Below are 144,179 nucleotides of genomic sequence, written 5' to 3' on the forward strand. Positions count from 1 at the left end.
GAAGTTGGATTATCTGACGATTTTTGATAAATTAGTATAAAATCATTATAATTATTAGACGATTTTAAATAAAATATTATAAGGGGAAGTGGGGCAGTTTTGAATTGGGATACCACTCAGCTACCCCCTGGCAAAAGGTTTTTTTAATATATGGAACTGTTTGAAGTCAACTCATAAATTGCTTCCAAACTAAGCTTATACTTCGAGTTCCGAAAAACTTTTTAAATGGAAATATAGAATATTTATCCTTCTTTACAAGACACAGAGTCCTGTGTATAAGGCACACCTCAATTGTGACATATATCGTGTAACGGTCACGAGTGCAGAAAAATTTCAATACGAATCTGTATGTGAATGTGAGAAAGTGGCTTCAACTTTGAAGGCCACTTGCCAGGGAGTAGCCACTCAGAGCCGTAGGTAGAGTTGAATTTAACGGTGTTATCACACTAGAAAATTTCACATTGAAAAGTTGCTAATTAAAACTTCTAGAACCACTCGAAATCGCTGATTTAGCCAGGACATTATTGCTAGAATTGCTCAATGTCACGATGGCATGTGGGTTGTCAGATGAGTGATTTTGTTTTTGAAGCATTTCAGTCGTTTGAGTAAAAATGTGTGATTTTAGTGAAGAAGAGGAAGTTCTCATCCTGTACACTGCTTTTGTGTTGTGCAAAAGGACCCGCCAAGCGAAAAGAAGGAGGGTGTGGGCGAGAGATTGGCTTTTAACGCGACCTTCACATGGTTTCGTTGAAAATCTTTATGACAACATCGCAAGTGGAGATTTTTTTGGACACAATGATTTTCTCCGGATGACTTCGGAGGAATTTGAAGAGCTTCTTCAAATCGTATGGCCTTATCTACAAAAGAAGTCGATTTGTGACTCAATTTGTCGCAAACGGACTGAAAACCATCAGATCGGCTGCCTCTATTTTTGTATTCTTGACATTTGTAGTCCCAAATGACGGATTCTTGATGTACGGCCTCAATCAATTCCGCCACCATCTCATTTGACCACGAAATCCTAGAAGTTTATGAACGAATATAAAATGTAGATCGAACATATTTTTGTTTAGCTTTTTTCTTACTTATCCTCTTCAACGATCTTTTTCAATGCCTTTTGCCCTTTCTTCTCCATCTCGTTTACGATAAATTGGCACTACTTTTAATCACAATTTCATCACTAATAAACTGGTGGGAGAGTTGTGGTGCAGAAACTACCCGAATGACTGCAATAAAGTAGTACCAGATGCAAATGTATTGAGCAAATTTTGCTCATTATTTGCTCATTATTTGCTCATTAGTTATCAATCGTATTTATGCTATTTTAATCTATTTAACTCTTTCGCGTCCATAGGGTAATGTCATGACTCGGGGAAAAAAGTTTTTTTTGGGTATTTACATTAATTGAAATCTATCTGTTCGTGTACGACATCATAATAGAAGGATGTAAGATTCTTGGCTCATTTTCTCAAGACTCCAGTTAGATTTCAATGATTGTAAATAGCCAAAAAGAAACTTTTTTCCCCGGGTCATATATGACCCTATGGACGCGAAAGAGTTAAACCAATTTTTGTGACTCGAGTCTACTTTTTTATCACTAAATGAATCGATTTCTAAAAGTTCTTGAAGAAAATTGCACAATAGGGCATATATCAGCAACAATTGATGTGAATCACATGAAAATTTTCATGTGAAATTCTCTAGTGTGATACCACGGTAAGGTAGGGCATCCGTAGTTAAAAGTAGGGCAGTAGTCAAAATTTTGATTGATCTGTTTTGGTCATCTCACTTCACTTCAATGTAAGTGAATGAGGTAAAACGAAAAAGAATATTCAAAAAAAAAACAATTTTAAAAATAAAACATATTTATATGTTTTTTTAAGTTTTGGTTTTCTTTAATCCAATCTTCTTGATTCCCTTCATTTCGGACTAGATAAGCCCACTTGTGCGGTCACGGACGGCCTTTTTCCGCTTCCTCTTGAAATCGGGCAAGTTTTCAGCTGTGTGAGCCTTCTTCCTGAAATCGTTCTTCAAAATTACCCAATAATAATTGTCAATAAGATAAGGTGGACTTCTGGCGGGGTGCAGGTCGGGTTGAACAACTTTCCCACATATTGCACATTGTTCATGCTGAACAATTCCAGGGCCTGTATGGTTTTTGCATAATTGTATGATGCCAGATCTAGCCAAAGCAATGGGAAGATCTCAAGATCTTTGTAGAGAGGCAGAAGTCGCTTCTAAAAGCAGTCTCTAATGAAAGTTTCCTTGTTCATCTTACTCGTTGTGGCGTTGTGAAAAATTCAATGCTTAACCCTTTAAGGACGATTGGGTCACCGATGACCCAAAAACGAAATTTTTCCTACGGTCTTCTAAAGTCATATTTTGCTTTAAAAAAGGCAGAAAAATGATTTTTTCTGACCTCCAATTTTTGATCCTCTGTCCTTAAAGGGTAAACCCCCAAAAGTCATCCAGACCATATACTTCATGAATTTGTCCTACTTTTTATACCGAAACATAACAGCGTACGTCTCTTAGCTGAGTAAAATGAGCTGATCTGAAATGATAAGTATCTCTAATTGCGTCCCATCGCTAGTGTAGAGTATCGGTTATGGGAGATCGAGACGATAACTTGTATTATTTGTCGTCAGTGTCGATAATTATCGCCACTAATTTATCGACACCTCTGAAGCTGTCGATTTGTACTCTCGAAATAATAGAAAGCTTTTATTGCAAATCAAAACAAGCAACTAGTGAGGTTATGTTGTACTGTCCCAAAGTGTCACAATAACGAGTCGATAGTCCGCGAAGAGCCGACACTTATTTTATCTCATCATTTGGATCTAACGATATAAGAGATTCGATAGTGTCGAATCGATACTAGCGAGAGCCAATCATATCATTTCACCCTGGCAGTTTCCGGTCAAATCCGCGTTCCAGTAGTGGAGCTCTAAAACACACTTTGCTAAACTATAAGCCCAATCGTAAGCGATGAGAGTTTTTAATGAGCACAAGAGGGGAGATTGTTCTGCATCTCAGCAATAATTCAATACCACTTCGTTCACACAACTCTGTGAGCCGAGGCCAGCCCAGACGTCGGAGAACGAAAACACTTGACATTATCAAAATGTGTGACAAGTAGTGTACCAATTTAATCAATTATGCGATTTTTATGACCTTTATATCTTCATGTAGAGTTTTCTACTGAGAATTAACAAAATTTTTATATATCTCTTCTTGCAGACCGATGGAAATGCTGTTTTAGTGTTAAAATATGGAAATATTTGCGGGAAATCTCAACGAGGAGCATTACTGTACGAAAGTGCGCGAAGCATAACGACACCACACGAAGTTCGTTCAACAGCACCAGCAAGCTAAATTCTTGCTTTATTTTATGGTGTAGTGTGAAGTGAAATGACAATGAATGCTCTATAACGCGAAAAAATTGTAAAATAATAGTGAAAAATAATGGAGTCTGTGAGTGTAAAGCAGGAATTGGAGATGGAGGATGCGTCCGATTCCGTGATGGTAAGTGATTTGAGTGTGGGGTGCAAATTGTGTACAAAATTTTCACGTTTTGGTGAAGAAAAGGCCACACTCTTTGTGGGTGTTCCGAATTGCTCATGGGCGGGGGCTCTCCACCATCCAACTAGTTCCGTGGCGCTTGTTCCCGTATTGGAAATTATATTCAGTGGACTACCTCACGTCGAAGCGTGGCTCCTATTATCGCATTTTCACAAAATCCTCCCCTAATAAATACCACTACCCAGTTTTACATTTTTTGGCTCAAGACTTTCTTGCCACATTCCGCAAAATGTATTTTCGTGAGGTAAATGACAGTTCAGACTTTGTCTTTTACCATTATCAAAATTGCTGATGATATTGTAGGGACTTTTTGTAACTACTTAAATATCATGGGCAATTAATTTAGCATTATGTTAAATATTTCGTATTTTTTTTTAATTAAATTAATTTTTTTTCATATTTTTTCAATTATCATTGAAACTATTGTACGCTCTGCTCACACTCATACATTTTATGCTATATCGATATGAGACTGGGTTTATCTCGCTCTCACTTATGAAGGAAATAGCACAAAACATACGAAGCGAAGAGAGTGCTAAAGAAATCGTATGGTTACAATGGATTTTTGTGAGCATTTCAGAGTCATATGACCAACATTCTATAAAATGCTTCAGTAGTCGGTAAGCTCAGTAGGAATAATATTTATTTTTGATTCTCGCTGTTATCTTATGCTGTCTGCACATGACATTTTTGAAATCTGCAATTTTATATTCCATATTTTTTTCATAATAAAAATAGTTTTTTACAGATAGTTCCCAACTTTATGATAAATATGATAAAAGAAAAGTCTCAATCCTAAATGACCTAAATGTTAACATTTTTTAACGCATGAGTGGCAAGAGGGAGATATGGTCAAAAATCTGTACACCACTTCCAGCACTTCCACAATTTTTATAAAATATCTCTTACACTTCCAGCACTTTGAAATGGTTTGAAAAATCGACCAAGACTTTCGGATTTTTTTTAAATTAGCCTTTCAAATATTAAATGAACACGTTTATTTACTAAATGTCCTGCATTAAATTTTAATGCGACTATAGAGGAGACCGGGGCAGAATTAGTCTAGACAGTGAGGAGTTATAGTCGTCCTTAAGGTATCTACACACTAGGAAAAATTTCTTTAAAAAATGCCTTTTTAAAGAAAATTTCTCCTATTCTTGTAGGCAGATACGTCAGATTTTTTTAAAAAGGACAATTTTTGACGAAAATTGCTTCTAGTGTGTAGACACCATTAGAAAGAATATTGGACAAACTACTACTTTTCACAGTAATAAACTCCCGATTTATTGAAATATTTATCAATCTGATTCAAACATATTTTTCACATAATATAGGCTATGTAAAAGTTCATTTGGATACTCAATGGGTCAAGTGGTAGAGTACATGCTTTGTGATGCAAGTGTCCCGGGTTCGAATCTCCTTTAGGTCACCCAGGGTCACCAGGAATTTTTCTGGCGTTAAAAGTGTTCGGAGTTCGGATTACATCCATTGAGCTTCATTGCAATTGATTCCACGAGGCATTGGACTGACAATCTCATCCTGTATAAGAAAAAATAATAAATGTGTGTCTAGAAATCCCCTTTCGGGAAGGCCTCGTTCCTTCATAGAATGTTGTGCCAGCATTATTATTATTATATTATTAAAAGTTCATTTACTAGCGGATCTGCCCCGCTCTCCCCTATTGGAAAAAAAGAAATGAACTTGGTTATAACCGGAAATAACGCATTTCACTTATTACTTTATTAAAAAAAAAAGATGAATTTAGCTATTTTGCAAAATAGACTTTAATACTTAAAAGCCTCCAGACTCCACACACAAAGAAATTTACGTCCATATTGCCATTATTGAATAAATTTTGACAGTTCTTCCTACACAAGCTCAATTTTGTTTTAATATCGCAATTTGAAGTATTATCTCTTGCTTCAAAATGCTCCATTTTGATAAAAAAAAATCCACATAATGTGTGGATGCCATTAGAGACAACAAATTGTCTTAACATTTGTTTAAAGATAGAAGCTGTTAAAAATTGAAAAAAAAACTTCTGCGAATGAGAAGTGATTTCTGGGGAGTATTTAGAGACATATGAAAATCTCCACAATAAAAAAATGAAAATTAAAAAATATGAAAAAAATATCGTTTGAATTGTTCTAATTCTCTTTTAATAATTTTCGTCTTAATCAGTCGCCTAAGCTTAAATAATGAGATAAAATTGCAATTAAGCCCTAAGAGAAATCATTGTGTTAATAGTCTCTAAATTAAAAATAGTTTAGATTTCACAAATTTGTAATTACCTATCTTGTTCGCTTATTCATGCATGAATATAGAATCACTTAATGATTTTAATTAAATACTTTCTCATAAAGATTTTTTTTAATGAGATTCGTTTTCTTAGTAAATTTAAAAGAAATTTATTTTAAAATTTATTGAGAAATATAGGAAAAATTTAGTCATTACGAAGCTTGGGATCGTACGAAGCAAGGGCACTTTCCCGTACTTGCTCTATGATGGAAGCGTCTCGAGTTCCAATCCTCTTTAGGTCACCAGGATTTTTCTGGTGCTAAAGGCGTTTGGATTGCATCCAGTGAGTTTTACTGCAATTGATGCCGCGAGGCATGGGACTGACGACCCCATTCCGTATAAAGGTCTCTACACATTGAGGTAATTTTCGTCAAAAATTGCGTTTTTGAAGGAAATTATCTGCAATGCTGTAAGCAAAAACATCAAAATTCTGTCAAAAATGCGATTTTTGACGAAAATTTCTCCCTATGTGTAGAGGCTTTAAAAAATATAATAATGTACATATGTCCAGGAAGTCCCTTGCGGGAAGGCCTAGTTTCTCTACGTAATGTCGTGCTAGCATTATTTTATTATTAGTATGGTAAGTTTAGACCAATAGACAGATAATGGAAAAGAGGTATTAAGATTTAATATCATTTTAAATATTAGGGATCTCGCAGTTGGCAAGAACGTATTGTGCTTGACTATAATCAAAATAATGATTAGACTACATTTCTATCAGTTTCCCAATTAGTCGTCTCTTGGCTCAAGCCGTAAATCTGTCTAGGGCTTAAGCTCTTTGGCAATAAGATCCCTATCTTGATTCTTCTAATTGTAAGTTAGGGCCCTTTCTGATCTTAGGAGAGGACATTTTCACATGTGTTATAAAGTAATAAAATGCATTGCCTTTACAAAAAAAAATATCCAAGAGCATAGGAGAAGTCTCTACACAGAAAAAAATACTTTGTAAAAATGTTCGTATGTTTGTGAATTCCTATAGGGAACTTACGAAATGCTCGTAAATCGTATAACCCACAAACAAGTTTGTAAAGGTTTGTAGTTTTTTCACAGACATTGTTCGTAACATGATCACTTGACGAGCATTTTTTGTACTTTTACAATCATTTGCTCGTAAATGTTCGTAAATACACAAAAAAATGTTCGTAACATTTTGTCATTTGCTCATAAATGTTTGTAAAGTGTTCGTCAGACAAACCAAAATTTACGAACAAATGACAAAGTTGACGAACATTTTTTTGTGTGTTTACGAACATTTACGAACGTTACGAACAGATGTTTGTAAAAGTACAAAAAGTGCTCGTCAAGTGATGATGTTGGGAACAATCTGTGTGAACAAAAAGTACGAACTTTTACGAACTTGTTTGTGGGTTATACGATTTACGAGCATTTCGTAACTCCCAAATAGGAATTAACAAACATTTACATTTTTACAAGAAATTTTTTTCTGTGTACATTGCTTCTGTGCGGTATTTTAAGGAATTAACACATTTTTCCAATACAGAAACAACATTGTAATATGATTACTTTGTATTCGAATATCTTGATGTTATTGATTAAGACATAGTAAGGTGAGGTACTTTTATACAGGTCAATTTTTCTCACAGATTTTTCTAACCATTTAATCTCATTTTATGTGCCTGTAAGGGAATTCTGTGACAGCATGACAAAATGACAATGTCATATGGCATGTCATGCTACAAATTTAAAACTTTTATGGGGTAAATTTGGAAGAATCAATCAAAGAAATCGCTTCATATCAGTTACTAAAAGCGTCATAGAGCTACTTGGAATGGCTATTCGACGCTCACTTGGCTTAATTTTTGTCCTACCCTCAAATTTATAATAAAAATTTGCTATATGACATTGTCATACTGTTATAGAATTCTCCTTCTGGTCTCAAAATCTTGTAAGACTAGACCCTACATAAAATATTTAGCGTTTCCATAAATGAGACGCTCACTCAGAGCAGAAGTGGACTTTTTTGATAGGGAAATGCATACAAAGAAGACCACTTCTGCTCTGAGCGTCTCAAATATCAATCCTAGTTGATTATCTGAAGCCCTGAATTTTGAAATTTTTCACGCTATAGTCAAGTGTGCTAATCCGGGCGCTTCGCTAACTGGATCGTTTATGAGTAATCCACTTAAAATAATATTTTTATTTTTATTTCCGTAATATAGCCAGTACAGTAACATAATATAAACTATTCAAATTTGAGAAAAAGCAAAAATAATATTTTTATTCATTAAATTAGTGAGTGTAATCGTCTTATTTCAATCTTGTGCTAGCTGGGTTCTTAACTAAAAAATTTTTAGCAGTGATATTTTCGCTAATGACAACTGGTTGATTGAAAACATTTATTGTTTTTTCCTTGTGAAAAAAAAGTATTTTAAATCCAAAGGTTTAATTAAAAGTGAATTAGCGAAAAGGCGACCCAGTTAGTGCATGCTGACTTATTTCAGTATTATCATTGTTTTATAAATTTTCTTTAATATTTTTGATAATTTTTTTATATTATGTTTTTGAATGAAACAGTGAATAATTCTATAGATTTAGAAGAAGTAAGAAAGAATTTCATCGGTCCAAAAACAAGCATTTAAGTAGAACTCTTCGGAACGATCCAGTTACCCCACCTTACTATAAATCACAGAAAATCAAATAAAAGTACATGGAATTGATATTTAGAATAGGAATAATAGCTAATCATGGGTTTAACCATACGATTAATTGTTTATTTTTAGCCTGTGACATATTTTATCTTATAATTAGACAAATTACCATAAAATAGGTAGAGGTAGTAGAATTCAGGAGATTACCAGTTAAAATTTTTACTCTAGATACAAATGGAAGAACGCATACTCTAAATTTAAAATGTTCTGGGTTCGACTCTTAATTAGGTCACCAGAAACTATAAACTTTTCTGTAACTAGGGGAAACTGGGGCACCATCAAACACGGGGTACCACCAATCACTGCGATTTTTTAATCGGATATTCGACTTCAGAGGATAAGACCTATAGGAATTTATAGGCACTATAGGGATGCTTGTCCACTGAAGGAATGGTCGAGATTGTCCAAGTAGTTTAGAAATAAAAATTAGTGTTTGGTGGAACCCCGTGTTTGGTGGTGCCCCAGTTTCCCCTAATGGTGTTCAAATCGCTTAGTGAGTTTCACTGCACTTACTTCCATAAAATCTTATTTCGTGTTCTCATCTCACGAGTATTAACATTTCTGAAATTTTCTTTTGACGATACTGCTTACTAAACAAATGCCAAGATCTGTTGATTGTATCCCCTAATTTACTGAAATTAAACATCCGCTGTATGAGAAGTTGCATTGGAAAGTGTCTGTTTGGCTTAAGAAGTAAGCACTGACTGAAGTGAATGAGGATAGAGTGAGATTAAGTGCGCGTGCCGGAGAGTCAATCTCATCGGTTGTTGTACTGAGAAGATCCAACAAGTGGCTTGGGTTGAGTTTGGTGGCGGCATCCTTTGTGAGGCGTGTCATCAAATGTTGAGTCCAATCCCATATTTAATTGTTCACCTTATGCAGCCCTACTGAAAATTGATAATATAGCTCTTTAGGGAGGCATTGAAGGATAAATTATCTAAAAAGTGTACACAGAGCTTTAGTACAATTAAATGGTATTTGTGGAGGTAGTGAATATTTATGTGGATATTGGTAATATTAGTGTTTGAGGTGTTTGATATAAATCGGGAATGATGCATCAAATTTTGCAGTAAGGCCTTTAGGGCTGAAATTGAATCGTTTGAATTGGGGTGGTTCATTGTGGGTGGATGGGTGTAGGGTGGAAACTTGGATGAGAGAGAGATAGAAACAAAATTGGCGGGCCGAAGCTGTGCCACGTGATTTTCCCCCCTAGTGGGTCGGGTTTAGACGTTGTATTCACCCTCCAAACACACCCTTCACCACTTTGAAGTGGAACAATCTGGCCGGGGGCAGTTTTTTCCCTAATTGCTCACAGAGAGATATGCATACAACGGAAGCTCGCAAATGCTTCTCCTGCTGTTTAATATTGAAAAAAGGGGTGGATCGAGCTTTGTTAATGGGCCAAGAGGAAAAGACATCAGGGTAGACAAGAGGATTTTCTTTTTCCCATTAAGGGTGAATATAAGGGTACATCCTACTTTTCCTGCATATAGAACGCCCTGCAGCATATATTTAAGTATGAAAGGATATGTATTTATTTCTTAGTATGGTATACACAATGTGGTAGATGTTCTACTATATTTTAGATTCGTGTTGAAATCTCTTGAAGAGACATTGATATTTCCTTAAAAAAAAACAAAAAACGCTTTTAAAAACGTAAAATTTAGCAGATAGAAGAACAATATCTTTTTAATTCCAGTGGTACCAAATTGATGAAAAACCTAAAATTGATAAGATTGAGTGTGCTGAGGCTCAAATAACTACTGGCCAAGAAGTGAGAGTCGTCAGTGCTTCAGTTGTGGCGCAACTTCAGGCACAGGGACTGCAGGTCCGTGGCTGAATCAATGTTCTTTCACACAAAAAAAAAACAACACTTTTTTGCGTTTTCTTTAAGAACCTTCTCCCTGTACCAGTAGACAACACATACCCAAGTCTTTCTTTGCTTCCTCATTCTTCTACCCATCAAATAGAACAAAATTGAAACACTTCTTTTAAGCGCATTTACTGAAATTTGCGTTTTGAAAACCATATTATGTTAGTTTATAACGGTATTAGACTTCTTTTGAGACATTTTGTTTTTAAATTTATTTTAAAAAAAATACTTAGTATTTATTTTAAGATGTTGTTTAATATAAATGTAGTTTTTAAAATTAAAGAAAAGCGTTTCTCATTTCTTTTTTTTTGTGTTTAACTATTTGTTTTTAAACTTACCTTTAGGGGAATGATCTGAATGCAGCCATAATGGCGGCATCTCAGCCACAGTCATCTGTACAGACGCAAGCACAAGCTCAAGCTCAAGCCCAAGCCCAAGCCCAAGCTCAAGCTCAAGCTCAAGCGCAGGTTCAGGCACAGGCGGCTCAAGTTGCACAGGTGCAACAGCAAAATCAAGCTCATATGCAGGTGCAAAATCAACCGGGACAACAGCAACAACCACAAGTTATAACGTTGCAGCAGTTGCAGAATTTTATGCCGCAACAGGTTCAAACGATGACAACGGCCGATGGAACATCTACGACTCCGACTTCTGGTGGGCCTATTAAGACTTTTGTAACATCACCACAGGCTCAGCCACAGGTTATCAATCTTCAAGGTTTACCACAACAATTCATACAAGTTAGTTTGCCTTGAAGTGTTTGTTTTTCCAGGATAAAAGACTCAATTTTAATTCAATTTAGGGAAATCAATTGGTGCAGAATCCTTCAAATGGAATGTTCCAAGTTGTTCAGCCTATGCAAACGCTAACTGTTGATGGTCAAGAGGCCCTATTTATTCCAAATATGGCAAATACACAATTCGCCGGAGCTCAGGCAGTTCAAATAAATGGCCAACAGGCTTTTCTTACACCTTCTGGTCAAATCATACGAGCACCAACTAATGTCCTGCCAACGAACATATTGCAAAATATGTCTCAACCAGTTCAACTACCTTCAGGTAAGTTCTTTTCAACAGAATTTACAAAAAAAAATTGTAAAAAAGACATTTCACAAGTTTTCCCATTTTATCACTTAATATAAAATGGTTTATTGTTTTGAGGGTGATTTTTTTTTATAATTACACATTTATACTCCTACTCCTGTACATAAAGGATATTTTATTTACATTTTGTATATAATCCATATTCTCAGCTTTTTAATGGTTAATTTTATCACACAATTTGCAATTTATGTTGCGAATGTTTGTTTTGCTTTCAATGTGAAATTTTCTTGTACATTGTTTTTTACTCTTTCAAATTTATTTATTTTTTGCTAGGTCCTTTATATTTTATTTGTAAAATATTATTCCTTTAACTTAGAAATATTATGCAACCATGATCTTGAAGATTCTCAAACAATTTTTCTTGTTGGCTGGAGTCATTTACAGAAATGATTTTTTTTTGTAAGGAATTTTCTTTTGAGTTTTGAATTTAGGTAAGGCTATTTTTACCATTTTTTGGTGTTCAATTGACCAATGCTTCGGTTACAGTAAACGGAATGTAGTATAACTGAAAGAAAATGAAAGGTCTTCGAATGCCCGAACATAAAAGGTTTATGAAACCAGGGGTGGAATGATAACTTTTCGACACTATCGAATCGATAGTATCGATAAAGCTATATCTGTTAGATTAAGTGAATGTCGACTTTTACGGATTGTTGGGCCATTCATTGCGACATTCTTAAAAAAATGATAATGTTGATAAACATCTATGTTAGTTACAAGAAGTGAAGCTATCGTTTAAATTTTTCAGGATCGACAGTCGATAGTATCGAAAATAAATTATCATGTCACCCCAGCATTTACAGGCGCTATTGTTGCACACGGAGCGGAAAACTTAAAATATATTGCAATTTTATCAACTTTAAATTAAAATATCGTTGCTTAGATCAGCATTTGTTCTAACTTCCCGGATAACACATTAATTACTGATTAGGTATTTAATAAGTTCTTAACTAAACGACTTAATTTTAAGGAGTTGTAGAACATCCAAATACTTAAGGGGTTACATGGGTCTCTCAGGTCAAAAATAGGCCTTTTTCTGATAATAATTTATTGTGTCGAAAATATTTTAGAAATTCCAACTTTTGGGATATGAGAGAGTAACTTTAGAACAAAATTAAAAAAAAAAATTTTTGAAAAATTTTAAAAATTCGACCGTTGGTAGCGGATTTTCGGAACCATTCCTCAAAAAACAGACCTTGCGGTAGGCAGGATTTCTCCCAGTAGGTTCATCTGAAATCAAAAAACCAAATATACTCTGTTAGAGGAATAGTTGGACCCCTGGACGAACGAAGGATTTTTGAAAAACAAAAAAAAAAAACAAAATTTGGATTTTTGGCAAAAGTTTTTGTAAAAAAATATCAATTTTACTCTATTTTTCAACACATTTTGTATTGTAAAAATTGTTCTGATTAAAGGAAGTGCAAATCCTTCGTTCAAACAGTAGATAATACTTCTCAAGACAAGTTTGCAAAATTTCAGAAAGATCGGTTCAGTAAACTCTGAGTAATCTTGACTACCGCATTGTAAAACAGTGTTTTGAGAAAAATACCTCCGAGAGTTTTACTCCGATTGACTTGAAATTTTCAGAAAATATTTTTCAAATGTTATAACTATAAAATAAAAAAAATCAAAAAATTATTTGTTTTGACCTGAGAGACCCATATGACCCCTTAAAAATATATAAAAATATTCTTCCTTAACACTAAGTACTTAATTAAAGCCTTTGTAAAAGTCCTTATTTAAGTAACTAATATTAAGGACATAAAAAGCATTTTCCCTAAGTACTTAGTTAATGACTTTCAAATAGCATTTTTAAGTTGTTACCCTAATGCCTATAAATCATTTTTATATTTATATTCCTTTTTATATTATTTTATTTCTCAAAAAGACACTTTCCATACACTTGTCTTCTTGTAATGATCAATACGACATAACTGCTCCAAACCCTCTTATGTTTGAGCTGGAGCCGGATGAGCTCCTGAAATTCATCTGCAGAAATTCCAGTTGTGTCTGGAACAAGAAAATCATAAAGAGTATGGAATAAGAATAAATATTTAAAATCTAATGAAGGACTCCCGGAAAACGAGTTTATGGGGCAAAAAGGAAGAAATATGAGAGTTTGATACTCTTTGGAGCACAATACCGGATTGTACCCTGCGGGTACTTTAGAGAGAGCATTTATCGGAATTTAGGAATTCGTTGGGTAACTTTTACACTCCCGGATCATAAACTAAAGGGAAGTTTTAACAGAATATTAGGCACTTTTTTGCAATTTACTTTACTGGATAGCAAGTTAAGTTCTATTCTAGTTTTCACCTTTTATCTCCAGATGTCATTACTGTCTCCAAAAAATCCATAATTAAGGACTTAATAAGAACTTACTACTGGACTTCCACTTAAACAAAGTTCTAATTTAAGAGCATGAACTATGCCTTTAGTTATAGCATTGTGCTAATAAACAGCTACCTTATGATAGTCGGATTGCTAGGAAATACTTGATTTAACAAAGCTACTTATTTAGGTGAAAAGTTACGATGACTGCTGATCCAAATGATGATATTTGAAGAATAAAAACTGAGTTTTTGAAAGCTCTTTTCGGGTCTTGCACTAAATTAATTTTCATTTACAAAACAAAAGTTATTGTGCGCTGAGCATTAGAGATAGTTCCGAAGATACAGTGGCGGCCAATAAAATAGAATCACTCCTGAAAACTTGAGTTTTCTAGCTTTTGATAACTTTTTTCTAGTATGTTTAAAAAAATTTAATTTAGAAATGTTAAAGTAATTGCCTTACGTCGAAATAGTACAGTACTGGCCGCAAAAGGTCTGTATTTTGATTCAGAGAATGCGTCAATAGTGATGTTCTGCTGGGACAAAAAATAGAATCACTTTCATTTATAGTCATAAACTGAAATTCATTTCGAGCATTTCAAAAATAACAAAATTTTAGTGTAATATCAGTAATTATTTAGTGTTTTGACAATTAATTTTACAAGTTTGGATAAAGGAAACTATGAGAAAGTAAAGAATAAAGGAAACAATGAGAAATAAAAGTTTTGGAAAAGATTATGTGTTCTCTAGATATTTGAAAATAAATTTAAAAAAAAATAGCGTTTTAATATAAGAACAACTACTGTGTTTCTAGTAGTTTTGGTGCTAGAAACTTTACTAGTTGTAAAAAGTTGTTGTACGTATGAAGACCTTTCGTTTTCTCTCAGCAAGGTTCAATTCGGTTCAGTAGAATTGGAGCTATAATTACTTGAGTGCCAAAAAGTAGCTTAAATGAGCTTGCCTAAATTCAGGGGTAGGGTAAAATGAGGTACAGTAGAGTTCCTCAAATTTGAACATTTGAGGGGTATAGATGACATTTCTCACTCTTCAAATTTGAACAATATTTTCAAAAACGTAACGGAATTCATGTAAAATTCACTTTTCCTAAATTACGGAAGAGAATTTTATCGATTGAATTTGTTGTTAAATAGGTGGAATTTGTTGAGGAAATTAATATAATAGGACAATACTTAGGAAACACAAAAGAAAAATATTGTTAATTCAGACTCCGCATGCAAAATTTCTTTTACACAACCTCATATTTTACATTTTGAATGCAACCGTCGTTCAAATTTGAGGAGTTCAAATTTGAGGAACTCGATTGTAATTTGGAGCCATTTGCAATTTGGGATACATGAGATTTTCTCACTGTTACAGATGAGTAAAGAGAAAGCAAAGACCGCAAAATGGAAGAAAAAGATGTTTAAGAAGAAAAGAAACAGGTTTCTTCCTTTTAAATCTCTAAAACAGTGAGAAAATCTCAAATGTCCCAAATTGTAAATGGTTCCAAATTACCCCATTTTACCCTATTGCCAAATTATTTTGCAAGAAAACATTTTTTTGGGAATTTTTGAAAGCCAACAAATGATAAAAAAAATGAGATGAGAATCCGAAGAAAACAGCTCTAAATTTGTGTTGCATATTTAACGAAAAAGAAAAACTAATGTACAAGAGACATTATTCCACATTTTGGTATGATTGTGATGCTACTCTTTTTTCGCCCGCTCTGGGATTTATTTTCATGCAGCTGGTGGACAAGCTACACTAACAATTCCGGGAACAAATATAACAATACCATTAGGAAATCCTACAGGAGCAAATGCAACAGGTACAAATCAGCAGCAGCAGCAGCAGCAACAACAGCCACAATTGGGTGCACAACAGCCGCAGCAGCAACAGCAGGCACAGCAGCAAAATCAGAATCAACAGGCACAGGCACAGCAGCAACAGACGAGGCAACAACAGCAAACTCAGGCACAACAGCCTACTACAACACCGCAGACGCAGCAGCAGCAACAGCAACAACAAACAATTATTACAATTCCAGGCACTAACATTCAAATTCCTACGTCTGCTGCTACAGCTGGTGGGCTGATGTCAGGTATGGGATTGAATGATGAGGATGCAGTGTGATTATGAATGAGATCATTTGTTGTCATATGCATCGTGTCTATTCACTAATTCAAATCATATGGGAATTTTTTGAAAATGGTGGCTTTGGGGATCATTGCATGACGCGACTTTACAACTATAAGGTCTCTAAAATATTGATTTTTAAGCAGAAAAAAAGGAAACCAAAAAAATAACTCGAATACCGGAAGAAGCAGAATTGAACTCGATGTACCATACTTTTGCTTTTCAGGCCAAAATGTTCAAGTACGTCCAGCTGGTGGTCTACCACAAGTCGTCCAATTTCCCACCATGACACAAACTATTCCTGTCCAAGTGCCAATCTCCACTGCAAATGGCCAGACTGTGTACCAGACAGTACATGTTCCTGTTCAATCTTTTGTCACATCTATGCCAGGACTAGTGCAGCCGCAGATGCAGATAATTCCACAGTTGACACAAGTGGCCAATATCATAACGCCAAGTGGGCAAATTCAGCAAATTCAGCTGGCACCGATGAATCCTTTGGCGGCTCTGCAGACCACCCAAGGAAACGCACCACCGCAAAATGTCATTGTTCAGCAAGCGGCACCTAACCTAGCGACTGTATCGAATTCCCAGGTACCAACTGTGCCTACGTCAGGAGTTCAGGTGAGATTTTATTACAAATTACATTTTTCTCAAGACTTTTCTTCACCTTGTAAATATTCGAAGTTTTTCGAGAAAATCAGGATGTCTTGATATCTTCGACTCAAATATTGGAATTTAGAAACTTATTGCAGTTGATCGGTTAGCTGACATAACGTAGTAGGCCAACCAGTAAAGTGTTGGTCGGTTACTATTCAGAAGACATTTTTGCTTTTATGTTTGAAAGAAGTAAAAGTGTCTCGAATTAAAGAAAAACGGTGTGTTGTCCGAGATAACTGATATAGTCCATGATGAAAAGCAACAATTTCTCTAAAAACTAGTAACCAGTTTAGTTTTCTTTTTAAGCTTAAGAACACCGGTGTCCCATAAAGAAAATATTTTTTCCTGACTAAAGTTTTTTTTCTTATGTTTGAACGTAATTGCAAAGTATAAGATTGAAGGAATCTAGGATATTTTTTGCAAGTCTCCAGCTCAAAATTGGTGAATTATTAAATTCTCAAATTCGTAATTGATTTTATTTATTTTTTTTTACTTCCCATTTTTTTTAAGCAAAACCCTTTTGGCAATAAAAACTACAATACTCATACCTAATATTTTTCATTAAAGTGAAAATTATCATTCATTGGTATTGTGAGAAAAATTACTTAAATTTTTGGGCCATTTTTGTTCTTATCGCTCATAGAGGTAAAAAAATACACCGAATCAGACTCTGTTGGATTTTCTAAAGCTAGATATAAAACCTTTTACTGATTTTGTTTGTTAGTTTCATTTTTATTGCTGATTTTCGGTCCGCGAAAACTGTCTCGTCGTTAAAGGGTTAAGAAAGAAAATTGATAAACTCACCAAACTAACGGAAAATTAAATAAATAAAATACCTGATTATTTTATTTAAAAAGGAGAATTTAGATCAATTTAGACTAAAGAAAAATGTGCTAAGGAATCCTGTTTTATAGATACGTTTCTGGAAACTTATAAATTTTTGCTTTAGCGAGTGTGATTTTCATGGAGCGCAAACTTGAGTGGACCAACAAAGTAAAAAAACATTTCGATAATAACACTCTTTACTCTGTAACTTTTGTCGTGACTTAAAAAAACCCTCTGCAGAAATCCTGCGAACTAAAAACAGCTATAGAAAATTACAGATTTAAAAAACCATTTAACAAAATATTTCTAGGACTAATACTGAGTTGGAATTTTAAACAAAAAGCAATTTTAGGGTTTCTGAACATAAGACAACATTCCAGAATTGCTCGAATTCTGAGTCCATCCACATATTGACTATCCCTAGAATTGTTCTGGGCAGGCAATTCTCGTGCTTCTTTCCCATCTCTTTATGAAAATGTTGAGAATTTGGGCAGAACGGGGTGAAAAATAGAAAAAATGGTTATTTATTTTTTATAGGCTCCCAGTGAGAAATTCTTTGTCTGAATATTATTATTCAATTTTTTCTTCTCTTCAATTTAACCAAACATCGTTTTGCTTCAAGTTTTTTTAAGACTTTTTCCAAGAAACAGAATAAAATATCGGTTTTTGAGTTGTAATAATTTAACAGGGTTTCTGCGATATATCTAAGGTTAAAAAATATTTTATTATAAAGTTTTTTTTACATTCTCTTAAACATTTTTTTAAAATTTATTTTACTACTATAACAAGAATTAGCAACAAAGTTTCTGAAATGTACACTTTTATGTATATTTTAATGTTGTTTTGGAAAGATGATTACAAAGTCCTGCATTGATTTTGCAACGCAGTAAATGAGACGAATAGTGAAAGTTTTTTTTTAGCAACATTTTATTACAATGTCCTGAAAACACGCACAGCTCAATCATAAAATGATCATGATTGCGCTTAAAATACGCACAGCTGAATGACAAAACGGTCAAGATTGCGCTTAAAAACACGTACAGCTCAATCATAATTTATCAGTCATTTAAGACATTTAATTGTCTTACTTTTTTATCTTAAAAAGACTTGGGGCAAATTGAGCACTTTTGAATGTGGGGCAGCTTTGAAATTGGAATTTTTCGCCTATTTTGAAATAAAATTGAGCCTTATCATCATATAATTTAGCTGCACAAAGAGACTGAGAAGCTAAATTACATTGTGATATGGCTTAGTTCCATTAAGCATGGGAGAGAATCCCAATTTCAAAGCTGCCCCCCACATTAGAAGGTGCCCCACTTCCCCTTAATGTGCTGGATAGATCTACGACTTAAACCGAGATACGGCTTAACGTAATTGTAATTAAAATAATGATTTGATTAGTCTACATTCCCATCAGTTTCCCACTGAGCCGTCTCTTGCTTATCCCTTTAAGGACAATTGCGTCACCAGTGACTCATAGAGAAAATAATTTTTTCTGACCACCTAAAGTTATTTCTTTCTAATATTTGTGCGTAATCATAAAGTTGGAAGGTTATAGTAATCTAGATTTTTTTGCAAATCCCCAGGTATTTGCTTATAGTAAATATTCAAGCTCAAAGGTGACGAAATTTCAAATGACGGCGCTGATAAATGATTTTTATTGTTTTTTACATTTTCAATTTCTTAAACAAAAATGTCTTGGTACTAGAAACTACAATAACTATACATGGTATTTTTCATATGAATGAAAATTTTTATTAATTGATATTGCCAGAAAATTGATTTAAATTTTTAGGCTATTTTTGTCCCTATCGCCCATAAGTTCAGAAAATACACCGAATCAGATTCTCTTGGATTTTCCAAAGTTTCCATTTCATAAGTTTTGTTTATCGGTTTTATTTTTATTGTCGATTTTCGGCCCGTAAAAAGTTTCTCGTCCTTAAAGGGTTAAGCTGTACAAGTCTGTCTAAAGCGGTCTTCAGACTAGAGGTTTAGCCCAGTTTCCGAAGATCTCAAAATCCTAAATAGCAACCAATTTTATTGCTTTTTTAGAACATAATAGGTCATTTGTTCTTAATAATCCAATTCTAAGGTTTTTTTTTCAAAAAATCTTGATTTTTGATAAATTAGAGCAGTTAAGCCATATGGCTAAGTCTCTGGTTTGAAGCCCGTATAAGGGGTCTAACTAAAGCATTAGATAAGCCTTGTTAAACGTTTTTGTGTTGGATTTCTTAAGATCCTGGACTACACTCTGGTCTTTCGAGGTCTCTCTATCTTTCTGTGTAAAAAAAAATTAAAAAGAAAGATGAAGTAATAAAAGTGCAAAGGAAGATGATAGTGAGAAGTCGGGTATCTCTGAATTGGAGCATCTTTAAAATAGAACTATTTTCTCCAATTTTTAAATGGAACTTTGTCTTGTCGTATTGCAATGACGCTTCATAATTGGTTTGTGAATCTAAAAATTAATCACGGTTAGGTTCCATTTTATAAAAAAATGAGATAAAAAACTTATTTCAAAGATTCCCTAATTCAATGTGCCCCACTTCCGTCTAGTGCTTTTCTTTCAAATAGAGGACAGAATCACGATCATCGTTAAACACTTACACACCTCAACATTTTTTTTTGCAGTAAAAGTTAAAGCTTTACGTTTTTATTTTCTTATTTTTTTTTTAAGTTAAACATCTCGTATTTAAGGACATTTAACATAATCTGTGTTGTTTATCTATTTTTTTTTGTAAAGTTCCCATTTAAAATTCGGAATTTTAATGTTTTGGCATCAATTAATGTTTATTAGTGTATATATTTGAACTAAATGGTGACGAATGATTGTACTTCTAAGTAACAGACAGTCCGTAAATACGGTTGCATATAATCACCGAAGTCCTAAGTTGGAAATGCAATATTTTTAATTCATATTGATATTTTTTGTTACTTCCTTTTCGGGAGGCTTGTGTGGAACCTTGAAGACTAGTTTAACATCTTTATCTTCTTTAAATCACTTCCTAAAATATTGAAAAATTAATAAAAATATGGTCATTGCTTTGGATAGTATTCCGGTCACTTTGTGTGAAATACCGGCCACTTTTTTTCAGACCACCTTTTGTGACGCAACGGATAGAAAATTTCAAAACGTCAAACGGAACGAGTTTAATATTTAGTTTAATACGTTTATATGGCCCACAAGCCCAGAGATCTTCCGTGTTATTTGTCTTTAAGACCTGAAGAGTAGTATCTCAAATTTACGCGCAGATTCCCGTGGCAATTTTCCCTTCCTGAACTCTTCCAAGGCCTTTTCCACATCATCATTTTCATAAAAGCGCTGATTTTTTTCTTTGGACATTGTAGAACTCGAATTTGAAAAAAAAAACATAAAATTAATAAGGAATTTAGGAAAGCAAAAGATGTTGCCGGAGTAGGCAACACTCCCTCATCCCCCTCATCGGAGAGACGCTCACAAAGTAAATAAAGATCGAAATTTAAAGATCGATTCACTATTAACATAAACAGAAACAATCTTTAATGAAAACTAATCAATTTTCATGAAAACACTTAAGGAAAACCTTTTGCACTTCACCACAAATCGTAAGACTACTAGAAACAACACAATCGACCCGTGACATTTTTTGTAATGCCCTAGACACACTTTCGACTTAAGCCGAGAGACGACTTAGTGGAAAATGATAGAAATATAGTTTGAGCATTATTTCTAATATAATTACGCTAAGCCGTCTCTCGGTTAATCCTCAGGTCTGTCAAGGCCCTAAGACTCATTCCACACTGAGTTTTTACAATGCAATTTTAATTCATATTATAACTAAAATTTAACGGTCTTTGCGTTAATACATCCTAAAATGAATAAATATTTAAAAGCAAAATGAATTAATTGACTATTCGAAGATTACATACATAATTTTAATTAATTTATTTGCATGGCCGAAATTACACTCAAAGTGGCCGAAATTAGAAGCTAGCCGAAATTTGGCACACTTCCCCTAGTATTAAAAATTTAATGTTTTCATAAAATAGAAACGAATCAATTTCATTTTCTAAAAAAAAATGTTCCAGAGTGTCAGTGGCCAGGATGCTCAATTGGGTCAACAGCAAATTACTATTACTAATCCACAAGGACAACAGCAACAGATTACGGTAATACCTGCACAGCCTATTCAGCAGGTGCGTCAGAATGGTGGAATAATTCAACTGCCTAATTATCCTGTGCAGCATATTCCTGGCATTGGAAATGTTCAGGTATATTAGCCTGTTGATTTTCCAATATAACCAATCTCTGATGGGCCTTGTTTATACCAAATGGATAATCATCAATTAATTTTGGGTTTTTTTTCTTTTCGTGGGGATAATCTTTTTTTAAATCTTGGCCTGAAAAACGTTCTAGTATTTGATAAAATGTTATCTGACGGGAATTGCTCATTTTCAGGTGATCCCAGCCAGTGCTCTCAACAATGGCAATGCTAATGTATTAGCTCCTATGCAGACTACCCCAATATCGACATCACATCCGCAAACCTTTGCCTTAGCGCCTCAGCTGAAGTTGGATCAGCCCCTGAAGCTGGATCAGCAGCCGCAGCAGTTGAAATTGGAGCAGCAGAATACCAGCGGGAGTGGGGCCACGGGTGCGGGTGGGAGTGGGGGAGGTGATGTGAAGTGGTTGATATCGAGTGCCCCGGTGACGACGCATTCGGCGGGGGGTATAGCGCCAGCGGCGCAACAGTTGGCAGAAATACAGCAAAGTCCGGGAAACGCGGGCACGTTGGTATCGGCGACGGCGGGCGCACCGGGTACCACGGGCCACAGCAGCGCCCCCGTAAACGTCAACATCAAGGTGATGGAGGGATCAGAGGTGCCCAAGCCCCGGGTACGTCGGGTGGCATGTACATGCCCCAATTGTACCGAAGGTGAACGCCATACGGATCGGAAGAAGCAGCACATCTGTCACATACCTGGCTGCAATAAAGTGTACGGCAAAACGTCGCACCTGAGGGCCCATCTGCGATGGCATACAGGTGAACGACCTTTTGTCTGTTCATGGCTGCACTGCAGCAAAAGATTTACGCGGTCAGATGAATTGCAACGCCACAGACGAACACACACTGGCGAAAAGAGATTTGAGTGCACTGAATGCAATAAGAAGTTCATGAGGAGCGATCATCTGTCCAAGCACATCAGAACTCATATGAAGGCGCGACACAGTGTAAGTACCAAATTGGAAGTCCTTTTTTTTAAATTATTTGCTAAAATGTGTCTTTACAATTTCCTGAAAAATCCGATCGTCCGCCGCCGTCTTACCATTCATTGGTGACTAGCCTTCAAAAAACCAAATGGCGGAAATGCTTTTTCTCAGGCTGTTATAATCTTTTGACGTATTTAAAAATCGTTATCGTTACTGGAAGAAATCCGAAAAAGTTAAAATAACATTCCGGAAATGTTAATTTTACCCTGCAGTATTGATCCGAAATCGGTGTAAATATTACCCTTTTTAGGTGTATTAGGAGTTAAAGTTACCCTTTTTCATGTTAATTTTACCCTTAAAATGGTGTAAAATTAACATTAAAAAATGTTGATATATTTTTACACCTAAAAAGTGGTAAAATTATGAGGAAAAAAAGTTAATCGCACCCTCTTTTTTTCTCAATGTATTAAAGGGTTATCACTGAGATATATGGTCCATAAGAAGACTTTTCTTAAATCTCATCTTAATCCTCAGAAATCGGACTCAAACTTATCCAAAGTGTTTATGTCAACATTTTGATCATGAAAAAAAAATCCTGTATGCTTCCGAATTTTACAACAAAAGTTTGCCATATGACATTGTCGTACTGTTACAGAATGCAGCTTAATTTTTTCAGTTTAACCCTCTAACGGTGTTTTCTTTAATATGCGAAAAAAAGTTCTAAAACAATGTTTTCTAGGATAATTAGGATAATTATGATCCAATAAAGTCGAAAAAACCATCCATTCTTCATTATTTCTTTTAGTTTAGGCATAGGTGAGAAAATATAAATTTTTTTGAAACTCTTTTCGCTTCTAAAATTCACATTTTTAGTTTTTTAAAACTTTTTAAATAAAATATACAAAGTAGAATGACATATCTTTCAGAAAAAAATAAATTTATTTTAGTCAGATAACTTTAAATCGGTATTTTTATGGAAATTGGAAATGAGTTTTTTTGCACAAACATTTTTTGTTGCTTTTTCTCTGACTGGTCACACAAAACTGGGAATAGCAACAAAACGAAGAGTCAAAATGAGTTCAAACTTTCAAGAGATACAGTAGACTCTCACTCAATCGGCTCTTTTTCAATCGGGCGACAAATTTTGTTGACAATTTTCACGTTTAATTATGAAGCTAATTCGCTCAAATTCGCTGTAGTTCTTCCTAATTTATCGTGATTCTTTACAATTGAGCGCTTTTTGTGGAATTTACAAAGGCTTTGACGCTCAATTCTATCGCTAAACCGGATGACATTTCGCCCCATATTCCCGATTGAGAGAGAGTCTACTGTATTTATAAGACTATTACCGAGGACACTATAGGACTTTTAAATAAATAAAACCTTTATCCACTTAATCTAACAGATATGGAATTATCGATACTATCGATTCGATAGTGTCGAAAAGTTATCATTCCGCCCTTGATCACCTCCGTATTTCACCAACCCGGGAGTCAAAGATAATCTTAAAATAGCTGTAATAGTTATAATTTTCATAAATGATTGATCAAACAATAATGGTAAAAATGTAAAATCTTGCGAAGCGCCACAATTCTTCGGAACATTGCTACAATAATGGTCGCAACATTTGTTTGCCTCGAGGTCGACGCACAATGGGGCAGAATACCCAAAAACCTGGCAAAAAATATTTTATGGCATTTTTACATTCTGAATGACTCTAGAATGATTTATTTTTTATCTTAGTATTAGAAAAAAAAATTATTTTGTAGTATGAAGACCTTCGAATTTTGTTTTGTAAAAACCTTTCTTTTGCAGTTTTATGATCTTTTCTAACCTTAGTTCTTTTTTTCAAGGAGAATATACTAGTTAAAGTGGTAAATCCGATCACGTTATCCTTTTCGAGGTATTAATGATAAATCAAGGATTTTAGAGAAAAAAATCGAACATTACCGGGTAAATGATGAGATAGGGATATTATTTATTCTAAAAAAAAAATGGACCTTAAGTTTTCCTCTAAAAATTGTCTTTTGGCATTAAAACCACACAAACACCGTTATTTGTGATAAATCAAGTTTTATATAACAGCTCCACACTCGTAAAACAGAAGGAAAACACTCTTTTTAACAATTTTATTTTATTAAGATAATATTATTCAGTCGTATATATTACTTTTTTATAATTTCATAGTACCTATGGAATTGAATTCTTAAAATGTTATAATTATAAGCAACTTAAATTTAATTGCTTTTGTAAATTCATTGAAGAGTATATAGCTTAAAATATCTCTATAACCCAATCTGAAAAATATTTTTTTTGTTTATTATGTATTTTATTTATAAGAGGAAGCTGCAAACATTGTGATTTTCTATTAGTTTTAAGTCTCTTAAGAATGAGACCTAAATGTTTAAATGGATACTGAAGAAGTGCTTATAAAAGAAGAACGTAAATTTATTTATGTAAATTAAGTTAAAAAAAAACATTGAGCACTTTGGACTGTCTTGATGGTTTTGATACTTTGCCATAACACAAAACTTAAGCGAAACACATCAATTATTGCTACTTTATAAATTTATAATCGATTAGGACCTATGTATGTATACAGGTTAGAAATTTCAAGACCTTTCCAAAAAATTAAAATTTTACCATATCGGTTGAGAAATAGGCGCTCCAGAGTGATTAAACTTTAACATTGTATGATTCAAGATGGCGATTTTTTCAGTCACAGGTGTCTAAAGCTGGCTATAAATTAGACATAATTTATTGAAATATTTCTTTTCAATGTCAAATATTGACAAGGATTGCCTCCACATTGCAAAGATTTATTGACATAAATGTTTCAATATTGAAGAAAATTGTCCAATGTGTAGGCAAGTATTGAAATATTTGTTGCAATATGGAACATTTTATTCAATATTTTATTTCATTATTTTGAATGGCTACAAACTAGGCCAAATTATGCCAATAAAAAATTTCAAAGTCACATTGAAATAAAATTTCAAAGAAATTCTAAATATCAAATTGATTTGATATTTCCTTCAATATTTCTTAATGGTCAGGAATCTTCGTTCTTCAGAACATCAAAGAACTGCTGGATTTTCCTTGTTCATGAATGAAAACACATCCAAAATCAAAATCCAAGTCAAGACACATCTCTCCTGCTTCCTCCAGAAAATCCCAGATTCTTGAAATTTGGTTATATATTTTGTTCAATCTCCTCAAGAACCCAACTTGGTCAGCACTAATCACCTGCTTCCTCCAGGAAATCCCAGATCTTCTGGGATTTTCTTGTTCATTATGCCCAAAGCACTTCAGATACATGCTATGGTTAGAGGATTCCTGGAGCTTCCTCCAGGAAATCCCAGATCTTCTGGGATTTTCTTACTCATTATGCCCAAAATTATCATTACTCATTATGCCCAAGTGCTTTTTGCCAGGTTTTTGGGTATTCTGCCCCACTGTCATCATTCGAATTTGAGAGATTCAGATTTGAGAGACTCTACTGTATCACTTACAGGAAGTGCAGATATCGCTTAAAGTTTTCAGAATCGACAGTCGATACTATTGAAAATAAGTTATCATCCCTGGATATTTTGGTACACAAAATTTGGATTTATTTTACGAATTTGACTCAAAACTGCTTCATAACATTCCTAACTTCGATTCCAAATGGAATTGGAATGTATTTTATTTTTGGTTTACGCTAAAAATCTCATCTTCAATAAGCTAATATTGGTTTATCTCTGGCTTTTTAATAAAATTATGAAATAATTTCTGTATTATTTTTTAATTTTATAATATTATTTTAATTATTTCCATTTCATTTTTATTTTATTTATTTTTCCTTTATTTATTTTCATATTTATAATTTAAAGATGGGTCTCTTCGATGAATCAGATGAAGTGAAATCATTCAATGGGATTAAGGAGAATTCCCCGACGATGCAGGATATGTATGACGAAGAAAATCAGGGAGTCAAAATGATTGAGACGAAACAGGAGAGTGGAGAGCAGGAAAAGAGTGAGGTAATCATGACATTGATGATACCAAGACAAGAGGAGGCACCTGCTGAAGATAATGGGGAAATGATTTGGGATTCAGCTCCTGTTCATACATCTTCTCCCCTTGCACCGAGTGCAACTCAAGTCTTTGAAGTAAAAGAGGTCTTTTATTTTTTGCTTTTTTTATTTCTTTTTTACTTTAATTTTTTTTATTGATTGTTCCTTTTTTACCTCACACGAAATTGATCATACATTCAGCTTAGAAAAATTTTCAGATGTTAAAATAGAAGGTAATTACATGGCGATGCTGTTTTTCTCTAATTCCAGGAGACGGCTGCATTAACACAATCGGCCTCTTCAGATAGCAACGACAGTTCAGACGAGAAGATGATGATTTTGGGTACGGAAGATGGAATAGAAATTGGAGAAAATAGTAACTAGCATTCAGATAGCCTGCATCAAATGCATTTCACATCCTTCGCGGGTCGATTGTCATTTGGGCAGTTTTAAAACAAAATATTGATGAAAATTCGAAAAATTTTAAAAAATCGCGACAGTAAGTTTATTATTTCTTTAATAAATTGGTTGTTTTTAAGCCTTTAAGGACAAAGGTGTCAAAAATTCTGGGACACAGTCAGGATTTTAAAATGTACATACATTTTTATTATTTAAATTAAACTAATTGGAATTTAATTCAAAATGTGTATAATAAAAAAACGCCATAAAAATTGATTATGTTTAAATTTTTCTTGGATTTATTGCTGAAGCACGAAGTATTAGGCGTATAATGTTACAGAAAATATTTATTTGTTAAGATGTATATAGATTTAAGAACCAAAAGGATCAAAATGGCTAGAAAAATTTCATTACTAATTGCACTTTTAAGGTGTTTAGATTAAGAATTTTAGTGGTTAAAAATTTCACGGAAAATATGTAGTAAAATTGAAAAATGAATCTCAAAATGTATTTGAATATTAGTGGTTTCGCGTAATTGAAATATTTCTAATTAAATACAATTGATAATAAAAAATGAAATTTGTGTTTTACTTTATGGCCTCTACACATTGAGAGCAATTTTTGTTAAAAATTACTTTTTTGAAGGAAATTCCCTGCAGCGTTGTAGGGGGAAACGTCAAATTTCTGTCAAAAACGCAATTTTTGACGAAAATTGCTCCAAATGTGTAGACGCCTTTAAACAAAACAATTTGATATTTCTGAAGGTCTCTATATATTGGGAGCAATTTTCGTCAAAAATCGCTTTTTTGAAGGAAATTGTTTGCACTGCTGTACGTAGAAACGTCAAAATTTTGTCGGAAATGGAATGAGTAGAGGCCTTAAGGCAAGTAAACAGATTTTGAAGTTTTGTTTTCAAATTCTGAATATCAAATTTTGCTTCAAATTTTGGTGCAAATTATTTTAGATCAGTCTTTGTCAAATTGAAGGAATTGCATGATAAGGTAAAGTATCCTCAAGTCGACCGCCTCTCGACTCGACGACCCTGGGTTTCTTAAGTCGACCGGTGAAAATATTTATTCAATTTATTTATTTTTGCAATAATATTTAGCTAATGGTTTAACATCATTGAGTCAATTATTTCATAAATAATATGAATCAATTGAAATTTTGTAAAAATTGACCATTAAAGACTGAAAAAATAATAAAAATGCGAAGCATGAAAGTAATTTCTTAAATAAAAATTCGGAATTTTCCAGTAAATTATGGCATGCTTCTTGATTCTTAATATCCTTGACTTTTTTTCTTAAGGAATTATAATATTACCCTTAAATATTACTAGAAAATTTAAATTTTTAGTTTAATCGCAAGTCAAAGACTTTATCTATATTACTGTGCATCAATTTTAGTTCTATGATTAAGTTAAATATTAATTTTGAGTCTTAAAATTGAAGGTGTATTTCAAATGATGTTCCACAATTAGACCGGTCGACGAATCACAGTAATTGAAGCTTTTTTAACTGAAATATTGTTCTATTTTGCAACAAATCCTAAAAGTGTGATTTCCTATTTTATTTTAATGAATTCTTAATTTTAAGTGTTATTCGTGAAGTATACAAAAAGCCTACGTTAAATTAATTACTTTATAGTTTTGTGGTTTATTTAATTTTAAGAAGAAATGGGTGGTCGAGTAGAGTAGAGGAACCCCAGGCGGTCGAGTAGAGGCACTCTGATATCAAAGTGGTCGAATGGAGGAACACTTCGCATTTTTGCAACATTTTAATTTTTTTTTTATAATTTTAAATTACATATATTATGGCTAAATGAAGTTCAGAATTAAATAGATAAAGATCTATTCCACAGTTTTAGGTAAAAACCCTATCAAAAAATACAAATTATTATTTGTTGTGTTTTTTTTTAATAAATTGAAATTGAAATTTTCTTTAAAAATGCATTTTTTATGAAATTACTCCTAGTGTGTAGAGGCCATTATGGCCGCTACACACTATGAAAAATTTCTTTAAAAAATGCCTTTTTTAAAGAAAATTTCCCCTATACTAGGCAGAAACGTCAGAATTTTAAAAACAGGCATTTTTTGACGAAAATCGCTTCTAGTGTATAGACACCACTAGGGAGAAGTGGGGCACCTTTGAATTGCGGTAAATCATCAAAATAGAAGTATCTAAATGTCTAAATTATGTAATTGGATTATGGATGGTATGCAACAGCTGATTTATTAGGCTTATTAATTTATGATTTATTAATTGAAAGAATTGTTAAATCTTTTGGTAGATAAAAATCAGTGCTTAATGCTCAAAAGAAAAAAGAAAATTGAAAAAATACAGGCAAAAACAGACGAAAATTTATAAAAATTATAATAAATATAATTTATAAGTAGAAATCTGTCCAATATTTCTCAAATGAAGTCAATGTGTTCACTAAATTCTTAAAAACAAAAGTGTTAAAATCAAACCTCCTTTGGAATATGTAAAATTAATTGACATTGCCTCCTTTTTCTCACAATCCCAGGTTATTTTCACTTGATTTAAAAAAAAATGAAAATTTTTAAAGTTTCTCATCAAAAATGTTTTACTTGATTGGTGTCTACACATTGGGAGCAATTTTCGTCAAAAATTGCGTTTTTGACAGAAATTTGACGTTTCCCCCTACAATACAGGGAATTTCCTTCAAAAAAGCAATTTTTAACAAAAATTGCTCCCAATGTGTAGAGGCCATTAAGGTAATCACCTGTAAAACTGTATAAGACCATATAAATCGTAATTTACTTCGTGAAATATATCAATTCCTAATGTTTTTTCTACTTAATTTGACGAGCTCCTCTCGAGGAGCCATTAATACATAAGTCTATTGGTTACTGTGCATACCCCCCTGTGTTTGGAATTTTAAATTTTACACTACTTCTATGTCCAAAAGTTCCTTTGTTTTGAAGCATGCCCCTAAAATTTTTGCCGGAACTGTATTTTGACAAAAATGACCATCAAAAATGAGATTTTTTATTTTTATTTTAATTGAATTTTTATTCTCAATCCGTTAAACGTGTTTTAACATTAAGATTCCTCATTTCCGCACGGAACATTGCTTCATTAATAACTTTCTTTAGTATGATCTTTTGCTCATGGTCCAAAGTCCTCATTTGAGCTGCAATATATTTTCCAAATGCTTCACATTCATCATTTAGCTGAATTTGAGGATCATCAAAAATATTGGAATTATTTCCATCCTCTGATTTCTTGCGTTTCCTCAGCGATGATCTAGTCTCTGAAGATTTCTCGTCCTTGGCGGTGTTGAAACCCTCCACGAATACAATTTGGCTGACCTCTGCATCTTCCTCCAAATTGTGATTGGTAGAATCATCAGCTGAGTCAAAAATTGCAGTATAATCATCCTCATTGCTGTTATTAATTTTTAAGTCTGTGTCGCGTACCTTAAAGAATAAGTAAATGTTAGAATATAATTTTCTCTTTTCTATTTCATTTTTTTATATACCGGACTCCTGGCAATAAGAATGCTGCCCTTTTCTTCATTTTTCTTGTCCAGATCAGCGAGGAACATGAGACTGAAGAAATAAGGATTGCGTGGTTTATAGTGAGAGATATCTTCATCTGTTTCAGACATAAACTTCTGCAATTTCTTGTATTCATTGTTAAAATTCGTCCTCAAGGAGTTAATCTTTTTGGTAGCAGTATCTCTGTTGGCATCAGGTTCAGCCTTTCGAAGAATCTCTGTCAATTTATCCAATGCTCTCTTTCTCATACTTCTATCATTGTAGTGTTTATGCTTGTTATTCCACAAATTTTCCTGTTTCTTGTAACATGCTATGAACTCATAGATAACCATTTGCATTTTCTTGAATTTATTTCGATCCCCAATCAAAACTTTTTCAAAGAATTTTGATCAAAATTTTTACCGCAAAACGACGCGACGCGACTCACAGGCACACACACTGCTTGGTTGTCAAATTTTTGTGTCAAAATGGACTGGATCCCTATAACACAAATTACGGGATAATCCTATGGAAGTCCATAAGACAAATCCATTTGTAACTTCACACTTAAAAATCCGAGAGAAAATCGATGTTTTAAGTTCAATCACTCTATATTGACCGCTCAGAATAAGAAACGAATAACTCGCAGTAGACAAATTTTACAGGAGAGCGATTTGAAGCTGAGATTTTACATGCAGAGTATAGGATTTTTGAGATTTAAAATCTCTATAACTTTAAAAATAATTATCTTTCAAGTATAATATTCACAAGGGAGGTAGAGAGTATAAAGAAGAATTCATAAAGCGAATAAAACGCTTTTTTGTAAAAAATCAAGTTGTTCGACTTACATACTGAGTCGCCGATTTCTAAAAATGTATAAACAGGATAATGATATGTTTAAATTTCATTCTAATCTATAAATCTAAAAAAAAAATAATCTACACTTACCGTGTAAACAGACGGAATTCCCACGGGAATTCCCACGAAATATTTCATTCCGGACGGGAATTCCGGATGGAAATTCCCATATTGAACTGTCAAATTTTTACCATTTGCTCTATGCGCCTCTGGTGGGCTTCAAGCGCAACACAAAAATGCTCCGAAGATTTGTATTTCAAATTGTGTTTTTTCCGAATATAAATAACGGAATATATATCTGGAAGATATTTTAGGTACTTTATTTTATTAAAATGGCTCTATTATATTACGTGTTGTCTTTTATACTCAATTATTAATATGACAAAGTCTTTAGAATAATTGAAACAGCTTTTGGAATACTCTCAAATAGATTTAGGATAATTCGGGGGGAAATCGAAGTACAACCAGTGTTTTCTACTACTATTGTACAGGTTGTAATTCCTCTCCACAACTTTATAAGAAAGACCAGCGATAGTAAAGATCTAATTTTTGAAAATGTTCTTAACGTTGATGTTTTAGAAGGAAATAATAGACATATCCCCGGCAGACCAAGCAGCGAAGCAAATTTAAGCAGAGATAAATATAAAGATTATTTGTATAATAATTGAATGGACATTGTTCGAAAGAAGATGTCTGTAAAAAATTTTAAAACTCTATTTTCAATAAATTGAACGATAAAAAGAATATTCTTCTTTTATTTCAAAGTAATATTTTATAGCCGAAAATTTAATTTCTAAGGTTTCCGGCTATAACTGCTATTAATGAACTTCGACAGCTCTTACTATTCTTTAAGTTCCTTCTCTAAATTATTATATTCTTTACATTTTTTAATAATGGAATCTAGTGAAAAAGATATGTTTTGAATCTGCCTTTCCCCTTATTAAAACCACTTCTGAAATATTATTGATGAATATTTAATTCACTCCAGAAACACTAATATTTTCAAAATTATTATATTATTATTAATCGGTTTTAAATTTGCTTTCAAAAAAATTTTTTGATCACTATAGTAGATTTTACAAGTTTTTTCATATTATTACTTGCTCAAAAACACCCCAAATAAAATTTTCGGAATTTTCCGGAAGCAAAAAGCTATCTCGAGGGAGATAGCTTTTTGCCATTTTAGAAAATTGAATATCCCGTCTGACCAGGTAAGCGTGGATTATAGCCTCAATTAACCCCTATCTTTCATACCTTACTTTTAAGAAGGTCCCATACAAAATACCCCTTACTAAATATATGTGAAGGACACTGTTTTGCGTTCATGGTGGTGAGCAGCGGAACTACGAAAATTATGTTGCCGGCCGTGTTGCTCAGCTGACAGTGACAATATGGAATATTTTCCAAATCATTTTATTTGTTTTGAAATTAATTCAAAGATTCTTAGTTATTTTGCGCAATTTGAGTGATTTTAATAATAATAATAAATATGCGACATTGTATTTCGGGTAGGGAAAAGTGTAGTGATTATAGTGATCCGATTATAACTCTAAAATACGTGTTTTTATTTCTTTTTCGTGGATATTTTTAGGAGACAATTTTTTATGCAAAGCTTTTTTTCTTTTTTAAAGTGTTAAATCAGTAATATCTGTTAAATAAAACATATCATTATCATTGTGGCTTGTTCTGTTTGTATGATATTCGGAAGTGAAATCATGAGGTGCATTTGACAGTTTCACTCGCCCGCCATTGATGTACGTGGCAAAATCCAGCCCTTAAATCGAGCCTACCACTCAAGATCTTTCCGATGAGGCCTAAAAAACTGCCTAATGCTGTGGTGTTAATTAATGGCTCAACGCTGGGAACCCTTACCCTGTGTCAGACGGGATTTCACCCTCCAACGGAAAATTTCCATTTGAAATTCAAAATATTTCAAGACATTCGGGCAGTTTCGTGCACTTTTGCAGAGGGCGCTTGTATAGCAAATTTACCATTTGCTCGTGGGAATTCCCGTGGGAATTCCGTCTGTTTGCACGGTTAATTGAATTTCTTAAGGATTTTTCGCTGTAGTGAAAACTTTTAGGGATTTAGAATTTATTTGGCTCCGACACTCGTTGAACCCTTTAAGGACGATATTGGAACACCGGTGTCCCATAAAGAAAATAATTTTCCCTGACTACCTAAAGTTATTTTTGTCTTATGTCTGTACATAATCGTAAAGTAGAAGGTTGAAGAAATCTAGAATATTTTTTGCAAGTCTCTAGCTATTTGTTATGTAGTAAATATTTAAGCTCAAAAATGTCGAATTTTTAAATTCTCAAATTCATAATTGATTTTATTTATTTTTTATACTTCCAATGTTTTTTAAGCAAAACCCTTTTGGCAATAAAAACTACAGTACTCATACGTAATATTTTTCATTAAAGCGAAAAATATTATTCATTGGTATTGTCCGAAAAATTACTTAAATTTTTGGGCTATTTTTGTCCCTATCGTTCATAGAAGCAAAAAATACACCAAATCAGACTCTGTTGGACTATTCAAGGTTAGATGTAAGACTTATCATTGATTATGTTGCTCAGTTTTTTATTGTTGATTTTCAGTCCGTAAAAAGTGTCTCGTCGTTAAAGGGTTAAGATCAAGAAAATTTCATAAAGTCAAAATTCTCATCCTTTTCTTCCTCAAAAGTTCTGCATGTGTCTGTCCTACTCTTTCGCACTCTTCTTTCTCTTTTGAATATCACACTATAAATTGAATTAAATTAAATTAAATTTAGTTTAGCCTAATTAAATTTAGTCTAACCCAAAAGAGATATCGACTTGCGGTTTTTGGCAAAGGTTATATATTGTATGAAAATTGCAACTTGGTGCATTGACCCTCACCCCTCCTTCCACCATTTTGAATACCCCCTTTTTTGTTTTCTCAATGGCTCCGCCCCTATCGCATCGATCGGGCTCAAATTTTGATATGTTATAGCTGGGCCTTATAGCTTTCGATCAATATCAAACTTAAGGTTCCCGACCCCCCTGACCCGAGCTATAAGGGCCCAAAAAAATTTCTTAAAACGGCCATAACTCCGGTTCTAATTATCAGAAAGCTCTCGTGAAATGCCACTTCCTCTTCTAACATCACAAGTTCATAAAACCACCGCTAGGGGCGCTATTTTTAAAATGAAGATTTTTCAATTTTCTATCTTAAATAACTGAAAACTTCCATTGTACATCGGGCTGAAATTTTAGTATGCTATAGCCGCTGATTATACTTATCAAACAAAAAAATACTTAAGTCGATCCATAATCCTTGACCCGATCATGTTCTACGGCAAAATTATAGAGAACATTCTGGTCTACATTTCACCCATATATCACTTTTCTGTCACTCCATCCATATTGTTGATATTTTAGTTTAAATACAAAATTTGTATAATTTCACGAATTTGATTTAATATAACTGAATGGTGTTCCCCAACTTCAGCTCTAAATCGAATTTGCATACATTCCGAGATATCTCACATTAAGAATCTCACCTACAATAAGCCGGTTAGAATTATCTGTCCCTTTAATTTTCATTGGAAGAGCAGTATAATTGCTTAACTATCATTACGCAAGCTAGGAATCATAGGGGGTCCTGGGATTATTCACGTAAAGGTATTATGGGAATAAAATTAAGTTTTACTTGCTTATCATTATGTGAGTTAATATTTAAAATAATTTTAAAAGTTCCGAAAATTTGTAAAATTTTCTGCAGAAATTTTGCAGAAAAATTGCAGAATTTTCGGCAATGAATTTTCAGATAGATAAATTGGTTTATTTGGTGAATCGACACTGAGCTGAGGCCATTTCCATCACAACAGTAGCATACATTTCAGTTACAATAATTAATGCATTTTCAAATCTAATGAATTTATGCAGAATTGCAGAAAATTTGCCAGGTGCGCGCAAAACGTGCTGAACGAAATTTTGATGGGCATCTGCCCGCTTGAAGGTTAAAACTAATAAAAATAAGATTTATAAAAAAACATAAATAAATCGTTTATTTATTATCTTATTTGAATAGATACAATAATATCACTAACTTAATATGTGTATTATTTTTTGTTACTGATTTTAGCCAGGGGAATAAAAAAATATAAGTATTTAATTTTTTTCGTTATTTTTAAATTCGAAATTTAGTACTAAAACCCACGTGATATTTAACGACGTGAAGTTCACTGTGAATGACAACAAAATTTTTAGTACATTTCAGAACGCGAAATGTCAGTGAAAAAGTGAAGCAGAAAGAAATTTTCCCTAAAAAAAGGATTTTTTTTAGTAATAATGGCGGATGAATTGCGTATGAATCTGGCAGCTGTGAAAAGAGCTGATCCGTACGCTAAAGATATAGTTGAGACATCGGCCCACGTAGCATTCTATACGTTTAATTACGAAGAGAACGAGTGGGAAAAGACAGACGTGGAGGGTGCTTTTTTCGTGTATAGAAGGAATGCGGAACCCTTTCACAGTATTTTTATCAACAATAGGTTAAATACCAATTCCCTTGTTGAACCAATTACTGCCGACTTGGAAATCCAGTCACAGCCTCCCTTTCTCCTGTATCGCAACGAACGCTCGCGCATCCGGGGCTTCTGGTTCTACAATAAGAACGAATTGGAGCGTGTGGCAGATCTTATTAGTGGATACGTCAAGGAGTGCCAAAAGAAGCAAAAGGCCATGGAGGCGTCGGCAAATGCCGGCACAGACACACGGCAGAAGGCCGTTAACATCTTTTCCATGCTGAGCAAAGCCCAGGAGGACTTCAACAAAGCCAATCAGAATCCCAAACGTCCCGAGGACGCTACTCAGCCACAGGTTAATGCGACGCCGCAGAGTGTGATGAATTTCTTTGCTGCTGCAGCAAAGCCCATTGCCAAGGAGCCTCCCCTGCTGCAGCGCCTCATGTCCAATCCTGCCCATTCGGTGGAGCACATTGAGAAGCAACAGCGAGCTGTGACGCCTCAGGATACCGCAACCGGCAGGCAAACATCACCCACGAACCACGAGAACGGACTCACCAGTGTTCTTCTCCGGAGAGGTACCAACAATGAAGGTAAGTCCAAAGACTTCAAGCATTTCCTCAAGTCATTTGCCATTTTAACTTCCCTAGAACTTTGATACTTCGCTAAATATAGAACAATCCTATGTAGGGGAAAGCCGGGCAATTTGAACACAAATTTTTTTTTTTTAATTTTTTTTATTAATCTGGCCCAAGGGTTTAATCAGATTCTTGAAGTAATCCAACTCAAAATGTGTGAAATTTGAGTTTTAGGGATTTTACGGTATAGTCAGTCCCATTGATCATCAAATCGCAACCGTTTTTTTCTTGATTTTAGATCTTTTTATTGCAATTAATAATTCGCAATTATTGAAATTGATAATTGTACCTATATTTAAAAAAATATTACTTAAAAATATATTAAGAGAAAATGAAAAGTGATCATACAAAGAGCGAAATTTGTGTCTCGGCTAAATTATATTCGAATAATTTTTAACCTAAATCTGTGCGTTCACAGTCGGAGTTTGATATTCCAATAGTGTCTAGGCTAAAAGTCAATCTTCTCATTCACAGCTGAAGTTTAATATTTTTACCATACAATGGATCCCTGGGCATATAAATATTAAAGGAAATGAGAGAGCTGATAAAGCAGCTAAGGGAGCAACGAAGGATGGGATATGTATCGAATGTAGCTTAAATAGAAAAGAGGTGGACAGAACAAGTAAAGAATTCATGTGGAAAAAATGGACAAATTTGTGGAAAAAAAATGTAACACTAAAGGAAAATTCAACCATGAAATTAGACAGGAAATATTAGAAAAAACTATGGTTCAAAAATATTAATTTAAGAAGTGATCAAATAAAAATAATCCAAAGGATTAGAAGTGGACATTGCTGTGACAAGAAGTTTCTAAAACTAATAAAAAAGAGGACACAGAATTATGCGATAAGTGCGAAACCATGGAAGATATAAATCACATAGTGATCCAGTGCAGAAAATTTAATGACATAGGGTAAATTAAGCTAATTAAAAACCTGCTCCAAATGGAAATTTTTCGCTACTCCAAATGGAAACGTAATTGTTTTCATGATAAATACAGTACTAAATTATTATATTTATATATTTTCTATACCACAATTTCATTATTTAGTTAATTTTGCTCAAAATAAAGCGAAAATCCCTTCATATTCACAAATTTTAATTTGTTAATTTCACAGAAAAATCAAAAGTGTACCTTTTCACCACCAAATTTTTCATCGATCGACCATGTTTTTCAATGAAAAACACAATGAGGTGACTGTTGTTTATTCGTTTTGTTTAACATTTATGCCATATTTCTGGCTAATTTTAGTTAAATTAAGTGCTAATCTTTATTGTTAACTCTACTTGAAGTTTTCAAATGAAATAATTACCTATTTCGTGAACAAAAAGGGTTTTTCTGAAGTGTCTGCAAATGCTTCAATAGGAAACCCCGGAGATATGACTTTTTTTGGAGAGATTTTTTATTGTTTTAGATGGGAAAGGAGAAAAGACCAGGAATAAGAACAAATCTTGCACTCAGGAGTAACTCAACAAGGTTTTGGAAGCCTTTCGTCACGGTTTCACTTACACTGTTTGTCTCTAATTAGAAAATTTCCCTTGTCTCCATTTGGATTAATATGTTTCCAATAGAAGCATGTTATGCTCGCGTATTTTTCTTGTATTTAAGAAATTTTCAAATTATATTTAAGGAATTTTCACTAAACAGTAACATTTTAGAAGAGTCAAGGAGCAAATTTATGTAATTCTCTTCAGAAAAAAATGAACTTAAAGTGTTGAATCTTCTGTCAAAGTTAAAGCGTCTGGAAATGGTTTTGAATTAGGACATTTACCCTAAGAGAAAATTATAAGTGCATTAATAATGAAAAAGTGAGCATAAAAAATATTCTTAAAATAGCAAACGTAGAAACATATAAAGAGATCTACAAATATATCAAAGAAATAAGAGTGAGCATATAATAATTCAAAAACTGTTATCATATAACAATAATAAGTGATATAAAAAAAGAGTGATAAATAAAAGTGAAATCGAGTGAAGTACATGGAATAACGGATAGTTTAAATTTGAACTAAGTGAACATGGACCCGAGTGAGTCCGACAGCCTTACATAAAATAGAAGAAGAAGTTTAATATTCCAATTCCAAATCTAATAGTATCTTATGGTCTCTATATACACAAGAGAATTCATTCATTTTCAACCGCTTATCCCTATTGGGGTCGCGGACACAAGATAATTTTATGTCTATTATCTACTGTTTTTTCTTCACAAACCTAGGCGATTTTACAAAAGCGTAGTGATTGAAATGAGCATTTTTGCTTTGATTTTTCCCATATCAAAGGAAATCAGCTAAAAAGGGGTGGCAAAGCGTCCGAGGCTTTGCGAGCTGCTCGAACTCCCGAGAAAGAGCTCTGCCTTATATACATTTTCGCAAGCATTCTGATGTATAGAAAATTATTGTCGAATTAAATTTGAATATAAATCACCACAAAACCATCTTGAAGTTGAAAATTGTTCAAGAAGAGGGCTTCAAAAAATCATTAATCTTTTAATTAATTAATTGAACAAATCGGGTGAAAATTAAGCTTCAACCTTGAGTAATTCAAGATGGCGAATTTTCCGGTGATAGGTGTCTAAGGATGAAATGTTCAGCTGGACTACCTCCATAACATATCCAAAAATGAAGGAAATCGTCAGGGCCAATTTTTTTTTAAATTAGAAAAACCTCATTTTTTTGCATATTTTTGGGGGATAGGGAGCGCATGAAGGGGGAGGGGGTAAAAACAAAGAGATTACTTTCGAGATAATGTCATTTGAGGTGGGGCCACCGAAGACCGGAAGTTGATATCTCTTACCGTTTAAATTTTATATAGGTCAAAAGACTGAAAAAGTGCGAGAAACAGTATTTTTTTTTTTAAAATAGGACAATTACCGTTACTTTCCCGATCTATCACTGATTGTGACCGATGCAGTCGGGTTCAGAATTAAATCTTTCAAAAATGTCCAAATTTGTCCAAATCCGTTGAAAATTAGGCCCTCTAGGGTAGTTGACCTTTGACCTTGAATAATTCAAGATGGCGATTTTTCCGGTGATAGGTGTCTAAGGACGAAATGTTCAGCTGGACTACCTCCGAAACATTTCCAAAAATGAAGGAAATCGTCAGGGCCAATGTTTTTTTTAAATTAGAAAAACCTCATTTTTTGCCTATTTTTGGGGGATAGGGAACGCATGAAGGGGTGGGGGGTAATTTGGGTAAGTTAGTTAGATAGAATGTATTGATTTCTGGGGGGGGGGGGGGTCACCGAAGACCGGAAGTTGATATCTATTACCGTTTAGAAGCTAGGATGTTGCAAAGTTGAAAAAAAAAGTCGATTGTGAAAACTGCTCTCTCTTGGAGTTCGAGCAGTTAAAAGATATATTTAAACACTCGAGAAACATTGAAATTTGAATAGGAAGTACTTCGACCAACATGTAGACCAAACAAGAAGTAAATCTATCTTTTTTTTGGTTTTTGAAAAGTGATTTTCTAGTTTTTTATCTCAAATTGTGAACGAAGGAGTAGATTCATCAATTCAGCTAAATCAATTTTGATTTTTTAAATTATATTTTTGCACAAAGTTGTAAAAATTTATGAAATACCGCGTACTGATAAAGACGTTCTCAGTCATTATGAGAATAATTAATTGCAATTAGCAGGAATATGACTTATTGTCGTTTGGAATCATTTTATCCAATTTTAGCCATTTCGACCGCCGAGAACAGTTTACTCGACGCGATTCTTTACCCCCAGAATTCAATTTACAATAAAATTTTCACACATTCCTAGTTGCAACCATTCTGAGTTGCACGCATTTCGAGGTCGCCTGTAAAGAATCTCAGGCACCATAAGCTTATCTGGGCTTATCACTGGCTTTGACGGGATGGTGGGTTTTCTTTTTTGGGAGGGGTCAACTAAGACCGAATGTTAATATATTTTCTCGTTTAACCCTCTAACGATGTTTTCTTTAATATGCGAAAAAAAGTTCAAAAAAATGTTTTCTAGGATAATTATGATCCAATAAAGTCAAAAAAATCATCCATTCTTCATTATCTCTTTTAGTTTAGGCGCTAGGTGAGAAAATATAAAAAAAAAATTTGAAACTCTTTTTGCTTCTAAAATTCACATTTTAATTTTTTTCAATTTTTTTTAAATAAAATATACAAAGTAGAATGACATATCTTTCATTAAGAAATAAATTTATTTTAGTCAGATAACTTTAAATTGGTATTTTTAAGGTAATTGGAAATGAGTTTTCTTGCACAAATATTTTTTGTTGCTTTTTCCCTGACCTGTCACACAAAACTGGGAATAGCAACAAAACAAAGAGTCAAAATGAGTTCAAACTTTCAAGAGATGTTTATAAGACTATTACCGAGGACACTATAGTACTTTTAAATAAATAAAACCTTTATTGTCGCTGTACATGTGATTTTTGTGAAGACCGCCTGGAGGCGGTCTTACCCGTTAGAGGGTTAAATACAAAATTTATATAATTTCACGAATTTGATTCAAGATAATTCAATGGCGTCCCCAAACTTCAGCTCTAAATCGAATTTGCATGTATTCCGAGTTAGCTCACATTAAGAATCTCACCTACATAAGCCGGTTAGGATTATTTGTCCCTTTTACCATTTAAGGTCCAGAAATTAAAAGTTGAAAAAAAGCTGATTCTATTTCTGCTTTTTTCTTTCTTTGAGTTGGAACAGTAAAATTGCTTTTAATGCATTTTTCCTTCAAGGCATGATACATTATTTTATGTAACATTCTATTTTAGCACGTACAATATACCATCCGAGACACATTCATTTTTCGTAGAATCTATTTTTAAATTTTGAGATTTGCCAAAAAGAAGTGCTCCTTGCTTTTGGTGTCCTTTTTCTTGGCCATTTAATAAATTTCAAAAAAACCGAAATTAATTTCTGTTCATAATTACCCCGCTTTACCCTAAAATCAACATTTTTCAGAATATGTATCGCAATTGCAGCTCGGCTTTTTAATTTATTTAAAAGGATTTATACTAAATATATTTTTTTAAATTGAATGTATCGAGTCTTCGTCTAAAAGAAGTATCAACAGTAAAAGATCCGTAAATGTGATATTTCTTGCTGAGAAATTGCTTTGTTGTAAATTTAAAGGTGCCAGTTCACCGGTGGCTCCTGCGGAGACAGGGAAAGCGTCACAATCGTGGGCATCGGTGCTGCAGTCTGCAAATCAACGGACTGGAGCTGCAGTGGGTGACACGGACACAGACAATGATCTCTATCAGTTGCTGAAGCGCGCTGATATTTCCAATAATTCGTCATCGTCATCGGCAGGAGGTAAGCCCGCCTTGATGCCACCCACAATGTTCCGGAAAGCCGGTGCTACGTCTCCTGTAGCGCCGGCTGCTGACGTCAAACCCGAACCCTTGACCCAGAATCAATTGCTGCAAGCCATGACGTATCTCATCAAAAATGATCCGGAGTTTGTGAAGAAGCTTCATGAAGCGTATCTAAAGTCATTCTCCGAGATGGTATCCCTATAACATCCAGCGAATACGAAGAAGGAGCGCAAGAGCCACAAGAAGAAGAAGTAGAGAGACATCCACTGTGTGGTTGGATCAACGAAAATTGCCGCTGCCCCCTCTTCGATAAATAAAAACGTTAAATTCTGTTTTTTTTTGCATCATCATTTTCCTTATAATTTTTCCATCAGCCGGCTTTTGAAGAAGATTTTATGTGCCGTTTCTTGCACTTTTAAAGTGTTCAAAAATTCCATTTCATAAAATAGAAAAAGAATATACCTTTTTGGGGATCCATTAAGAAAGAAAAGAAAAAAAATCAATTAGGTTTTTCCAATTTGAAAAGAGAAAAAAATCTGTTGAGATTAATCTTTTTGTGCATAATTTGTGCGTAGGAAGAGAAAGAAAAGAGAGAATTTTATGCTATGAAATCACAATACTTATAAGGGACATAAGAAAAAGGAGGAGGAGAAATAGAAGAAATAATTTTGAGCTGCACGCCTGTAATTGTAATTAAAGAAATGTGTGAGGAGAAAATAAAATAAATAATCCATTCATGATCAAGATTTTGATGAATGAGCAGTGAGAAATTGTGGGAGAAAAAAAAGTTTGAATTATTTTGGAGACAGTGAAGATTTAGGAATTTTCTTGTGTAAATATTGTCACTGCATTTCCTAGTGAATGGTACTGCGAGAAATTCTTTTTTTTTCGAAATGTAATGTGTAAGAAAAGATTAAAATAAAAAAAAGAAGTCATTGAAATTAAAGCAAAATTTTGAGTTGTTTAAATTGAAATTCGATTGAGAACAGCAGAAAAGACCAAAAAACTTAATTTTCCGCTGTCCTGAAAGAGGTTTACTTCCTTCTGGCGAGCAGAAGGCAATAGTTGAATTAATTTAAATTGGATCTTGATTACCTTGACCCTGACCTTGCCGAAAGGTGAATAGGCAGGATTCTTTAAGAAGCAATGAAACATCGGTGAAACATAGAAATTTTCTTTTTGAAACATGAAATTGTATTTAAATATTTTAGTACAAAACGTTTTCGCATTGAATATTAAGATGGCGCTATCTATTCTGATTTCAAAAATTTCAACCTTAACGGTTCAATATTGGAATTTTAACCCATTTGTGTTGAATAATTTTCTTAATTTCTAATAATTTATTTTTTCCTTTTCATACAGAAATATGTATTATAATGACTTATATAGTTCAAATAGTAACACCATGTCAATTATACTAACGAGAAATGAGCTTAAGGGGTTACAGAGCTACCTGAAAGAACTGATTGGGGCAACTTTAAAAATTGAACTCTATTCTCCATCGTTCTAGATTTACAATTGGTTGGAGGAAGCTTAAGTCATATCATATTAAGGTCTAATTCCATTTAAAAATAAAGAAAAAAGTCCCCACTGCCCCCTACCAAGGTTTACGTGTTCTGATTTATTCCAACACCAGATTAGTATTATATAATCGATATAGCGTAAAATTAGGTAATTTGGAACCATTTATAATTTGGGACATTTGAGATTTTCTCACTGTTTCAGATGAGCAAAGAGAAAACAAAGACCCCGAAAAAGAAGAAAAAGATGATTAAGAGGAACAGAAACAACTTTTCTTCTTTTTGAATCTCTAAAGCGGTGAGAAAATCTCAAATGTCCAAATTGTAAATGGTTCCAAGTTACCCCATTTTACCCTAATTATTTATAATGCCCACAATAGGAAAATCCCGTGGAATTAGGAGGAAATTTCTTCGTCTGCCTAGCGAAAATTCCCCTTTGGGTATACCTAGGAAAAAACAGGGGGGTGTCAAATAATAAAGTTGAATTAGCGAAGGCTCCCTTATCGAACCATTCCCAACCTCATCTGGCTACCCTTAATCCTTTAAGAACGATTGGAACACCGGTTTTCCATAAGAGAAAATAATTTTTCCTCAATATCTAAAATTATAAAATTTAAAAGTAGAAAGTTGTAAGAATCTAGAATATTTTTTGCAATCTCCAGTTTTTTGCTATAGTAAATATTAGGTTAGATTCTTAATAATCTCACCTACTATAATCCTAACAAAATTTCATGTCGTCCGATCGACCTCAAACTTGGCCAAAATGTGTTTCAGCACTTCCTGATCACGAATATACAGTAGACTCTCTCTCAATCGGGAATATGGGGCGAAATGTCATCCGGTTTAGCGATAGAATTGGGCGTCAAAGCCTTTGTAAATTCCACAAAAAGCGCTCAATTATAAAGAATCACGATAAAATAGGAAGAACTACAGCAAATTTGATCGAATTAGCTTCATAATTAAACGTGAAAATTGTCAACAAAATTTGTCGCCCGATTGAGAAAGAGCCGATTGAGTGAGAGTCTACAGTATAGTGGCTAATTTACGTTCCCGGCCGGCCGGCCGGCCGCTCTTTGGAGCTTAATAGCTCCTAAACTAAAAGAGATATCGACTTGCGGTTTTCGGCAAAGGTTTTATATCGTATGAAAATTGCAACTCGGTGCATTTATCCCCCACCCCCCACCCCTCCTTCCGTCATTTTGAATACCCCCCTTTTTTTGTTTTCTTAATGGCTCCGCCCCTATGGTATCGATCGGGCCCAAATTTTAGTATGTTATAGCTGGGCCTTAGGGCTTTCCATCAATACCAAACTTAAGGTCTCCCGACCCCCCTGACTCGAGCAATAAGGGTCCAAAAACAATTTCTTAAAATGGCCATAACTCCGGTTCTAATTATCAGAATTTAAAAAGTGCGGGTGTTCTGGAAAGCTCTCGTGAAATTCCACTTCCCCTTCTAACATCGCAAGTTCATAAAACCACCACTAGGGGCGCTATTTCTAAAAAGAAGATTTTTCAATTTTCTAACTTAAATAACTCAAAAATTCCTTTATACTTCGGGCTGAAATTTTAGTATGTTGTAGCCCTTGATTATACCTATCAAACAAAAAAATACTTAAGTCGATCCATAACCCCTGACCCGAGCTATAAGGGGTCAAAGTTCGAATATTGACCGGCCTCTATCGCCGGTTCTAATTAACATATCGACCTAAATTTTGGCTTTTTGGTTTCGTCTTGATGAGTACTTTCAGATGGAAGTTCAAAAAGTCACCACAGGTGGCGCTGCAATAGCGTCAAAATTCATCAAAATTCAAACTCATTTTTCTCAAAAACGGCATTGTACAAGTTAATTAAATTTTAGAGTGTTATAGTCCAGTCTAGGACGTTTCCAAAATGGGGCGTAAGTGCGCTGTGGTTATAATAGAACCGGAGATATGAGGGGTCAAAGTTCACGAAATTCAAAAAAATATATCTCCGGTTTTCTTTGACCGATTTTGATGAGTGAGGGCTCAAACGAAAGATCTCACCAAATGCAATAACTTCCTGGAACATTTGAACTTCGTGGGACCAACACCAGGGGCGCCACAGTCGAAAAACCAATTTCAATATCACATAACCTCAATTATATCGACTGTCGCTGAACCGATTTTGATGATTACTTCGACATAATTGTAGAGAACATTTGTCTTTATATTTCATCCATACATCATTTTTCGATCAGATAGTGCGATCTGTCCGATTTTATCGTTTAAGTGTGAAAAAATTGATTTTTCCCATAATAACGCTTTGAAACCACTCAGATGCCAATTTGATTGCCTCTACTCGACCAAGACACTTAAAATAGGGTTTTAAATGGAAAGTCTCACAAAATACAACAATTCTTTGATATAGTTGAAGTTCATCAAATGAACACTTGGGGCGATCTGGTCGAAAAAACGAGTTCAGAAACAAACAACCTCGATTATCTCGGCTTCTGAGTAATCGATGAGATCAAGTTCTACGGCAAAATTATAGAGAACATTCTGGTCTACATTTCACCCATATATCACTTTTCTGTCAGTCCATCCAAATCCTTGATATTTTGGTTTAAATACAAAATTTGTATAATTTCACGAATTTGATTCAAGATAACTGAATGGCGTCCCCCAACTTCAGCTCTAAATCGAATTTGCGTACATTTCGAGTTAGCTCACATTAAGAATCTCACCTACAATAGCCGGTTAGGATTATCTGTCCCTTTAGGTTACTATACCTACTACACTGCTGGCAATAATCATAGCTCCACTTTTTCATACTGGAAAAACTTTGAAAAAAATTTTTTTTTGGAAAAAAATAAAAAAATCATTTGAAGGTATTTTCAAACCGATATGAAAAATTGCCATTTGAATTTCATACCGTTAGAACTGTGACTACTGTGATAGAATCTTTACCAAAATGGCGATTTTCGGGTGGCAATAATTATAGCTCCACTCAATAAATATGGCTTCAGGGTATTTATTTTCAATCAGTGAAGGTAAATATCTTTTAGTAATTTAATTAATAACTTTATTAAGCTAATTAGAACCATTTTTATAAAGTTTTATAAAGTTTTTCATGAATTTTGCTGAAATTTTGTAAGAAAAATTTTTAATGAACAAAAATAAGGGATTAATTAAGGTCTTGAAAGGGATGAAAATTGACAACCAAAAAATTTCCATAAAAATGGCAAGATACTATCACCTTTCATCCAAATTTGTCCATATTGCCGACATATATGCATTTTAAACCACTCCCAGGGCTGAGAATCTTCTTTTGTTAGAGGCAAAAGTGTTTAATTTTCCGTGTTACAGTCGAAAAAAACAAGTTTTCTACCGAAATTTGATGTTAAACAATGCTGACTGCTTAGTCTCCTTATGTCCTGTTGATTCTGACCCTAAAACAGAATTCCAAGTGACTAAGGTGGTCTTCAGAATAATAAAATAAAAAATTATCAAAAAGAAGCTTATTGCAGTTTGATGAACAGAAGGTGTTTTACCTAATTTAAACAAAATTGTTTTTTTCGACTAAAAAAATTGATAGGTCTTGTCTTAACTTGTTTTCTGTCTGAAAAAATAATTTTAAACCACTTAAATGACGTAAAATACTTTCTATTCATCAAACTGCAAAAAGCTTCTTTTTGATAATTTTTTATTTCATTATTCTGAAGACCGCCTTAGTCACTTGGAATTCTGTTTTGGAGCAGGATCAACAGAACATGATGAGACTAAGCAGTCAGCATTGTTTAACATCAAATTTCGGTAGAAAATTTGTTTTTTTCGACTGTAACACGGAAAATTGAACACTTTTGCCTCTAACAAAAGAAGATTCTCAGCCCTGGGAGTGGTTTAAAATGCATATATGTCGGCAATATGGACAAATTTGGATGAAAGGTGATAGGATCTTGTCATTTTTATGGAAATTTTTTGGTTGTCAATTTTCATCCCTTTCAAGACCTTAATTAATCCCTTATTTTTGTTCATTAAACATTTTCCTTACAAGATTTTGGCAAAATTCATGAAAAACTTTATAAAAATGACTCTAATTAGCTTAATAAAGTTATTAATTAAATTGCTTAAAGATATTTACCTTCACTGATTGAAAATAAATACCCTGAAGCCATATTTATTGAGTGGAGCTATAATTATTGCCACCCGAAAATCGCCATTTTGATAAAGATTCTATCACAGTAATCACAGTTCTAACGATATGAAATTCAAATGGCAATTTTTCATATCGGTTTGAAAATACCTTCAAATGATATTTTTATTTTTTTCAAAAAAAAAATTTTTTTCAAAGTTTTTCTAGTATGAAAAAGTGGAGCTATGATTATTGCCAGCAGTAGCTAATTTAGCAGAAGATTTGCAAAACGTATCCCGGGTTTATACAACCTTATACTTTGTGATTATGTACAAACTTTAGAAAAAAAGTGAATTTAGATATTCAGGAAAAATTATTTTAGACCGCTTAAAGGGTTTTGCGTTCTTCATCAGAGGTTTAGCCAAGTTCCAGAATATTGATAATACATTTTCTGAATGAGTTAAATCGTCTCAGAAAATAAAAGAAATCGTTTGGGTCGCTTCTGAGGTAAATGTATTAATAAGAGGTCTTAAACTTTTGCAAAAGTCTTAATTAGTTCGAATTTCGAATAAGTATAGAAAATTATTTACCTAGTGAGGCCGATTTTAAAAAGTTGCTGGGTGGTCACAAATACAAAACAAGTTTTGATATAGAAATTATTAGGATTTTAGTTTATTTTGTTTTTATGCTCAAAAATATAGCGGAGAAAATCTCCAGAGGTTTCAATAATAATTTTTCAGTTCAGAATGATTTAAACAAATATTTAAAGTAAAATATATGCGTTTTCTGGCCCATTTTATATTTTTTTCTTTTTGCAAACGAGTTGTTTGTAATCCCTAGATGTTATTTATATATTAAAAATTTTTAATTAATTTCATTTCATATCAAAAATAATTGATTTCCCAAAATTCAGTATTTTTTGTCGGCCAAAAGTTTGTTGACATATTTGTAAAACTTACTCAAAATGAACAAATACGTGCAACTAACATCTTATAATCCAGTTATATTTTGAAGTTATGTCATTTGAGAGACAAATGGTGGGTTTGCACATTTACAAAGTTTGCAATGGTCAATTTAGGCATATAAAAGTAATTATTATTAATCGTATCGGGATATTTATTACAATGTAATCATGTTATGTTATATTGTTGTTGATCCTGTGTTGGAAGAACCTACTAAGTTCGTTTGTAGACCGCCCAGGAGCGCTTTTCCCGCAGCGTGGATACTTCTTTCGTGCTCCCGGAGTTTTTGGGAGGAGGCGGTGCACTGTTTTTTACGTTTTATGCCCAGCGCACAATAACTTTTGTTTGAAAATATGTTTTCAAAATTTCCTATGAGAGTGAGCGAGATGACTAGATCCAGATCTCACTCACTCTCACTGAAATGTCAAAAACATGTTTACAAAACAAAAGTTATTGTGTGTTGGGTATTACTCCATGCGAATATGTTTTTTTTTTTTCTAAACATTCTGTTGTTTGAACCGGGTGCGACTCGAACTCACAATTGTGAGAGTCGAGTCAGAGATCTCATCCGCCAAAGACCTAACGGTCTTGCCTATTGCGCCATGGAGATCCCCATAAAAGTAGTAATAAATAACAATAAAATAATGTATTTTTTGTTGCTTTATAATTTAGGTCAAAAGTTAGAAGAAGTTAAAGGATGAACGAACAATCGTCCAGAGATACTCCCGGAAGGAATCTGCGTCGTTAATTGCAATATTTTATGTAAAATCACGACAGGATCTATACATAAAATCGTTAAAGTTTATGTGGTAATGATGTACGAGTTTATTTGGAAAATGCTACTGGTAGACCCAGAGTTTCTAATCAGAGGGTTGATAACCGCATTATAGGCATCTCTGATAGTGACCTCATAGACCTCATGATTATCTGCGTGAATCTACCTCACCTTTTTTTATTTTTATGGTAAACTTACCTTAAAACCGGTCTTTAGATATTCTAATCAATCTTCAAGTGAACATAATCAAAAGGTTAAGTAGATAAATTGATGAAAGTGAGAATACAGCAATTTTATTTATTTTTTCATTTATTCAATTACTTTCAATTACAAATTCTTAAAATGTAAAAAGTCTACAATGCAATTTTGCAATATTACAAAATTTCTATGCTCCAGAAAAATTCTTCTCCATTTCGAGCTGAGAAAATGTGCCAAAAATTGAGGATTTTCTTGGAGGACTTGTATCAATTGGCACAAATTTTATTGACACTCACTAAAATGTTTTAGGCGCAAATTTCTAATTAACTTTTGTTGCTCGTTCAATGCTGAAGAATGCGGAGCATGTAATTAATATTTATTATACATATATCACAATATATTTTGTGGCTAATATATTTTTACTATTTTTCAGTTGTTTTTGTTTTTCTTCTTCATTTAATTAATTTATAAATGTGTATAAAGTGAGGGAATTTTGCCACAAAAGCTCATATAATTCTATTAGGCACAAGTTCTATTCTGTTTTTTTTTCATGTATTACTTTTATTTTTAATATAGTTTCTTTCTATTTATAATAAGTCACTATATAATGTTTGAGAGAAAAAGGAAATTTATATAGAGAAAAAGGCCACATGCATTTAGTCACTTTCTTTTCCATTTTCTGTTTCTTTTTGCTATACATAATTTCTCATATTGACAAATATTGTTATTTTATTTATTTTTTTTATCAAAGATTCATTTATAAGTTTTACTATTTATTAGGCTATTTATTGGACTTTCGATATAAATAGCATTTATTTATTTATTTGTCGAAAACTTCTCATTACAGAAATTCGAAGAAAAAGGCCTTTATTGAATTCACAGCCTGATTAAGAGAAATTTTCTTGTTTCATCTTCTCATTTTTCCCTTTCTATTCGCATTCTTTATTTAACTGGCAATTTCTTGAGTTTGATGATAATTATTATTAAGAAGAAAAATTATAAATTGTCTAGGTAGAAAAAAATGAGTTTCAACTTAACGTTAAATAGAAAAAAACACGTTACAATGTGCATAGAGTTGAATGAATACGAAATAAATATTTTTCCCATTTTTTGCGTGATAAAATGATTTATATTTGCAAGTACAAAAAAAACATGAGCTTAGAGAATTCTAATAGATTTTGTTAATTAATTACAAATTAAACAGTCTCTCATTTCAATGAAAAAAAAAGAATAAGATTTTTTCTTCCTTTTTGTTGTGGATAAATTATTTAGCCTAATGTTACTTGTCACTTAAACACGAGAAACAATCATTTTTTTTTTTTTTTAAATGAAGAAACACTAAACACATCTCTCTTTTGTGAACAAAATTTCAAAATTTGAAGACTAATGAAATTTTGCTTTTTGTGAATTCCAAAGAAATTTAAAATATTAGGTATATACAATAATTTTGCAGTCACAGATGCAGATAAAGGAAAATTGTATCAATCTTGTGATTAAGAAAAAATTAAGGTGGATTTATGACAAGTTTATAATATTCTAAGATTCTTTTGGAAAATTTTCTTTTTGTTGGAATTTAGTTTTAACATATTTTTCAATTTAAATTGAATTTTTACTCACTTCTCTTAAACCGATGAATTCGATTTTTTGCACACTAATTTACTTCTGTTGTTAATTGTTCAATTAATATAATTTGCTATTATAAATGTAATGTATTGAAATTAACCGTGGTCAATTTTTGAAAATTTGGATTGATTCCACTTCTGAATTTGTAAGCCATTTTAAATGACCCCTATTAGGGCTTACAAATTCAGAAGTGGGATGTGTTCATATATTAAATTGTGATGTAACGTATAAATTTCAGAGGTATAGTGAGAGCAAAATAGAAGGAATATTTCTGTCGAAATTCGAGAGGAATTCGTCAATTACTTGTGATCCTCGGAAATCTTACGTAAGTCTCGTACAAGTTTTTACTATAAAATTAATAAAATTCTAAAAATCAAATAAAACAATTTCCAGTTTTATCCTGTAGGGTTTATATCAACGTTAAGATGGTGATGGACATATGGAGGTTGATATAAAAACAAAGATCAAACAAATATTTAAATTTGTAAATTTTCATTCACTGCTGCTGATTCAATTCCAAGTACACAAGATTTTATTTTAAATAATAAAACTTTTTAAAATTTTTTTTAAAATCCTTTTCTCTGACTTTCTGTGACTGTAAACTCCAAAAAAATTGAATATTCTTTCGTTCGCATTATATAAAACATAAATAGATAAAAATATTTACAAAGGCAAAGTAAAATCCTGTTGATGTTGCCGCTGAAGAATTGTCGCAAAGAGGAGATAGTGGTTCGATCGTAGGCAATAGAATTGTAATGGACATCGAAGAAATTAATAAAGTGATTTGCCTCTACACTCCGTACGGATTGCTGGTGGGATTGTTTGTCCAATTGGCAGGAACAGCCGTCAGCATATCCTTCTCGTACGTCTTGTTGTCCATGGCAATTTCAGGATGAGTTCGCCCATGTGGAGTAGGACTGAGATTCACATCCCTATATGACGGACTTGTGACAACGTCTGTGTTGATGGGCTTCTGATGACCCTCATGACAACTCTGCGGCAGGAGAGTGTACTCGAGACTCTTGATTTGATTCTTCTTGGCCTGCGCCTCGTTCTTCGAGTCGCTGCTGACTTTGGGATTTTGCTGGAAATTCTGCAATTGATGGTGATTTGGCGGTGGGTAGATTGTATACGATGGCGGTAGACCATCGTCCATCTTTAGCAGAGGCACATGCTTGATGTTACTCTGCTGAGAACTGCCACCATACACTTGATTGTAGGCATCACCAAAGTCCAGAATGATCTTGCGACCATTGCAACTGGGACTACTTCCAGTGCCCAGTTTCGATGCTGAGTCCATGCCATGACCATCGGAACGCAGCATCCTAATAGCCGCAGCGATCAGGACGAAGAGGATGATGGCACCGCAAACTGTGATGGCTATTGTAGCAGCTTTGAACCATACTTCATCTTGACTCTCACCATTGGCAGGATATACTGGCCTGGATTCTCCTGAGTCTACGTCATGGTGCATGTGAAAGTCTTCTGTTGACTGACTTCCTCGATGATGATCACCTGAAAAGATTAAAAAAAAATGAAATTATTTGTTGAACCTCATTATTCTTGTAACAACATGTAATTTTAGTATAAGATTATTGAGAAAAAGATGTCAAAATTGAAATAATTGAAAAAATTGTAAAACCTGGAACTTTATTAATAGCATAAAGATTGTTCGCTCTAAAATGTGGTAGTGTACAGTATGTTAAGTAAGAGCGCGATCGGCTTAATATTTAGAAGAATTAATTGTTTTTTATTTCTTAAGTACATTAATATGTCTTTCTCATTTAGGAAAAAAACACTTTACAACTAACAATGGATCCAGTTACCACCTCCATTACATTCATACTAGCCTGGCCTTTCTCTGTCATATTTTTCACCAAAACTTTACATTTTTCGGTCAGAACTTCGAAATAAGATGATTCCTTCCCGTCAGATGCTTGAAAATGAACACTGTATTTCTTAGAACTATCTGTTTAGGAGAAATTGAGGTAGTAGTAAACATGGGGTAGCACGAAACACTGATATTTATGTCTACACTACTTGTACTTATGTCATCCAATTCTTCAGTGAATAAAGAACCCTATTTTTGCTATCAATTCATACAGGTCTCGTCTCCTAAAGCCTAATATCTAATTAAAAAATTGCAGTGTTTACTGCTACCCCGTGTTTACTTCTGCCCCAGTTTCCCCTAATATATGTCCGCATATTTTTAATGGAATTTGCCTCGATCTGGTGGGTGACTGATCAACTGTGTTTATGAGTTTGCTTAAAAATGTATTTTTGTCCATTTTTTGATTTTACGATATATTCTCAATTGAGCCTCGATATTTGAGGTTATGCGCAAGGTGATGCGATAGAATGATTAAATATGATACTTCTGTACCTTCATGAATTCATTTTGCTGTATTGTATTGCAATTTTAAATTTGAGTTCTGGTTAAAAAAAATTAAAAACTTGGTTTTATACAAATCGCGTGTCACTATATCCTTGTTACTTGCTTGGCAAGCAATCGATATTTTTTAATTCTTTAAATTGCTTAATTCACTTAAGAACAAAGTGTTTTTAGTTTAAAGTGTATTTATCAGCCACTGTATGTGAAATTTTCAGTCTTTTGAGATGAAAACCGAGAATAAAAGTCTTTTATAGCAACGACGCCTATCATGCAGTCATGGCGGATAACGTATTTTAGAGGTTAGAATTCAATGTCAACTGAATATTTTACAACAAAAAGCGTACCCGACAATGTTGCCATCTATCGGTTCACAATAAAGTGTACAATATTTGAAGCCAACTGCCATTTCTTTCGGTCATGCTCTTAACAGACCGTATAAAGTTAGTTCGTTGTTAATCAGAGTGTGGCGCTATCAGAGCTTAACCTTCACTCTTTTTTTTGTAATTGTCACGACTTGTCAATAAATCTTAAAGAAAATAACTTGTGGTTAATTGTTCCAGAGCAATTTCAGCCACCTTTTATCAGATTTTAAGGAATTTATGTTAGGTGAGTTTCTAACATTTGGTCCTTCGAGTCGGATGCATTTAAATTTAATCGTCGTTTCTTCGTCAAAGGAATTTGGACAGTCAATTTTCAACTGTAGCAAGAATAATTGATCTAATTGTGTTACAGTATGTCCGGTTTTAGACGTCTCAAAGATCATCTTTTTGGAAGCAGATTTATGAATAACCTATTAGGATCAGCCTTATTATCTTCCCAATAATTTAGTTTTCAAATTACTCGTTAAACGTCATTTTTGAAAGATAGGATGGGACAAGAGCTACACATTTCTAGTAATGCTTCAATTAAAGACATCGAGGTGAAAGTTTATTCTTCAAGTTAAAGTATGTAACCTTGTAAATGAAGAATGAACAAAATTTATATTAAATCAATGTATTAACACTAAACCTAGCATGACCCGGTTAAATTGACCGGTTTAAAATTAACACATATTTAAACGGTACAATGTCACTATCAAAATTTAAGAATTTCTTATAAGCATGTTTGTAATATATTTTTTAGTGTTTAAATTTAAATTTTTTGCTCTTTTCCTAGACAATTTTGTTGAGTATCCTACCCTACTGCGGTTTGTCATTTGACTAAAAAACGACCAAAAACGGTCGGTAGGTTTCGTGTTAAGTACAGTTCTAGTATTTTATATTCATCACTATTTTGTGTTTATCTACTATAATAAAGTTTAATTAATTTTAACATCATGATTATTATACAAATGCTACACAGAAGTGTAATTAAATTAAAAATGTGCAATAAATCTGGTGTAACGATTTTTTTTGCGTAAAGTCGAAAGCCTAAAAAGTTAGTAATGTACAAGAAATTTCTTGTATACCTCATTGTGTAATATAGTGTGTAAAAAAGGAGACAAAATTAACACTTAGTATTTTAATTTAATATTTTATATTTTTTATTTGATGGACATATATAATAAAAAACTTGTTATTTATTGCTAATTATCTAGCGTTATTATTTGTCATCATAAATCGATATTTACATTAGGATAATCGTTTAATGTTACATAAAATGTGCATATATGTAACTTAAACAATGTTTAAATTTTATTTCAAGTGTAATTAATTTATTTAAGTAAAGTTTAATGAGTCAGAATAGTATTTATGTTTATAAAGATGTGACTGGTTTACCATAAAAAGTGCATGTGTGATATAATACTTGATAATTTACTTTGTAATAAATTTAAATATTACATGAAACGTGTTAATAGTAGTACTACAGAAAAATTGAACATTTGCATAAATCTATAACAATAAATCGTATTGATGTAATATTCTTTTATCATTTACTGTATACACCGATTAAATATGCATTTTTGATACATTTTAATTTCCTGTTTCTGTACTTAACATGAGATCATATAAAAGTTTGGTCGTAACATTTAAATTCCAGTTCGAGCAATGAAAATGTAAAACATTTATTAGCAATATTATTGTATTATTGAAATCTTGCGGAAAGAATAGTTTGCCAATTTAATTCAATAAAGACCAAATGAAACAAGTTATATTAAATAAAAATTCCAATACATTTAGTATAAGATTGCAATCAATGTAGGATCTTCTGTGTTAATTTGCAATAATTTATTAATAAGTGCGCACATTTTTATTTATTTATATTCTTCTTTAAATGGGTTTTTCTTAATTACCCCCTACAATTACAAGATGGGGTGGTTAATTGGTTTCTGTATAATTTAGAATTGATTTTATATTATAAATTTCCTGAATGTTGTCTTACTGGTCATCTACCCAATACCACACGGTATATACAGAGGAATTTGAGGAATATGAAATATTTTATAAAAAAAGACAAAAAAATAAGAGGTAGAGAAAACTAAGTTTGAAACAGCAGGAGATATTTTTCAAAATTGCTTCTTCTCTTTTGTCGCTCCAGTCAAATTATTTCCATTTGGCTTCCCTCATATGAAGACTCTTTAATAAACTTAAAAAGACATTCGGGCTCTGGAATATTAATTAGACTACATTCTGCGCCAAATAGAAATATTTGAAGAGAGTTGATCTTTTATGTTTCTTTTTCGCCCAAAATATTGAAAATTGAAAACTTGCGGTTAAAAGCGATCAGACATTGAGAAATATCTTGCCATATTGAACAGCAAAACTTTCTTTTATTTAAATGGAAAGTAATTTGAATTTTTCAAAACTGTACATTCATTTTTTCTCACGCTATTTTTATCACGATGAGCCATTGAAAAAAAAGAAAACACCTGTGTGAGCTGCATAAATTATGTAATGCCAATATATTCTAGATGAATGACATGAATAAAGAAGTCAAAGAGTGATTTAACTGGTTTTCTTAATGTTGTTTTTCTCTTATCTTTAAATTAAAAAAGGAAAAGAAAACCAACATAGCCAAAATGGAAAATCATTTGGCAAATAATGTTGGTATATCTCACTTTAATTGTCTTTTTCCTGGTTTTTTCTCTCTCTCTCTCTGGTGCCAATTGATGTTATTGTGAATTGCAATTAATGCTTAGAATTCTTTCTTAACAAGTTCATAACAATGTATAATTATTTAATGAATTGTTAGAAGTCAATGCCGAAGCTCTTGTTAAAACAGCTTGCGACTGCTGGGCGGCTTGTAAAAGAGTTTCTCAATAGACTATGGAGAAAGCAAAGAATTGAGGTGAACAAATAGGTTTTCCTATCATATTACAATGTAATACATGTATGGCTTTTTTTTATGGATGGTGAATTGTGCGAAAATGGATGAAAAGAGCAACAGTCTCGCCAGAACGCCAGACAATCAAGTAAAATGGCAAAATTGATAAAAAATGCTATATTGATGCCTTTTGACCTAATGTGATGACCCCTCTCTTGAAGGGGTCTCGTGCGTCATAATCAGACAACAAAATTGATTTCTTATTCTGTCTGCTGTTCTAAATACTTATCTTAATAAATATTCTACTTAAACTTAACAAAAGGCTTTTAATTGTTTAACCTGCTTTTCCAAATAAATATGTTTTTTTTTACTACATGCAAAATGAACTTATCTTGTTTAATACCATTAGAAAAAAAGTATAAAAAATTAATAATTGTAAATTTTCAAACTAAAATGAATCTTGATAGGGGAAAGTGCCTATGCTTCACACGGTCCCAAGCTTCATAATAACTAATTTTTTCCTATATTTCTGAATAAACCTAGTTTTTAAAATATGGGCGCGAAGGAAAAATTTAGTCATTATGAAGCTTGGGACCGTGCAAAGCCTGGGCACTATCTCCTACTTTGGATTTCTGTAACAATAATATTGATTGCATTTACAGTAGAACCCCGCTATAGGCCATCGCTCTATAGTCCACAATTTATCGACCGTTGATTTCAAAACACTGATTTTATGTTAGGTTATGTTTTTTGTACGCGACAAGCATAATTATTTTAATATTTTTGCAAACTTAATTGAGTAGTTGTGATAATTGTGATCCATAATGAATAAAGTAAGGATAAGTACCACAATCGCAAAGAAAGTAGAAGCCGTCGAGCAATTTCAATACTAAAAGTCGTTGATAATTTTAAAAAATGACATGGACTATAGTGCGACCCAAGTGTCAAATCTGGAACCAAATATGGCCTATAGCGAGGCTCTACTGTAACTAACTTAAAAAGGGCTTAGAGCAGTGGCATAAGTAAACTTTCTTTTTGGTAGTTTACTAGTTCACTATCGAGTATCGACTTTAACAAGTTCATAAATTATCTATGAACTATCCCATATTTTAATGCAGAAGATAGGGGATACTAGAGCAAAATTAGACAGAGAATGAATTTTTTCATTACGTATAATTTACAAAAAATGTTAGTATCTGGTTTATAAATATTTTAAAAAATAGGAACACATTCCAGTTCAAACCTTTGAAGTGTGAACATCGTTATTTTTTCAGTGCAAGAAAACTATTGTGGTTTTTGTGTTTAAATTAAGATAAAACAATTTTTAATCAGCTTTATATATTTATTAGTGAATTTTTGATCTTTTATAGTTAAATAGTGTGAATAATTTAAAACATTACAAAAGGCAGTGTAATAAAGAAAGCCCTCCTTGGAGGGCAAAGAAAACTCTGGGGAAAAATGAAATCTCATAAAAAAGGAAAGGAAAAAGTTTCAAATTCATCCCCGAAAAATCACCCCCTACCCAAAGAAGCGCGTAAACCATATTCGAGACAAGAAAAATCAGAGGACATCATGCCGCATAAAAAGACAAAGATATCACCAGAAGACGAAGAGATGAATTTCCAAAAAATTCATGAAGTGATAGGAGTTTCACCAGTGAAGACAATAAACACCCAAAACGAGATGACTCATGATGATGCAGAAATGGAAATTGCAGCTGAACAAATAACATCTGGAAAAAGGGTTAGCAATGAAAAAAAATCCGAAGCGCCGACAAAAGAACTAAAGTACAAACATACGGATAGAGGTCCATTTGTGATTGTTCTGAGGAAAGAAGACACACCGTACACAGAACTCGCAAAAACCATTTTAAAAATTGTTGGGAAACAAAAAATAGAAAAGATCATAAAAATGGATGAAAACAGCATCAAAGCAACCCTCAAAGACCCCGAATCGGCCAATAAAATCCTAAAAGATACTGGAATAGCAAGACTGCAGAAAATCCAAGTATCAGTCCCAGCGATGTATCTTACATCAATTGGGGTAATTGACGATGTGTCAACAGAACACTCAGATGAAGAATTATTCGACTCACTGGAAGCTGATGAAGCCATCACCAAAATTGAGAGGATCTCAAAATGGGATGAAACAAAGAAGGAAGCATCACCCACAAACAAGATAAAAATTTTTTTCCGATGTTTCACTCTCCCGAAGGAAGTGAAATTATTTATGATACCCTATAAAGTGCGCTTCTTTTTCCAAAAACCTACTTTTTGTTCCAACTGTCTCAGCTATGGTCATTTTAAAAAAATATGCAAAAAAAATGAAAAGAAATGCCAAATATGCACCAAAAACGAAACTCCCAATCACGAATGTTCGACATTCTGTAAGTTCTGCCAAACTGGGGACCACAGAACGAATGATATCACCTGCGTTGAGAGGAAAAAACAATATAAAATCAAGGAAATAATGGTGAAGCAGAAGAAAACATACAGGGAGGCTTTAGAGGAACTCAACAATGGAGGAGATTTTCCAAGACTACCAAAAACTGATTTTTCAACCGAATACTCTCAAATTAGAGATTTATCTGTTAAGAATGCTGGTCTCATTGAGGCACTAGACAAAATCAAGGACTTAGTGCGCGAAATCTGCACTAACGTCACATCGGAGGAGAGTTACAAAAATGAGGTATTAGTGATTAGTAGATTGAGAGACATTTTAAAACACAACCAAACAATCTTTGTTTAAATGATCAAATTAACTCAAATTAATATTAGAAGTTTGAAAAGAAACAAAGAAGAACTTTTATATTATGTCAATGATATTAAAAGTGATATCATATTATTAAGTGAAACTTTTACAAAAAAAGATGAAATAGTTAAAATACCAGGTTTTAAACTATTTTTAAACAGTAGACTTGTTGGATGGGGCGGTGTGGGAATTGCAATTAGAAATCAGTTTGATGCAAATGCATGCATACAAAACTCATTTCAATATAATGCCATCGAAGTTGTAGAAGTTAAACTAAGTACGAAAGATAAAACCTACAATGTAATATCTTGTTACATCCCACCTGATTCAAATAATGAAATAGTTAAACAAGACTTTCATAAATTAATAGATACATATAACAATAAAGAAAATGTCATTCTAGGTGGAGACTTAAATGGTCACCATGAAATGTGGGAAGATAATTCAAAGAATGATAGTAGAGGAATAATTTTAGCAGATATTATTACCGAATCAAATCTTATTTGTTTGAACAATGGATCTCACACTTACGTTAATATACATAAAAATTATAGTTCAGCAATTGATATAACATGCGTTTCCCAAGATCTAATCACTAATACGAGTTGGTTAGTCGATAATTCACATTTAATTTCTGATCATTATGCGATTTCTATAGATATTAACAGTAATGACACCACTTATCACAATAGTATCAAACAGAAAATAAATCATAAAGGTATTGAAAGTCAGTTACAAGAAATTAATTTTGAACATAATCCCAATTTACAAGAAATAGAGAATTGCCTTAAAACTATTATCCAGCAAAATACAGTAAATATTAATATACAAAACAACAAATATATCCCAAAAATCTGGTGGAATGAATACCTCACAAATCTTTGGAAAATCAAAAGAGCTAAATTAAGGATATATAGAAGAACAAAAAATCTCTTCACGCTGATTGAACTCAAAAAAATAACATGTAAATTAAAAATAGAAATAAGAAAAGCTAAAAAGAAAGCCTGGATAGAATTTCTAAACAGTATAAATCCAAATCATGATATAAAAACTATCTGGAATAAAGTAAATAAGTTCAATACCAAAAAATATAAGGGGAATAATAGTATCTTAAATAATGAAGAAATGGGTAAAAAATTCTTATCGAATAATTATGTAGACGAAGATGAACTTATTATTCCCATCGAAAAAGTAGAGATTAATTATGACTTCTGCCAACTGCAAGAAATAGATCTCATAATAAAAAATAGCAATAAATCAGCTCCAGGCATAAACAAAATTTCCAATAATATTTTAAAAATGCTACCTTCAAATCTTTTAAGAAATCTCGTTAACAGTTTTAATGAAGTATGGAAAAGACAAACACTCCCAAAAGACTGGAAAGAAATAAAAATCATAGGCATTCCGAAACCCAACAAAGACCCATCTAATATAGAAAACTATAGACCAATCTCATTAATAAATAACATTGCTAAATTGTTTCACACTATTTTAAAACAAAAATTAGAGAAAATATTAGAAGAGAATAATTTAATTCATAAGAATGTTTACGGTTTCCGTAAAAATAAAAACATAACAGATTACATCATTAAACTAATTGAAATAGTACAATCTAACAAAAGGAATAATAAAAAAACCATGATTATTATAACAGATCTAAACAAAGCATTTGACAGAGTAAACGTTTTCATCCTAATTGAAATATTGAAGGACATGAATATTCCTATTGAAATAAGAGAGTGGATCAAACAATTTTTAGTTAACAGAAAAGTCACTTTAGAATCAAATGATTACAGTTTAACAGTTAATACAAGTGCAGGCCTCCCCCAAGGGTCAAAACTAAGTCCAACTCTTTTCAATATTTATACATCAAATGTACATAAATTAAATGGAGAGCATTGTGAGATCATGCAATTTGCAGATGACATTAGCTTAATTATCTCAGGAAATACATCACAAGAACTATTTTTTAATGCCAATACAATTCTTAGTAAATTCAATGAAGCCATTAACAGATTGAGACTGAAATTAAATCCTGAAAAATGTTCCTTTATGATATTTGATAATAGCCGTACACATAATAATCAAAATGTAGTTTTAAATTATGTAAGTTTAGAAAGAGTTAAAAAGCAAAAAATTTTAGGAATAATAGTTGATGATAGATTAAGGTTTACTGCACATATAAGACAAGTGAAAGAAAACTGTAAAACTTATATAAATATGTTAAAAATCTTCTGTAAATACCATGGAGGAGCTCATCCTAAAACTTTACTCAACGTTTATAACGCCCTAGTTAAATCTAGAATTTTATTTGGAGTACCAGCATTTTTCAACAAGGACCAAGGCTGGATAAAAAATCCTTTTCAAGTGATCGCCAACCAAGCACTGAGAGGAATTATGGGATACACCAAATCAACTCCAATTAACGCTATTTTAGCAGATTCAGGCGAATTACCAATCCAAATGGAAATGGAATCAACAACTGCCAAGTACATCGCAAAAAAGATGTCCTTGGGACAAAGAATACCCAACTTACCGCAAATTAAACAAATTAAAAACGTACATAATTATCTCGAAGACATTGCTATAGTAACAAAAGAACAAAATATTCCAGTTAACCTTAAAATCAACAAAAGTTTAATAAGAGGCTGTGCTAATAAAAGACAATTAAATAATGTAATATTAAAACAATGTGCACTAGAAACTATCAACCATTTTAAAGACTATGAAAGCATTTATACGGACGGTTCTCTAGCCAATGGCAAAAGAGGCCTAAGTATATTCTTTAAAAATAGTGGAGAGATATATAAAGCAAAAATTAATCAAAAAGTGTCAATTAAAGAAGTCGAATTAGTGGCAATTTATTTAGCAATAAAATTCAGTGTAACTATGAAAAAATCCAAAATAATAATATACAGTGACTCTAAAAGCGCGTGTGAAAGCTTAATAAACAAAAGTAATAAATTTTACGAAAATAAAATAAAAAATCTTGTAAGTGAAAATAATATCTATGTGATTATACAATGGATGCCAGGCCATATAGGAATAGAAGGAAATGAAATAGCAGATAGAGAAGCAAAAAAAGCGTTAGACGAAGGAGAAGAAACAAACATTAAAATAACGTTTAAAGAAAGTCATAAAATAAGAAAAGATACAATGTGGGACATATGGAAAGAAAAATGGACAGCAATAAGTGAAATTAAAGGAAAATTTAACTATGAAGTGAGAAAAGGTTTGCTAGAACCAAAACCGTGGTTTAGTGAAATAAACTTATCAACAAAAGAAATTAAAACTTTATCAAGAATCCGAACTGGACATTGCTTTGACAAAAAATTCCTCAACCTAATGAAAATAGAACAAACTAATTTATGCGAAAATTGCAATGAAGTAGAAGATATAAACCATTTAATAATCAAATGTGAAAAATATAAAACGATAAGAGATAACTATATCTCAATTAAAAAAGAAAAAGAAGACATCAAAAAAATACTAAATCCTATTAACCATAAAACCTATAAAGACATTTGTGCGTTTGTAACAAGTATCAAAGCTTCCATATAAACCAGTAAATAGTTGAACAGTTGAACAGTTAATATTCATGTGAATTCAAATGTTACCAAAAATATCCTGATAAACTCACAAGGGTTGCTTATTTCGACTTATCCTTAGGTCTGTAGCAACCCTGTAGAAAAAGATTTACAATGATCTTTAATCCATTGGCAACACACAGAAAACATTGATTAAAAAAATATATATATATAAAATGGATATCATGGATGATATCATGATCATCAACATCAACATTATAGCAGCGAAGACACACTGAAGAATTCAACACACATCAACAATTCAACGAACTCAAGTGGCTATATGGACCTTTGCTGAGTCTGACAGCCGTACAAATTAAAAGAAGAAGAAGAAGAAGAAGAAAAAATAGGAAGGAAGGTGTTTACTTCGACAAAATTATGGTTTCCACTATATTTCATTCCTTGTAAGGCAAACTATAACATCCCAATATCTAATACCGCGTGACTAATTTTGCCCCAGTCTCCCCTATTAATTGAATTTACGAAGAAAGTTCAATTAGTGATTCACTACCGACTCAATCCAGACGTTTAGAATTCATTTGAATTAAAAGGAATCTCATCTTGACCAAATCGGTTGAGAAATAAACTCTCTAGAGTCGTGTTAACCCTTTAACGACGAGGCATTTTTTACGGACTGAAAATTTACAATAAAAATTAAACTGAGAAACATAGTCAATGATTAGTCTTACATCTAACCTTGGAAAGTCCACCAGAGTCTGTCGGTGTTTTTTGTGCTTCTATGAACGATAGGGCTAAAATATCCCAAAAATTTAAGTAATTTTTCTGACAATACCAATGAATAATATTTTTCGCTTTAATGAAAAATATTATGTATGAGTATATTGTAGTTTATATTGCCAAAAGGGTTTTTAATTATGAATTTGAGAATTTAAAAATTCGCCGTTTTTGAGTTTAAAAATTTACTACATAGCAAATAGCTAGAGACTTGCAAAAAATATTCTAGTTTCCTTCAATCTTCAACTTTACAATTATGTACAGATATAAGAAAAAAGTAACTTCAGGTAGTCAGGAAAAATTATTTTCTTTATGGGACACCGGTGTTCCAATCGTTCTTAAAGGGTTAAGGAGATGACGTGAAAGGGTTAAGAGCAAAAAAACATCTTTAGTTAATGTTGATTTATGGGGTAGGGGGTCATCGAAGACCGAAAATAGATTATCTATTACTGTTTGGCCTATATACATCAATAAAACTAATAGATGGTAAATGCACAAAGATAATGACACAATTTTTCGAAAACCTTTATACTTCCAACATTTTGTCAAAATATAATCTTCTGGGGCTAAGGAATCAAACGTAAAAGCTCACAATACAGTAAGTTGTTTAGCTAAAAGGAGATCAAAAATCTTCTTTGGCCAAGTGATTGTTTTTTAATCCTACAGAATAAAATGATCTTATTTAAAAACGATTGCGTTATATTTTGGGCAGAATTTTAATGAAAATGGTCAGTAAATGTGAATTTTTGTTAATTTATAAACAAAACCGAAATCCTAAATTTTATATGCTATTTGGTTTAAATGGATATACGTTTTCAGTTAATTTAGAGACATCTGATCACTTTTTAGTTTTCTACGGTCTAAAATAGAATTCTATGGATCTTTTTGAGTTTTTACTGACTTTATTTATTTTTATTGAAAAAGTGGTTATTATTTTTAACTCTTGCAAAATATTACGATTTTATAGTAGGGTCGAAGGAACACACATCGGCACTTTAAGAATTTGTGTCATGCTTGACCTATTGGTACTCTTTTTGTACCTTTTTGGATGGGATATGGAATTTGAATGCTCGAGGAGTTAAAATGAGATTAATGAAAAAACATCATATTGCACTTGCGTTTTATTAGATACATAAAATGAATTTCAATATTTTGACAAAGCTAGATTACCTTAAAGCAATAACTGGAAAATGTGATCCTAACTCTATTATTTGAAGCTTTATGATATTTTGGATTTTTATATATTTGTGGAAATTTTATTACAAATTTTGACTAAAAATCCGGTAAATGTGTTAATGAGTTATATTTGGGAGGTTTGGCGTAATCAAGACCGGCCTGTTAAATACCTAGAACCCATTCAGATGTATTCTTTTTAGTTCAAACTATTTTAAAGGCCTTGGCTCTCAAAAGTGAAATGAAAATCCTAAAGATAGGGTTTGGGTTTGAGGCTAGGCAGTGTTAAAAAAAAACAATGACTTTTCTTTAATGATAAATAGAACATGGGAACAGTAAATAAAAAAATAATAGTAGAACGTTTTAGCTTTTTCGGCTTGAAAAATATGAATAACGAATATTTTTGATCATTAGAGATATAATTTATGCTTTTGTTTGTAAGGTGCACTCTTGAAAAAGTAGGGTAAGTGTGCCAAATTTCGGCATAATTGTATGCAAGCGCCAAAGTCTCAAGTTTGAAATGTAATATGTTTAATAGAAATTGATTTTTTTTATTCCTTCTACTTTAGGAGTGTTGCTTAGAACCTTGTACACAGTTTATCCTCTTTATTTACTTTAAAATTATTCTTAATACATTTTAAAATGAATAAAAATGTAGACATAGCTTTGATGCCCTATTTCGGCCACCTTCATTCTCACAGTTTCTTGCCCTTCGGGAATTCTTCTAATATCTTTTTCACGTCATCTCGTTTGTCGAAACCACATTTTTTTGTTATTCTTTTGCATTGTCTAATCTCTAGCTCTAGAGTATGTAAAAACTAAAAATTCATGGAAATTCGAGGAACAAAAACGTGGCCGGAATTTGGCACACTTACTCTAATTTCTATTTTATTTTATCTATTACATTTGTTTGTATAAAAAATTGGTTTATGATATTAATACGTCTAAAATTTATGACCCTTATTATTTTTTGAAATATATTTATGTTGAAGTACGATTTAAAAATCTAGAGGCTTTAAAAGAATAAGATCAATCGCTTCTGTTTACGAGTATCTCTTTAAAAGTTTTATACCAGTTTATAGCCTAAACAGTTAGAGATAGTTTTTGCAACTTCAAGAAGACCCATCCTTAATAATTTTACAAAAATTCCACAATAGCTTACCTTCTCTGTTTCTTGAATCAGACTTGAATCTCTTGTTATCTGGATTATCGATATGATTGCACATATCTTCTTGGCAGCATGTCAGAAGCGCTGTTGAAGATCTGATTTGATGGTGCCTTCCACCTTCCAAATTGCACTTCAAGTGTTTATCTCTGGAAAAAAAAGAAGTGAGAATAATGATTATTTAATACAATGTTTTTCTGCGTAAAATCTTGAAGTATGAGAGATTTAGCACTGAGATTAACTCAATGACTCTCAATAATACTTAATTATCAAGTTAAATCAGGTAGTAATTTGTTGCACTCCACGCAGTACTATGGCATGCTAAAAATTCAATTTATGGGAAATAATTGTGTGGATATGTATTTAAGCTGTTGGTGCGAGACAAATTAAATGAATTTGCAACTCTTGTGCGAGAAACTTTCCTTGTCTCCATTTGACTGCTGTGACATTTTACTGCCCACTCATGAAATTTTTAGCTCTTGTCCATTTTCGCTCCATTAATAATAAATTTCTGAGATAGTGTGGCTTATATTCTTCTGTCTTACATCTTTTTTTTTGCTCTCATTTGCTACAGATCATATCTTTGGTTTTTATGTATATCCATTTCTTTCCACCAACCCAACTTTAAGAATGCAATAATCATTATGAATGGCTATAAAAGAGCAAATTAAGAACGAATAACGAAGAGCAAAAAGAAAAAAAAACATACATATAAATTTTGAAATTCCACCGAATCATTAGCGCATCTCAAACTACTTGCTTTATTTTTTTTAACGTAAATAATTGGAAATGTAAATTTAAAATTTCAATAATGATATACTACAAAAATTAGAAGTCAAAATTCTGTTGCAAAATAATAAAATAACAATAAAGATGTTTAGAAGATCATTTAGAAGATGATTGAGATAAAATACAAAATATGTTTCGACATTTAATTTGCTTTCAAAAAAAAATTAAGCTCTCCTAAAAGTCTGACAACAAGTTTTGCAGTAGTAAACATATTAAACGTTTTTTTCTTCTATCACAAACACCTTAATACTTTATCATCAACCCGCGCAATAATTGTCAATGTCAACAGATCCATGAGGTGTCTCAGGGGATTTTTATATATCACCCAAAAAAATTATCAGAAAAAATATTCCCATCTTTCAAACACATGCTTCCCGTTTTCTTTATAATTTTTCATAATTGTGGGTTGATGCGGCGCCACTCTCAAGATTGGCTGTTTATAAACAAGTTTTACATGTTAAGCTTTATAAAATTGCATTTTAACACTTTGTTAACCGTTTGTTGTTGATCTTTTTGGCCAATCTTGATTTTAGTTCTTTTTTGTTAGAGAACAATTCCCAATAAAAAATTAGAAATATTATATTATTTATTTATTTGACTTTTCGGAATTTACATCTACCATCACCAGATATAATCCAAATTTTGACGTAACTTCTATTTAATTTTTCTTTTTTAATTAAATTTTTCTATTACTAGAAAATTTGAAATTATAAACATTTTTTAACGAATTATTAATTGTATGTAAATACTTCTATTCACACGGTCATATTGACTATCACTCTCGCGATAAAAAGGTCTATATGACATTTAAACTCAAAAAAATGTTTGATTTGTAATTGAACAGACAAAGGTCAGTTTGCCATAGATTACATCAAGAATACCATAAAAGCTCGATTGAAAAAGACATGATGTAAAACACAATGCAATGAGATAAAATGTTTCATTTTTTGTAATGGTCCGTTTTGATAAGTACACAAAGAAGTGTAATTGCTGTGATTATATATTAGTCATATTATCAGTAAAACTAAAGGAATGGTGGGGCAATTTCATGCATGAATTTTGGAAAAAAAATTGCTACGAAAAGATATAAATAAAACCATAACTTGCAATACCAATGAGCGACAATCTTTCAATTTAATTGCTCATTTTTACTTAGGGTGAAAGGAACACCTATTGACACTTTAAGAACTCGTGTCAGGACTTATTGACACCCTACTCTGTACCATTTGGAATTGGAATACGAAATTCGAACACTTATCTTTATCGAAAAACGCAGATTAATAAGAAAACGTTATAAGGGAAGAGTACCACGGATCGGAATGTTAAGAGACATACTCAATATTTAGTTGAAAATACAAGCTTTAAAACACTGTTTGCTATTTTGTTGTATGTTAATCGGTTTAGTAATTATCCATTTAACTATATCTGTGCATTTGCATTTTAAATTTTTTCAATAATTTAATAAGGAATAGGTCTAATTGCAATATGCACTCAGTACCTCGGACCGTCATGAATTTAATCAGGTGTCTCACGAAAAACTGGTTTTATAAATTAAATTTGAGCTAATGCACTGCATTCTTGTGAGAGTTAAATGGTAAAAAGTAGCTAATAATTTTTAAATATTCATTTTATTTGAAGATACATTACAATATTAACCTGACGATCCGAGGAACACTGCCGATCGCTGGTGCTCTTCCCTTATTACTGAGATTTTATTGGATGCATTAAATAAATTTCAACATTTATTTATTTTTATTTATATTTTATTCCATTAAAAGTACAGGTGCAAGTGTTCCAATTTTAATTTAATTACTACATCTCTCATTCAGAGTATATTATAAATATTAAACAGAGGTTTAGAACAGAAAGAAATTTATAAATTATAAGAAAATATAATAAATTATATTACTTAGATTTTATTGGATGCATTAAATAAATTTCAACATTTTGGCAAAAGTGTCAATAGGGGTTCCCTGTCGAAGAGGTGTTCCTTCGACCCTAATGGCAAAATCCTAGAATCCGTGTTTAAATGGGGTAATTTCACGCAAAAATGGGGAAGTTTCAAAAATAAGGAACTATGAGTATCAGAATTGATTTAAATCAGTATATGTTTCTATCTGGAATTGTACAATACTTCATCTAGCTATTGATGGATAGAGAAGGATGGGCAGTTTCAGGCATGCATGTTCGATTTACTTAGGATAATGAATTATCTAGTAGAATGTGTAATGTTTATTTTTAAATAGTCAATAACCAAGAGAAACTCTTAGGCTTTAATTAGTTCGAATAGTTCAGAAATGTTTAGAAAAATAATTAAAAAAAAAGTTCATCTTCCTGAAACTCTTCTTATCCTAATGCGATAGAAAGATTACTTCAATAGGTTCGAAATTGGGTAAAATTATTATTATTTTTTTTTAAATTTTCTTTTTAATGCAATAGTAGTAGATAAGTATACAAGGCACTAGGTTTTGTTGGAAAATGGATGATGCGGTAAAAGAAATCGACTGCCTGTGACTTCAGGAAGTGTGAAAAGATTTATCCAAGGACTTGTAATAGCGGAAAACATGATCACAAGGACGAAATTTTAGAAAAAAAATGCAAGAATAAGGTAATTTTTACATTATTAGAGTAAAAATCGTGAAAATGTACGATTTTGCTATACGTTAAATTCCAAATTTGGTAAGAAAATGTTGATGGAATTGTAGACTATCACTGTCTTAGAGTTACTTCGAACCTCCAGGACAAAATGATGGAGAAGTAGCATTATTGATAGTATGTTTAGCAATCATGTGATTTTCTAGGAAATCTGGAGTAACCAATTTACCAGATTATTTGAACATCACTTCATCAGAATCCTAATTCTAACTAAACCTACTGATAAGGGCTCGAAGCTTGAGTCGGAAGCTTTGGAAAAAATCAGGAGTTTTACTTGAGAGATCCCCTTTTCCGATGAATTCCGATAGCCTCCATCAACTCAATCCTAACTGCTTTAGGGTTCATTTTAAAAAGGAATTCCCACTTTGCCAGAGTTTAAAATTATTTTCAATCAATTTTGCATTTATAGGGTAACTGTGCCAAATTTCGTCATATTGAATTTTTTGTTACTTTTCACTGCTCGAACTCAAAGAGAGAGCGGTTGTATAATCCACTTTTTTTTCATCTTGTGACACGGCTAGAGGCCAAACGGTAAGAGATATAGACATGCGGTCTCCGACGACCCCCCATAAATTAACATTATAGGACAGTCTTCTTTTTCCTCCTTCCTTCCTAACCAAAATCGCGTTTTTAGTTTATTTCGAAAACGGCTCCTATAATTTCTTCAATTTTTGGAATATGTTTTAGATGTAGGCAAGGCGTTTTAAGGAGTGTTGCTTGGAACTTTGTAGACAGATTATCGTCTTTGTTTTATCTAAGATCGTTCTTAATACATTTTAAAATGAATAAAAATATAGACGTAGTGTTGGGTAATATAGGCCACTAGGCCACTTTAATTCTCATCCTTGCCTTTCCGGAATTCTTCCAAAATCTTTCTCATATCATCTCATTCGTAGAAGTAACATTTTTTGTTATTTTTGCATTATAATAATTTCTTGAATATGAAAAAGATAAAAATTCATGTAATTTTGAGGAACAAATAAAGTGGCCGAAATTGCAAGCTGACCGAAATTTGGTACAGATACCTTACTGAAAAAACTTATTATTTTTATTGATCAAAAATATTTATTTTTTATTCATATAGATACAGTACAGCCTCGCTTAGGCCATATTTGGTTCTAGATTTGACACTTGGGTCGCATATACTCCATGTCATTTTTTAAAATTATCAACGACTTTTAGTATTGAAATTGCTCGACAGCTTCTACTTTCTTTGCAATTGTGGTACTTGTCCTCGTTCTCTTCTTTATGGATCACAATTATCACAACTATTCAATAAAGTTTGCCAAAAACATTAAAATAATTACGATAACATTGCGTGTCGCGTACTAAAAAACATAACCTAACTTAAAATCAGTGTTTTGAAATCAACGGTCGATAAATTGTGGACTATAGAGCAATGGCCTATAGCGGGGTTCCACTGTAATTACTTTTCAGCACAATATTTTACAAATCTGGGAATTGTTTACTTATTGTGTTTACCTCCGTCTTGACATTTTCAAACTAACTATTATGAATAAAATGATAGAAGAGCCTTCTCATATTGTAAAAGAAATAAAGAAATGTGAAAAGTAGCACAGTACACTGTGAAGCTGTCCCGTCATCCCCTATGGTTAATGATATTTTAAAGGCTTTTAATACCTTTTTAATAAAGACACAACACAACAACGGATTTTGTACGAAATTTTAATTGTGAAGAAATAATTAACTTAATACACTTTTCAGAATCTTAAATGTGTGTTCCTTATGTGACAACAGCATTGTCTTGGTTTGAATTGGCATAAATTGATTGAGATGAATTTTTTGTGATACCACATAACCAGAACAATGAATTGTATTGACTTCTATAGGGGCAATTGGAATGTTATTATGTTGATTGTATATAAAGCTACTATATTGTGGATTTTGTACTCACTTGTCTCCCAGCAATTCCATGCAACCATGTCGAGCTGGCAGGTCATCGTCATCGGCCAATTCTTTGACTTCACTGAAGCAGCCACCATTGGCTGCTGTTCTGCACATGTAGCTCGTTGTGATGCAAATGGGCAGGTTGCAGTAGCATCGAATATCATCTGAAAGAAGATGATTGAAATACCACAATAAGCCAGGTGGATACCAAATTACGTTAGAGTAACTATTGACAAAGAAAGATGAGAACTTTTCATTACCACAGCCATAAAACTGAATTATGGAGATTTTAAAGAATATTTACGTGAAATAATTATTGCTTTTCCCATGGCAATTGATTTATGAATATTAGCAATATGACGAAATTCAACCTTTATTTGATTTCGATTAGAAGTGTGATTGATAAGATAGTGTAGAGAAATGGCAGACAAGAAGAGACATAGATGTCTTAGGCCAAATTCAACTTTTTATGGGACATGATAAGCATAAATTATGAAATTGGCATAAAACCTGGAAAGTATTATGTTTAGAGAGAAAGTGATTTAATGTCAATGCAGCAAGAAGATCACACAAAATTGATGAATGAGATGGAAGAAAATGATTAAACAAAAATTGCGGCTAAAGACTTTTTTCTTATCACGTGAGAAATTCCATTTAACTGAATCACAATTTGAGTTGATGACGAAATCAGCCCCAATTTTGTGAATTTCACAATGAATTCTGGAGGAAATTTATGTTTTCGATCTTATATTCTCAAATCTTCATGATAAATCTCCTTCCTCCAGGGCATAATGTTCCAACGAATTTAGCAAGACGCAGTTATATCTGTCTTTGCTTAATTATTTCACAATGACTTGTTGAATCAATGTGCTCGCCACGTTCATCAAAGTTTTATCTGCATCTCATTCGTGAACTTTTATTACTTTGTATATCATTTTTAGTGCCATTAGCTAGTTTTTTTTTTAAATGAGTTCTCATATAAAGCCGTATGGTTAAAATTTTCAAAGAACCGCAAAGTGAGAGGTCCTCTTTGTGTTTATCTGAAAACTTTAGAGAAATACAAGCGAATAGTCATACAACAATCAAAATACAAAACTCTTGGCGCTATAGAATTATTTACACTAGCGCACCACAAATTAGAAGCAATATAGTCATTTAAAGTGATCGTTATAGCTCAAACTGCGTGCCATGAACGATTTTTGCTTATTTAATTTATACACTATATAGTGGCAATAATTACACATTTGGGAATTATATCGTGGCTTATACTCCCTTTCATTTTTCTCTGAAAATATGACAAACGAGACTTCATAAAACGAAACGATAGAAAGGTAGAAAAGATCATTCCTGCTTAATTACTGCATTTTCCATTGGAAAATCGTGGAAAAAAAATAATTTGTGGATGTCTATATATTTTTCATAGTTACTGTTGATTCATGTTTTGTGAAAAGAGTAAACATGAAAAATTTCACAATAAGCGAAAGGATGATGGAGATTCACTCAAATGCCACACACAGCAGCAAGGTGAAATATTTTCTTGTACCCAGTGCAGGTGGTACATGACTTCGTCAGTGCGCCCAAAAAGAATTTAAATTCACAGATGTTGTATAATCAATATATTGGAAAAAAAAACGTTCCAGTGATGAGGAGTGGACTGAAAATTCTTAAGCAGAAACCAATTTGTTGCATAACCCTTATTCACTCAGATCACGAAAGCTTTATTGAACACTATAAAAAATAGAAAAGAAATCTTCTGCAGTACAGAAAAGTTGAATCGTGCCCTACCACTTGATAAGAAATCTCCATCTCTTTGAATTATATATTCAGTCAACCAATGCAATGCATAAGTGCAAGATAGTGGTACATATGATGGATAAAACGATTTATCTATCGTTTTGTCTTGGACATTCGAAGTAATGGTACGACGGCGATGGACGAATTAATGTAAAGACGGAATGGGTGCGCCTTACAGCCGGAGTTTTATTCGAAAAAAGTGCCTTTCGAATTTTAAACTGTTGTAAACAAATCTTATTTGGGATTCCCGATGCACCAATTGTCCTTAAGTCAAGTCGTAGAAAAAGTATTATCTCTAGCATTTACCCTTTTAAACACAACACAATTTCAGATTGAAGGTTGGACCTAGTTTCTGAAAACCTTGAAATCCTGAATAGTAACAAATTTTAGTGATTTTGAAAAATGAAATGAACTATTCCAATTCTAAGTCAAACACTTTCCAAAAATCTTGCCTGAAAAGGAGAGAGAACCTAATGCCGGCTTCATACTGGAGGTTTAGCCCAGTTTCCGAAGGTCTCAAAAATCTAAATAACAAGCAATTTTATTGATTTTTCAAAATCTAATGGATCATTTGCTCTTAATATCCAATTCTAAACAACAATTTCATAAAACATCGTGCCTGATAAAGAATTAGAGGAGTTAAGCCAGATGGCTAAGCCTTAGGTCTAAAGCCCATATAAGCCATATGACTGAACTTTTATGCCCTAGACACAATAACGACTTAAACCGAGAAACTGCTTAACGTAATTCTAATCAAAATAATGATTTAACTTAAATTCACATCAGATTCCCACGAATTAAGCCGTTTCTTGGTTTAAGTTGAGAAAAGGCTTACCCAGAAACTGACAGAAAAGTAATGTAATCATAATCATCTTATCGGCTTAAGTCGTAAGTGTATCCAGAATCTTAGGTCTGAAGTCCGTATAAGTCATAAATTTAGCTAGGTTTAAAATTCATAATTTTCTTTAATACACTGCAAATAAATATTAATAGAACCACTCAACAGTTCCAAAGTTTTACAAAATTAGTAATTTTGTTATACTTTTTACTGTGTAAATATAAGAAATAATTTGTAAAAAAGAATGTATTTTTTTAGGTCATAGAAATGGCGTGAAGCGACGCTAACTTGAAGAAAACGAATTAAAAAATCAGTTTTTTTCAACTGTGAAGAATTATTGTTTTTTACTTTTACTGATCAATGAATGATATACTTTTGAAATATTACGGCTAAAGAAAGAGATAAATTTCTTATGACGAAGTGTGTTAATATTGCATTAAATTTTTTAAACTAAAAGGGATTTTTTATTAATCAACTTATTAAGGGTTTTAAGGAGGTATAAGTATAATGCTACCGTATAATTTAGTGAAGACCAAATGGTTTTAACATATTGACTTATGGTTTTATAGTGAAACGTCAGGAATCAAATCAGGGAACAGCAAGGCCTTGTGTCCCCTTACCCTCTCTACTAGTCAAAACTAGAAAACTAGTCAGGAATTTTTGCAAAATTGAGCCCCCACAGTGTTCTCTACTCTTTTAGCACTTTTAATTAGCTCTATAAAAAATTATTGTCTTTTCAATTTTATTCAAGCTATTTTATGGCTTTTCTCAAAACACAATCTATTAGCTTTAGGTAAACGTCTTGACGCAATGCTAGAATTAAAAATCTATCGTTCATCTGAAAGATAAAAAAAACACACACAGAATGCAAATTTAAATTTAATAGATTCCGATTTATTAGGAATATCAAGTCTGATTCTTTTATATAAAATTATTTTATTAGTGCTTGAATAGACTACTCATGTATATTGTCAAATGTCTTCGAGTACTTATTGATAAGACAAATCAAACATATTTTCCCATGGGTTCTTATGCTGGGAACTTCCTAATCAGTCAGCCTTTTTATGGACTTTACTAATGGCATAAATGATTAGATACCTTGTTTGTTTATCATCAAATTCAATTACAGGCAATTTACACATATTCACAAGAGAAGTCAATTATGAAGACACTTTGTTTCAATATCGTAGTTGGATAAGATGTATGTGATAGACTTTGTAAATTATTAAATTTCCTTTTGATCTTATTTATCTACATTTTAGTGATTATACTGCAATTGTTTCAGCCGGAAAATGTTTAGTTTTGAAATTTTCCTGTTTGTATATTAAGGACAAAGTAAAAAATAAAACAGAAATTGATTTTACGAATGTATCTTTATTATTTGTTATGTAATACATTTAGTAGTGTAATGGTGTATGCACAATTATTTTTGTAGGCAAGTTTTGCGAACGGAGACTGTGGGAGAGCGTTAAAACTAGAACTAAAATTCGCTTAAGGTAGAATAGTCTAATTTAGAATCTGCTTTAATGGGAATTTATCACAAAACACAAAATTCTTCCTTAATAAACATGGTACTAATTTTTTATTTATGCATTTATGTCACCATCTTATTATTCGATTATTTGTGCTTCAGTTAAATCGAAAAACCATGCATGCAAAAAACACTTATTTGGAGCAGGTTCTGAAATAAACTGTTCTACCATACTGTCGTACTAATTGCAAAATAAAAGTAACTTACGGGAAACCGGGGCAGTTTAATACATGTGTGTAATTTTATGATAATGAATTAGGATTTAGCCTTTGAATGAATAGGGCATAGTTTAAATATTTATCAACAAAAGTTACAAAAAGTCGTGCTCTGTTAAACTGGCCCACACTTCCCTTATTATGTGTCAGTGTTTAAATTCTGGGAGCTTTAAAGCTTGGCAATTTTCCCTTAGAAATGTTGCAAAAATCATTATTTATTTAACTGAAAAGAAGATTGACATCTTTTTCACAACAGATTGATATTAAAATCGAAATGTTAAGTAGTTTCTTTTGTTGTTAAAATTTAGGTTTTAGGAAAGAGTGTAAAGTCAATGGAGGCACATGCCCTAGTTGCTACTCTCCCTTCGGTATGAAAAAGCAATTTGGCTCGATATTTACGCATTTTATCATTCAATGTAATATAATTTTTCTGATCATTCATCAAATAGTCAAATCGCAATTTTGAACTGATCAATTCAAAATCTCCTACTTGGTCCCCACATTTTGAGCCAGACATAGCATTAGACAACATATGCCATGGTCCAGAATCATCACCGACAAATTTATCACAATGTAGCGGTGTATGGTGTTCCTCAGGATTATCATTGCACTGACCAATTGAGTCTGTAGGGCACTGATACATGGTTGTCACGAGCTCTCTTTTTGATAGATCAATATATTTAACAGTGTATTTCCCATGAACTGTATCACAGAATCCAGATGAATCACATTCGTAGGAAACGCTCGTTAAATAGACTCCAACATCGTCTAAATTCACATCATCACAATTTTGGAAGTTGGTTATATTTATCCTCTAGAAGAAGAAGAAGGAAGCAATCTAATGAGCAACATCTGTATAAGTTTTGTGAAAACATTTGAGAGTTCAACTCACAAATGGTGCTTCCTGGCTTTTTGCAATTTTTGACACAAGTACAAATATTACGAGACATTCAATAACTATCCACTTCATGGTTTCTTTTAATGTTACACGAAAAACTTTCAAGAGACTGCCGCATATCAAAGTGATGCATCTTATTTAAATACGTTGGAAGAGATGCCAGGAGAAGTCGTGTGCATCTGAATTTCCTGCCATGATGCAAACTCATCAGTTAAAATATGTATCCCTAATAAATATTGATGAGGTAAAGTAATTTTATGCAATTAAAGAATTTGTGATGACAGACCACTGGGTAATTGCATGATTTGGAGGTTTATACGATGGAAAATATATATTTCAACACTCATCTAATTGGTGCGCGGAATGTCTTTTAACGTCTGGAAAACTTGGTAATGCACTTTAAGCTGTCGATCGATCAACAAGATTATCAGGCGTTAGCATTTGCTGTGCTGTGATTATCACCAGAGATGCCACAAGACACCTCAAATACATCAAGCTACTGGTATTTTTTCCAATTCTGATAAGAATGTTCAATGGTCTTTTTCTTCCTTTACAAATACCGTCATAGAAGGTATTCAGATACCAATATATGGGACAAACGCAATTGAAGAAATTCTAGATGGCTTCAAAATTTCGATTTTTCAAATATCACGCATGAATGTTTATCTGCTAGGTAACCCAGAATACCTCTGGATGAATAGTAATTTTGGCTTTTTGATAAAATTCCATAGCTTATCGCAATATCATGAACTGTAATAAAATAACGAAAATATTTAACAGACAAAAATAGAATTATGATATCATTAGGTAGTCCTAGTCAGCGTATGACACGAGGAAAAAAATGTTTTGTCATTATTGCTATGGAAATATTGGACAATACTCTGTTGTAAAAATAGTAATAATAATTCTAGTGCAACATCTTATAATCTAGACTTTCTCACAAGCTGACTGACAATTTTTATTAATTGTTGTTAATGCATATTCCAATACTTACTATGCTATTTCAGACTTTAAATTATAAAAACTGTAGCTTTGATTTGTCAGAAGAGAAGAGTCGGACTCGGCCCACAAAAAATAGTTTAAATATTCATTAATTGCATAATTATAGTTTCAGTTCAGCGAATTAAAAGCAATGAATTAAAGAGAGATTATATTTGTGCTATTAACTAAAACCATTTTTTGTGGGCCGAGTCTGACATTGCCTTCCTGCATAAATCGAAACAGAGCTCACGTACCTAATTGAAAGCCCAAAATAACATGAATATCATGCGTTAATGTGTAGCTTGATGATAGAATTATGATAGTATGTTTTATAAAGTTTGTTTGATGTGACTTGAACAAGTTTCGAACATTAAACACTTTATACTACATTAAAGATTTAGTGCTCTTCTACTTATCTAATCGCATTCTCTATAATATTTAAATTAGATTTTATTAGAAGTTATTCAATGATATTCTATTACAAAATATTGAAAAATGAGCACTTAATCATATTTAAAACCCAAAAGTATTTTTTTCTTTAATTTATGACTTCTCAATTATATTTTCAAGACGAGTTGGTATTTCCTGCCTAACACATTAAATTGAATTAAATTAAATACACTAAAAAAATGAAAAATGATATACAGCAGGGATACAAACTATGAAAAAAAGTTGTTTATATTACTTCGAGTAGGAGAATTGTGCCAAATTTCGCACGGCTTGCAATATCGGACACTTGTTATATTTCTAAAAATTCCGTCAAATTTATTTTGTTTTATTTTCTAAAGATAATACAAAAATGTAGCTTCTACGAGCAAGGTACTGTTGAAAAATTTCGGAACAGTTCCGCAAGGGCTAGTAACTTTAGACAACCTTTGTGTCCGATAATACACACGAAATAATAACTCTATTTTAACTAATTTTTAAATGTATTTAAAATTTTTTTAGAGTTAAGAAAGAGAATACTTAATTCCAAATAAGACGCATGAAAAGGTGGATACAAAAGATTTCAACATGCATTCAAACATTCGTAGTTACTAGGGGGAAGTGGGGCACCTTTAATTAGGGCAGCTTTGAAATTCGGCATATTTCTCCTATTTTTAAATAGAACTTTTACCGACTTCAGACTTAAGGATTAGCTATATCGCTTAATTGCTCTAATTTCTTATCAATCACAATTTTTTGGAAAAAATTTATTTAGAATTGGATTATTAAAGATGAATGATCTATTAGGTTTTCAAAAACCTTAAAATTGCTCGCTTTATAGAATTTTGAAACCTTCGAGAACGTCTAGTCTGAAGACCGCTTTACCTTTATCATGACCTAATTTTGGAATCAGTGGCGCAATAGGTAATAGGTGAATTGGGGCAGCTTTGAAATTGAGCTTTTTTCTCCTATTTTCGAATGGGATTGAGGCTTATCATGATGTAATTTAGCTTCGCAATTGGTTTGTTGAGCTAAATTATATCATAATAAGATCAAGTTTCATTTAAAAATAGGAGAAAAAAGCTCAATTTCAAAGCTGCCCCAATTCCAAGGTGCCTCACTTCCCCCTATATGGAGCATTTTTTTTAATTTTTATTACATTTGAAGAGTAAGAAAAAGAGATATTTGGGTTATCTGGGCATGATTACTTTTATGTAGGGGAATGTTGGCATGGTTCGCACAGAGTGAACCTTCGAAAAATACAAATTTTCTTTTTGTTTGCAAAGAGATAGTTCGTCATTTCTTAGCCAGAAGATAGATAATTTATTAAGTTCATGAAACGAGATGAGAAATGATAGGTCAGCTCCTTGCAAACAAAGAGAAAATTCGCATCGTTTGAAGGTTCACTCTATGCGAACCATGCCTACATTCCTCTAGTTGAAAAAATACTTCTAAAAAAATTAATGTAAAATCTATTAGTGTATACTAATTACTAATATTTCACAGTAATGCCCACCGCACAATAACTTTTGTTTGTAAACATGTTTTCAAAATTTCCCATGAGAATGAGCGGGACGACTAGATCTAGATCTCACTCACTCTCATTGAAATGTCAAAAACATGTTTGCAAAACAAAACTTATTGTGCGTTGTGCATAAGTCGAGACACAATATACGAGAAAACTTAGTTTTCATAATTGTTTTAATATGTTTTTTGGATCCACGAGATTTTTCTTTGATGAAAAATGAACTTGTTACTTCTGGGTTCACTGTTTTCCCGTTTTAATGATTTTAATGGTAATGCCCTACTCATTGAAAAATCTTATGGAAAAACGAGGTGTTTATAATATCATTTTTTGTTTATACTGCATTCTTTTTATTTTTCATAATTATTTTTTATTTTGAAAACATGTTTTTTAAACTATTAGTACTAACTTAAAGTGCCCTGTAGTTGGCCTTTTTCTCAACTCAGCCAGTGCTGTTATTTATTAAATTTACTTAGATTTGCTATAATATGGTCTGACCGGTCTAATATTATAAGGTCTATTATATTATACATAATGCAAATCAGTATAAATTTCATAGGAATTGACTATAATAAAACGTTAAAAAATTGGTTAAATAATTCCACTGGAACCGACAGACTTGAGGGCACTCTACCTTATAGAAAAGTCTCAAGATTCAAAATCATAGGAGAATAAGAGATTTTAAAACATTCTAAAATCAAGTAAATGAAAAATTAATTTCTGATTGAGCAAATTTTGATTCTTCTTAATCAAATATTTACGGTTCAGTAAAAGACGTTATTGGTCGATATGAAACAAAATTAAGCTGATTTTATTTTTATTTCCAAACAAAAACTGTTTTGTCTGATATAATTTGATCAATTATAATGAAATTCAGACGAAAGAAGCCGCCACTCAGAATTTCATTAGATTAATAATAATTCATTGTGGATTTTCTGACTATGATTGTTCATCCCATTTTCATGCATTCTTCCATAAATGTACCTCCAGACTTATAATTTTATGTAATTTTCCCATCGCCGGAAATCAAACGATAAAGTGACGAGTCATGGTAGAAAATTGGTCAAAAATTTATATTCCGAGAAATGCCATTTGGTTTACAGGGCTTTCAGTGGCATCAAGTATAGATTATTAGTAGCTTCGCCAGACGACGCGACGTAGTATAATCAATATAAATACAAAAAGTATATTTTTTGTCAATTATTTTTCGTAAAGTGATTCAATTATATCCAAAATAGATCCTTTTTGAGAAGGTAAAAGAAGTTAATCTTAGAATAAATGTTAGTAGCTGTATCAATGGTTTGAAAAAGGCAATTAAAAGTCCTTGGATGTAAATTGTGTGCAATATACAATCAATAAAGTGGGTTTTTTTTTATCTAAGAATAGAATGTTAGTAGAATGAATTTAAATAACTGGATTGGAGGCGCCAGCAATTTGCTAAAACAACAATTGATTTATTCGCATTACATGTTACTCCCGCAGTGAGAGTCTGAATTATTTGTTTACTGCGGATATATAATGATAATATTTTCCATGTAAAAATCACCAGAAGCTTCAGTGTTCCTTTATTTTTCTACCTTTGTTCCTTAACATTTTTTCTTCAACTGTTGTGTGTTTATTGTAAACAAACTTTTTGGATATTCTTTTTCCATCTTCTTACTCTATTTTCTCGCTGTGCATTTTACTGTTTGGAAGTTGAAAGAGGACGTTTCGGTAGCATTTTCAAATAGGATTTTCATGTGTATTAACCTGTAAACAGCTTGTGATCATATATTTGTCGGAGATTTGTTTGTTTCCACTACATCACATACAAATTTTAATTTTTTGTCCTATTTTTTCCTCCCAATTTTCATCTCCCTTTCACCGTCATGACTTTTAGGGCTAACTATCTCAAAAAAAAATTTTATCTTTCTGTAGATACAAGCGTAATGTCTTGTGTATTTTATGCTTTCAAGTATTTAATTTCGGATTTTTTTCCTCTCTTCGTCCCAAGAAAGTTATGACTCTCTATACTCACCCCATTACCTTTTTGGGATTTGTCTGTTTATTATAACACAAGAAGAAATAGCGAGACTCTTTATCTTCAACTATTTCTCTTTCGGTTAATTCTTACAATGGCGCTTAAATGTATAAATTTCTGTGTGTGGTTCGAGTTGTTGAGATTTTTTTTTCTCTTAAACGTGTATGAAAGTTTGGAGCCATCTTCTTCACCTCCCAGACAGTTTGTTTATACAACAATTCCGATTTGGGAGAAATTACATGGTGTTTCCATGAGTTAATCGCCAGAGGATATTGTTATAATTAGTAGTTCAAATGCTTGTGTGAAAATTCTCTGATCTTATGGATATTTTTCAATATGTAAACTACCAACGCCAAATTTATTGCGCAGTAGAAGAAAAACATTGACTGAAAATTAGTTTTAAACGTAAAATTACCTCCTGCTGCATATTTTACATAAAATCTTCTAATTCCCGCTATTTCTATAATTTTGTTTACTTAATATTGCGAAAATATGTAAAAGTGCAAACACATTAACAATATTGTTGCTGTAGCTTAGCATAACAATATAAATTTTTCTATTAAGAGGAAGTGGGGCACCTTCGAATTCGTGCAGATTTGAAATTGAGATTTTTTTCCTATTTTCAAATGAAATTGAGCCTTATCATAATGTAATTATAGCACGATAAGACCCGGTTTCATTTAAAAAATAGGAGAAAAAGCCCAATTTTAAAGCTGCCCTAATTCAAAGGTACCCCACTTCCCCCTATACACTTTATGTTGAACCGTTTATTATGAAAATTTTATCATCGAAATTGTATTATTATGCAATTATCAGTGATTTACATCAAAAAATAATTATAATGCCCAACGCACAATAACTTTTGTTTAGTAAACATGTTTTTGATATTTCAAGAAGAGTGAGTGAGATCTAGATCTAGTCATCTCGCTCACTCTCATAGAAATTTTGAAAACATGTTTACAAAACAAAAGATATTGTGCGCTGGACATAAAAAGAGAATATTTTAAAAAATCTATATCTAAAAGTAATTTTGCGATTAATTGTCATTTTGATAGAAAAAATAATAAAGTTTGCAATAATTTTAGCTGAGATTTTTTACAATCTCTTGAGGCTATCTTTAAAGGAGAGTAAACAATTCGTTTTTTGTTGTGATATTTTTCATTTAACCTTTTAAGAACGATAGCGACACCGGTGTCCCAAAATTCTTTTTCTACAATCTTTTAATGTTACATTCTACACTAAAAAGTCAGAAAAAGTATTTTTTCTGACCCCAATTTTTCACTCTCTCGTTAAAGGGTTAAGGCATTTTTGAGAATAAAATTTTAGAGTGGCGAAAAAGTGGTCAAAAATGGCAGAAGATGAAAAAAATTTGCTGTAAAATAGAATATAATCTTTATAAACGAAATCAAGAAAAAAACTAATTTAGTATATTATCAATAAGATTCTAACATTTTTATGCAAAAATTTGAGTTCCAGTCAAAAGGATAAAAAAAGATAAAACCATATTAAATTCACGTTTATCTTAAAATTACTAAAAGTCGTTAATCCATTGTATAAATAATAAAACCTTTATTACCTCACGTAAAGAAATTTTTGTAGTTTTATTTTATTTTGAATTTATGAATTTTGTTGTTTCTAAGTCGCGTGATAATTCGACAACCACTAGCATGATTTCTTTTCTTTTTTTCTCAAATTTGAAATATTATTTTTATAATATTCACGAAATCACGAAATCTCATGGTGTATTTTTTAACAATTTAATGTGATTTTAATCATTATTTTGCTTAGTTTCGTTTCACTAAAAAATATGTTATTTTTTGGGCGGCAAAATAATTAATTAATAATAATATCATATCTTCCGAAAAAAAAACAATTTGGATTTTCTCTAGAGCTTTTGACCCTTGGTTTATGTGTCTTTCTCCTCCTTCACTTTCTTGAAATAAAAGAATTAGAATTTGGGATTATGTTCGGAGTTTTCGACCCTTGGTATGGGCCTTCCACGTCTTTCTTTTATTTGAAGTAAAAGAATTTGGGTTTTCTTCAGAGCTTTCGACCCTTGGTACGGAGCTTCCTCAGCCTTTCTCCCAAAGAAGGCATAGTATATACCAAGAGACAACAGTTCTAGAGAACATCCTAATTCTTTTAGTTTTAGAAAACAACTAATAATATGTCTATTTTGAACACTGGAAGGTCTAAAAACAAAAATCTACACATTGTTTCAAAGTAATTCTAACTATAATACAGAATTTTAACTTATCTCACGTGCAAATTTATTTGTAAGATTGTAAATTAATGAGTGGCCATAAGTAGGGTACTAACATCTTAAAGCGACTCTTTCATTTTATTTATAATGGTATAGATAATTTAATAAGTCAGATAAGTCAAACCTCTTTGTTATACCTTTGAGACTGGCCTTCAAAGATGGTATAGACTAGTTTATGTGACATTAGACAGTTTTTATTAGATATTTTCAAAGTGGCCACAAGTGGTTCTAAGATTTGGATGAATTCACCTTATATGTTCCACCTTTCTCACTTTAATTTTCTCCTTCGTTTAGCATGATAAAATTGTTACAACTAGCACAACTGAATATTATAATTTTTCATCTTGATGGTATACTTTTATGAATGCAGTTCTTCAGCATACAATTGTCGGCAATCTGCGAACAATCTTATACTGGTTGAAGGGTTAAATGAAGAAGGGAGAGATAAAGAGGCCAGAGAAGGTCCATGTCTTATGTAAATTATAAAAAGCCATGTGGATTTTTTTTAACCTCTCATTACACTAAAATGCTGCCTCTGTGAAATTTTTCCACATTAAATCCGGCATTGGCAGAAGGATTGTCTCTTGTGAGACATCGAGGAAGACGATCAAAAGGAGAATCAAGACAATGACGAAGAGTGGGTAGAAGGCAGACAACAATGAAATAAAATTACATGAAATGAAAACATTGCTCCACTGTATAAAATGTGCAAGAGGAGTGTGTTGGTAATGATGAAAACACTTTTCATCGGGAATGCAGCAGAAGATTTTATACTTGCAGAAACTGTGACATCAACTAAATCGTGCATATAAATTCTGGATAAGAGGTGTGCAATTGGGACTTTATTATGGTTTTCTTTATGCCTTCATTTTATGGCAATCTTCATTGCAATTGTGGTCTTCAGTATTTGTCACAAATTTTGAAATTGATTGCCCCTTTTTCGCATTAACTGTCCAGGAATTTGCTTTTGTGAAAGGTTCTCTTTTTCTTCAATCTCAGCCTTTTCCATGTCATCTTCCTACTGGCACATTTCGTCACACAATGCAAAACCTCTATGGCTTGTGCTGGATATAAATAGAAAAGAAGAACCATAATACACGATTTTACACAAGCTTGAGAAAATATATATGTACATTGTTCTCTGATAAATGATTCATTTAGTTTAGAGATTTCTTATCAAAATTTTCTCTTTGTTTTCACATTCTTTATATAAACACAATATATAAATAAACATAATCCATTGATTACGAAACCTGTATAATATTAGGCAAATATAAATGTATATATATATACACCGAGAAAAATTTTATGGGTAGTATTAATGTTTTTCTGGGTAAAATCAAAAAAATATATTTTTTTCGTCAGCCAATGGTGAAATACATTTGTTTCTAATGTTTTATTTGATTTGAATACAGACGACTTTTACTTCAAATATTTTTGCATTTGATCTGAAAGGCAGTAATCATAGCCACAACAAATATATTTGTATTTATTTTGAATGGCACTGTATTTGAAAAGAAAACATGTCTTTTAAATCAAATACATTTGCACTTTATTTCTAAAGTGGATTTTAAACACTTTCATGGGTAGAATCAAAAATTTCTGGGTAACACTACCATAGTTTCAATAGTAGAAATATTTGTTTCAACCACGATTTACCATTAATTTAAATACACAATGGATAAAATTAAAAATTTCCTTGGTATATTTAAATGTTCTTTACCATAGATTCAATGGCAAATATGTTTGCTTTGATATTCCTCCACATTAAATCAAATAATATTCTCGGGTAGATATAACAGTACCAGGGTATATTTAAAAAACTCTTGCTATGATTTCAAAAATAAATTTATTTGACATAAATAATGTGTATTCACAATAAAATTGTATTACATTAATTTCTATGGGGTGTTGCACAACTTTCTAGTAGTTTCGTGAAGTCTTCTTCTCAGCTTTTGGATGTATGCTCTTCTGCTTTCTCCCAATTGTGTTTACCAGTTTCAGAAGAAGTAAGATACTTCAAAAGACTGATTGTCTTTTGCCCCGTAAAGATAAACGATGACATAATGAAATCTGAAAGACAGAAAATAAAATTAAATTGAATTAAAAATCTGAATCTATATGGTATCTATTGAAATAGCGGAAATAGCTATTGAAAATAGAGTGGTGGAAGTAATTATAGTCCTATCCCATAATCTTTAAAAGAACCCAACAATAAGTCTCGAAAAAACTTATACGTATAATATGATGTCCTTTTATGTTAATCATAAAAAATTTAATTTTGATTATAGAATCTTGTTTTCTCAAAACTTTAGTAGAATTTCGTTTTTTATTCTGGTGATAATTATAATTCCAGGTAATAATTGTAGGGCTACAGTATTTATTTTTCACCAATGGCGGTTAATAATTTTTAATAATTCAATGTAACTTACTTGATCAGTGGTAGTGCTCCTCGTCTACTTTTATTACAGCGCTCACTTTTCTAAGTTGTGTTTTGCAGATTTACGTCCTTTACTGTTTGCTCTGAGTTCTGCTGCTATCTGCGAATCACTTTTCCAATTCCATGGAAAAGACAATGATTGTCCTTTTCCCAGTGAACGGTTCAACGGTTACCACGATTGATAAAAGAAAGAATAAAAATAAAAATGAAATTAAAAACTTTTCCAGTATGATATTTTCCAAAGCGATAATTGAAAATACATATTCAACATAAATAAGTTGATATAATTAACATTTTTATAATAAAAAAATTATGCGAGGTCCAATATTTCTTTGTAAAGATCAATGCTAACTTTCACAGATTATGTAATTCTTATTGCATTACAAAAAAAATCAATTTTCTTACCTTGATACTATTTAGGTCTCTCCTAGATGGAATTTTTGAAGAAAAGTAGTTCGATAAAACAGATATGGTGATAATTTTCCAGCTTCTGCTCACGGACGTTTCCAATCAACAATGACTTGCAATCAGGATGATCGATTGAACTTGAAAAATATTGAAAATTACAAATCGTTAGTAAAGTATTAAATAATAAAAAATTCTTACGACGAATTTTAAATTTAAATAAAATAATAAAAAGTTTGACATTCCATTTTAGCTTAAAAGAAGAAATAAATTTAATTTAATTTACCGAATATGGTTTATACTTTTCTGGCAAACATTTTTTTACTTACCCAATCTAACGATTTCCAACACTTTATCAAATTTCTTTGTCGATCACTTGATGATTTTTGCAGCTTTATAAGTTTACTTATCCACTGTAACCATTTTTTAGTTTTTTTTTCATTTTCAAATAGATTGGAAATAATTTGTGTGACAACTTTTCAACTCAGCGGCTTCTTCAAGACTGACTCGTTTTAATGTTTTCCGTACTGATGGAATCAGTCATAGATCTGAATGTAGTTTCCTTTTTTTCAAATACTTATGCTATTGATTCAAAAAATAGTATTAGATTTGATTGGTTTTTCATTCTAAATAAATATAAATTTCATTCAAATTATTAATTGTTATAATCAATGCATATAGAAACTAATATTATTTATTTTATGCAAATCACGGCATTTGAAGAACACAATACACTGACCCTCGTGCATTTGCGTTCGTGCGTGTACGCCAGCCCAATATTAAATTTTTGGATGATTTAGAGCAAAATTCATTCATTTTTTTTAAAATGAAAATTTAAAAAACCTAATCAATAAGAATGCTTTAATAATTGGTATATACCTTATTCTTTATAACATAAGTAAGTTCCTTAGGCATGTTTAAGAGAGATTCATGAAGAATTTTTAGCTCAATCTGCTCCCTCTACCAAAATTTCAGCCCGATCCGTGCTATAGAGCCGGAGCTAATTAACTTAGAAAATTGGAAAGTTTTCTTTTTAATTATAGCACCCCTAGCTATAGTTTTACGAACTTATGATGTTAAAAGGAGATCGGCATTTCACGAAAGTTTACCAAAACGCCCTCATTGATCAAATTATGACAGTTAGAAACGGAGCTATAACCATTTAAAGAAAAATAATTTGACTCTAGCCCGGGACGTCTTGCGTTTTTTTTTAGTCGAAGCTCTAAGGCCCAGTTATAACATACTGAAATTTGAGCGTGATCGATGCCATAGAGACCAAACTATTGAGAAAACAAAAAAGAGGGTTTTTACGAAAATGTGAAATTAGTTGCAAATGACATGTTGTTTCATTTGGCTAAAGTTTAAGTTTAAATAATAAAATGAAATTATTTTTACATATTGTATTCGATTAGAATAAGTAGTTATTCACTTAAAACGTATTGACATTTATGATGAAAGGAATTTAATTTTCACCCTAATTTTAATGAATAATTTTTCAAATTATGACGACTGCAGTAAATGTTAAAACCACTGTTATTTATATTTAACGACAAAAACCATTCTATCAAATATTTACTCAAAGTTATTTCATTTTTACATTTAAATGAAATGCATATTTTATACAGAAAAGTTTCTCGCAATTCAATTTAATACCTGGTCATTTAATGTTTAGATAGAAAAAAATCATTTGAAATAAAATTTTGAAACAATTGTTTAAAAAGTCTTTTTCATTTGAAATAAATACAGATAATATTAAGATGTATACAAAAATGTCAATATTAAATTTTACCCATTAAATAAATGCTTGTTGCATTTGATTTCATAAAACAGTACTTTTAAATCAAAAGTAAAATTTTATTTTTGACAACACAACGTTGCACATTTAATATAAATGTGTAGTTTTTCATTTTCAATGTATAATTGTTATTTTTACCATATATTATCTTTGATTCAAAAGCTGAGGTATTTATTTCAAATATTTAAACATTCGCGCTAAAAGAAAAATTATTTATTCTCCGTATGAATGCAAAAATATTTGAAATTATTGTGATTACTTTCAAAATCAAAACTATTTCGTTTGTATTGAAAGAAAAGTCAATTGATTCGAATATTTACCCAGAATTTTTAACATTAAATGCAAAATATTCTATTTAAATAAATTCCATTTTTCTCGGTGTACGTTTACATATATATGAAGAATGAATGACGGTATTTAAATATATTTGTGAAATACCTCCTATAATGAGGGACTCTTCCATTTATGCCTTCATCTGGAATTCTTTTTATTTTTATTTCTTTTTTTTCTGTTCAGTTATAGGTTGAGCAAATAAAATATTTTTGTTAATGCTGACGAGAAGACAAAAAGTAACCTGCAGCGTTGAACTTGTATAATAAATTTCATATATTTTTTAATGAAATGCCTTTTCTCTCTTTCTCTCCCTCTTGCAACGCCATTAAATTCGTCTCTGAGTTGATATTTTACTCTAGACTACATATATTAATTTTAATACTAATACATGGCAATAAATTTAAATTGAAACAAGCCTAACAAGTCCAAGAAAAACGTCTTGTACAACAATTTCATGAAAACGAAAAATACTTGTTTCTTCTTTTAACTACTTCAGGTCTTTCTTCATTTTGCAGGGCACAGTACTTTTAAGTCATTCATAAGGTTATGGAGGTTTTACAATATTTTTAATATTAATGATTTCAAGGATTTGCTAAAAACGTTTTAGTTCTTCTATGAGTCTAAAGTTATATTTTTTCTGTTCCAACTCTACAGAGAGAACTGTATAGGGGCAAGTGGGACACCTTTGAAGTGGGGCAGCTTTGAAATTGGGCATTTTCTTCTATTTTTAAAGGAAGCTGGATATTATTATGAGTATGATATAATTTAGCGCAGCAAATCAACAGCGAATCTAAATTACATTACGATAAGGCTCAACTCTACACTGAGAAAAAAGAGGGTGCGATTAACTTTTTTTCCTCAGAACTTTAACACTTTTTAGGTGTAAAAATATATCAAAATTTTTTAATGTTAATTTTACACCTTTTTAAGGGTAAAATTAACATGAAAAAGGGTAACTTTAACCCCTAATACACCTAAAAAGGGTAATATTTACATCGATTTTGGATCAATACTGCAGGGTAAAATTAAAATTACCGGAATGCTATTTTAACTTTTTCGTATTTCTCTCAAGTGTCAAAGCTGTCCCATTTCAAAGTCGCCCTACTTTATTCTATAGTCCCACGATTTTTTCACCCTCGAAAATTTCCACTTTCCATCCCACGGTGACCACTTTTCTTAACATAATCTTCACGTTTTAGATGATCTCTGAGAAATGATGTCACGCTGTTTGTCCATCCGTCCGCCTGTCTATCCCATCGTTCCCACGCCTAGAGGCTTAATGATTAGTGATAGAGACTTTTGAGTTTCTAGGGACCCCCTATAAGTCGACCCTGGAAACATCAATATGTCCCTCAGTTTCCTTCATCAAGGGCCTTCTTCTCTAAAACCATGTTTTATTGGGATTGCTCGAAAACGTTTTGTGCATTTTTATTTAATTTTAGGATATGTTTCAGAGATTAACCAGACGGACATTTCGGCCATAAACAAAAATACCGTTGAATCATTCCTAATAATTATTCCTAATAACAGTTTTTCAAGGTCAAAGGTTGAAAAAGCTCTGGAGAGCATTTTTCAAGTTAATGGTAACATGTTTGGGTTCATTGAAAAGGTCCTGAAATTCCTGACAAGCCTGAATTGATTACAATCGGTTATGGACCGGATCACTTTTCGTTTATTATTAACAAGCAATGTTATTTTTTATTTATTCAAGGATGGAGTTGTAAGTTCCAAGTCCTGTGAAGTGCTCTGCATTTCACTTGATTTTAATACTATTAACCCTTTCAGGACGAGATGGTAAAAAATCAGAGGTCAGAAAAATCACTTTTTCTAACTTTTTGGAGAAAAGCATAACTTTAGAAGATCGTAAGAAACATTTCATTTTTGGGTCACCGGTGACCCAATCGTCCTTAAAGGGTTAATGCTGAATGTTCTCTGCGTAATTTAAGGGAATTCAAACTTGGAACGCTAGCAGCACAGTACGAGCGCTCTACCCTCTACCGCGTAAATCATTGCTTGGGTTTACCCCTTAAGAATGTAAGTATCTGGCGACAAACTTCACCTTGTAATTGCTTTCCTCTGTGCTATTCATGTGCAACTATTTTATATATATGCTTACACACATACACACAATTATATATAATTTGTTATGTATCATTTTGTAAACCTTAGGTGGTATATACATCGAGTAAGGATTGTAACATGCGTCACAATTACAACTGCAATGGGTTTTTATATAAAAGAATGACTTGTCGCATGAGGTTGTGACTTCACAAAAAAAAAGCAAAGAATCGACTAACATTTTGTTGAAGAAATTCACTTGAGAAACAAGTGAAGCAAGGAAAAATCCACAAGTGGAGAAAGACATTGCGAAGAATTGTAATGTTGTTGTTTTTAATGAATATAATGATGATGGTTTACAAGGGGAATGGAGAAGAGACTATGGAGAAAGAAAGAGGGAGCAAACAGAAAAGGCAAAAAGAGGCAGAGGGAAGGAACATAAAAAGATGAACAACGCGGCATAAATGCAGATTACAGAGCACGAAGCTTTTCGATAATTATCTCTTATGGGCTTACAAAAGTCTTTTTTACTCATTAAAATAATTCTTCGTTTTTACTGTATCTTCATCACGGGAATAACTTGGAAAATTATTTAGTATATTTGTACATGGAAACATTGGGAAGTGCTATACACTACTAATGTGATAATTATTTTTATCACTGTATGAAAAAGTTTCTAAAAAGTTTTATGAGGCTTAGACTACTTCTATGTGTAAATATTCTTTATATTCTTAAACCATAAATGTTTTTTTATACCCTATCATCATTCTATAGCAAAACTAAATAGAAGTAAGAGTGAAAAATATTTAAATATATTATTAAATGTAGCACTTCATTGATTAAAGTGGCATTTTCAGATTTTTTATTTTTCGATTATTGCAGAATTAGATAAAGAATTTTGTACACCTTCAGAATTCGGTTTTGTGCCAAAAACTTTGGACTCAAGATAGAGTTGTATAAAATAAAATTATTTAAATTTGACTATGAAAACAACGTGAAATTAAGGGTATAGTGGCACTTTAGAAATAAAAACGGAAACATAAACATTTTAAAATCGAAAATTGTGTTAAATTTAAGTATTTTAAACTTTCTTCTACATCATAAACCACACCTAAAAAGTTTTACTTGCTTTTATCTAACAAAACACTCAGATCCAGATGCTAAAAGTGCTACTCAAATTGCGGAAAAGCGAAATCTTGTTTCACAATATTTATTTTAATAAATAATGTAGTTTGGTAACATGATACGAATAATTTAATTGCGATTTGCAAACGGTTCATGAAATTTTCCAATTTTTTCAAACTTATCCAGGAATCAAAGACCTGCCCCCCAATTCCGATGTCCGTCACGAAATTTATCCAGATTTTTCGGAATGGTGGTTGTGTGTGTGAAGCCACTTCAGCTCATATTTTGTGCATTTTTGAGCAAATTATTCACATTTAAACACAGAAACACCTTTCACAAGATGAAAATTGTTGTGATTTGATTTACTAAAACATTAAATTCGCGAAAAACTAGAGAAAAATCCGTAAAATTCAACGCTTGTTCAATGAGTCTGTCATTTCTCAATCATGCCATTGCTCTCGCTCGCACTCTCTCATTCACTCTTTATTTGCGGGATATTTTCAAAATCATTTCCGTTAGATGCACAATTTTATCAAATCACTCAAATTTTAATTTCTTTGTTACAAGTTTGATCCAAGGCAACAAAATATTTTTTTTAAATGATTTTTCCATATGAATTTATTAATGCTTTGGGTGTTTATTTAACAATCTCGTTATTACTGTAACACCTAAAGTGTTTTTTTTCTAAAACACAATGCAATAAAATTAAATCCTTTCTCGTGAGACGGAAGTAGATGATTACTTCTGTGGTCCTTTTGGTGTTTCATGAACATATATTCTTCAAAGACATTTATGGAGGAGTACCACTTTAAATTTCTGAGATATGTTCAGGTGAAAATTCTCAAGAAATGAATTGACTTGTTTGTTTAAACTCATATTATTATATTAATAACTATTCATTGCAGGACATTGGTGTCCAGAATCTAGGAATGATTTGCAAAGGTGAATTCAAGGAAAAATTCCCTAGAACAAACAATTTCCTTATCACTTAATTTTCCTATGTTTTCCTCGATTTTCCCTATAAATCCTTGAATATATTTCAAACTTACGAATAAAGCTGTATGGGACAACTTGTGTCCTTCACGTGAATATTTTCTTGAAGAAAAAGCTAGGATCACTGAATATTATAGGATCAAGAAGGACACTGTTAACAATATGGTAAAATATGAACAAAAAAAAAACGTCTTAAAATATGAATATGATCCTAAATTATTTGAAGCACGTTTTCGGTCAAGGAAATGGATGTAAAAATATATTCACAGTGATGACCTTTGTACTGTCTTATATAAGAAATGATGCAGGTTGTATGAGAGAATAAAAGAGAAGATTGTACAGATATCATCACCGTGTTATATATTCCTAAATTATTTGATTAGAATTTCTTTGAACACCTTAACTTTTTAGTATTTATGATCTTCAGTGACTTTGCTCTTTTTTCGTAAAGAAAATAAGTAATCCTGCGCAATCCTTTTCGTGGATTCGAATGGTATTCAGGTATTCATGAGGAAAATGAAGAAAATTATAGAAAAAGACATGGCAAATCGTCCCGGCTTTGCGGAGTGCTCGAACTCACGGAAAAGAGCTATCCGTGTATCATCTTTTCGCATGCTTTTTGGGTACATACCGCATTACTACCGATTAAATTAATTGATAAATTAAAAAATAAACCATTCAAAAATAAGACACTGCTTAAGAAAGTAGGTTTTAAAATATCTTAGCATGAGTAACAAGCATACGAACAAATTAAAAAGTAATATACGCGAAAAAAATCCTAATTTAAGCAAATCGATTGAAAATAGGCCGTCCAAAGTGATTATAAACATTCATATTTGAAAATTCGATATCGAAATGGTTTTTGAACACAGGTGTCCCATAAGTATAAGAAATTAAAAATTAAAATATAAGAAAGTGGTTGGTTCTAGGGCAGTCTTCTTTGAATTGTCTTCCACGAACCGTTTCTGTACACCAACATCCTATTAAGTACCATTATTGAGGTAACATGAACTTAATAAAAATAATTCTACCCATTTCTTGAGAATTTTCACATTAAAATATCTTAGAATTTTGACGTCCGAATCATATAACCATATTACACAAATGAGTACCTTCGTGAGATATGTTCAGGAGGCACCAAGAAACCCCAAAGTGTTCATCGATAATCATTTCAATTTTTCATCGTGGACAGTGTTATTTATAATTATAAATCATAGTATAAATTAAATATAAAACAATTTTAACAAATATTTTTTGTGCACTAAACCGCGAAATTTTCACATAAAATGCATTTATTTTTCCAATTCGCGACCTCCAGGAGCTCGCGAGATAAAATTCGCGGGATATTCATAATAACAGCAATTATTCCGCTTTTTATGCACTACTACACATGCCATCCCGCTGAGAACGCCACACTCTTTATCCGTGTCCACTCATACAGAGTGAAGACTCTGCGTATGATGTGTATTTCTATTTCGCAAAATCGAGAAAATTTTGGCGGGATAGCAATGTGACGGCGTCAGAATTGCATCACTGTTTATATATGAATCCAAACTTGTTTTACCAATCTTACTTGAATCCACTTGATTACTTGATTACTTGAATCCAATCTTTTAGACAATCTCTAAAACGTATCCTAAATATGAAATTTTTTTTAGGTTCGGGATATGGTTTTAGGGGTTTTAGTAACGATCAGTTTATGGGCCCATCTACGTCAAACCTAAGTCGCTATCACTAACCGTTTGGCCTTTAGCCATTTTAACGGTTGTGTGTAGTATAAACAACATTATGATTGCTATTCTCTCAATCACTGAGAAAAAAAAGAGGGTGTGTTAACTTTTTTTCCTCATAACTTTAACACTTTTTAGGTGTAAAAATATATCAACATTTTTTAATGTTAATTTTACACCTTTTTAAGTGTAAAATTAAAATGAAAAAGGGTAACCTTAACCCTTAATACACCTAAAAAGCATAATATTTACACTGTTTTCGGATAAATAATGCAGGGTAAAATTAACATTTCCGGAATGTTATTTTAACTTTTTCAGATTTCTCTCAGTGATATAATCTAAAATCGAAAGTTTTATAGGGCTCTTAAAGATTAAAATTTCATGTTTTAAAGTCCAATTTTCTTTTTTTATTACTTTAAACCCAGAACTGAAACAAAGCGGTTCAGAGATACATATTTTATGAATAAAGCAACTAACAGATAATTGTAAAAAGTAATATATTATATTTAATTTTAGAAAGAAAAACATTATAGTGTATGCTGTGGCTCAGTTCTTCTGTCAATGCCTCGGAGGCATGGAATCTTTAAAAAGGAAATAACCAATAATCATAAATACATTTTCAAAGAGAACAGTGATAACTTGTTGATTTAATAATGATAATTTTTCCGAGATGTTAATTAAGAAAAATATGTCAGGAAGGAAATTATATCTTTAACTCACGTCACTTTTTCACATAATGTGAAACATAGATTTTTTTTTTATAACATTTCATATATGCCAAATCATGTTCATTCTCTTTCTTTGTAATATTTACTTTCATCTCTCGCAAACCAAATTATTTTTGATCAATGGGGAGCGGCATAATAGAATTGGTGAAGAGATAAATTTAAAATTTTAACATTTATCGCTCATTTTCGATTCTAAATCTGTCACTCTATGAGTGCCGTTCGTTGCTTGAATTGGGAATTGCCTTTGAGTCATCAAACAGGCGCCACTTTTACAAAGAAAACCACATAGACTAAAGAATTTGTAAATATAGAAAGTGTATCAGAAGAGTTTTATACTATTCCCGACTCCTCATCGCAATGGATAAAATTATTAAAAGTACTCAATAATATAACACCGTACAAATTTATACGGAAAGTTTTCTTTATTAGAGGTAGGGCGCCTCCAAAGCAGTTTTTTTTTTATAAATTCTTATTGTGAATACAAAGCTTCATTTAATCAACAATATTTCCCAGACGCTTCGTTTCGGTCTTTCTTTTAAAACTCTTTGATTCATAATCAATTCATGAGATGCTACAAGATTACTTAAAGTAGTCACATAATCGTTGTTTCATTATTGATCGATTTCGATAAGAATTTGTTAAAGGAGAAGTCTAATAAAACAGAAATGAAGATTAAATATAAATAAAGAGAAAAATATAGGGAAATCGAAACATGGAACGCCAATGCAAGAAGCTAATTAAGAACAAACAATAATAAATACCTTGTGAATTGAGACACAACCATATCTGGGAAGATACTATTAATATCATTTTTAATCCGTTTAATCATATTGCAAGTCACGCTGAGATTGGATTTCATATTATGACAGTCAAAAGAATTTATATAGGCTTGACTAATCAGTTTTTTTAATTAGGATATTGCACTGTAATTTATTTTGTATTGAGATATAATGGAAATATCAGGTAGGTACAAAAATTGAGAGTAAAGCTGAATATTTAGAACATGTCTGTACTAAACGACATTGTTAAAATTACGAAATTGCATCAAATTATATGGAAACTTGTAAGAAAGGCAAATGATTATGCTAATTTGGACAGTTTCATATTTTTACTAAATTTGTCATCGTAATTTTAGTACAAAAACCTCTACGATAATTGGTTATCAGATATTCTGGTGACAGCTGTAAAAAACACGAGAAAGTCAAAAAATCACTTCTCTCATAAGGTTTTACTTGTCATTTTCGGTCCCAATCAGCCAAATATCACTCTGAGAGTGTACGTGCTGTACTAATCAAACACTGATTCAAATGGAAAATTTTGAACTGTATTCTTGAGTTTTTTGCTTTTCATTTTTGAATATGATACATGTGTCATCGATCTGGTATCAAAAAGTAAATCTGTCATTAATTTCAGTTTTAGTACTTGAGCTTTAGTACTACATAAATGCAATAAATTTTCGCTTAGTGTCGTGAAGTAGAAACATTTTTGTCTCTCCTGATTGCACTCGCTCTCATGTGTTAGGAGTTTCTTTTTTAATATCTATACACGATTTGCCGTGAATAACAATGCCGCGTACTAAAATGGTTTTAGTACAGATCGTGAAATATGGAGTACTGGAAAGGGTATAAGAAAAATAAATATTTTATTTATTAGCTATAGAAATATTGAAATAAAAACAGTAAATATATTTAAATGTCAGAACCTCCAAAACAGCCATGTGCTAAAAATATTTCGTTACGGTATAGTGCTAGCATTTTCTTTTAATTATTCTTATTTGAATGCAATAAGTCGCAGAGGCAGTAAATTCCTACCTGAGTAAATTGCAGAATTCATTAAATACGAATGACATACCCAATGTATTTTATTGTGTAATAAAACATAACAGTTCTGTACTAAAATGCATTATTTATTACTCATAGTGTTGAAATTTGTAAGATAAATTCTTTAAGGCAAGTCTAATGATTATAAAAGCCACATTTAAAGTCAGATAAGACGAAGTAGTGTATTGTAAATATTTTTAATTAATAAAACTGTCTTTGGGATTTTTGATATAGGTAAGAAGTCAATATTATTTCAGACTTTATAACCATTGAATGTGTAAAATATTCAAGAATACTTTATAGTAAACTTATGACAGAGCATTGTCGAATATAATTCCAATAATATTGCCTAACATCATGCAGCTATAAATTTATTTTAAAGAGTTTTAGTCACTTGTGTGTAAAGTGTAACCAGGCATGAACTCAGATTCCCAATCCAAAAACTGTAATATTAGTTAGGAGCGATCTTGTTGAAGGCAAAAACATATCAATAAAGAGCCAAATGGTAAAGAGATAAGATTACATTGCATATGAGTCAATTGGCGCCGCAAATTGATAAATACGTCCCTGACGATGGCACTCTATTTGCTGTGGCTGTTGCAGAGTCCAACTTAACATGCGGCATACAAATAAAATACATACAATTCGCGATTGTGTCGCGCCAATTGCTGCAATTCTGTCGTCGTCGTCTGGACGGGGTGGCGTCAATTTAGTTGCTTTTACAATTTTTATTACACTCTAGAAAATGATGTCATCGCGTGCTGACCATGTTGCTAAAAATCAACCGTCGAGACGCATCAATATGGGGCGGCCTATTGACTGTCGACATTATGCTAATTAATCTTGTTAGAGTTCATAAAATAATTTTCCGAAATTTTGTGTACAGAGTAAGAGGAAAAGGTGAGGAAAAATCTCGTGCATGATGGAACAAAGGTAAGTGATGCGCTTCGAGAGTTATTTATTCTCACACAAATAGAAAAAAAAATGTATGGAAGAAGTGTGTAAATAACCATCTACCATCTTACCTATTTAAATATTGATGAAAGTAGTTAGCATTGTGTTACCATTTCGAAAATTTTTTGAAACTAGATGATGAAGACACACTAGAAGAAATTCCAATAAATTGATGGCAATATGAGAGTCACGATGGAGAGGCCACTTACAATGGGGGACAAACAAGAAAGTACAAAGTGGAATTTATGCTTCTGTTACATTAAATAAAAACCGTTTCGTGGCCTTTTCTGACACTTCTCGCACCTTATACCCATTCACAACAAACTTGGTGTCTTCCCCATTCAAGAGTCAGTAAACTCCATATTGGATGGGTATCTTATATGATGCTGAGAGTTGCATTCAGAAGTAAATAAGTCTTGATACTCCGTTTTTAGCTTAGACGCCCGGCAAGGAGTGTCGGATTGCAAGGCCTAAAACGGAACTTCCACTCTCTGCAAACTGTCGCCGAGACCACTCACGCGACTTCCTATCCGGTTACATAATGTCTCATATGCACTATAAGATTTCTTTTATGCAATGCGTGTGGTATTCTCACCAGACTCAGATGGAATCTTTGTTATAATTAAACTGTCAGACCTCCCCTAACCATGTCTCCACGTTTATCGTTAATTTTTCAATTTTCACCATTACTCACATTTAAGTGACGTTAATTTCAATAGAAGATCTTACTTACGGGTGGCACAGCATAAAATTTCATGCGAGAAAATTACATTTAAATTGGCAAATAGAAATAGGCAGCACCATTTATTTTATCAAACTATATTTTTTTTATTTCTTGTTATTTTTTTTTTCGAAGAAAGCGTTATTAGGGTGGAATGAACACCTCTTCGACAGGGAACCCCTAGTGACACTTTTGTCAAAATGTTGAATTTTTTTTAATGTATCTAATAAAATGTAAGTAATATGTCGCTTTTTCATTAATCTATGTTTTTCCTTAAGAATAAGTGTTCAAATTTCGTATTCCAAATGGTACAGAGTAGGGTGTCAATAAGTGTTACTTTCACCCTACCATTTCTTTGATAAATATATTATCTGAAAAATATTCATTTTATTTTATATTCTATTAATTCGTTTGATTTTAAATTTGTCTTATTGTATTTATTCTTTGTAAATTCTAATGAATGATATTGACGATATCGCACCGTGGAGATTTTATTGACATTTAGAGAATTTTCCGATTTTACGATGTCTACATAACGTCATACAGTAGAACCCCGCTATAGGCCATCGCTCTATAGACCACAATTTATCGACCGTTGATTTCAAAACACTGATTTTAAGTTAGGTTATGTTTTTTAGTACGCGACATGCAATGTTGTCATAATTATTTTAATATTTTTGGCAAACTTAATTGAGTAGTTGTGATAATTGTGATCCATAATGAAGAGAGCGAGGACAAGTACCACAATCGCAAAGAAAGTGGAAGCCGTCGAGTAACTTCAATACTAAAAGTCGTTGATAATTTTAAAAAATGACATGGACTATAGTGCGACCCAAGTGTCAAATCTAGAACCAAATATGGCCTATAGCGAGGCTCCACTGTATAGAACTAAATTATTTATCTTTTAAGTGTAAAAGCAACGTGAAATAACTCAAGAAATTTGTAGGTTTGCAGCTGCAATTTAATTCTTCAATAGTGTCTTGGCTAAATCCTATTGGAACAAAATTCCCTTGATGATCGAAGAATTTAAACTCAATTTCGAATTTTCAAATTAGATTTTCACGAAATGTTGAGAAAATTTCTGGAATATCACACTAAAAAGTTGTTTAAAGAGTTACTCAATAATTATGAGGGAAATTATAATAAAGTAGCAACCAAGTTGACACTCTAGACATTTCGAATTTCGAACACGAAGTACTTCGACTGCCATACGAATGAAACGAGAAGTAAAAAGATTTGTTCTTTAACTTGCCAAACTAATCTACGGATATTTTAAACTCCAGCTTAATTTTCAATAAATAAAAAAAAACAAATTTTGGATTTATCTTAAAAGAAATCTTAATTTTATTATAAATAATGGGTTGGTGGAAAAATAAAGATTATGTTTTGACTGAAATTGCTGACTTATAGGGGGTCCCTATAGTCCCTATATGAATTTATTGGCATTTGGCATCTAGAACTGACAAAATACATGCATAGAAAATCAATTCCTAAACGCAAAGAATCATAAAATAATCTCTTGAAGGTTTATAGCCGACGACTTATTGAGTTCAAGCAATAAAATCTAGGTTCAAGACAGATTGATAACAATTATTTTCATTTTTTTATTTTTTATTCTTCTATTAAAAAAATACTGTTACTTGACGATTGAGGGAAATGTATCATAATGTCAGAGAATGAATTTTTAAACATACAACTTCTTTAATTTCTCTTTTTCAAGATTCTTAACTTTATTTCACCGTAATCAACATTTTGAGCAAGTTTCCATGACGAGTTGCATGCCATCTGTAGCTATAGTTTTTTTCCCCAGATCATTCTTGAATTCGCCGATCAGTTGAATGATCAATTGACGGGTACATAAGACTTCTGGTTGTTCCTCAAACACTGTCGCAGTAAATTGTGATGTTTCTCAATCAATGAAAGTGCAAAAAAAAGTCTTATGTGATTAACACACGCGCTTCAATCCGGTTTCATTTTCGTGATTGAAATTCATTGAATCTTACTTTAAAACTCTTTAATGAATTGCGCATGCAACATAATTATGGTGGTTGGTAGCGTCTCATTGTGGAGAGTAACATGAGTTTGTCATGTCACAAACTCAATGTTATTGGACAAAATTACTTGTATATATATCAATATAAAAATGCTTACGTAGTCCAAAGTGAAATTCTGTGACATTGAGACAGTTTTTTTTTTGTAATTTGTTGGAGAGCTCTCAATGGCTTTCCAATTATTGTAATGTTTGTATTTAGCGGATGGTATTATGTTTTTTTTTAAAGAATAATAGGGAGGAGAGAGGCAGTTCACAAACAGAAATGATTTTAGAAAATAATATAGTTTTAGAGAAATTTGTTCTTATCTGGGATTTTTGTTAGTTTAGATAGAAGTTGTCAAAGAAGAGCGGTGTGAAACTGCATCGCTATACCCTAGACAGACTTATAACTAATGTAACTTATGTTCTGGTTAAGCTAAGAGACGGCCTAATGTAATTATAATCAAAATAATGATTAGATTAACTTCCAATAAATTTCCAAGCCGTTTCACGGCTTAATCCTTTAAGGACGAGTGGGACACTGGTTCAAAAAAAAAAACACTTCCATTGACTATAGAAAGTTATTTTGTCCACTAAATAGTTCGAAAAATTAGTTTTTATTTTTGGAACACCGGTGTGTCCCAGTTCTCCTTAAAGAGTTAGGCCGAGAAATGGTTTAATTAGTGGGAAACTAATGGGATGATAGCCTTATCATTATTTAGACAGACAGTTTAGTCAAAAACTGATGGAAATGTAATCTAATCACTATTTTGGTTATAATTACATTAAATCGTCTTTTGGCTGATGTCATAAGTGTGTCCAGCGCAAATGTCTGTCTAGGACATTACAGCTTAAGTCGAGAGACGACTTAGTGGGAAACTGATGGGGGTATAGTCTAATCAATACTTTGATTATTAATTACGTTAAGCCATCTCTCGGCTTAACCCTTTAACGACGAGACACTTTTTACAGAATGAAAATCAACAATAAGAATTAAACTGAGAAACATAATCATTGATAAGTATTACGTCTGACCCTGGAAAGTCCAACAGAGTCTGATTCGGTGTATTTTGTGCTTCTATGAACGATAGGGACAAAAATAGCCCAAAAATTTAAATAATTTTTCTAACAATACCAATAAATAATGTTTTTCGGTATAATGAAAAGCATTACGTATGAGTATTGTAGCTTTTATTGCCAAAAGGGTTTTGCTTAAAAAAAATTGGAAATATGAAAAATAAATAAAATCAATTACGAATTTAAGAATTTAAAAAATCGCCGTTTTTGAGCTTAAAAATTTAATACATAGCAAATAGCTACAGATTTGCAAAAAATATTCTAGATTCCTTGAACCTTCTACTTTACAATTATGTACAGACATAAGAAAAAAAAATAAGTTAAGGTAGTCAGGAAAAATTATTTTCTTTATGGGACACCGATGGCGGTGTTCCAATCGTCCTTAAAGGGTTAAGCCGTAGGTGCATCCAGCACATCAGTCCATTTAACAATAATTCAATTATTATTTATATTATAGAAAAAAAATTGGGCTACACAGTTAATTAAACAATACTAATAAATACTTTATGCAATATAAAATAAAATAATTGTATGTAAAATTACAAAATAAAACCTCTAAAATTATAATTTTAATCAATTTTATGGAGTTTCTTTAATCTATCTGTCTTATACATGAAACAAGAACTTATGCTCTAGACAAACTTACGTCTTAAGCCGTGAGACAGCTTAACGTAATTATAATTCTCACCAATTTACCACTGACTAACCCGTTTCTCAGCTTAAGCCGATAGAGGTTATTAGTCAAAAACTAATGAAAATTACTCTGATATTATTTTGATTATAATTATGTTGAGGCGTCTCTCGACTTAAGTCGTAAGTGCGTCTAGGGTATTAATCTCAAAGGCAAGATATTTCAATGTGGAATTGGATAAAACCCTTGCAATTAAATTTATATAGGTCTTCTCACATCTATCCACTTCCAAGATGATTTTGTCAACTATTCATTTTATACAGTAGCAGGAACAAGGAATGGATATCAAATTTTTCCTGAATAGTCTCGCTTATATTGCAAAAGTATTTTCTGTATAATTGTGGATGGCTTAAGTGCAAACAAGGCGCCACTTGTAATTATTTCCCACTGTTTTATACAAATAAACTCCCTTTGCGTCTTCGTGAATGCTTTGCATTCGAGAGCAGAGATACATATAATTTGTATTTTCTCCTTGTCTGTCGATATTTACATAAAAGCGCGCGCTTCTTCGCTTTTAGTTCTTCAAGAATGGTATATAAAATTAAATTCCTCAGTCAAGTTTTAGAAGAGGAATTAGAAAAAGATAAAAATAAAATTCATATAAATTATGCATCTCAACAAGTGGAGATTGATATTATTGCTCGTAAGATTCTACCATATTGTACTTAATAGGGTAAGTGTGCCAAATTCCGGCCAGCTTGCAATTTCGGCCACCTTTTTTGTTCCTCGAATTTCCATGAACTTTTAGAATTTAAGTACTCTAGAGATTATACAATGCAAAAGAATACCAAAAAATGTAGCTTCGACAAACGAGATGACATGAAAAAGATATTGGAAGAATTCCCGAAGGGCAAGGAACTAAGAGAATGAAGGTGGCCGAAATAGGGCACCAAAGCTATGTCTACATTTTTATTCATTTTAAAATGTATTAAGAATGATTTTAGAGTAAATAAAAACGGTAAACTCTTTACAAGGTTCCAAGCAACACTCTTACAAAAGAAAGAATAAAAAAAAATCAATTTGTATTAAAAACATTACATTTCAAACTTGAGACTTTGGCGCTTGCATGCAACTATGCCGAAATTTGGCACACTTACCCTATGCATTCAAGAATTTTCTCTTCCATTTAGTAAAATTTCTTCATTGAAACATTTGATGTTACTTTGAAGTATTTTATGATTGAAAAATCTAAAGAGTTATCAAAAGCCAATAAAACTTATATTTGTCGGAAAATAAGATTTTCTTTTTGGAATTTTCATTTTGAATTTGATCAGTTTTTTTCTCTTAAATATGGAAAACCTATTAGGAAAATATACTACAAAAATCTAAATTCTAATATATTCTATTGACTTGGTTTGTTAATCTGTCATCCTTTGTGATAATATTATTGAAATCTGCTGATATATTTTAAACCCAAAGGTCTTGAATACATAATGTAAGTCTCTCTGTTTTGTATATAAAGTGAATTTCGCTGGACAGGTGAAACGGTGGATTGAACTGTAGCGGATTCTTTGTGGCAGTACAATAGCATGAGGATATGTCTGGCCAGGTACACCGGTGAGAAGAAGCAAATGAAATGAAAAACTAATCCACACGTTCACAATTATTTATTGTTATGTGTCTTCTCTTTTTTTTCCGCTGCCACAATCTCCAAGAACTACTGACGATGGAGGTGAGACATAATAGTGAACGTCTTTTTCCTATGAACCATCTTACGTATTGTGGGATTTTAAACATGTACCTCATTGATATAAAACCGCGAATAACGGCTCTTGACATACTTTAATGTTAGCAAAAGAGAATGATTATTTTTCACGTTCTTAAAGCTATATGTATCTCTCTTTAGAGATTTGAGGTGAGTGTAAATAAAATTAACAAGTGAATTTCTGATTGGAATTTTTGATACTATTTCATGTGCTTTATAACATGGTATGTGTTGCAATAGTTTTACAATTTTCTCACAGTCACGTAGTACGGGGCACAGCTCATGAGTAAAAAACCGATACAAGATTTTTGTATTATTTACTATTCAATATTGGTTGGGACGGTTGGGACTCTGTCATCAGTGTCTCTTTCCTTGAGATTTTTGAGGTGGTTCTCAGGTGAGATAAAAAAAAACATTAATATTTTTATACAAACTATATAAATAGACATAAGAATGAAGAGAGGAAAATTTGGTAAAATCGAAATAGATGTGTATGTACCTATATATTTTATATATATTTTTATTCATGTATTTTAAACTCGTATTTATTGCAAAGCTCAGTGATATTTTAAAAACAAATAAAATGACATCATTTTATTGTATCAATTTTAACGTTCATGTTTGTGAACGTTGTCTCTCTATTTTTTAAGTTTTCCTTTATTTGAATGAATTACGATTGATAACTTTTGAATCATTCATTTGGAGTAGAGCTTTGGTAGGAGTGTTTCGCTACAATTCGACAAATTTTAGAGGAAAAATACTGGATCCACATTTACAAATAATATTGCTCGAGTCTTGGTATGAAACTAAACAAAATTGTAACGTATTGCATTCATTATTTCTACACTGAGAAAAATCCGAAAAAGTTAAAATAACATTCTGGAAATGTTAATTTTACCCTGCAGGATTGATCCGAAAACGGTGTAAATATTACTCTCTTTATGTGTATTATGGGTTAAAGTTACCCTTCTTTTATGTTGATTTTACCCTTAAAAGATGTAAAATTAACATTAAAAAATGTTGATATATTTTTTCACCCAAAAAGTGTTAAAGTTATGACGAAAAAAAGTTAATCGCAGCCTCTTTTTTTCTCAGTGTAGTAGGGGAAAGTACTCTCCCTTCGAACGTTCATGCCTTCGAATAATGTGAATTGTCTTTTAGTTTTCCTAAGATACTTACACATTTCTATCAAATATTGGTTGGCTTATCATCAATTGTTGATAATACCGTGATATTTTAATGTAAATCTCTTACGTAAGACAAAAGAAATTCACATTATTCGAAGGCATGAACGTTCGAAGGGAGAGCACTTTCCCCTAATCATTTTTTTAGTGACTTAAACTCTAGCAGAGACTCTGAGACACATATCATGGAAAGCAGGAAAATCTTATATTTTTTTAAAGAAAAAATATAAAGCCTATTTACAGAAGTATTTTTAGTAAAATTTTGGTTATGTGATAGTGTCTTGGCTACAAGGCATATGATAGTCTATAAAAAAGCAATAGGGGAAGGCATTTAGGCTTCGTACACAGTGTGGCGTCGAACACATTTTTCCTTAAGTTTTTCAGGAGATGTTACATATACTGGCTATCATTTTATATTGCCATAGATCAAATTCATTAAAGGAATATGAAGTGGTCCAAGTCAAAGTATGTGCGAAGTCTGATGGTTTTCCCTTACGAAAACTTAAACAGAATTTTAAATATTCAAGCTGTATGTGACATGTTCCTTATTTAGAAAATTTTAAGATCATTTTTAAAAGCCAAAGTAAAGACATTTTGTCTTCTTGGTTATACCCAAGGTTATACCGTAAAGCGGTCTTCAGACTAGAGGTTTAGCTCACTTCCCGAAGGTCTCAAAATCTTAAATAGCGAGCAATTTAATTACTTTTTGAAAACCTAACAGGTCAATTATCTTTAATAATCCAATTCTAAGTTAAATTTTCACAAAAAATCGTGATTGATATGAAATTACAGAAGTTAAACCATATGATTGAGCCTTAGGTCTGAAGCCTGTATAAGGGGTGTTCAAGAACCGTTTGAAACTGTGCGAACGTCAAATGAAACTTGTACGTCAATAGTCAAAACGTCACCTGAACAAACTTATTTTGACGTTTATTCGGTTTCAAACGGTTCTTGTCTTGCACACCCCTGAACTAAATGAGATTCTTAAGGGATATATAGTATGTGTCACGGATTTTTGCTAAAACTTTGGTTTTAAGTTACGACCAATGCGTTTTAGTTCTAAAAAAATTAACAGAACATCGAATTGAAAGGTTGTTTTGAAGAATTACTTTTTGTATGTTTTGTATACATATACGAAATATAACTAGGGTCGAGGGAACACCTTTTCGACAGGGAACCCCTATTGACGCTTTTGTCAAAATGTTGAAATTTATTAATTGTATCTAATAAAATTTAAGTAATATAACGTTTTCTTCTTAAATCTACATTTTCCGATAAGGATATGTGTTCAAATTTCGTATTCCAAATAGTACAGTGTAGGGTGTCAATAGGTCCTGGACATGAGTTCTTAAAGTGTCAATAGGCGTTCCTTTCGCCCTACTATGGTACTATACATTTGGATGATATTGTTTGCAATTCAAAGAACTTCGAATAATAAAGAAACAAAGAGAAGTGTATTCTATTTAAGCCATATCAACGTATGAGAAGTCAAGAGTGCCATTAGACTAATATTGTGATCTTATGAAAATAGAAGACATACAAGTGACTATGCGGGGCAGGTGAACTTTGCTTCTCGTCGTCCTGCTTCACATTGCTGAGGAACTTGAGATGTCAGGCGAGGCGCCTCTAGAATGAGTAAATAAATGGCAAACATTCTCCCGCATTTATGAGTAAATTGCAAATCGACGTGGCGCCATCCGGTTTTTACATGAAGATTCTAAATTTAATTTTAATTTTTGTTCCATTCCAACCTATCGAGACAAGGCTTTTGTGAATATACCACCAGGGGTATATTCATAAACCAACAGATATGTCTATTACTGACACAAGGAGCCTAACATTCAATATTTTATTGGATTAATTGAGTGCCTCTGATTTTTTTTTTGTCACCTGCAATATACCTCAATCAATTTATGATGTCTGCAATGTGTTTATTTATATTTTCTTTCCTTCTTTTTTTCTGCTCCACATTTACGCAATCCGGCGCCAAGATTGTTTTTCCTTTCTTAGGTTGTAAGCTCTATTTAAATTCCAGTATTGAGAGTGTGGTAATTTCTCATTTACATATTACTATATAAATATTTCTCAAATTACTCGCTTATGGTGAACATTTGGATTATTGTTTTTCACACTATACAGTCCCACAATGTCTCCAAAATGTAAACCTATCAGAAATCGTAAATTTTAAAACGTAAAAACTTTAATCATACACACTTGATGGCTTTTTATCCTTTCAAGCAAAAGCATTATATTTAATCACCTTCTGAGTCAATTTAATGCTATTAAAACATGTCTTGTCACAGAAGAAGAATAGTGGAAAATGGAAGAATCAGGAGAGACAATATAAAGAAGGCAGATAGGAGTTATATCTTGTGAATAAAAGAGGAGACCAGGTAGTACCAGAGAGCCCAGGCTCAACGGAAAGAAAATGAAACACAAAAGTACCTGGAGTGTCATCCCCATATTGAATAATAATCTTAAAACTTATTCTCAAAAGAGATACGCTAAAAGCCACTTTATCTTGACTCTTGAGTATGTTACTTCCTTTCGTTTGTTTTCTCTCTAACCACTTGTATATTTTTTTTTCATATCCCTATGCATTTTCTTCCATGTTCATCCGTCCTATCTTGACTTCTCATGGTCTATGACTCTTTGGACAGTCTTTTAAGTGACTGTTTTCCAAGAGGATAAAAGAATTAAGAAGAAAAAAAAGATTGTTTTTAGAGTCTTTATCATTTGAGTATTATCAGCCAGAAACAGGAGTTTGCACTTAAAATTCTTGGTTTTATTTTCGTTTTTCAGCACTTTTGGTGCCCATAAATCACAATGATTTTTTAAATAGTGGTATCTTCTCACTCATTAGTCATGTTACATTGAGAACTAATGTCTCTATTTGGTATTTCCTAATTTTAAACTTGTCTTATTGATGCATAATGTGAATCTAACATGGGCTTCAGACTAAAGGTTTTACATCATTCCCGAAGAATCTTAATTTCGAACGCAAAAGGAATGTATGAAGGATTATTTTAAGTACAATTATGTAAGCTTAACCTCGGGGGCCTATAGAGGTCTTAAAAAAAGCTCTCTCAATGGTTCTAAAAAGGCTTATATAAGTGCAAAGTTATTCTAACATAGAATTTAAAAGATAGCATAAAAGTGCTAGGATATCTACTATAGTCTGCTTCTATTTACAGTTATAGATTCTTCAAGGATAAGGAACTGAAAATCGAATTTTAGAGCAACAGAAAAACTTTCAGGCTTCTTGTTAATTCTGAAAGAAGTCTCATGTAATTTATTGATCGAAATTTGAAAAATTTATTTTCCCCTCAGTGGCTGTTTTCATTTTGTTTTGATGATAATTAACATAACAAATTCATAATTCGATTAAATTATAATATCTAGTATAAATCACTAACTAATGCTTTTAATAACCCGAAAAGATAATGTTACTCTATTGTCTTATCCGAGAGGTTTTTAATGCAATATTTTATAAATTCTTAGAAGTAGACGAAATGTTAATTTGAACATTCGAAATACAGTTTATATTTTCGAACATCAACGATATTTTATATAAGTGTAGTTACATTTAGACACTTATAGATAGAAATGGTACGCTTATGAACACTTGGAATTTAGTTATTCATAGGCATCGTACGATCTGTCTTGTTCTATCTTGAAGTATTTCGGATAGAGTGTTTTCTCAGCTGCATAAATTTGTACTGAATTCAAAAATTTCCGAATTTATGGCCATTATACTAGCGCGGGTTTCAAATCTAAAGCTTAGTCATATAACTTAGCTGGTGGCAGCCAAAATCCGGAAAGCCAAAATCCCGAAAGCCAAAATGCCGAACGCCAAAATCCCGAAAAAGTCAAATTTCCGAAAAGGCCAAAATCCCAAAAGCTAAAATCCCGAAAGCCAAAATCCCGAATGTCCAAAATCCTGAAAGGGATGAAATGGGATTTTGGCTTTTGGGATTTTGACCGGGACCCAATTTAGCTGCTCCTGTTTCGGATCAGTTAAGAATTTTTAAAATTATTTAATTGGATTATTAAGGGCTAATGATCTATGAGGTTCTGGAAAACTAGTGAAATAGGTTTTTTTTTTGGATTTTGGGACCTTCATAAATTGGCTTAAACATCTTGGTTGAAGACTGCCTAAGAATGTGCTGAAATTATTCGAAGCTACTCGTACGTAGGGATTTGTTGAATGGTCTCTACACACTGTAAAATCTCAGCAAATCTCTAGCATAGCTATACCATTAGCATAGAAGCCTTAATATGACAGAAATCTTAATCTTATTTAATTTTTATGTTTGCTTTTTCTCACGACAAAGTAGAGACTATCAGACATAAGTTTTCGTATGAACTAAATGAGGAATAAAACGATCTTAATTATAAAATCAAGTATAAACGCAAAAGAAATTTTGAAAATTTTAATAATATAAAGTGATTAAAATATTAACAGGACTTTTTTGAAATCTCGTTATTAAAAATATTTAAATGTTCCTAATTTTGGTTTCAAAATTAGTATACCAGTACAATTTTCTCGTAGGGTCGAAGGAATTGTTTTATTGTTTATTTTGTTTTAACTTAAATGTTTAAAGAAATTTTGTACTTTATAATAAAATATCTTTATCGAAGAATACAAATTAATTACTAAAGGGTGATTTAAGATTATAAGCTTAAAGATTTGTCACAGAATTATTGAGAAGAAATATTCGTAAAACGGATACGCTGAAGTATTACTTTTTAAGAAGTATAGTTTTCGGTTTGATTCACGGTTTTGTCAAAGGTTAATTAAAGTACTTAGACTATCATCTTTGTATATGTTTGGGTTGATGTATTCTTCTCTGAATGTTGCAGATAAGGGAGATAAGAAAGACGCCGCCAAGTGAGATATTTCATAAGATTACGACATTTTATTTGTTAAACATGCCGCTTGCAATATTATTAAATTTCTTTGTCTTATGGTGCATTAAAATTTTGTAAACATTTTGACAAAGATTTTGGGCTTTGCATAATTTTGGTCTTCTGTTATTCAATTTATCTAAATTGGTATCAAGTGAATCAGGTTCGCATGCAATTTTTAGAAAATCAAAATTATTCGTTCCCACTAGATTTTAGATTGTAATTTAATCACATGCTTTAAATATACCTGTTGAAGGTTATTATGACAATATTTACAAATTTTAAAAATTCTTTTTTGTGTTTACGCTTAAAACAATTAAGCAATAAAATGGGGATTTTTTTTCAGAGATACAATACAGGAAGTTATTAGTAGCAAAGGGGCCCGATGGATTGGACAGCAACTGCGGCACTTGAGGGTCTTTTTGGTGGATGGGAAATTTTGTCTTTGGAGTTGCAGTAAATATAGCAACCAAAATAGCCTCCCTCAATATTTTCAACGGCGGCCAGACGTCGACTATTCTGGCACTTTGGCGCCATCAAAGTGCTCAAACAAGAGAGGGTCGATCCCTTTTTTCGACGTTTTCTCATATGTGTGGTTCTCTGCTCCTGTGCATTTCTCTATCTTTCCTCCTTGTCTCCTTTTCTCAAGACTTTTTTTTTATAAATGCTATTTTCAAAAACTGAATGGCGGAACGATGAGAATAAAGAAAACAAGGAATTCGTTTTTTTTTTGTTTTTGAAACAATCGCCCCTTCTGGGGAAAAGACAACGATGGCACGGCAATTTCACCTTCATGGGCAAAAGACTTCGGAAATTGCTCTTTTTTTTGGTTCTTCCCTTTTCTCTTATACTTTGTACATGAGGTTATTTGATGCTATCTTTCTGAGAGAAAATTTCTTAGTGAACTTACCGGATGATAGGTTGTCAGAGTCCCAGGGCCGCTTAAGTTCTCTGTTGAGAAAAATCCCATTTTCACTTTCCATCTTAATAGATGACGATGACACCAAAATATTGCCAGTGAATAGGGCAACATTCAGCAAAATAGTCACAATTGTAGGATGCATTTTCCAACAAAGTTATATTAACTTAAGATACACAGTGAAATTTTCTTTTCGGCACTCAAGTTGTGATAACTCTTGTTGATAATTATAAAAGAATTAACATTCCTATTGTCGGTTTCACTCTATTTACTCCATTTTCTTTCACTTTCGTTCTCCGAGTGACTTAAAAATAAATCCTTTTCTTGGGAAAATACTAACTTTTTTTATAACACTATACACCACTCTGGGGAAAACCAATTAAATTTTCTCGTGAAGTGACACTCAAAGGAGAGGTGAAATGTAGGAAAAAAAAGAAAAACCTCTCGTGTGTTGGAAATTAACAAAATATTGCTCTAAAATTGGTACGAATGTATTTCACGGTTTTTATTTAGAAAACAGAGAGCCAACAAAATATTCGACCTCTCTCAACGAAAACTCAAAAGTAACTGAATGGTGAATGTATTTCGTTCGATGGTGTTTCCACTCAAAAGCCACGGGCATATCGTCACTTCCATCACCTAGTATCGTACCGTGCCTTTAACAACGTTTCAGACGAAGTATTTTACAAAAAAAAAAAACAATATACTGCTTCATGAGGTTGCTTACAGTAAATTTTAAATTAAAAAAAAATCTATTATCGTATTCTGAAAAGAAGGTTTATTAAATTGACAAGAAAAGTTTATCAAAATTGTTCCATATTGTTCCATATAAAATTTAACAAAAATTTTTATCAAATTGATAAAAAAAACATTCCTTTAATTAAATTTTACCAAAATTTATTTGTCAGCTTAATAAATTTTTTTAGAGTCCTTTTGTTATTTTGGTGTTCGGGATTTGGGCTGTCATCAAACAAATGGTATTGTTTTTAGGGCACTTCCTTTTTGTTAGTGGCGTTATGAAAGATACGAGATTAATTTGAGCTCAATAACAATGACATTGAAAAATTCATTTTCAAGCTTGTATCTAGTAAATCAATATAATAATGTCCCCTAAAATCTATACCGCGATGCACAATAGGACAATGCAGTGGGGCAATATCATAATGTCTTAAAATCAATTCCATTTAATCAATCCCACATCATTGTTCTAAAATGTATCTTAAGAATTTAAGCTAAATAATTGCACCAGTGCACACCAAAATCCCGAAAAGCAAAATCCTGAACGCAAAAATCTCGTGAAGCCAAAATCTTGAAGAGACAATATCCCGACTTGGTTGAAATATCCAAAGTCAAAATCCCGAATGAGGCGAAGTCCCGAAAAGCCAAAATCTCTAAAGCCAAATTCCCGAAAAAGCACCTAAAATTAATCGTCAAGGATAAGCCCTGTGAATTTAATAATTCTAACTAGAAGTAATGATTTTAATTACATCATTTTTCTCTTTGTACGAAAAACAACCTTTTTCTTATAAATATTATTTTATGAAACGATTTGAGTAGGGTAAATTATGCTAACTCAAAACCTGCTCTAAATGGAATTTTTTCGCTACTTCAAATGGAAACGTCATTGTTTTCACGATAAATACATTACTAAATTATTATATTTATATATTTTCTATACCACAGCTTCATTATTTAGTTAATTTTGCTCCAAATAAAGCGAAAATAAATTCATATTTACAATTTTTTTTATTTGGTTATTTCTTAGAAAAATTAAAAGTGTACCTTTTTACCATCGAATATTTCATCGATCGACCATGTTTTCCAATGAAAAACACAATGAGGTGACTGTTGTTTATTCGTTTTGTTTAACATTTAATGTCACATTTCCAATTTTAGTCAAATTAAGTGCTAATCTTTATTGTTATAGTGTCTGCAAATGCTTCAATAGGAAACCCCGGAAATATGATTTTTTTTTGAGAGGTTCTCTTATTGTTTTAGATGGGAAAGGAGAGAAGAACCGGAATAAGAACAAATCCTGCACTCAGGAGCAACTCAACAAGGTTTTGGAAGTCTTTCGTCACGGTTTCACTTACACTCTTTGTCTCCAATTAGAAACTTTCCCTTGTCTCCCTTTAGATTAATATGTTTCCAATAGAAGCATTTTACGTTCGCGTATTTTTCTTGTATTTAAGAAGTTTTCAAATTATATTAAAAAGAATTTTCACTAAACAGTAACATTTTAAAAGAGTCAAGGAGCAAATTTATGTAATTCTCTTCAGAAAAAATATGAACTTAATGTTTTAAATCTTCTGTCATAGTTAAAGCGTCTGGAAATGGTTTTGAATTAGGACATTTACCCTAAACAGAGAAAAACACAGTGATTTCAAATATATAGAAAAAGAGAAAATCATGAAAATGATGTTATGACATTAGCTGATGCAAGCGACGATACATCGAAGAACTTTGTATTGCGGTCAAATGAATGGCGCCACGACTACAAGGGACGTAGTTGGAATACAAAAATCTTATGAATTATTTGCATTGATTTTTGCTAAATACAAGAAGTGCCTATAAGTTAATTAGTGATAGTTGCTATTTAGAAAAGTTATTGAACGATTTGAATTTAAAAAAAAAAATCCCCTGAACAGTCTGAGTCCTGTATAATCGCCTTGAGGAACTTATACTTGAATACGATCACCATGTGGTAGCCGGCCAAGTCTTATGTTCACATTCTTCTCATTCTGTCTCTCTTTGAGGCTTCTTTTCCAATAGGGATCCGGTGCTGGTCAGAGGAGTGCGACAAGTGGCGTCTGGTGATTAAATTGACACAACTACACTTATAGGAGCGCCCCATGCGCCAAGAGTCTGCCTTTTAATCTGCGCGCGCAAATGGTGCAGCTTCATGAATTCGACAGTTGCGTCAATGAAAATGTATGAGTTTATACCATGGAATAAAGTACAGATTATCTGTAATAGTGGTAATGTTTGATGAACTAACTGAAATATTTTTATGTTGGTTAATTGAAACATTTCTCTTCAATACTCATAAAAATCTGCATCAAAGCAAAGTTGATGATAATGACAGACGCTGAAAGGGATTTTTATGATGTTTCCGGGGGAACTTCAAAGGTCCAGACTTAATGACTGCCCAATTTTCTCAATCTTCGTTGAGGTGCATTTAAGAAAATCATAGTGAGGGACTGAAGAAACAAGGTTTCTAACTATGTAATTAAATTCCAGGTATATTCGATGAGTCTGTCTTTTTTTCCTATACTCATCATCTTCCCTTTCTCCCCCAAAAAAGGATTACTTTGCACAATTTGGCCGGATTCTCAAAATACTTCACAAGAAGAGCATAGTCTCATCTTATTCTTCTCCTTAATATTCCCAGAGACTCTTGTGCCTCCTTTCATCTGCACACATCACATTAAAAAAAATACGATCTTCCCTCTTCGTGTATTCCAGTCATTCGTCTTCTTCAAAGTTTTCTCAAGTTTTTAGTTGTTTTATCATTATTTATATTCCTCCAGTTGCGTTTTCTTATCCAACTCATGGGAGGTTTGCTTCAGTCTTTGGCTCATTTAGTGTTTTGCGTGGAGAGGATGCATAAAAAGAGTGGTAAAAGAAGGCTTGATGGTAGAAGCATGGAAGAAGTTAAGACATGAAGAAGAAAAATAATTTGTTTGTTTTCCACGCTCTTCAGTATAAAGGAGCTCAGACTAAAGTTTGTTCTCCAATTTGACTAATGAAAGTCTCTGTCCGGTAAGAGTTTCACCTGCCACATGTTAATATGCCAATTTTCTCTGATTCACTTGAGAATTTGTGATATTATAGCTTGTTATATGCATAACCATTTTAATGATTGAGATATGCATTCTCAATAACGTCGAAGCCTTTAACTTTGCCTAATAAACCGAATGTCATGACCATTTTATGCTCTGATGTATGTTGTTTTAAAATTGAATCATATTTGCATGTTTTATTGCCAATTAGGATGTGAAATTTGCACAAAGTCTTTCTTTAGCATTGTTATGTTATGTTTGCAAATCTTGAATATTAAAAATATGATATAAATTAATACTTTGGCATTTTGTAATACATAAAAATTTTGAAGATCATGGACAGCTCATTACTTCGTTGCTGTACCTCAAAACTACTTTCGCATCATTTACCGTTTACCGATTCACAACCGATTTTAAGCTAGAAGTCACTCAAAATGCCACCCAAAATAGCTGAGAAGTAGTACAATTGAATTTCGTATAATATCGCTTTTTAAACGGTTTAGACTTATCGGAACGCTAACTTACTTTCATCAGTTTGCATAAATGTAGGTACAAGGGAAATGCAGATCATAAAGTTTGAATACATTATAAAGCTGTAAATTGTTTTTTTATTCAATACTAAATCCTTTGACTCTTGTGAAATTTTGACACGATTAATAAACCAAATCGATTACCGCTTGTCATCGATTAATGTTTGTTAATCGATCTTACCGGTGGCAGCCAAAATCCCGAAAGTTAAAATACCGAAAGCCAAAATCCTGAATGCCAAAATCCCGAAAAGGCCAAAATCCCGAAAGCCAAAATCCTGAATGCCAAAATCCCGAAAAGGCCAAAATCCCGAATGAATGTTCAAAATCCTGAAAGGGATGAAATTATATGAAGGAAAATGTTTAGAATGATTTCCCAAGACACGGAAGATTTCCCTTTGCTTCCAGCAAGCGCGGGTGCAATCGTGGGAGTAGCTATTACACTTTTAATAATTCGGGATTTTGGCTTTCGGGATTTTGGCCCATTCGGGATTTTGGCTTTCGGGATTTTGGCGTTCGGGATTTTGACTTTCGGGATTTTGACATGGACCCGATCTTACAACATAAAGAGATGGCAAAGCGTCCCAGCTTTTAGGAGTGCTGGAATTTATGAGAAAAGCTCCCCGTGAATTATCTTTTCTCTTGGTTTTTAAGTATATACTATGGTTTACTTCAATTGATTTATAAATTTAAAAAAAACCGTCTGGAACTAGCATAAGATCAAATTAAAAATATTCGAGAAAGATACATCAATTACGGGTCTTACGGGTACTTTACCGATTAAGTCCAATGCAGCCGGGTTGTAAATTTCAACTTTCAAAGCCGGGTTGAAAAATAGGTCCTCTAAAGTGGTTTAACTTTGACCCACGAAAATTCGATATCGATATGTTTTTCGGACATAGGTGTCTGAGGATTAAATATTCACCTTAACTATCTCCAAAATGAATTTGAAAATATAAAAAAATTACTAGGAGTCGTTTCTGAAATAAACCAAAAAACATGGTTTTATTGATGATCGAGGGAAAGAGAAAAAATATTGTCTAAGATAATATTGACTTATAGGACGTCACCGAAGACTGAAAGTCAATATCTCTTACCGTTTGGCTTCTAGCCGTGTCACAAGTTGAAAATAAAACAGTGGATTATGACTGCTCTCAGTTTGAGTTCAAGCTGTAAAAATAGGGTAAGATAGAGTTATTTGGAACTTTGAGAATTCCTAACTGTTTTAGATGTCAAAAGGATAAAACAACAAAGAAGTACTCTCGAATGTAAATAAAATCTTGTACTTCTTCGTGGTTTTCTTTTTCTCTTTGACCATCTGAAACAGTGAGAAAATCTCAAAATTACATTGTAAGGTCAAAGGAACACCTCTTCAACAGGGAACCCCTATTGGCACTTTTGTCAAAATTTGGGAATTTTTTTTAATGTATCCAATAAAATGTAAGTAATACGACGTTTTCTCATTAATTTACGTTTTTCGATAAAGAAAAATGTTCAAATATTGTATTTTAAATGGTACAGAGTAGGGTGTCAATAGGTCCGGACACGAGTTCTTAAAGTGTCAATAGGTGTTCCTTTCACCCTAGATATGATTCCAAATTGCCCCATCTTCTACATGCTAGAATAATGAACTATGCTAAATTTTTGATTTTTTGCTTTATGAATGTACCATCAAGAAACAACTTTATTTATCTCAAGAATACTGTAAAAAGGGTTCTCGGGGTATAATTCTTGAGAGCATCTGCTCTTGGTCGGAGAGATCCTTGGCTTGATTCTTGCAATTGTGAAGATCAAATCACGCCTGGTGAAAAGGATATTGAAATATAGGGGAAAGCATACTACCTTCGGACGACTCAAGCTTCGGACAACTCAATTTTTTCTCTACGTTCTTGATGGATTTCACCTACGGTTTTATTCAGAAAATGTAAGGCATTGGACTAGCTTTTAAAATATAATATTATAATGGGAGAAATTCATTTGAAACATATTAAAAAATAAATTGTTCGAAGCTTGAGTCATCTGAAGGCAGCGCGCTTTCCCCTACCGAACACTGTAAAATAATAAAAATGTACAATTTAGACTCATGTTATTAATAGTACATAAAACAAATATATTTTAAATACTTGAAAAAATTATTTTCTCTCTTAAGGGATTCTTAAATATAAATCCTATAAATATTATATTAAAAAAACAATGAATTCGAGCATTTCACAAAGCTGGAGCACTTTACTATGTTTTTTTTTACTCCTCTACTCTCTGTTTTCTCTCTGCATTTTTCATAATATTCTCATATATTTTTTTTCGATCATTTTAAGATTGAAATAAATTTATCAACCTTAAGTAAACAGAGAATAATTTCTCATCATCTTTATATGAAATTCCAGTAAGGATTATTTTCGTGATCAACTGAGAAAATTTATTAATAATTGGTATTAACAAATATTTTGAGGTCGTTTGTCTTCTTTTCCTCTTCTCTCTACGATGATTTGTTATTAATTTCCTGTCGGATCCCACTCATCAATATAATGAATCAAAAATGACTGAGAAACCGATAAAGCAAAGTGGTTTTATTCTCGTGAGGTTGTTATTTCATCACAGAAAGTGGCTTCCAAGAATCTCTTTGGGGTTATTCACAATCATCTTTTTGTACTTAAGCCTCCTAAATATATGATTTTAATTTATTTTAATTGCCTTACGTTATGGTGAACATTTTATAGAACAAAATGTTCACGTTCTTATAAAGTGATAGTTAGAAAAAATTTTCTTTAAAACCAAAAATGAATTGTGAATGATTAAGAACAAAACAACTTCCAAAATTTGTATTAATCTTGAAGAAATTTGGGCTTTGTTTTAGAACACGACGAAGACAGTAATTTATTTATGTATATTTCATCTTTTATTTTATTTATTTACCATTCCCCTCTTCAGTGGTTTGACTCTCAAAAAAATCTTCCTGGTATATAATGTGAGAAAGAAAGACAGCGATGAAATTAATTTTCAATGAATCATCAGAACTAGTGTTTCGTTTTTCATTCCATATCTCTCATTACACGTTCCTATGAATTATTTTTTCCTGAACAAAAATGAAATTATGAAAGTAGATCATTTACCAGATGAGTTATTTTTAGGGTAAAAAATTCAAATATTTTTAGAAGACGGTCAAATTTATTAAAGAAAAATAAGCTTTAAAATCAGCTTTATCATATTAAATAATATCGAATTAAACAATCTAATAATTTTTTAATATAAATTTTTCAAAATATTTGAGTTTCCAGATGAATCATCCTCTTCCATTAAATTTTAGAAATACAAAAAAAAATCTGTTGATAAAATCAAAATGACCCAAAGATTAGAATCAGTTGAAAATGCTTCCCTGAAAAATGTGCCAATCACGGTGGTCTTCATCCTGTCCTTTTTGGCTTTTCTCTTTGATTTTTTGTTCTTCTCGTTTGCGTTTTCTGTATCTGTAAATTGCTCTGCAAATTCATTCTCAATATAAGAAAACGACCAAGATCCACTAAAATGCCAAGAGCATAGGCTGAATATTTGTCTGACAATTCTGTGACACAATCGTAAAGCAATTTTTAGTGGAAGCTTTGGTGATATATAGAATGAAAGAAGAACCGAACATGGACCTAAAAAAAAGAGAACAGAAAGAGTAATTTAAAAGTAAGTCTAATAAATTGATTCACTGAAATACCAGCAACATATCGTTTTTTCTTTAAGCCAACGTTGGGCTTTTTGCCGTGCTTGAGTTCCCCTTTTTGCAACAATTATATGTTACATATATAATGCGCCCGGGTTTTTGGAGAACATGAAAAGATTCGCATGAATCTTTTATTTGCACAAAGCACAATAAGACGAATGATTCTTTTTTCCATTGGGATCCACCAAATTCGTTGCGTATTCAATTCTTTAGTCTTATGCACCAAGAGTTGGTTGAGTGGGAGGAAGGTGGGGTTGACATACCACAAAAGGGATTAGCAAATGCATGAAGCAGATGAAAATATGGGACGCATTGTGCTTAAATAATTGTAATAATTATAAATATTTTTTATTGGCTGCATTCGTGAGATTCCGGTGGCAGCCAAAATCCCGAAAGCTAAAATCCCGAAAGCCAAAATCTCGAACGCCAAAACCCCGAAAGCCAAAATCCCGAATGTTCAAAATCCTGAAAGGGATGAAATTATATGGGAGAAAATGTTTAGAATAATTTTCCAAGACACGAAAGATTTCCCTTTGCATCCAGAAAGCGCGGATGCAATCGTGGGAGTAGCTATGACACTTTTAAGAATTCGGGATTTTGGCGTTCGGGATTTTGGCCCATTCGGGATTTTGGCTTTCGGGATTTTGACCGGGACCCGTAAGATTCGATATTAAAAAGGTTTAAAAATTGTGTTCGACTATCTTTCGAAAGCACAGGATGGCAGGTGGCAATTCACGTATTTACCGCTCATTTTCGCTGTTCGAATTTTTAATATTTGGCTGAGATTATTTACAATGTCTTTTTGAAAGACAGTTAAATCCAAAATTACTGCATTTTCAAAATTCAGATACGTCAGTATTTACTGAAAGTAAGTTTAAGAAGAAAAACAAATTTTCTGTCTTGCCCAGAGCTTTCGGTCCACTGAAAAAGCCATTGAAGAAGCCACTGAAGAAGGTCCACATCCGGACCGAAAGCTCTGGGCAAGACAGAAAATTTGTTTTTATTCTTGAGGTGAAATAAATTTCCACTGGCGATTACCGGAAGTGCCCCATAGAATAAGTAAGTTTCGTAAGTGAAAAATTGGCCAAATCGTTTTTCATATTTCTTAAAAAAAAAAACAGGCGAAAAATTATTCAATTGATGCAACATCTATTGGAAAACCATGCTATTTAACTCTATTGTCTACTATATCTAAAATTCTTCCTTAATGCAGTCGCTGCACAATCGTTTAATTTTGATAACTGTCAAAACAACGTCACATTGCTTGTCCGGTCTTTCGTCTATTCGACATTCGGTTGTAATAAAGGCTAAATTGTGAGAGATAGCGATTTTGTTCTGAAGATCCTATTTCCTGTCACCATTCATCTATTTTTTCATTTTTTTTTAATAGCATAAGACGATATTTTGTTCGGATTTTTGAAGGTCATAGATTAATGAGACTCTAGAACGTGTATTTCTCAATGCTTTGTGATGAATTTAATTTCGTTATAAAGGTCAACGGGAGATCCGTTACAAAGGTGGCATGATAGAAGCGGTTTTGAATAGATTATTAACACTGATCCTATCAAGACCGGGCAAATTTACCGGTTTAATTTTTTTTTGAAATTTAAACAGTGCAGTGCCACTATCAAACATTATGGATTTCTTAAAATATTCATATAATATATTTTTAAGTGTTTAAATTTTAATTTTTCCTTTTTTCCAAGAAAAAATTGTTGAGTATCCTCCTACATATGAGCGCACTAGGAAAAACTACCAAAAACGGTCGGTTAGTTTAGTGTAAAAGTCATAATTTCGAGCTATTCTAAAATTCTAAAAGAGTAATTTAATTCTAAAAATGTAATATTTTATTAGGGGCGTGGTCTATTTTGTAATGAACAGGAAATTTTGGACCCTTTCTCAGAGATTGAATTAAAAGGAGATTTTTTATCTGGGAATGGTATAGAATATTTTGTCAGTTTTTTTGTGCAAATTTTGTCAGTCTTCGGATAATTTGTGACGTTTTACTCTCACAAACGTTAAAAATATCAAATAGACATATTTTTTATAGGAAATTTATTCCTCTACAACTTTGTCGAAGATAATTTTTTCTCTATCTTAACGAGAAATGTGCTTAAATTGAGCTAATCAGTATTGATATTTTCTGTAAGCCAAATAAATATTCCAAAAATAGGGCTCAAAATTTCATTTTTTTTTTATTTTACATAATCCTTCTTCGAATTCCTTGAATCTTTGTACGTTTAAGAAGGTTGATGAAGGCTATCTATAATAAAAATTTCAAGCCTCAGTCTCATTTATTTGAGAAAATAGTGAATATTGAAATTTTCGTTTTGACAAATTTTGCCCCAGTCTCCCCTACTGACAAACTTAAGAAGCCAAATATTTGTGTCCGGTGTAATGTTTACAGTGAAAATGAGGCATGCATAGGTAGAAATATTTTGTACGTAGCTGAGTAAACCACAGCAATTTCGTAAAAATTTCCACTAAATTTTAATTTTCCTCCAGGGAAAGGATATTCCTAAGGATTTCCAGAGATTATAAACCTAATAATAGATTTTTTTGACATAGTCGTATAATCGGTAAAATTGATCCGGTTTGTATGACATTCAGTAAAAAATTTTGAAACTTAGACTTCATTTTCCGTGCGAAGCTGCACAAGCTGCCCCTCCTGTCAAAATTTTAATTTTTTAGTATAGAATTTTCTGTAAGTACCTAACTTAATAATTTAATTTATTACTTAGTAATAAAATGATAAGCTTGGTAATTTAGAAATTAAGAAAAATTACATGTTCCTCCTTGGTACGTGCCTGGTGATGTCGATAAAACAATAGCGAAGGATTGGTCATATTTAATTTTTCTTGGAGTTTGTCTTAACTTTGCTCCTTTTGTGGAATTAATTTCGAAAGATTTGTTGTACTCTTCAGCGGCTTCTTTGTTTCCTTTTCCTCCCCAGTCAATTCATCGTCCAACTTTGCAGAAGAATTCACTGAATCACTACAGCACTGGTCTTCGGGGCTGCCTGTAATTTACCTCAAGAACCCCGAGGCGAATATTTTACATTTTTATGTCTATTTTGTGGCATAGTTTTTTTCATTCTGTGCCTCGTTTGAAAATTGCTTCAATTCTTGTAGAAGAGTTTTTGTTGATTTTTCTCCTTATCTCTCAATTCTCTTTTCACCATGTATTCTTACATCGCTTCATAGCACATACCTTTAGTACCATCTCTCCGGAGGTGGACTCTGTGCCTAACCCATGAGAGCCATTATGTTATATGTTAAAATGTATGGTATTTGTTTTATTTTATTTTTTTCTTCATCTCTTTTTTTTATCCATTCGCCTGGTAAACACGTACTTGAGAACGAGATCAACTGTGGCGACCGAAGAGGAACACTAAAAGAAGTAAGATGCACTGATTACGAGTGCATTAGCAGCAAATGAGAGATTGTGGGGCTTATCTCATGAGAGACTGAAAAATTAAAAGCAGACGAATTACTTGCTTTCACGTGATCCCCTCACTATATATAGTTTTGGACTTATGAAGTGATAATTCGAATTCTCTTTCCATTTATAAAATAGTCCATTATAACAGTGATATTGCAAATAAGTATGAATTTCGAAAGTATAGAACCCTGTTTACAATATGATTAGAAGCATTGAAGACCGTTACTTGTATTAAGACTGTTTGATTAATGAGGAATCCATGTATAGAAAGAAATTTAGTAAAGAAGGTCTCTGTCGTATATCTTTCAGTCAAGTTAAAAGCAATACTTGATAATTTGCAATTTGTTGCAACAGAAATGCATGAAACATAAAATATTTTGTTGTCTCTCGATGGTAGAATTATCCATTAGTCGGAGACTTTTTTCTCATCATCTGTCTTGTATTTCTTCTTCTAATAAAATACAACATAGATTTGATAAGACGAAATACATTTTACTGCTTCAAGAGGCTCTTCTGGTATATCTCATTTTATGGAGTGGATATTTTAACATACAGTGAACTATAATTCAGTTTAATTAAAAGCAATTCCATTCCTTTTTTAATATTACAAAAGACGGTAATATAATCGCATTTATCAAATTAAAAATATTTTCCCTGAATGCATAGAAATATTTTAAATGTTTTTTTTAATTTCTTATTATCCAATAAGGTCTCTAACTTTGAGTTTTTCAATTTTCTTAAGCTTTGAAGATGAAGAGTAACAAAGTTTAAAACTCCTAAGTTAAAATGGAAAAGTCGATATAGTTCTTTATAGAACTTATAGGACGTCACTTAATTTTTATCTTTTAAAATATAGGGTGAAGGCTTATAATTTTGTCCAGTTTCTTATTTTGAACACTTTGAGGATGAAATTGGACACTAAAAATAAATTGATTAAAATTATGAATTTTTAATTCAATATTTGATGAATAATGAATTATATCTAAATATTTGTTCTTTTTGAAAGATTTTAACACTCAATACGTAAAATTTTGAATATGATTTGAGTTGAAATTGCTTTGTTGAAAATTCAGTGTGAGCAATAATTGCTTACGAGAAATATGACAGAACTTTGTGTTAGGTGTGATTCTTTCATAATCACACCTATTTACTTCAGTCTTATTTAGCTGTGGTGAAGTACTAACAATGTTTCTTCGCTTTTTTTGAGTGATATTATTGAATATTCATTGAATATTGTGTTGATTCACGTTAATGGTGATTTGTACATTTGACCTGAAGTGAGATTTTCCTTGTGAAGTACGTTTTTCGTGTGAAAAATGGGCCATTTTCTAAGAGGTTCACCAGTGTGGTGATACTTCTTATTTTGGACAGGTGTTTTTCTCACGAAATTTCGTAAAGTTTTAGCTCTTGTGATGACTAGGTTGGACAAATGCCTGGAGAAACAAAGGAGTATCATCTCTACGAACGAGATGTAGCGAGAAATGCCTTGAAAGGCTCCCGGAAAGGTCATGGAATGAGCGAATCCGCGCGTACTTGGAGTACCGCAGTCAACTCACTTCAATGAATGATGGAAAGTTTCCGGGCTTCATGTGACATTCTACGTTTCCCTTACATGAACAGGAAGAGGACTTGGTAAGATTGGTTCATGAAATCAAGAACAATGGGCATCCTGTTGAGGCGGATTAGCTGTCCAACTTTACAGCCAAGTTGGACAAATTAATAAACAAGTTGTCCAATATAATAGTCAAATTCACCTCTACATATCAATTCATTTTTAAACGTATTAAGACTAATTTTAGTAAAAACAAAGACAATAAATCCTTTCCAAGTTTCTAAACAACCCTTCTGAAAAGAGAGTAACAAAAAAGTCAATTAGTATTGAAAATATCGCACTCCAAACTTGGAACATCGATGCTTATAAGCAAACTGGACAAAATTATGAGCCTTTACCCTATTTATTTTATCCTGCTTAATAGTGGAGTATATTCCTTTTAATTTTTAATTTATTAATAATTCTCTCTGAAGGAAGAGTGACAGGGGAACAACTCGTATAAGTTGGTCCAATATTATACAAATTAACAATAATAAATAATTTTTGTACCCCTTTATTTTGGACTAATTACGCAAGGTAAAAAGAATAATAATATTTTTTACTGCTCGAACTGTACTGAGAGAGCAGTATATAGAATCTCTCGATTTTTTCATCACCCCAAATTTTCACCTTCCACCCCCCGGAGACCATTTTTTTCAACAAATCTTCACGTTTCAAACGATTTCTGAGAAATGTCGTCACGCTGTTTGTCCGTCTTTCCGTCTGTCCGTCCGGCTGTCGGTAGCTCTAGAGGCCAAACGGTTAGAGATAGAGACTTGGGACCTTCAGGGGGGACCCCCCATAAGTCGACCCAAGAATCGTTAACATGCCCCTCATTTTCCCCCACCCCTCCTCTTCCCCGCAAAAAATATGTTGTTTGGGATTGCTCGAAAACGCGTCATGCGATTCTTTTCATTTTTGAATATGTTTTAGAGATTACCCAGGCGAAAATTTCGTCCATATACGAAAATACTGGTGAATCATTCCTAATAACGGTTTTTCAAGGTCAAAGGTTAAAAAGACACTAGAGAGCGCATTTATCAAGCAAATGGGGTCATGTTTGGGGTCGTTGGAAAGGTATTGGAATGTGCTATAAAACTGAACTGGTTCCAATCGGTTTTGAATTGGTAATGAACCGGTTCATAACCAATTGTGGTGTATTTGTATCTGAAAATCAATCCTATTACTTTTACCATTATTTTGGGGGATCTTTCAAGAGATTTATGAATCGAATTGGGATTTACTGACAACCATTTCCATAATTCGAATTTTATATCGTTATTTCATTATCTTTTTACTTCAGTTCATTATACTCATTATACTTATTGACCGATATAGAATATTACCAAAAAATACGTGCATTATGAATAAATAGAAAAACAAATAATTTAATTTTTGAATTTTTCAATTAAAATACAGGATATTTTCTCCCTGAAAGCTTCCGATGAAAAGCCTATTTTTTGGAAAATTTTAAAACACAGATTGTCGTATTTTTTTTTTAAATTCATTTTCGAATATGTTGTAAGAAGTTGTTCAAGAGAATATTTCAATCATTATATATGACAATAACTTCTCTCCTGTTTTTACGGATTTACATGATTCAAAGGTTTACGAATTTACAGGGTTAAAATAAATCATGCAGCTGAGTTTAATCGGTTTTTAGCTGATTATGAACTGGTTCAATTGTACGCTATTTTAGGAAGGTTTGACGGATTTATTAAATAATTCAAGTCTTAGTTTTGAAATTAGTATATCTTTGTTCTTAATACACAATTAAAACATGCTCCAACGTTTAAAAATTTGTATGATTGCAGACATTTTACGTCAGAGGTGCAAAAACCTGATTAAATCAAACAAAAAACTTTTTTTCCAATCTGCTTAATAGTTTGGAAACGCAACCATTCATGTTGGACTCCTCAGAATCAATTCTTGTTTGTAATTAACGCCTTTTATAAAGTCAGTATCGTATATAATACAGAAAATGTGTGATGAAGAAACTGGATTCTAATTGAGAAAATTAGCAAGAAATTGAAATAAAATTCCTCACTATGAATTTTAAGTATAAAATTATAATCGAGATTGGTGACTAATAAACAACATTTTAATCTTGTTTTAGTCGAAAGTTTTTGTGGACTTTAGCATTATGTGTATAGTTTGTCTTTCGGATATTCCATTTGATTTCCAATATTCTGCAAAAGCGGTAGCTCACAAAACCATGGAAAAATCAATAGAACTCGATGGCAACTGGTCTTCTTTCTCCATTGGATGTACATTACGATCACGAATAAGAGATATGGAAACCGAAAGACATGAGCAAGTTAATCTTGCTCCGATCTCACCAAGTCAAGTAAATAAAATGGTTATGTAGCAATAGGTTTTATTTTTATTGTGAATTGCAATTGCATTCTTTAATTATGCGGCAATTCCGACGTCATTGGTATTCTAAGAATTGACATCATCCCTGAAACCTGCCATGGAAATAATATTAGTGTCAATTTTAGGCAATGAATTGAGCTTTCGACTTGTAACAGATTCTTAAATTTCATATTTCAAATATTCATAGTCAGGTGGCCAAAGAAGATGAGGTGCACACAATCCATAAACCATATAGAATCGAGCCGGTATCATGACACCGTGACCAATGCTGAATGTTTGATGCGGCTTTTAGCATGAAATGAGGCCAAGAGAGTTGTCTAAATAATTTGGCATTTGTGTGTAAATTGCGCCTGGTTCACTCACAAGTGTCAGACATGAATTTCCATAAATAATTTATTGATTTTATTGGCGTGGGAATGTTTTTAAGCGACTAGTTGTCGGAACAGTAGATGAAGTGAATGTCCAATTTTTATTCATAATACAAAATTTTCTCTTGAAGTCCGACACACGTTCTGCTGATATCTTTACTTTGTTAATACCTTATGACGTTGGAGGTCATATATTTTTGTTTCTTCACATCTTAATTATCACAATTTAACCATCGAGTTCACAATACCGGTGAACAGAGATATTTGAGACTGAGGTAGTTCGAGACATTGAAATTTTCCCCATGGGACCATATACTATAATTAAGTAATTAGGGGGAAACGGGGCAGAATAAGCAGGGATAAATTTGGATAGTGAGATATTTTAGTTTGCTTTTTAGAAAATATTGGGCAAGCAAATCCCTATTTACTCAAAGCATACACTTGCTATCCTGGTAAGTTATCAGTCTTATTATTCAAATGTTTATTTCACAAATTAGAGAAAATTCATTTGTTAAATAACACTGTGCAACAGCCAAAAATGGGATGGAAAATAATGAGTAGTTTATTGTTCCTTGGTATGTCCTGAACATTTCTCCCGAAGAAACTTGTGGTCCATCACGTCAAGTTTCTGAGATATCTTAAGAAAAAGATCTTTAAGACATTTTTCGAAATATCTGAAAAAGAGTTGTTTATAATCAATAACGGTACATCCTAGGATGTTGGTATCAAAGGATAACTCGAGGATGTGTAGAGGAGGATTTAAGGACATTTTTCCTGGAACATCGCATATCCCTATCCCTCATTTTTTTAGAATTGTTTCATAAACTCCTAAATGTCCTCCAATCATGAAAAGGATTCTGGGACGGTCACAAAAAAGTCTCCTAAATATCATAGTCGTAAAATTATTATTCAAATGAATTTTCTCTCAAAAATTCATTATTTTATTTTATCTTTCAGTCAATAAGAATTGGCATCGATCGGGCTCAAATTTTAAATAAAGCTCTTAGATTTCGATCAATGCTAAATCCGCCGACCCCCCTGACCCGAGCTAAAAAGGTGGCCAACATTGTCCGAAAAAGCTCTCCTGGAATGATCGCAAGGAAAACTACCGCTAGTGAGCTATTATCAAAATGAAGGCTTTTATTTTTAAGTTAAATAACTCAAAAATTCCTTTGTGCATTGGGCTGTAGCCGCAGTAATCGATCCATAACCCCTGACCCGAGCTAAGGGGTCAAAGTTCGAAAATTGACCGGCCTCTATCCCGAAGAAACTTGTGGTCCATCACGTCAAGTTTCTGAGATATCTTAAGAAAAAGATCTTTAAGACATTTTTCGAAATATCTGAAAAAGAGTTGTTTATAATCAATAACGGTACATCCTAGGATGTATTCACAATTGTTTAGGAGGCACCAGGACAGAAATTGCCGAAAATCTTGTGCAAAAAAATAATTTCAGCATTTAAAGAAGTGCAAGTGAATATATCACTGAAAGTCCATTTCCTGTATTGTCACTTTGATGTTTTTAAGACAAAAATCAACAGAATCAGATGAGCACAGAATAAAATACCATCAATTCGCTGCACCTTACAAAAAATGGTACGGAAGCAAGAATCTTGATTTTCTTTTGTCATAAGTGTGATGGATGCTGGATTACAAAGAAAATTAAACTTATAAGACATTAGAATTTATTTTTAGAAGATATGAAATAAAATAATGAATTTTTGAGAGAAAATTCTGTGGTTCATAAGACATTCAAATACGGAATTTCTGGATAACGGTATATTTTACGACCCTATGATATTTAGGAGACTATTTTTGTGAAGGATTCAAGTCGTCCCACGAATCCTTTTCATGGACTTGGAGGACATTTAGGAGTTTATGAAACAATTCTAAAAAAATGAGGGATAGGGATATGCGATGTTCCAGGAAAAATGTCCTTAAATCTTCCTCTACACATCCTCGAGTTATCCTTTGATACCAACATCCTAGGATGTACCGTTATTGATTATAAACAACTCTTTTTCAAATATTTCGAAAAATTTCTTAAAGATCTTTTTCTTAAGATATCTCAGAAACTTGACGTGATGGACCACAAGTTTCTTCGGGAGAAATGTTCAGGGCATACCAAGGAACAAGAAACTACTCATTATTTTCCATCCCAAGAAAAAAAGTTTCATTTTGTTGCACTGTGTAATTTTTTTCCTGACTCCCTTACAAAGTCAATATAGTCCTTCAATATAACCATGATAGAGTATGAGACAGAGATATTTCTTTTCATGATATTCCAAAAAAAAACCTGTGAGAGATTTGTAGTCAGTATCATATATTAGGATATTAGGATCATAGAAAACTTACTGCCCTATAACTTTTTTAAAGATTATATTCCTCTGTCTCCAAACCAGATGTCTTTGTAAAGCCATTTTCTGAAGATTGATTTTCTGAAAATTTTTAAAAATTCCGAGGAAAATATTAACAGGAATAAAGTAATTGTGAAATTTTGATTAGCATTGTTATAGGTTAAAAAAGGAAATATCTACCTACATAATTTATTTTAAAAGACGATTTATTCTCAATATAACTCTAACACAGACGGTTATTCTATATCTTCAATAGATATGGGCTTTTGAGTCCAATTTCCGATTTAAAAATTGAAAAGAAAATGTTTTTTTTTTTGTCTGTCTTAGATAAGACGGAATAGGCGAACTGGAGACAAAGTGGACGTGGGAAATGTTGCTTACACGGGATTCCAGATTTAAGAAGCCAAATAGACTCAGGATGATCCTCAAGATCATTTAAACTGTAAAATTGGGAAGTAATGATTTATACCAAACTGTCTTACACTGACGGCTTGAGATTATCAATTAGAGATCGTTTGAATAAATTTCCTTTATTTAATCCTTTATACTGCCAAGTCTTAGGACCCAAATAGATTCAGGGTGGTCCTCGAGAATATTTAGCTTGTAAGATTTGGCAATAAAGAATTAAATAAAGAAAATTTATACAAAGGACCTCTAATCGATGATCCTCAGTTCTTAGTGTATAAGAATTTGGAATAAATCCTTACTGCCAAATTTTACAAGCTAAATTTCCTTGTAGATCAGCCTGAGTATATTTGGGCTCTTACAGGTTAAATACTCTCAAGGATCAACCTAAGTCTATTGGAGTTTAAGGTATGGCCGTATAGGAGGAGGTGGGGCTACTTTGAGCTACATTGATATACGATTTTTCCCATATTTCCAGTGGAAATTGGGCTTTATGTAATGTAATATAGCTCTACACACTGAGAAAAAAAAGAGGGTGCGATTAACTTTTTTTCCTCATAACTTTAAGACATTTGAGGTGTAAAAATATATCAACATTTTTTAATGTTAATTTTACACCTTTTGAGGGTAAAATCAACATGAAAAAAGATTAACTTTAACCCCCAATAAACCTAAAAAGGGTAATATTTACACCGATTTCGGATCAATACTGCAGGGTAAAATTAACATTTCCGGAATGCTATTTTAACTTTTTCGGATTTCTCTCAGTGCAAGACAATTGTGCAACTAAAGGCCCGGATTCCTCTAGAAATATACGAAAAAATTGTATATCAATGTAGCCTCACAGCTGAAAAGAGCCCCACCTCCCCCTAGCTCAACCACTTTGATTTCTTATCAAGCAACATTTTTGGAAAGGGTTAATTTAAGTTTAGGAATAGATATTGGGGTAAATGATACTTCAAATTTTAAAAATGTTGAAGATTTTTCAAGACATTTTAGAATTGGGCTAAGCCCGTAATCTGAAACCCGTATTTTTCAAATTTTTGGTACTTTTAGCTGAGATTCTTTACAATCTCAGATTTTATGGTCACAGGTGAAATCCGACCTCGTCAGATCGGGCCCAAATTTTGGATGTACACGTTTTGACACTCATAGATCACGAAAATCATGTGCGCCAAAATTCGATTTTCGTGGACGTCCCGTCCCGTCTCGTCCGTTACATTTCGACTTCTGGAGAGAGAACGGAAAGAGATATCGACAAGCGGTTTTCGGCAAAGGTTAAAAGTCGAAAACCTTAAAGGTTAAAGAAAAAAATCTAAATCTTAGATCGAATCTCTTAAAATTTTAGACGTTTCTGCTTAAAGGTTCAAATGGCAGTCTGCTTCCAAGGAGATTGAACTACTGTGAGTACATACTTAGTACGTAACCCCAAAATTGCATTTTATTAGAACGTCAGTCAGATCAAGCCTGGGTGGAGGCAGGATTTTTCCTTGTCTTTACGCTGGGAAAAATTGGAGATTGAGTGTCACATGCTCTGATTGGTGCTCTAATTAGAATACAAGCTTCTTGGGATTACGTACTAAATTTAAATACTTATAAATAATCGTATTTGAGTATTGAATTATATAGGGGAAACTGGGGCACCACCAAACACGGGGTAATACCAAACACTAATTTTTATTTTTAAACTACTTTGACTATTTCGGACAATTTCGGACTATTTCGGAAGGTTTCATAGGGACAGAGTACCACTCTATAGATTTTCCCGATTTTCATTTTCAGAGGAAAATGATTTTTTTTGAGGATTCAAAATAGTTTATTTTATGAAGTCAATATTCCAAGGGATTAATATAGTTTACAAAAAGTTCCAACACATTTTGCTAGAATTTATGGGCAATGTCTTTAAATCAAATAATGATACAGTGCATATACCTGCGTTTTCCCGATTTAAGCATGAGGAATAGTTACCACTAAATGTGCAACCTGTTGATTTGGAATGTAGATAATTTGTTTTACCTTATTGTATTATATTATGTTTGTATTAATTTTTTTTGCAATAAAAGTTCTTAAGAATGGGTACTTGAATATTTAAAAAACCTATACGTGTTCATGCTAATTGGGAATGGAGGAAACTCTTTATGACGTGTACTCTACCTCCCCAAATAATTTGCCGCTCTAATTCTATTCTTTTCCTCCATTTTATTTCTTTGTTCTACCCTCGAGATCCTTTTTTCCATTCTCTTTGATGAATGTAATCACGAAAATCAACATGATATTGCGATAAAAACTGATTCGATTGATGAAAGAGTTTTATGGAGAAAAAAGAATGAGATGGTGGACGGCATCGTAAATTATAACTTAGAGCAACATGAAACGTTGATTTACCTTGTCGATATATATTCTCCCTCCTGTATACCTGGAGCAAAGCAATTTTAAATTGATTACAGACCGCAATGAGACCATCGAAAAGCGTCCACATATATATGTTGTATATAGGTATTGACAATAAGGTGAATTTCAAGAACCAACGAAAGAACATGTAAAAAGCACAGAAGAATATTTACGAGGAATATTTACTCAAACATTTCTACCTTCTTTTTGTTCTTTTTTCTTTCTTCGTAGTCTCTACTAGTTTCTTTTGGTATTATATCTTCTTTTTTTCAGAATCTCACGAAGAACTTTGGTTGCGAGCTTATTTGATGGTGATCCAAAGCGTCAGTGAGTCTGAGATTTCTTCGCTGAAATTGCTGTCGAAACTTGAGAGAATCCTCGAGAGTGGCAAAATAATTCCATAATTTATTTAGTAGATATATCTCATGACAATACATCTTCCCTTCTTCTTGTCTTCACCTTTGTGTGTTGACAAATTTTATCATAATCATGTGTATCACTCAATTATCACCTTCTTTTCTTTGTGAATATCGCATCATCGATGCATGTATTCAAGGAAGATACTTAGAGTCATATTAAGTCTCTTATATCCTCTGATCTGGGGTTAGGCCAAGAGCAGGCTTAAACCAAAAAAGTTTTGAATCTATTTTAATCGCTAGGGAAAGGCTTTCAGGCATTACACACACCCTTATTAGGCATTATTATTAGGCATTACACACACTTCATATTTTTTCAATATTTTTTTTAATTATCAATTTTAGGAAGTGTATGACTTAAGACTAGCTATTAAAATATATTGCTATATACAAATAGGTCGAATTTATCAAAAGGATATGAAAAAAAACATGAAGTGTTGAGGGCAGAGAGTGTGTGAAGCCTGAAAGCCGTCCCCTCTACACCGTTCATCAAATTAAAATAATTCGTTTTTCGATTAATACTTTAATACTTTACTTACGATTAAGGACCAATAGGTCACCGGTGACTCAAAAACAATAACATTTTTCAATATAGAAAGTTATTTGGTCCTAGGGTAAGTGTGCCAAATTTCGGCATAGTTGCATATAAGCACCGAAGTCCTAAGTTTGAAATGCAATATTTTTAATTCATATTTTTTGTTACTTCCTTTTCGGGAAGGTTGTGTGGAACCTAGTTTATCATCTTTGTTTTCTTTAAATCACTTCCTAAAATATTGAAAAATTAATAAAAATATGGACATTGCTTTGGATAGTATTCCGGCCACTTTGAGTGAAATTCCGGCCACCTTTTTTCTGACCACCTTTTGTGACGCAACGGATAGAAAATTTCAAAACGTCAAACGGAACGAGTTTAATATTTAGTTTAATACGTTTATATGACCCACAAGCCCTGAGATCTTCCGTGTAATTTGTCCTGAAGACCTGAAGAGTAGCATTTCAAATTAACGCGCAGATTCCCGTAGCAATTTGCCCTTCCTGAACTCTTCCAAGGCCTTTTCCACATCATCTTTTTCATAGAAGCGATGGTTTTTTTTCTCTGGACATTGTAGAACTCAGAAATTGAAAAAAACACAAAGTAATAAGAAATTTAGCAAAGCAAAAGATGTTGCCGGAATAGGCAACACTACCTCACCGGAGAGACTCTCACAAAGTACCGTCGTTGCGGGTGACTTTGCACTCGGGGGGTGACCTTGCACTCTGCTGTTCGTGAGACTTTGAACAATTCTAGCACTTATTGATAGTCTTCGCCGATCCGGTCTACCATGTCAAAGTATATATGGATATGTCAAGTACCAAGTAAGGTACAATGATCCTCAAAAGGATTCTTGTAGTTTCAGTAATAGTCAATGAAATCCTAGTATAGGTATTTTGTCAAAAAACGACTCTGCGAAAAAGTTATCTGAAGATGCAATTCTAAAATCGATTTCAGAGTAGTAAATTGCCCAAATCTATTCTAAATTTATCTGGCTAGAATAATCCACTTCGATTTTGTTGATTATTTTTATTAAAATATTTTTTTCCCCTATTATCTTCCTAAGAACGCATGATTTATGTTATAAAATTGCACATGCACAGTGTGTTTCTGTGTCGATCAGTCGAATGGTGAACTTCAAAGTGCAATCTGATCCAAGTCCAAAAAAAGTGTAACCATTTCCCGCCTGTACGTGATTTTCCCAACAAAATTCGATACCTGATGAAGAGGACATTCATCCTATCGAAACGTCGTAAAGAATAAAATTGCGAAAGTCAAGAAAGGTCTAGTGTTTCCGTCAATTCTTGATTGATTCACTATTAACATAAACAGAAACAATCTTTAATGAAAACTAATCAATTTTCATGAAAAACTCCGAAGTAAAACCTCTTGCACTTCACCACAAATCGTAAGACTTCTAGAAACACAATCGATCTGTCACGTTTTTTGTAAGACTCTTTCCACACTGAGTTTTTACAACGCAATTTAAATTAAAATTATACCTAAAATTTAACGGTCTTTGTGTTAATACATCATTCAATTTCATTCGAATTCATTGACTATTCGAAGATAACATAAATAATTTTAAATAATTCATTTCCATGGCCGAAATTACACTCAAATTGGCCGAAATTAGAAGATGGCCGAAATTTGGCACACTTCTCCTATAAAAACCCAGAAAAAAATGATTTTTTGGGTCATCAAGGCGGGGCACTGAGTTCCGATTTGGGTCATTGGTCATTAAAGTGTTAATTATGTCTTAAACTGAAAAAGAGAGCAATAAAATCTTTCGATTATGAGTTAAATAAATGTGTCGCTCAGGGCAAGAGTGGGTTATTTTAATAGGAACATGCATAATGCATGTACAATATGTCCCTCCGGCACTGAGCGTTTCAAATATCGCTACTCTTCACCCATTAGAGGATAATATCTTGTTAGAATTTTTAAATTCTGATTCGAGATAATATGTCGACACGCTTTTTGTACGTTCGTTAGCAAACCTAGACCAAACGCTTAGGGATAGACACTTGAGGTAGTTGAGCGATACCCCCGTAGGTTACCTAAAGGATTATTGGCTTAATCCGATAGTTTTTTCTTATTAGAAACATATAACCATTAAAAACGATATCACTAAATTAAGTAATTATATTTCAATTACATTCGTTGATACATGGACCTAAAGATGTTTAAAAAGACAAGTTTATTTCTCAATATTTCCCATTGTAGTTATTGTTTTCAGAATCTACAATTTCCTTGAAATATAGTCGCAGTTAAATAAGGAATAAGATATACTATGTACATAGTAATTATCAACTTCAACTATTCTGTCACTGTGAGCTGAGAATGTAATGAAAGTAAGGAGATTAAATCACCGAGAAAGAAATACAACCTAAGGAAAAGAGATTTGAATTTATAAACTCTGTATCTCTCTCTTCCTTCTCTCCTTCATCCTTTAAGACTGGCAAATGGAACTGGAATTCGCGACATAAAGATAAAACATACATGTTGCAATTTTTTCACTGTTGCTTCTGCTCTTAAAGCGACTGGCATGTAACTTCAGTCTCTTTGCGTATACCTCTGCATTCGGTTCTTGTAACAAAGACATTGATTGGGCTCTCCATGAGGCAGAGATGCATAAAGTCAGGTGGCCAACATGTTCCACATGTTACCAGTAAAAGACGAAACGAGATTCAATTTCGACACAAAAGATATGCACGACTCGTACAAATGGAGAATATTCATGTGGTAAATGACTACAGAGAATCTCATGCTATCAGTTTCATATCTTAATCTTTATCAATTAAGATTAAATGTATAATTGATTGTTGATTTGGCTTTTAATTGTCATCCAAATGAATTATAAGCAGAATTAAAGCTTATATTAAGTTTGGTTTGATTTTAAAACATTTACTAAATATGGTTCGATTTTAGAACTTCAGTTAATTTGTTCAACTTAGCAAACTACAACATTTGACTTAAGCTTTACAAAATTACGATTTTAGATATGATAAATAACGAATTATGGAAAAATACAGATCGTATAAAATTTTTGTGTCCATTATATAAATAAACCATTCTTCTTTTAAAGTTTTAGATATTTTAAAAATTAATACAAATGCAAATACCGATATTTTCTTTTGAATAAAATATGCATAGCTGATTAGGGGGAGGTAGGGCTACTTTGAACTGTGGGGCTAAATTTTTATACGATTTTTAGTCTATTTCTAAATGAAGCTGGTCCTGACAATTCTTTTATTTAGATCAGAGGTGTGCAAGAAGCGTTTGAAACCGATCAAACGTCAAAAGAAACTTGTACGTCAATGGTCAAAACGCACTACGATACATCATCAATATATACTTGACTTCTTCTAAGTAAAGGTCAACCCTTCAAGTACGATTGTACTGGTTAAGAGAGATGACAAAACGTCCCAGCTTTGCGGAATGCTCGAACTCACGAGATAGAGCTCACCGTGAATTAGTTTTTCGCATGATTTTTTGGTGCTTACCGTGGTCTACTAGAGATCAAATTGATTCATAAATCGCAAAAGCATTAGAAAATAAAAAAAACTGGTACTTAATAAATTCATTACAGATGAAAACAGATGCAGCCGGGGTTCAAATTTCAATACCTTCAAAAAAATCCAAATTTAACTAAATCGGTTGAAAAATGGGCCCTCCAAAGTGGTTGACCTTTGACCTTCAATAAATCAAAATGGAGAATTTCCCAGTCATAGGTATGTTTGGACGAAATGTTTGCCTGGACTACCTCTACAATATATCCGAAAATCATTGAAAAATCTTGGGCCAATTTTGAGAAAATCGAAAATAGGGTAAGTGTGCCAAATTCCGGCCAGCTTGCAATTCCGGCCATCTTTTTCGTTCCTCGAATTTCCATGAATTTTTAGTTTTTACATACTCCAGAGCAGAGGCGTGCAAGAATCGTTGGAACCGAATTAACGTCAAATGAAACATGTAAGTCAATGGTCAAAACACTACCAAAACAAACTTATTTTGACGTTTATTCGGTTTCAACGGTTCTTGCACACCTCTGCTCTAGAGATTATACAATTCAAAAGAATAACAAAAAATTTAGCTTCGACAAACTAGATGACGTGAAAAAAACATTTGAAGAATTCCCAAAGGGCAAAGAGCTATGAGAATGAAGGTGGCCGAAATAGGGCAGCATAGCTATGTCAAAATTTTTATTTATTTTCAAATGTATTAAGAATGATTTTAGAGTAAATAAAGACGATAAACTGTCTACAAGTTTCCAAGCAACACTCCTTAAGAAGAAGTAATGAAAATATTCAATTTGTATTAATAATATTGCATTTAAAACTTGAAACCTTGGCGCTTGCATGCAACTATGCCGAAATTTGGCACATTTACCCTACATGGTTTTTAGGGGATAGGGGAGAATAGAAAAAAAATGTCTAGAGATATTGGTCTTTTGTTGGGGGTCATCGAAGATAGGAAGTTGATATCTCTTACCGTTTAAGCTACAGGACGGTGACAAGTTGAAATAAAAGATGTATAACAGCTTTCTCTTTGACTTCGAGCAGTAAAATGAAACGATCATCGAGAATTCTTTGAAATTGATGCTTTGAAATAGACAAATCCCTGTTTTGACATTTATTTAACTCCGGTATAAACAAATAAAAACAATAAAAAGTTATCCTTGGTGTTCGCTCAGATGAGAGAAAAATATGACATAAGTAATAAGTTTACGATAAAACATAATCTATTGTGCATACATCTATGTATACAAAATATTAAGAGATACAAGTGAATCCTTCAAAGGATCAAATATGATTCGTTTTGTTCTGAAAAGGATTAATTTCACTCTCTTATTTTTACCAGGGTGGGTCGTCCACGACCTATACTGAAAATAATTTTTCCTGACTTTTTAAAGTTATGTTTTTTTAATGTTTGTATATAATTGTAAAGTAGAAGATTGTACAAATCTATAGATATATTCTATAGAATATATTTTGCAAGTCTCCAATTATTTACCATAGTAAATATTTAAGCTCAAAAGTGACGAATTTTCATATTACCGCAAAGATGGATGATTCAGGGGCCTCTCGACATTTCATTTTTCCATACGTTTTTGCATTGAGGCACTGAAGACTATTGGCAAGTTTTTTCCTAAAGAGAATTGACCTATCAGTCTGATATATTTCGAAATCGTGCATTAAAAGCTATCTAAAAATACATATTTCATTATGTTCGCCGAAATAAGACAAGAACTACGAGCAAATTTGTTTAAGTCGCGGTGCAATAGCTTCAACATTTTTACAAGGAACAGTGAAAAACAGCTTCACTTTTTATTTGGTTTGATGGGCCCCTGGATGATTAAACAATATTATTAAATATTGTGTTAAATCGCGTTAATAGTGATTTGTTCAGGAGTGAAATTTGTCTTGTGAATTACTTATTGTTCCTTCTCAAAGACATTGAGAGAACTTGGTAAATTTGACTCCTGAATAGATGAGAATAGGACTGCGAAATATCACCTGTCCAAAATTACAAGCAGAATGTCCAAAATTACAGGCAAGGTGTCCAAAATTACAGTCAAATTCATGACCATATTCTTTTCAATTTTAACCGTGTTAAGAATAATTTTGAGGAAAACAAATACGATAAACTATTCACAAGGTTCCAAAGTACATTCTTACAAAGGAAGTAATAAAAAACTTCAATTTGCATTGGAAATATTGCACTTCAAACTTTAGACATTGGTGCTTTATGCACCCGGTTCCAAATTACAAGTATTTCCCCTAAGCCCCAAAAGCCATATTAGGAATGATTCAGCGGTATTTTCGTATATGGACGAAATGTCCGCATTGAAAATATTTTACCTCCACAACATATCCAAAAATTAAAAAAAATTGCACGTATCGTTTTCGAGAAATCTCAAAAATGGTTTTGGAGGGGATGGAGAAAATCAGGGGCATGCTAATGGTTATTGGGTGAACTTATGGGGGGGTCCACCAAAGATCCTAAGTCACTATCTCAAACAGTTTTGCCCCTAGGCGTGGTAACGGACCGACAGACGGATGGACGGACAAACAGCGTAACAATATTTCTCAGTTGGAAATTTTGGGGGGTGGAAAAATAGATGCTGCTGTCTCTGTAGAGTTCAAGAAGGACAAAGAACCGATGAATTAAATGAAATGACTGACGTAACACCCTTAAAAGATTTTGCATGGCTATAGCCGCTATAGCCGCGGGACTAAAACATTATCAGTCGCAGACCTCAAGTCTGTTGTAGAACAGTCTGCAAGTTTGGTTTGAATCTTGTACTTCTTGTATGAAAGTTTACTTTTCAAGTTTCAAGACAAAGATTGCGCTGTTTTGTTCATGAAAGTGTCAGAAGTTTTGGGTTTGATGGTGCACATGAGAAAGTAAACAATATTTTTATAAGGATTTTTCATGGGAAAAAATTTTGTCAGTGCCATGAATTTAATACAGAAGAGCTTCCTTCCAACTGGCAAATCACATTCAGCCACTGTCATTTTCTTCCATGGATCCGGTAAATGAAGAAACATTAATCAAATTTACGTAACAATTTAATGCGAAATTAATTGATTTTGACCGGATGCCCCTTTAGGTGACACCGGGAGCAATCTCGTGGAGTGGATAAGATTTCTTTTGGGGCAGGACATGACCTTTGGACATATTAAGATGGTTTTTCCTACGGCCCCTCTTCAAAAATACACTCCTCTTGATGGCGAGGTGATTAGGAATTTTTAATTTTTCTTTTGGTTTGAATTTGAATTTCTTGTTTTTGGCGCAGTTGTCCAATGTCTGGTTCGATCGTAAATCAATATCAATAGAAGCCAAAGAGTGCCGATTGTCCCTGGCATCCATTTATGAGACTGTGGGCGAATTGCTGAAGACTGAAATTGATGCAGGAATTCCAGAAAATCGCATCATTGTGGGTGGATTCTCAATGGGAGGTGCTTTGGCTATGCATACGGGTTTTCATATCAATCAGTCCCTGGCAGGAGTCTTTGCCATTTCATCCTTCTTGAACAGAGGCTCAATTGTCTATGATTCCCTGAAAAATCGGACAAATTCCCTCAAACCACTTCCGAATTTTCTGATGTTTCATGGAGAAAGGTCAGTTGAAATATTCCAACTTTCTACAATCTCTGACCAAAAATTATTACAGGGATATGCTGGTGCCTCTAAAATGGGGCAAGGAAACATTTGACAATCTCCAGGATCATGGAGTAAATGGGACTTTTGTACCTGTCCGGAATACCATGCATGAGCTCAAAAAATCAGAACTTCTTCAACTGAAGGATTGGATTGCCTCCGTTTTGCCTCCACTTGAGAGTGACCTAACAAATAAATTGTGAGTGGATCAAGTACATCTTTTCAACAGGGATAATGTGATAAGTTCTGGTTGAATGCTTTCACCGGGAAAATTTGGGCTAAATTGAGGATATTCATGGGTTGGTTTAGTACAGTTATTCCAAACTTTTGTGTTCAAAATCATTTTTAATTTTTAAATTGCAAACTCTTCTGAAATGTTATGCATGTTATATTAAAATTATGTTAAAGAAAAGAAAATTAAACCAGTTTCGAGTAAAATTAAAGAGCGCAAAGAGCACTTTAGAATGGAAAAAAATGTTCTCTCTTTCAGTTAAAAACAGATTATTTTCCATCATTTAATGATCAAGCGAGTTTAATAGAAAGGTAAGAATTTTACCTTATTAAACAAAAGAATGCATAAATATTTTAGAAAAATATAGACGACAATTGTAAATTTCTTTATATTTACAGAATTATAGCAATATGGGTTTGAAAAGCAAAATTTTCTTTTATTGGGTTAGTGATCTGTCCACTGAAGATGCAAAAAAAAGATAGTAAAAATAAGCAAAACGCTAACTGGTCAAAACCTTATTGCTATGGTAAATCATATTGATTATATTACACAGGATAATCGTATGATATGCAATCAGTAAGTTAAAAAAAAGTTTCTTAATATTTTTGGTTTGTTTTTATTACTTATTACATTAATTTATTATACTACATTTTCTTTTCGAACTCAGAATTTAGATACCGTGTGCATTGCGGTGAAAGATAGTGGTCTCACCGTGGTATCACACTAGAGAATTTCACATTAAAATTTTAATGTGATTCACATTAATTGTTGCTGATATGTGTCCTAATGTGCAATTTTCGTCAAGAGCTTTTAGAAATCAATTCATTTAGTGATAGAAAAGTGAACTCGAGTCACAAAAATTGGTTTAAATAGATTAAAATAGCATAAATAAGATTGATAATTAATGAGCAAATTAATGAGAAGTGAGCAAATTTATGAGCAAAATTTGCTCATTAGATTTTCATCAGGTACTACTTTATTGCAGTTATTCGGGTAGTTTCTGCACCACAATTTTCTCACCAACTTATTCGTGATTAAATTGTAATAAAAAGTACTGCTAATACCTACTTTTTATCGTGCACGAGATGGAAAAAGGACAAAAGACCTTGGAAAAGATCGGTGCAGAGGATAAGTAAGACAAAAAGCTAAACAAAAATGTGTTCGATCTACATTTTATATTCCTTCATAAACTTCTAGGAATATCGTGGTCAAATGAGATGGTAGCCGAATTAATTGAGGCTGTACATTAGGAAACCATCATTTGGGACTAGGGGAAAGTGGGGCACATTTGAAAATGGGGCACCTTTGAAATTGGGACTTTTCACCCATTTTTAAATAAAATTGAGCCTTATCGTGATATAATTTATCTGCGGAAACAGATTGAGAAGATAAAATATATCACGATAAGGCTCAATTTTATTTAAAAATAGGTGAAAAATCCCAATTTCAAAGGTGCTCCTCTTTCAAAGGTGTCCCACTTCCTCCTACAACTGCCGGGAATACAAAAATAGAGGCAGCCAATGTCAATGTCAATGTGATCCTTCCCTAAAGAGCGGGCACTTTACGAAAATGTTTATTTATTTTAAATATTTATCAAGATATACGTTCTTTAAAAGTGGATATAGCGTTTTTAACAATAATCAATTTTTTTTATCCCGTCCAAATAAGGATACAAGGTAAGTGTTCCAAATTTCGGCATAGTTGCAAATAATTACCAAGGTCCTAACTTTGAAATGTATTTTTATTTAATGCATTTTGAAATTTCGTATTACTTCTTCTTCAGAAGTGCTGTTTGGAAGCGTGAAAAGTGTTTTATCATCTTTTTTTCTTTAAATCTATTTTTAAAATACTGAAAAATTATTAAAAATATAGAAATATTACTGGGTATTATTTCGGCCACTTTGAATGTAATTTCGGCAGCCCTGTATTTCGGCAGCCCGGTAGAAACAATGGATATAAAAATTTTAAAAATTTTACAGCACGAGTTTAATATTTATTTTAGTAAAATTATATATTCCACAGAGGTTTGAGACCTTTCGTCTCATTTATCCTTAAGACCTGAAGCTTTGATTTTAGTACCCTAAATTTATGCGCAGATTTCCGTGACGACTTCCCCATCCTAAACTCTTCCAAAATCTTTCTACATCATCATTTTATAGAAGCGATGCTTTTCTTCTTTCTTTGGGCATTTTACAGAATTTGAAAAGAAACTAAATTATATAAGAAATTTAAGGAAGCAGAAGATGTTGCCGAAATAGTAAACATTACCTGTCTAGAGAGACGATCACAAAATGGCAATTTTTTGCACGAAATACGTGATCGGGCAGGGAAATTTCACTCGAATTTAAAGTAGTATTCATTACAAGGGGGAGATATTAGGGTCGGAAGTGGTGTACATGTGAAAATGAAGTGCTTGGAAGTCTTTGGAAGTGGGAGTGCCCAAATATAGTTTTTTTTTGTCTAATTACGTATTTTTCAAACTATGTTACTTTCAGTTAAGATCTTTAATTCGGGTGGCAAACTAAAAAGGTTTGTTGAAATTGTCAAGTTCGATTATGACAATAAATGGAGCAAATAAACACAAATTTGTTATAGCTTAATTGTGTTGTAATTTTTCCGAAGAAATACTCAGCTAAATAATAATTTTCCTTAATTTTTACAGAAATTTCAAATTCATGTAATGGCTCGCAAATAATGACATAGCTATTGCAGTTGACTGAATAAATTTGATGTAATTTTTTTTCTAAGTTATCGTAAATGTATAAGGATGATTGCATAAATTCGTGGGACTTTTTCGCCAATATCCTTAAGGGGTGTCTCATAGGTCACCTCCACCACTTTTGTTCACCTTTTTGCATATACTGGAAAGTTTCTAAAAAAAATTGTTATTAATTATTACGCCAATCATCAAAAACCGTTCTTTTTAATTCTAAAGGATTTTGAAACCAGAGTTAGAATCAAGCTTAATAAAAGGTGAAGATACGTGTGAAGTGCTGAATTAGTTGTTGCACTCGTACTTTTAGACTCTTGCAGATTTTTTAGCACAGTTTCAATAATTGCAAACGAAATTACATTTTTTTTAGATACTCTATTTTCCAAAAGTAGCTTCACTAGTCTATTAGGAAAATTCAAAATATGTTTCTGGCGCTAGAAAACCAAAATATGAAAAAATTTTAAAAAAATATGTGTAAAAATTAATTTCCTGAGATTTTTAAAAAGTTTTCCTAATTAGATTATTCATCAAATTAAATAAAATACTGATTTCTAAGTATGAGAAGTGCATGAAGTACAAGAAGTGGTGGAAGTATT

At 32.4% G+C, this 144,179-nt stretch overlaps 6 protein-coding genes and 1 long non-coding RNA gene across 25 annotated transcripts; 3 read left to right on the forward strand and 4 right to left on the reverse strand.

Annotated features, from left to right (window-relative positions):
• The first annotated feature begins 3,120 nt into the window (after positions 1 to 3,120).
• Positions 3,121 to 27,697, forward strand: LOC129804088 (transcription factor Sp2-like). Of its 19 annotated transcripts, none has more exons than XM_055851124.1 (10): positions 3,121 to 3,135; positions 3,241 to 3,525; positions 10,249 to 10,377; positions 10,767 to 11,162; positions 11,225 to 11,480; positions 15,603 to 15,956; positions 16,218 to 16,615; positions 21,542 to 21,724; positions 21,912 to 22,685; positions 26,537 to 27,697. In XM_055851124.1, the coding sequence occupies exons 2-10, from the start codon at positions 3,466 to 3,468 to the stop codon at positions 26,876 to 26,878; spliced, it is 2,892 nt and encodes a 963-aa protein (XP_055707099.1). In that variant the 5' UTR covers positions 3,121 to 3,135; positions 3,241 to 3,465; the 3' UTR covers positions 26,879 to 27,697. The 19 variants fall into 19 exon arrangements, with proteins under 19 accessions (XP_055707099.1, XP_055707110.1, XP_055707097.1 ...); XM_055851135.1 differs by lacking the exon at positions 21,542 to 21,724 and having other exon boundaries at positions 26,537 to 26,686; positions 26,990 to 27,697; XM_055851122.1 differs by lacking the exon at positions 3,121 to 3,135 and having other exon boundaries at positions 26,537 to 26,824; positions 26,990 to 27,697.
• A 2,442-nt stretch (positions 27,698 to 30,139) lies between these two features.
• On the reverse strand, positions 30,140 to 31,082 carry LOC129804135 (uncharacterized). The gene is made up of 2 exons (XM_055851218.1): positions 30,623 to 31,082; positions 30,140 to 30,560 (listed from the first exon to the last, which is right to left on the reverse strand). The coding sequence occupies exons 1-2, from the start codon at positions 30,977 to 30,979 to the stop codon at positions 30,159 to 30,161; spliced, it is 759 nt and encodes a 252-aa protein (XP_055707193.1). The 5' UTR covers positions 30,980 to 31,082; the 3' UTR covers positions 30,140 to 30,158.
• Positions 31,083 to 35,694: 4,612 nt separating this feature from the next.
• Positions 35,695 to 42,860, forward strand: LOC129804121 (mRNA-decapping enzyme 1B). Its single transcript, XM_055851203.1, has 2 exons — positions 35,695 to 36,563; positions 41,724 to 42,860. Exons 1-2 carry the CDS (start codon positions 35,795 to 35,797, stop codon positions 42,110 to 42,112), a joined length of 1,158 nt encoding a protein of 385 aa, XP_055707178.1. The 5' UTR covers positions 35,695 to 35,794; the 3' UTR covers positions 42,113 to 42,860.
• Positions 42,861 to 49,547: 6,687 nt separating this feature from the next.
• On the reverse strand, positions 49,548 to 112,221 carry LOC129804117 (uncharacterized). The gene is made up of 4 exons (XM_055851197.1): positions 111,576 to 112,221; positions 71,483 to 71,639; positions 66,121 to 66,272; positions 49,548 to 52,592 (listed from the first exon to the last, which is right to left on the reverse strand). Exons 1-4 carry the CDS (start codon positions 111,727 to 111,729, stop codon positions 51,868 to 51,870), a joined length of 1,188 nt encoding a protein of 395 aa, XP_055707172.1. The 5' UTR covers positions 111,730 to 112,221; the 3' UTR covers positions 49,548 to 51,867.
• LOC129804143 (uncharacterized) lies at positions 75,462 to 76,881 on the reverse strand. The gene is made up of 2 exons (XM_055851227.1): positions 76,746 to 76,881; positions 75,462 to 76,667 (listed from the first exon to the last, which is right to left on the reverse strand). Exons 1-2 carry the CDS (start codon positions 76,821 to 76,823, stop codon positions 76,158 to 76,160), a joined length of 588 nt encoding a protein of 195 aa, XP_055707202.1. The 5' UTR covers positions 76,824 to 76,881; the 3' UTR covers positions 75,462 to 76,157.
• Positions 85,976 to 87,202, reverse strand: LOC129804155 (uncharacterized). The gene is made up of 4 exons (XR_008751941.1): positions 87,141 to 87,202; positions 86,812 to 86,951; positions 86,399 to 86,550; positions 85,976 to 86,039 (listed from the first exon to the last, which is right to left on the reverse strand). It is a non-coding gene; the product is annotated as an uncharacterized LOC129804155 (long non-coding RNA).
• A 27,611-nt stretch (positions 112,222 to 139,832) lies between the features above and the next one.
• LOC129804136 (lysophospholipase-like protein 1) lies at positions 139,833 to 141,299 on the forward strand. The gene is made up of 4 exons (XM_055851219.1): positions 139,833 to 140,009; positions 140,088 to 140,212; positions 140,274 to 140,599; positions 140,652 to 141,299. The coding sequence occupies exons 1-4, from the start codon at positions 139,910 to 139,912 to the stop codon at positions 140,839 to 140,841; spliced, it is 741 nt and encodes a 246-aa protein (XP_055707194.1). The 5' UTR covers positions 139,833 to 139,909; the 3' UTR covers positions 140,842 to 141,299.
• Positions 141,300 to 144,179: the final 2,880 nt, after the last annotated feature.

This window comes from Phlebotomus papatasi, chromosome 2 (assembly GCF_024763615.1).
Source record: "Phlebotomus papatasi isolate M1 chromosome 2, Ppap_2.1, whole genome shotgun sequence".
NCBI lineage: Eukaryota > Metazoa > Arthropoda > Insecta > Diptera > Psychodidae > Phlebotomus > Phlebotomus papatasi.

Bases quoted from the DNA above. Each gene is read 5' to 3' on its own strand.
- LOC129804136 (XM_055851219.1), top strand. From the start codon at position 139,910: ATGGGAAAAAATTTTGTCAGTGCCATGAATTTAATACAGAAGAGCTTC. The intron at 140,010-140,087 runs GTAAATGAAGAA...ATGCCCCTTTAG, and splicing joins CATTTTCTTCCATGGATCCG to GTGACACCGGGAGCAATCTC. The intron at 140,213-140,273 runs GTGATTAGGAAT...TTTTTGGCGCAG, and splicing joins ACACTCCTCTTGATGGCGAG to TTGTCCAATGTCTGGTTCGA.
- LOC129804143 (XM_055851227.1), bottom strand. From the start codon at position 76,823: ATGAAGTGGATAGTTATTGAATGTCTCGTAATATTTGTACTTGTGTCA. The intron at 76,668-76,745 runs GTGAGTTGAACT...TTCTTCTTCTAG, and splicing joins AAAGCCAGGAAGCACCATTT to AGGATAAATATAACCAACTT.
- LOC129804121 (XM_055851203.1), top strand. From the start codon at position 35,795: ATGGCGGATGAATTGCGTATGAATCTGGCAGCTGTGAAAAGAGCTGAT. The intron at 36,564-41,723 runs GTAAGTCCAAAG...GTAAATTTAAAG, and splicing joins GAGAGGTACCAACAATGAAG to GTGCCAGTTCACCGGTGGCT.
- LOC129804088 (XM_055851122.1), top strand. From the start codon at position 3,466: ATGGAGTCTGTGAGTGTAAAGCAGGAATTGGAGATGGAGGATGCGTCC. The intron at 10,378-10,766 runs GTCCGTGGCTGA...ACTTACCTTTAG, and splicing joins TTCAGGCACAGGGACTGCAG to GGGAATGATCTGAATGCAGC. The intron at 11,481-15,602 runs GTAAGTTCTTTT...ATTTTCATGCAG, and splicing joins ACCAGTTCAACTACCTTCAG to CTGGTGGACAAGCTACACTA.
- LOC129804135 (XM_055851218.1), bottom strand. From the start codon at position 30,979: ATGCAAATGGTTATCTATGAGTTCATAGCATGTTACAAGAAACAGGAA. The intron at 30,561-30,622 runs GTATATAAAAAA...TTATTCTTTAAG, and splicing joins TTCTTATTGCCAGGAGTCCG to GTACGCGACACAGACTTAAA.
- LOC129804117 (XM_055851197.1), bottom strand. From the start codon at position 111,729: ATGCATCCTACAATTGTGACTATTTTGCTGAATGTTGCCCTATTCACT. The intron at 71,640-111,575 runs GTAAGTTCACTA...ATCTTCTTTCAG, and splicing joins CTCTGACAACCTATCATCCG to ATGATATTCGATGCTACTGC. The intron at 66,273-71,482 runs GTGAGTACAAAA...TTTTTTTTCCAG, and splicing joins ATGGAATTGCTGGGAGACAA to AGATAAACACTTGAAGTGCA.